This window comes from Peromyscus maniculatus, chromosome 5, assembly GCF_049852395.1.
Source record: "Peromyscus maniculatus bairdii isolate BWxNUB_F1_BW_parent chromosome 5, HU_Pman_BW_mat_3.1, whole genome shotgun sequence".
Taxonomy (NCBI): Eukaryota; Metazoa; Chordata; class Mammalia; order Rodentia; family Cricetidae; genus Peromyscus; species Peromyscus maniculatus.
In genome coordinates, this window is record NC_134856.1 from 25,496,981 (window position 1) to 25,641,159 (window position 144,179).

The 144,179-nt window shown below is 42.4% G+C and overlaps 2 protein-coding genes across 3 annotated transcripts; one reads left to right on the plus strand and one right to left on the minus strand.

The window, feature by feature from the left end:
* The first annotated feature begins 3,923 nt into the window (after positions 1-3,923).
* Positions 3,924-42,073, plus strand: Smarca5 (SNF2 related chromatin remodeling ATPase 5). 2 transcript variants are annotated; one of them, XM_076571936.1, is made up of 24 exons: positions 3,924-4,206; positions 6,852-6,929; positions 7,978-8,144; positions 11,081-11,181; positions 12,557-12,657; positions 13,509-13,688; positions 15,349-15,504; positions 15,593-15,724; positions 17,727-17,795; positions 20,574-20,683; positions 21,965-22,191; positions 24,340-24,461; positions 25,673-25,825; positions 27,869-28,001; positions 29,512-29,660; positions 30,646-30,765; positions 31,571-31,681; positions 31,997-32,110; positions 32,560-32,682; positions 35,852-35,984; positions 36,090-36,208; positions 36,595-36,807; positions 39,590-39,697; positions 40,882-42,073. In XM_076571936.1, the coding sequence occupies exons 1-24, from the start codon at positions 4,033-4,035 to the stop codon at positions 40,945-40,947; spliced, it is 3,159 nt and encodes a 1,052-aa protein (XP_076428051.1). In that variant the 5' UTR covers positions 3,924-4,032; the 3' UTR covers positions 40,948-42,073. The 2 variants fall into 2 exon arrangements, with proteins under 2 accessions (XP_076428051.1, XP_076428052.1); XM_076571937.1 differs by having other exon boundaries at positions 6,855-6,929.
* A 4,982-nt stretch (positions 42,074-47,055) lies between these two features.
* Frem3 (FRAS1 related extracellular matrix 3) lies at positions 47,056-108,570 on the minus strand. Its single transcript, XM_076571938.1, is given in 18 exon segments — positions 47,056-47,238; positions 47,240-47,424; positions 53,431-53,490; positions 53,493-53,579; positions 61,511-61,762; positions 70,664-70,789; positions 70,991-71,221; positions 77,553-77,618; positions 77,621-77,698; positions 91,302-91,308; positions 100,649-100,731; positions 103,453-104,450; positions 104,452-104,686; positions 104,689-104,971; positions 104,973-106,422; positions 106,424-107,874; positions 107,876-108,078; positions 108,081-108,570. Coding segments are annotated over 18 exon segments (6,330 nt in total). The 3' UTR covers positions 47,056-47,193.
* Positions 108,571-144,179: the final 35,609 nt, after the last annotated feature.

Sequence of the window (144,179 nt, forward strand, 5' to 3'; positions counted from 1 at the left end):
GAGGGTCTGGGCCACCACCTGGGGCCACGTTGGTGTCCAAGGGCCACCCTGCAGCTGGAGCAATGCTTATCTGAGAGACCTGCACTGTAACCCAAGGCCATGGTGAAATCCTGGCCCTGGCTACTGCCAGGGACCATGTCTGGGTCCATGGTCTCTGCTCTGCTGGGGCCTGTGTTGATGTCCATGGCCCATTTTGCCACCAAAGGCCACAAGAATGTCTAGATTCTGGTCTGCCACCTGTGGCCATGTTGGGGTCCTAGGGATGTGTAGCTGTCAGGGTCATGCTGATCCGAGTGGTCTGTGTTGCCGGGGCTGTGGTATCATCTGGGGCCCTAGCTATGATGAGGACCATGTCTGGGTCCGTGGCCCTACTGCAGCCAGGGCTTGCGTTCATGTCCATGGCTCCTGTTACTGCCGAAGGCTGTGTAAATGCCCAGGGTCTGGAAGGACATCTGAGGCCATGGTGATGCCCGAGGGTCATGCTGCTGCCAGGGCTGTACAGATCTGGGTGGCCTGAGCTCCCTACCTGGGGCCATGGTGTCATCTGGTCCTGAGTTGCTGCTGATGGCCATGTCTGGGTCAGTGGCTCTACCACAGCCAGGGTCTGAGACGATTTCTGTGGCTCCTTTTACCACCCAGGGGTCTGGGCCAACATCTGGGTCCATGTTGGTATCTGAAGGTCAGGCTGCCACTGGTGCCCTACAGATTGGGGTAGCCTGCACTGCCACTTCAGGTCATAGTGATGTCTGGGCCCAAGCTGTGGCCCTACTGCAGACAGGTCTATGTTGATGTCTGTGGCTCCTGTCACCATTGAAGGCTGTGTGGCTACCTGGGGTCTGGGCTGCCACCTGGGGCCCTGTTGGAGTCTGGGGACCACAGGACTGCTGGGCCTGTTCTGATTTGAGAGGCCTGTGCTGCCACCCTGGGCCATGGTGACAACTGGCCCAAGCTGCTGCTATTGGCCATGTCTGGGTCCGTGGCCCTGATCCAGCTGGGTCTGTGTTACCACAGTGGCCTACATTAACCATGTGTTTAATCATGTGTTGAACTGTGTGTTGAAGTTCAAAGGCTGCTGTTATGCCCAGATCGCAGGAACCCCTCAGAAGACCATCACGGAGATTTGCAAAAGCAAAGAGCCTTTACTCAAGCTTGAGCTTGGATCCTCCACATGACCAGAGAGTAGAGAGCCCCAAGCCCAGGCAGCGTGGGGTTTTTATCATAGCAGAGGTTGGGGTGAGGGGATTGGCTGACATTTGTCTATGACTTTTTCTGGGCACTGGGTGGTACCTGCCAGTAAGCCTGTCATGGCAGCTGTGTCTGGGCTCCTAAGCCTGTCATGGCGGGTGTGTGGTGAAGCTGTTTTGGGGCCCCCACAGCTGTGACTAACCAACTCAGCTACCATCCAGGCACACATCCAGGGCTTTGAGTTGGCACCCCAGCATCTACCCCATCTATGACCTGTTGAAGCACATGAAGGGACTGGTCCTGGGGAACCATAGCCACAGGAGTTCCATGACTCAGGGCAACAGCAGGACAACAGAGAGGAGTTTCGGTGAGGGTCTGGTGTTGATGGTGTGCCAAAGCCGGAGGCCCTGAACCAGACCAACAACGTATTACATTTGCAAGTAAAGCTGTTTGGACAAGAGTATACTGCATGACACACCACAGCTCCCAACGGCACTAAGACAAATGAAATGGTGATGGAGAAGCTGGAGAGATGGAGGAGTGAAGTGGGTTGTTTTTTGTTTGCTTTTTTTGTTTCTTTGGGCTTTTAATTAGTGTTATTATTTGTAATTTTTATTTTTTATTATTGTTTTCTTTTGGAAGGGATGATACAAAGGTGAGCCAATATGGAGGGACTGGGAAATGAGTGGGGTTAGGGTGTATGACGTGAAATTCCCAAAGAATCAATAAAAATTATGTTTAAAAAAAAAAAGAAATGCAGATTTAGTGGGAAGGCTCAGTGGGGAAAGTGGCTGCCAAGCTGATAACCACAGTTCGGCCCCAGGACCCACAGGACAGAAGAGAACCGACTCCCCAGATCTGTTCTCTGACTTCCACACGAGCTGTGGCCTGTGTGCAAACCTCCCTGCCACATATACACACAAAACAAATAATAGAAAAGAAATGCTGACAAGAATTAGGCTATAGATGCAGACCACAATTAATTTTAATAAATATATTTATAAATAACATAACTTCTATGTTAATGATTGTTACATGTTAATAGTTCATTCTATAGGCATGCAATATTTCTAATATCATACTAATAATGTTGGAATTTAGCCCTTTATCAGCTTTTTGCCATTATTAAGATTATGAGAATTATTGAATTTAATTACATAGATATGTAAACATTGTTATATCTTAGAAATACTTTGATTTTATTTATTTACTAATTTTTGAAGACAAGATCTCATTTAGTCCAGACTGGCCTAACAGCCAAGAATGAACCTGAACTGTGAATCCTCCTGCCTCCACTTCCCTAAGTGTAGGGTTTTGGGGCTTGCATCACCACACCCGATCAAGTGGGGCTAGGGCTCAAACCCAGGACTCCATGCACGCTCAAGCACTTTACCAATCAACCTACAACTCCAGCTTTCAGAAACATTTTAATCCGAGTTTTCCAGAGTGTTTGGATTAGAGAATTATTCGATTACTTCAATCATTTGAACTTATATTATCTATTCCAAGAGGTTTGAAATTAAACACAATTTAGTTGACTTTTGAAGAGACTTCCTTTATTCAATATCGGTGGCCACTAAGTCATCAACTGGGATTAGTTAACAAAGACCTTGTGTGCCTGGGAGTATAGGTGGATGATGTTCTGTAGGAGAGGACACAAGGCTTTAGACCCTCCAAGACAGCCTAAGGCCGGATACAGAAGCAACACGAATAATTTTTCTGTCACCAAGGCCTGGTTAAGATTTTTCATTTTTAATTTTTGAGACAAGGTTTCACCATGTAGCCCTGGCTGTCCTGGAACTCGCTCTGTAGCCCAGGCTGGCCTTGAACTCACAGATCCGCCTGCCTCTGCCTCCCGAGTGCTGGGATTAAAGACGTGCGATACCACCCTGACTAACTTTTCTTAAGGAGACAAAAATGCGCATTTTTCTCTGACGCACGCAGAAAAAACACGCCACCATTTGTCTTCATCTGCTGCCCTTCAGCTCTCGCAGGGTGGCGTGTCACTGGTTTAGCTTGCAGTCCATAAACTTGCAGCCAAGACGGAGTTCCTGAGGTCACGTTTCTTAGACGTCCGACGTCACTCGAGGTATCCCTCAACGTCACGACGAAGGGCAGCCCGGGCCGAGGCGCCTGACCGTCGCGCCGTTCCCGGACAGCGCTGTGCGGCGCGGCGGGAGCCAGCGAGCCGTTGAGAGCGCCGAAGCCCCGGCTCGCGTCACGCCGATCCGCGGGGACGCAAACCTACGCCGCCGCGCGTCCTCCAGGCCCCGCCCACTCACTTCCTCCAGGCCCCGCCCACCCGCCCTCCGCGGCTCGCTCGAGGGCTGGAGGAGGCGGGGACGAGGAGGGGCAGGCGCATGCGCATCGCGATTCGACCTGAGGAGGGGGGGGGCGCAACTAGCGATCTCGCGAGGGTTGAGAGCGGGTGGCGTAGGTCGCCGTCCCGGTGGTTGGAGAAGCTACTCTACCCCGGGAGAGGAGAAGGCGCCGGGAGGCCCCCGAGTGCCTTCGCTTTCCTTTCCCCTTCCCTCGGCCCTCCGCCTCCTCCGTCAGCCCGCCCTCCGTGACCTCCGTGACCCCGCCGGCCCCGCCCACCCTCGTCGACGTGATTCCCGCCGTGAAGTAAACGCCGGCGGAGCGGAGCCGAGTCCCGCGGCAGAGGACGCGGGGAGAGCGGCGCGGCCGGGCCGGCTCGGGTCGGTGGCGGAGCCGCTGCGCGTGAGAGCTCCCGGGCGGGGTCTCGCTCCTCGGGCGGCCCGGACGCCAGGGCCGCGCAGGCAGGCCCAGGCCGCTTCCCTCCGCGCCGCGCCTGCCCGTGGCCGCGGCGGGTGACGCAGCCGGAACATGTCGTCCGCGGCCGAGCCTCCGCCGCCCCCGCCTCCCGAGAGCGCGCCTTCCAAGGCCGCGGCCGCGGGCGCCGGCGGGAGCAGCAGCGGCAACAAAGGCGGCCCCGAGGGCGGCGCGGCGCCGGCGGCTCCGTGTGCGGCGGGCGCGGGCCCCGCGGACGGCGAGATGGAGGTGAGCGCGGCCGGCGCGCGGGGAGGGAGGTGGGTGCGCGGCCGGCGCGCCTCCGCCACCGCGGCGTTTTCCCTCCGTTTAGCTAGCCCGGGCGGGTCGCGGGGCGCTCTTACCACACACATGTTCCTGATTACCGTGGCCGAGGGGGCCGGGGTCCCCCAGCGCCAGACGCCCCCAGCCTCGCTCGACTGCCTCCCGGATCTGGGTTTTAGTTTGCACCAAACTTTGGGGACGGGCGAGGGAGATGCCCCTCCGGAGTGGGATGCACCGGCCGAGCGCGACGGTTCCCAGCGGCGCAGCTGGGGACTTGCGCCTCCGGGGCCTCATCCCGGTGCCGGCGGGGGCGGCATCTGTCTGTTCTGGGCAGAAACAATGGCGAGAGCTGGAGGGCCGAGTGCGCAGTGGGGAGAAGCGGGGCGCAGCTGCTTGTGTGCAGCGAGGGGAGGCCCCTCCCGGGCCCTGCTCCGTCGGGAGGGGAGCGAGCGTGACAGCCGCAGCACCTGTCCTGGATCCCCATCTAATTAGGGGTTTGTGGATGGAGAGTTGAATGAATGGGAGCGATGGGGAGGGTGGTGGGCTTCTAGCCCAGCGCATTACCTCCTGTTAGAGCCATTCAGACAGTTTCGCTGTTGAACCACCTTCTGGGGCTCGAGTGGGCCAGATGATGATGACAGTACTGGAAGTGGGGGAGAGGGTGGGAAAATGGGGGAGCTGCCAGGCAGGTCTCTTGGATATGCTCCCAGGCTTTGAGTTGCCTGGGAACAAAGTTATTGCTTCCAATTTTTATTCTTGGCCTTGGACTTGTTTTGAGATTCTGTAGTTCCAGTCTGAAGGGTTCTGAAAATTTCGGCCCTTGGGAGGTAATACTCTAAAGAACCTTGGTGCAGAATTTGCACTGTAAGGAATGATGGTGCAGTCTGCATCGCTAGGGTGAAATTGCATGTTAGTTTTTAAAAGAACTTTTAGTGGGGAGGGTAGGTGTAAGTGTAAGGCACCATTTGAAGTGAATGAAGTTTCATTTTAAAATGTATTGGATGCCGGGCGGTGGTGGCGCATGCCTTTGATCCAACCACTCCTGAAGCAGAGACAGGCAGATTTCTGAATTTGAGGCGAGCCTGGTCTAGAGTGAGTTCCAGGACCACCAGGGTTACACAGAGAAACCCTGTCTCCAAAAACAGAAAGAAACAAAAAAATTATTTAATGCCCTCCTTAAGATTTTAAACGGTCTTTGAGTTTCTAGGGTTGTGTAACTGGATTCTTGGATTTTTGGACACCAATAACACTGAAGGAAATTATATGTAAATGTACAGCTCACCCCAGAGAGATAGCTTAGCTTACCTAAGCTTTGCAGATTCTGCCTGCTGTTATAACTTGGAGTCCCACATTTCCACTATTGGCGTTATTTCTATTTACGTGTCCTAAAGATGAGAATTTAAAACCCAAATGAAATTACTTTAATTTTTGAGTTTCTGTTTTTCAATTAAAAAATATAAGCATGAGTGTGATAACACCTGCCATATAAAATAAGTGGTATTTTCGTTTATCAGATGAGAAAACCGAGTCTTTTAGATAGAGTCTGAGATAGAACTGTGGTCTGCTTCCAGAATGAGCCTTTTCTACACATCTTGCCCTTTTTTTTTTAACATTTGATAATTTTACATATTGAAAAATATCAATTTCTGTTTTCTCTTACTCTTAACACGCATTTTTTTCTGTTCATGTTGTAGTTTTTTTGTTAACTTTTAAGACTATTATCTTCAATCTACTTTTCATTGTCTTAACTGAATTTAGAATCAGAATTAAGTTTGAGTTGAGTACACTTGCCTAATGTACCTGATGACCTTAAATATGTTTTAGCAGTTAGAAAAAGAAGACAATTGAGTTATAGAAGTAATGTCTGCAGTTAGAAAGCACATATTATTATTATTATTATTATTATTATTATTATTATTATTATTATTGGGTGTACTTTACCTCTAATGTGTGCTGGCAGGAATTTTATAAATTAGACTGGGTTGGGGGTTTTGTCACTTTGCTTGTGGCATTTGAATGTCAGGATAAAGGCATTTTTAAGAATAGTGTATTTATTACTAACTAGGAGTCAATTTAGCTGGGCGATGGTGCCACACGCCTTTAATCCCAGCACCAGGGAGGCACAGGCAGGCAGATCTGTGTGAGTTCGAGGTCAGCATGGTCTATAGAGCGAGTTCCAGGACAGCCAGAGTTGTGACACAGAGAAACTCTGTCTCAAAACAAAACAAAACAAAAGAATATTCAATTTAAGCCCCTTTTTTGGTAATGTTCTAAATAGTGGAAATTATAGATGGGATTTGATGATAAAAGGAAAAGGCATCTTTGCTCACATTAATGTTACCTAATTTGGCTTTATAATTTTATTTGAAAAGACACAGATTTGCCCATGTGGCTTGTATAGAAAGTAATTTTGCTTTAAGATGTTGTTGATAATATTTTAATCATGGCAACAGTTTATAATTGGGAAAAGTGATTATCCTCATGGTATTTTATTTCATCCTTATCAAGTTTCATGTCAGGTTATGTGATAGCCGTTAAATACCTAGGGAATTTGGAGTAAGAATATATTATTTAGTTGACAATTCTTAAACAATTCGATTTTCCTTTTCTAGCAGGAAGTATTTGATGATGCATCACCTGGAAAGCAAAAAGAAATCCAAGAACCAGATCCTACATATGAAGAAAAAATGGTATGTTCTAGACATATGAATAGCATTTATAATGAACCTTTTAAAAAAGATTTTAAAGGTATTTATTAATTATATACAGGTGTCTCTAATTATGCTGTATAAAACTTTAAAAAATTCTTTGTGGCTTTTTTTTAAGATGAACATAATTTTAAGATCAGTACAGGGTACTTTTACCCACTATGGTTTAGATTCTGATACTAATACTATTATTAATAAATATAATTCCAGTCCTGTGGCTAATGGTTATTTCATTGTTGCTGATCTCATATGTATGTATTTATTATTCCCTGAAAATTTAACCCTGAGAGACTGTTTTCTTTTAAAAAAATGATTATTACAATTGACTTTCTTAAAGGTGTGTGATGCCATACCTAACTTGTTTCTTTGTATAAATAGATAATCATGTCTTTAAAATATCAGTTACTGAAGGACTTGAGATTTCATTATCAGTAAGCTTAATTTTAAGAAACTTGTTTTCAAATAAATTCATTCTCTTGATGTGACAACAGGAAATATTCAAAGGGATAGTTAACAAATACGAAAGAAATGAATAGTACTATGTGATATTCATTGATAAGTGAATTTTGGACCTGGTACCATTTTACAATCTGGCATTAAGTTTAGTAACTAGTGTGTTTTCTTCTGAATGCATTCCCTTGTAAAATGTTTTTGTTTGTTTGTTTTATTTTATGTAAAATTTAAAAATCGTGTTTCTGCCATCTTTTAAATGATAATGTACGTAAAGTTTTCATTTTGGAAATAGATGAATTCATTTAAGCATTACTGGAAGCATGATGTAGAGTATTTTCTGTCACCCCTTTACAATCAGTCGTTCCGATTCTTATCTTTAAATCACTGACTAGCACTTGATGTATTTGTGTATTCAACCTGTGCTTGTCCATCTCTTGGCAGAATGCTTCTGAGAGCCACAGTCACCCATGTTGCCTATTTCAGTAGTTTGTTTATTGTGTGTGGTTCTTGAGTTTACCATGCAGGCATATGGAAATTGATTTCTAAAGTTTAATAAAATGTGTCTTACATTTTGCAGCAAACTGACCGAGCAAATAGATTTGAGTATTTATTAAAGCAGACAGAGCTGTTTGCACATTTTATTCAACCTGCTGCTCAGAAGACTCCAACCTCACCCTTGAAGATGAAACCAGGGCGCCCACGGGTGAAAAAGGATGAAAAACAGAATTTGCTCTCAGTTGGCGAGTGAGTAATAGCTTATATTTGATAATTTAAATCAAACTTGCTTTTTAAATTCATATTTTTTAAAGGTTTTTAATTTTGTTTTCTGTTGTTTCACAGATGTGGCCATCAGTGTCTAAATACCAAAAAATAAATACAGTGACTTACTCTGTTTTTTCTTTTTTTTTTTGAGACAGGGTTTCTCTGTAGTTTTGTGCCTTTCCTGGATCTCGCTCTGTAGTCCAGGCTGACCTTGAACTCACAGAGATTTGCCTGCCTCTGCCTCCCAAGTACTGGGATTAAAGGTGTGCACCACCACCGCCCAGCTACTTATATACATTATGCTTTATGAATTGTAACAGCTGTGTTGTACATGGAACTAAGATGTTAAACTGTTCCTTGGAAAGGTTAAAAATGCAGAGGTTAAGTGGGTTATTCACCATCACATAGAAGTATAGAGTCCAGGCTTGAACTTGACTCTGATGTATGTTCCTGTCCTCCACAATTAGTTTTTTTCTGTTGGTAGTGGAGATTGAACCTAGGGTCTCATGCTTGCTGGATGAGCATTCCATCCACTACTGACTTATAAAAATCCACCCACTTTTTTTCACTTTTTGAAACAAGGTTTCACTGAATTGTCAGAGTTGGCCTTGAACTTATTCTGTAATTCAAGTAGGCCTTATGGACTTACTGAGTGAGGGTTTTCTCTTTCAGCCTTCTAAGTAGCTAGGATTGCACGTTTTTATAACCAGCCTTGGTAATCAGCGTGTTTGAAATCTGAGATGCTGTGTGGAATACTTGTTTAAAGTGCTTGCTTCATACTTAACTTGCTACTTATATAGTGTCACATAGGCCATCCTTCGGGATTTTTTGATAATTCCTTCTACGTACTGAATATACAAATTTTTCAAGATTTTTATGCTAGTACATTAATTTTTTTTTTTTTTCTTCCCCGAGACAGGGTTTCTCTGTAACAGTCATGTCTGTCCTGTTCTGGAACTCATTTTGTAGACCAGACTGGCCTCCAACTCACTGAGATTCACCTGTCTCCCAAGTTCTGGGTTTAAAGCCATGCGCTACCACCGCCTGACTAGTGCATTAATATTTTAAGAGTTTCTGGCATGATAAATGAAGTGTGAAAATTAATTATAGTATGTGAGATTATTTAAAAGAGGTGATATATTATTAATGTGAAAATTGCTAAGTGATTAGTTGAAATAGAAAAATAAGATGTTCCATTTGGAGGGCATAAACATCATTATTTAGTTTTATTCTATTGTTGCAGTGTATCTTATTACCAATTATGTATATCCAAAGTGCTATTTCTATATTTAAAAAACTTTTCAAGCCAGTGGCAGTGGCATACACCTTTAATCCCAGCACTTGGGAGACAAATCTCCTGAATTCTACAGAGTGAGTTCCAGGAAAGCTAGGGCTACACTGAGAAACCCTTTCTCTAAAAACAAAACAAAAAAACCAAAAAAAACAAAAAACTTTTTAAGAGGCGGCTTTGTACTTTAGATATATTTAAATTGTTCCAGATATAATATTTTGTTAGCTATTTAAATATATTAGTGTCCTGGAATTACTGTAATAAGTGTTATTGTGAGATAAATTAATACGGTATGAAAAGAAATGTTTTTGCTTTTTTGTTTATTCTATAAGATAAAGATGGTTCACAGGATATACACAGTAGATTATTAAGTTGTTTTTTTTTTAATTTTTTTTTTTTATTAAGTAGTGTTATTAGAAAATAAGATTGAGATTTCTCTCTCTGGGTTTTTTTTTTTTTTTTTTTTTTTTTTTTTTTTTTAGGTAGTCTTGTAAGGATCAAACCCCAGACCTTGGGTACATTAGGCAGGCATTCTACTACAGATAGATATATGTCTAGTCCCCCTTTCTCATCCTTTCTCATTTTGGAGATGGGGCTGGGTGTGTATTACTTGAGACAACATCTCAGTGCATAGCCCAGACTGGACTCAAATTCAGTCTTTCTTTCCCTGGAATGTTGGAATTATAGGTGTGGTCAGCTAACACCAGGGTTTTGCTTATCTCTGGCTCCTCAGTGCCCGCATTGCAACCTTGAGCTGCATCTTGCTTTTATTTTGGTGGGGAGATGGATTTGAACTCATATCTTGTAAGGCAGGCACTTTGCTGGCTGACTTGCTCCAGTCCCCAAAGTAATCTTTGAGAGTAAATCCAATGAATCCCTTAGTTAACAACTGTTAAACATCTTAAGTCCTTATTTCTTAGCTTTTAGTCATAGTCATGATTTTAAAAGTGTCATTTCTGGAATTTTTCTCTTAGCAAAAAGACCTAAAAAGGCAACTTTAAAATGCAAGTTAAAAAAATTTTGGCTGTATATATCCTTGAAATTATTATTGTGTTTATTAAGTTCTACTGTGTATTAATGTATTTTAAATTTTTTTGTTGGCTCTCTCACTCACTTCCTTCCTTCCTTCCTTCCTTCCTTCCTTCCTTCCTTCCTTCCTCCCTCCCTCCCTCCCTCCCTCCCTCCCTCCCTCCCTCCCTCCCTCCTCCTTTCCCCTTGAGACAGGGTTTCTCTGTGTAGTCCTGGCTGTCCTAGAACTCACTCTGTAGACCAGGCTGGTCCCAAACTCAGAGATGAGCCTCCCTCTTAATGTATTTTAGTTTTATTCATAGTTTAGGTAGCCACATAAATAATTTCAGGTTTAAATTTACTAGTAAATTTCCTGCTGATCACTTTTTAGGCTTACTCTGCATTTCAACTTTTTGTTTGTTTATTTGCATAAATTTTTTTTGGGTACACTAGATCTAACCCAGGAAGGACTTCTACTCATGCTAGACAAGTGTTCTACCACTGAGCTCCAGTTAAGCCTTGGCTTAATTTAGATGCCTGTTAAGATTGTTGGGATATCACCATTTGGCTACTATGTTGAAATAAAACTATTAATTGATTTTTGTTTTCATTTTGACAGCTACCGACACCGTAGAACAGAGCAAGAGGAGGATGAAGAGCTTTTAACAGAAAGCTCCAAAGCAACCAATGTCTGTACTCGATTTGAAGATTCTCCATCATGTATGTTAAATTCATTGAATGATTGGAGTTTTCAAAGTTCCTTATTTGAGACATCCTTTTATGTTTGAATTTGCTTTTCCTATAATTTATAAAGGGAATTCTTAGTAATCTTGGATAGTTACTAGCTGTGAATAGCTTAATTTTTTTTTATCTGAAATGTTAATACGTTGGCTGGGGTTATAGCTATAGAGTTATAGCATGTGCAGAGCCTTGAATTGATCCCTGGAAGTAGAACTGAGAGATGATAGTATGTGCTGTATTTCAGAAGAATATGAAAATGCCATTCAGTTTATTATGGTTCTAAGGTACATTTAAATAGTAGTGATTTTGCCTCATATTTTTCCCAAATTAGAAAACTACTTTGTAAGAGCGGGAGGAAAATAGGGGAAAAAAATTTATCTGCTGATGTTTTCATATGAATTTATCATTTTTGTGAAATGTGTTAGTGCTTTTCCATAAGAAATCATTTTAGCCAAGTTTTACTAAAACATACCTGGATTTCTGATAGGGTTCGCGGCTTCAGTACTCTTCACTGCAGCCTCACTTTCCTCAGCTCCTAGAAGAGTATTTAGTGTGAACACTAACAGAATTTTGGATGGACTCTTAGTTAGAATGTTAAGGAGTTCACTCACTCCCACTTTCCCTTTTTCTTCTTGCCTTACGAAACACCCAGTTTCTACTTCTTTCAAATCAAGTTAGAGGATAGCGATCATGTCTGACAAGCTGGAAAGGAAATTCAGATTATTTCTTTTTCACATTCATTCATTGTAACTAGTGTACCCAGTCCTGATTAGCTTTTCATTCTTAAGCAGTGATTTATCCAGGGAAGTAAAACAAGTAATATGTACTGAAAGACATAAGATCTGTCAGAAAAAGAACTTAAAAATTAGAAAGGGTAGACTTGAAGAAGGAATTCTCTGTCTATATTCTACTGTCACTAGGAGGAAAAGAAAATCTTCAGAGAACCACTATCTGATCTTTATGAAGGACAAAAACACTTGGTTAAAAACATTGTGCTAACATTAAAAAGAGAGGTAAAGAGGCAAGAGATGGTCTGAAGGCCAGTGTGTTTTAACCTTGGATTGAGTGATTTAGATGAGGACTCTGATGCCAACAGTCACAGTTTCTGCAGTTCATTATCAGTTATTTGTATCCAGCTACCCCTGCTTCAGTCCAGATTTCACAGGCTACTTTTAATGATTTTTAACCTTTTAGAATCCCCATAACACATGTATCTTCTAGAAAAGAGATGTAGATACCTGTAGGTCCAAGTTAAACCTCTAATATGGGATAAAAGGGGCCTGGCCTGTTTTGTATCTCTTATGTTTAAAACGAGCATTGTGTTTTTGTTGTTTTTTTTTTTTTTTGTTCTTAGATGTAAAATGGGGTAAATTGAGAGATTATCAGGTCCGAGGGTTGAATTGGCTCATCTCTCTGTATGAAAATGGCATCAATGGTATCCTTGCCGATGAAATGGTATGTACTTGGTTTTTCTAAAGCTTGAAGGTTTTTGTTGTTGGTGTTTTGCATTTGTAACTTAAGATAGTTGGACATTAAATTTGTAGCAATTAAGAGAGAATAGTTTTGTTGATTACAGCTAAATTTTTCTCAAAGTGTTAGAAGCAACTTGCCTTAGCTGCATAAATGACATCTTCATATGGGAAGAATTATAATCTCTGTAAGTAGAGTACATCTTAAAATAATACATTTCAGGAAGTTTTTTGTTGTTTTATTGTTTTGTTTTTTGAGACAGTGTTTCTCTTTGTAACCTTGGCTGTCTTGGAACTTGGTTAGTAGACCAGGCTGGCCTCCAATTCACAGAGATCCGCCTGCCTCTGCCTCCTGAGTGCTGGGATTAAAGGCCTGCACAGCTTCTTCATTTTTGTAGTAAAGTGATTTGGCTGTTTCTAACTTTTGATAAACAGCTCACACAGTTCTATTTCATACAAGATTGTGTCTTCTGTTCACTACTTACTAGTTATGTAGTGACTACGTTTACGCTTCTCAATTGTTTAAACAATTGTTTGGAGAAAGTATAGGGTCAAAAGAGATATTCACATCTGCCTCTGCTAGGTTTCTTTGGGAATATCACATTTTCTGAGCCTTGTACAAGTGATGTCTACTTTCCGTACAGACTTTATGTGACATAACTCTGTAAACTTTCATACACATTAAGCTCCTGTCATGCTGTCCCAAATGTAGCATTTCTTTTTAATGTTTCTGTACATGTTGGGAGGCTATAAGTATGGGAAACTTTAATTGTTTAATGATTAATTGATGTGATTAATTTAATTGATTTAATGTTTAATTATGATGAACTTTTTCAGGGTTTGGGAAAGACACTTCAAACAATTTCTCTCCTTGGGTACATGAAACACTATAGAAATATTCCTGGTCCTCACATGGTTTTGGTTCCCAAGTCTACATTGCACAACTGGATGAGTGAATTCAAGAGATGGGTACCAACACTTAGATCTGTTTGCTTGATAGGAGATAAAGAGCAAAGAGTAAGTTTTTATACCACTAAGATGAAATAGCTGGAGAAGGGGTAAAAAGAAAGGGCCTTCACAAGTTATTAGTGATTTATAACTGTAATGCTGCTTTTGTGGGTAAGAATTTAAGGAGAAGGCTTTAAAGACTATAGAAAGCTGTAAGAATTTCTTAATTTATTTTCAGTTTGTTTCTCCCCTTGGATGTGATTTTATAACGTCAAGGATTGTTTATTTGGAAGTATTAGCTTTTTTTTTTTTCTTTAAGGTTTTGAATGTGTTAAGATCATTAGAAATTTGAGGGGCCAGATTTCTAGATTTGGGTACAGTGGTAGTAGTCATAGAATAGTAATTGTTAAATTTGGGTGGAGTCAATTCTACTATTTTGGTGAGATGTTATACAAATACGAGTTTAAAATATTGATTTCTTAGCCATATCTTTTGGGGACAAAGTTGTGGAAATAATGACGCTATTAAGAATAAAGAACTTTGCTGGGTGGTGGTGGCAATGCAGGCCTTTAATTCCAGCATTTATTAGGCAGAGGCAGGTGGATCTCTGAGTTTGAGGCTAACCTGGTCTACAGAGTAAGTTTCAGGACAGCCAGGGCTACACAGAGAAACCCTGCCTCAAAAAACCAAACAGAAACCCAACAAAACAGAGAGAGAGGGAGAGGGAGGGAGGGAGGGAGAAAGGGAGAGAACTTAGATTTGGAGGTTGGAGATAATGGATTACATTCACTGATTAAATGATTATAATAAATGATTTTGTGCTAATTAGTATAGATTAAGTAATTTTTTAAGATTATATTTATGAGTGCTTTGCCTGGATGTATGTCTCTGCACCAGGTGCATGTTTCTGAGGCCAGAAAAGGGAGTCACACCCCTGGAACTGGAGTTATGGATGGGTGTGAGCCACCATGTGTGTGCTGGGATATGAGCCTGGGTCCTCCCTAAGAACAGCAAGTTCTCTTAACCACTGAGCCTTCTCTCCATCAGCAATCCAGTTTTCTTTCCCTCCTGAGTAAATAATGGTTATTTCAAGTTACTAGGTTGCTTTTTGTTTGGGGGGACTCAGTTACTCCTCTAGTTTTTACTTTCATATCCTTATCTATAAAATGAGAGTCGGGCGGTGGTGGCGCATGCCTTTAATCCCAGCACTCGGGAGGCAGAGGCAGGTGGATCTTTGTGAGTTCGAGGCCAGCCTGGTCTACAGAGCGAGATCCAGGAAAGGCGCAAAGCTACACAGAGAAACCCTGTCTCGAAAAAAGAAAAAAATAAATAAAATAAAATAAAAAATAAATAAAATGAGGATAGTAACAATGTGTTAATACATCTACAGATCAAACGAATGACACTGTTTACTAACAACTGTCAATTGTCTTTATGTTACAAACCCTGTTTCCTAAGAATTTCAAGACCTAGTGGAATTGTGGAAAGACATTTTAAAGAGATAGGCTTCTGAATTTTGTAATTCACTTCAGCTTTCTGAAACTAAGTTAAAACTGACATTACGGTGACTAATGAAGTAACTTTAGTGGTAGGATAGCTAGCTTTAAATGCTTACTTAATAATAGCTATTCTGTTTAGTAGTCTCACTCCTTTTTCTGTATTAGATTACTTGGTGAATTTAATGTATGATTATATTGAGTGATGTAATTTTTTTTCTGTTGCTTTACAGGCTGCATTTGTCAGGGATGTTTTATTACCAGGAGAGTGGGATGTGTGTGTCACATCTTATGAAATGCTTATTAAAGAGAAGTCTGTGTTCAAAAAATTTAACTGGAGGTACTTAGTTATAGATGAAGCCCACAGGATAAAAAATGAAAAGTCTAAGGTAACTGGATACTTGATAGGAACGTTTTTGTGTCTGAGGGTTTGATACTTATTCAGAATGTTCTAATAATGCACTTTGATTGTTTCAGTTGTCAGAAATAGTGAGGGAATTCAAGACTACAAATCGACTGTTGCTAACTGGGACGCCTCTTCAGAACAACCTGCACGAGCTCTGGTCACTTCTAAATTTTTTGTTACCAGATGTGTTTAATTCAGCTGATGTAAGCATCTCTTTGCAGTTAATAATATTTTTGTTAATGCTTTATATTTTAATAATAGCAGTGTTTGAGATGGTCATTACTTTTTTATACTTACGTAGCTAGCCTGTTACTAACCAGCTAAGTTGGTTGTGTACCCTGAGAATTCACTTTTGAGCCTTGGCTTTAATCTCATTTTCCATCAGTTTCTATAACTGGAATGACATACTCTTTCTTATTCCTGTTTGGCAATCAAGGCTGTTTAATTTTGCCTGAAGAGTTTCTAGGTTAACAGCTTGTTTTAAAGCATTCCCAAGTATCTATGTATACCTCTCACATTGTATTATAGCATTCAGAGATGGCCATCAGATGTGGAGGGATTTGTTTAACCCTGTCATAGGTTTTCTTCCTGTTGCTGCGATAAAACACTCTGACCCAAGCCGGGCGGTGGTGGCGCACACCTTTAATCCCAGCACTCAGGAGGCAGAGGCAGTCGGATCTCTGTGAGTTCGAGGCCAGCCTGGTCTCCAAAGCAAGTTCCAGGAAAGGCGCAAAGCTACACAGAGAAACCCTGTCTCGAAAAACCAAAAAAAACCAAAAAAAAAACAAAAAAAAAAAAAACCAAAAAACCAAAACCAAACCAAAACAAAAAACAAACCACTCTGACCCAAGCAACTAAGGGAGAAAGGGTTTGTTGTGGCCCACAGTTGAAGGGTACATGCTGTCAAGGTGAAGGTGCTGACCATAGCCATCATACATCATTCACATTCAGAAAGCAGACAGTGTGATAAATGTATCTTAGTGCTCTGCTCCTTTTCTTCATTCTAAACAGTCCAAGATCTTCAGACTAGCAATGGTCACATAGTTAAGATCGGTCTTCCTACACCACTTACTGTAGTTGAGATAATCTCCCAGTCATGATGGGAGGCCCATTTCTGGGCTAATTCTAGACTGTCAAGTTGACAGTGAATAGTAAACATCACTCATGTCTTTCCTTATGGTTTAGTCTTTACCCTATAAATTATTTACATAATAGAATGATGGTATTAGTGGTTAACTGTTCATTATACTAGGGAAAATTATGTATCAGTAGTCTGTGCTATTAGTAATTGCAGACGCCAAACCAGAGTTCAGTTTTGAACAATTGTTTTGTCTGGAATGAGTAAGGAAAGCTTTGTAGACATCCATGTTAGTACATTTATATAAATAAGTTGTATAAAGGTATTAGTTTTGGTTTGTTACGTTAAGAGTTATTTTAAAAAGAACAGGAATTTGTGTGGAAAAATTACATTCAGATTTGAAAGTTTTAATTCTCCTAATACTTTAATGTTTTAGAGATAATTTCAAGATAATTTGTTTTTCTTGCTAGGCTAACACTTATCTGTTGAAGCCCTCAGTTATAACTGATTATAATATGTTTTCTTAACATAGCAAATTTATAACAGATGTTTTCAAGATACTTGATAAGGAAATTTAGATTTTACCTACCTAAATAGTAATGATATACTTTTAATCTCAGTTTCACTTAGATTAATTAATAAGATAGACATTTCTTTGGAAACCTTGAGTTGTATATTCTAATTATTTCTATAAACTAGCTTTTAGACTCTTCATTGTGAGTCTCTGTTTGTGGAAAAAATGCTTAGGGGCCGGGTGGTGGTGGCTCACGCCTTTAATCCCAGCACTCAGGAGGCAGAGCCAGGTGGCTCTCTATGAGTTTGAGGCTAGCCTGGGGCTACCAAGTGAGTTCCAGGAAAGGCAGAGAAACCCTGTCTCGAAAAACCAAAAAAAAAAAAAAAAAAAAAGAAAAAAAAATGCTTAGGGAATAATATGATTCAGCTACTTGTCCTGGAGCTAGTAATAAACATGATACTTGGAAAACAAGGGCTTGAACTAAATTGTTTTTTTGTAGCTCACAACTCATGTGCTATACTAATTCTAGAAATCATTTTTATATCTGATGCTCTAGGGCATTTATGGTTAATATTAATTTTGACCTTAAGATGTTTTTTGTTTGTTGATCTAGGACTTTGATTCCTGGTTTGATACAAACAATTGCCTTGGGGATCAAAAGCTAGTTGAGAGGCTTCATATGGTAAGTATGGTTAGAACATATTTTTAATGCGAAGATATTTAAATTAATTATTTTACTGTTAACAGTATGATACAGAATTATATTTGTTTGAATTTAAAATCTGTTTGAAATGACATTAGGGAGGTGATGTGTGATGGTTTTAATGTTAGAACCTTGGATGTACTTTAATGTAATGAAGAAAGTAGCCTTTTAGTCCACAGGTAAAAGTTGGTAGGCTAGATGAGGATGCTCTTGGCTATCAGGATCAAGTAAGACATTGTGTCCATGCCCTAGAAGTCCCTTCATAACCTAACATTAGGGCTTTCAACATGGGTTGACATTTTGGTGTAGATAATATACAGGGAATAGGAGGATAGAAGGTTGTACTGTGTACTGTATATTAGTCTGTTTGACAACATCCTTACACTTTCTCCTTGATGCCATGTGTGATAGTAAACATGCTTAATAACATGGTAGAAGTTACCTGGGAGATGAACTCATGCCCTGCTCGCCTCTCACTACATCCCAATCTTTTCAGAATACGCCAGCTTTAATTTTACTTTTACCTAAATTTTCTGAAAACATCTAATTTCACTTACTCTTGGTTCATTGTTTTTACTCTATCTAGAATCTCTGGTTTCTTTATATATATCCTAAGACTGACTTACATCTACTACCTTCTTTATTGACCATCTAGGCTGAGGCAGGCCTAGGTACTTTGTGTATTCATTCCATCTTTAGTCATTTGATCATTTGACATTGTAAGACTTGTACAGGGGACTGAAGTGTTGTCCTTGATGGATCCTAAGCACAAAGGCAGGAAACATGCTTATATACTTTGCACAGTGCCTGGCTTCGGTGGGCATTTTTCTTCTATCTTCTCTTTCTCCTGTTCTCCTTCCCTTTCCTTTTCTGCCTTTCTCTCTTAAGTTTTGTCAAGACATGATCTTGCTATGCAGCTGTGGCTGGCTTTAAAACAGGTAATTCTCATGCCACAGCCTCCCAAGTGTTGGGATTACAGGTGTGAGCCCTTATGCTAGGTCTACTTTGACCTGTTTTTTCTATATACATTAATTATACTTTTAAATTCTTGTGCATTGAGATTTTTTGTTAAGTATATCTGAGAATAGCGATAGTGTCCTAGGAACTTTTAATTCAGATAGCAGTCAAACATTTAAATACTGTTTAGATTTTTTTTTATTCAAAGGATTGAAAGTTTTGAAAGATTAGAGTGTTGATAAAATCTGAGTGGTGAAAAAGGAAGCAGAGTAATTTGATTTTTTTTTTTTCTACCTTTCCCTCCCATATCCATTTCATGGCTTCCCTTTAAGTAAATATCTAGAGCAAACTAAAGTACCTAGGCAACAGAGTCAAGTAGTTTTGGTATCTTTGTTAATTTTTCTCACAATAGTCTGAAGTGCTTTATTAACCCCAGGGAGAAGAGAAATGATTTCTCTACTTTGTCCTGCCTTTGCATTCTGAAATCCTCATTTATAGTGTCTGTGATACTATGACGAAAGGGGCATTTAGGAGTCAGCCTGGGAGGCTGATGACATGGCTCATATTACAGAAAGGTGCTTGTTTTGGAGGCTTTGTGAGTGACCTGAGTTAAATCTCTGGCACCCACACCAAGGTGGAAGGAGAGAACTGATTTGACATGCTGTCTTGACCTCCACATGTGTGCTATAGCATGTACACCATAGATATATATACGTGCACAATAATGATACATTTTGTAAAACTCAGCCTGGATATTCTGAGGAATGATTTATCAGCTATATAACCCTACAAAACCAGTCCCTAACTCTCTACAAATTTCTACCTTAATAGCTTGCATTTTAATAATTTCAGAGTTCATGGGTGTTGTGGTGATTTTTTTTTTTTTTTTTTTTTTTTTTTTTTTTTTTTTGCAAACTTTCCGTGGGTTTATCCAGCTGCATTTAGCTGGACAATTTTAGAAGACAGCCAAGTAGGACTGGAGGTCTTCTTGTCTTGGCAATAGCTGGTGCTTGATTAGGCCTAGACTAGCTTTATTGTCTGCTGTAATCTGGTAAGAATTGCTGATGGTTTTTCTTACCCATTTTAAATTTGTTTTGTGATAAGTCAATATTTTTATAAGCCAGTAAAACTGGTACAAAGAAGCTATAAAAACAATTTTTAGTTTTATTGTTATATTAAGCAGTACATTTTATAAAAAACGAAAGAACTACTACTTTGTGAAACCTAGAATCCAATCATAAACATTGAATAAAAAAAGTTGCAAGTAGTAGGTAGATAATTTGTTGTATAAAATTAAAAAGTAAGTATTGTTTAAAAAGTAAAAATATTGCTTACTCTTAGGAAAGGATTGGGAAGGACTCCAGGATTTATTAACTTGCTAGAGACTGAACTGAACTGGGTATTTTGTACTTGCCACATGGACTGCTTCTGTAATGGGCAATTATTTAAAAGCTAGCCATACAGCACCTAATCATTGTTGGACAGTATATGTGCAAGTAACTTTTAAACTAGCATGAATTAGCAATTTTGAAAGTAGTTTTAAAACCTACCATTGTTTCCTAGTATTTAATGAGACTATAACAAGTATTATATAAATACTTACATATAGGATAAAAAATGAAATTGTTACCTTTCAAGAATTCAGTAGTAATAAATTATGTATTTGGGACAGGGAAATCTTAAAAATTACTTGGTATTCAAGCAAATTTCTTTTTTATGTATTTGGTACATAATTTTAAGATTTTGAAATAATACCAATATTATAGATAAGGTTATCTTTTTCTTTTTGCCCTTTCTAAGGTTTTGCGTCCATTCCTCCTTCGTCGAATTAAAGCTGATGTTGAAAAGAGTTTGCCTCCAAAGAAAGAAGTAAAAATCTATGTGGGTCTTAGCAAAATGCAGAGGGAGTGGTATGTATTCTGAGATGCTTGACAGTGCTGTTTTTCCTAGATTTTCATTTTACAGTCTTTAATGTCTTTATGGAATTACTGTTTACTGGATTAACCTTAGCCTGTTAATGCAATGCCCAAAAAAGGTGGCAGGAGGCAAATCAGCACACCAACCTGCCTTGCAGCATGGTTTCTGCTGCCCAGGACTATTCTGGTGGTGGGTACTCCTTCTCTATGTTTTATTTCAGACAAGTGATAGAAACCAGAAGTTTAATTTAGTTATCCTAACATTGAGAGGCTTGGTTCTATTAATTTCACCTGAAGTTCACTTAAAAATTGAATCATGGGACTGGAGAGATGGTTCAGTGGTTATGAGCACTGTCTACTCTTCCAGAGGACCCAAGTTCAATCATGTGAGGACTCAGCACCCACATGATGGCTCACAGCTGTCTGTAACTCCAGTTCCAGGGGATCTGATACCCTCATCCAGACATGTGAAGGCAAAACACCAATGCACATAAAATAAAAATAAATGAGAAACTGAGTCATAATTTCTATACTTAAAAAGTATAGCATTTTTCTGTTCAGTCTGGAAAGCTAATAAACAGAACAAAGCAAGATCCATGATACAAACAAAAAATGGCTCAGGATGTAGTTCAGTTGTTAAGAGTGTTTATCTAACATGCACAAAATCCTGGGTTCAATCCTCATCACCACATAAACTAGGCGTGATGTAATCCCTGCACTGGACAGGCAGAGGTATGATATCAGGAGTACAAAATCATCTGTGGCTATGTCAGCTTGAGACTAGTCTGAGATAACCTTTCAAATATGCACACACACAAGTATACATGTATGTACACATATACACTTATGGATATATAAAACTTTATTTACATTTGTTTGATTGTTTTATATACACATATTACATAAAAATGTATCATTATTTTTACTCAGCTGGGCTATTGTGAACATTTAAAATAATGTCCTTAAGGTCCAAGGGCATAAATGTGAACATATACTATAGGCAATAAAACCAGAAACAAGAGGTTACAGATGACAACTAACCGTACCTTATGAATTGATGCTTGTACACCAGCTACATAGTATATAGCATAATGATCCACCATTTAATGATGGGATGTATTCTGAGAAATACATTGTTTTTAATTTCGTCGTCATTGTACAAATGAGAGACTTTTTATAAAATCTGTTGATTATTCTTAAGTGTTTTGTGATTGGTTTGGGTAAGAGGATCATGTATGCAAAGTGTCAGGAATAAGTGATCTTTATTTTTAATAGGTATACTCGGATATTAATGAAGGATATAGACATATTAAACTCAGCAGGGAAGATGGACAAAATGAGGTTATTGAACATTCTGATGCAGTTGAGGAAATGCTGCAATCATCCGTATCTCTTCGATGGAGCTGAACCTGGTCCACCTTACACAACAGATATGCATCTAGTTACCAACAGTGGCAAAATGGTGGTATTAGACAAGCTGCTCCCTAAATTAAAAGAGCAAGGTATCTGTGTTACTGGCATTAAATTGAAAAGTAATAAAAACTTTATAAATTGTAATAGTAAGAGGGCAAAAGCACAACACTTTAAAATGTCTGTTCTGACAGTTTTTAAAGTTGAAATATTGGACGCCAGATCCCCTTTCCCTAATTTTCATCCTTAACTCTCATAGAAGTTGGTAAATACTCAAGAGTAATTACCATTCAGTTTATGTAGCTTTCTTAGATATTTAATCTTTTTATCATAAGATACCAGGAATGCCTTTCCTGCATATACATTTCCCAGTTCTTCTGTTCAGAAAGTGATGTTGTATACTTTTCTGGAGGTAGAGTCTTGGTGTGTCCAGACTCTTCTTTCTTCTTGCCCCATGTTGGGCGCTAAATGTCGGGGTGCTCTGTGTAGCTCAGGTTGGTTGAAGAAAGAAGACACTCCCACTCCAAGATGAAATTCTAAGGCCTATGTACCAGCAGAAAGTTCCAGCCTCTGTATTAAACCCGAACAGCCATACAAAGGCATAGTTATTGAAAGTTACACAATATATGTCCTCATACCAAAATCCCTAATCTAATTTGCATGTCTACTGAAGAAGAGCATCACGTACCCCCATGACTCTAGTCCATTATGTGTTGTTTGCAATACACAATAATACAAGAGCCTCAGGTGTGCCTGAGATGTCTTGTGTCCAAAGTCATGGGATGGCTACAATGTCCCTTCAGCGAAGCAATTCTACAGATCATGGGACACAATCATTGTTTTCTACAAGGATTCTTCAAGGCCAGAGTACTTTTAAAGATGATTTATTCATTCTAATGTATACTCTGGATACAGTGACTGCTATATTCCTATAACATTTTTATTGTGTTTTTTATAGAGCCTAAAATATTAAATATTATTTACAAGGACTCAAAGCATTCCTATTTACAGTATTCTGATTTTTTTTAGTATGAGAGTGGCTGTCTGCGTTATATATATTATACATATAATGCATAATATACATATATATATATAGTTCTCCTAGATGAATTGAAGCATCTCATTCACTATAGCATTTTGTATATTATAGCTTTTAAAGATAAATATCAGCCCTAAATGAAATAGATTTCTGTAATATCAAGAGTACAGTGAGCTTTCAGATTTCTCTAATTGTGTTTACAGGTAAGATTTTGAAGGAAAGATAGTTGTACAAATAGATGGACCTTGATAATGATGGCCAAAAACACCATTGTGGTTTTTGGCTTATTTTATTTTACTTTTTTGTAATTGTCTATGGAAATAGCTGAATAGTTAAAGATTTATTTGGTAGGTAGAAGTGGCAGGAACTTGTGGGGCAATTACATTTTGGTGAGAGTGACATTGAACTCTAAGGAAATAGAGACCAGAAATGTCCAAGAACATATGCATCAGGTTGTCAGCCTCAGTTTTGAGTCAGGCTCCTACCATAATCAGGTATTCTCAAAACAACTCCTTTGTCATAGGTTTTGCTGATGGTGTTCCATAGCTTGTGGGGAATCTAGTAGAATAATTTGAGTCATGGCAGATAAGTGAAGGACTTGTGTTATAAATATGAGGCACACATTTATGGTCTATTGAGTTAAAGTGTGTCTTCATAATTAGAATTGTACTAGGGATTTAGAGGGCTTTGGAGAGCTTAAGGGATCATGTTTAAAGAAAGGTGGTGTAGCCGGGTGGTGGTGGCGCACGCCTTTAATCCCAGCACTCGGGAGGCAGAGCCAGGCGGATCTCTGAGAGTTCGAGGCCAGCCTGGGCTACCAAGTGAGCTCCAGGAAAGGCGCAAAGCTACACAGAGAAACCCTGTCTCGAAAAACCAAAAAAAAAAAAAAAAAAAAAAAAAAAGAAAGGTGGTGTAGTGGTGGAAGACTTAAATATATTTGAGGAACAGGCTAATGATTCTGTCTCCTAAACCAGACAGCTTACCTTGTGTGCTATACACGTTAACTCTTTTTGTGCCATGATGGAAGATAGGTGGAGAATGACTGACCTGGGTGTTTATTAATGACATTTTTATCCTTTTAACTAAATAAGTAATTTGTAATTGATTGGTAATTTGTTAGTCTTACTTTCATTAACCTTAAATTTTTAAATAAAAAGTTATATTAGAAGTCTCTTGACAAAGGGCTGTTTATGTCTATCAGGTTCAAGAGTACTCATTTTCAGTCAGATGACAAGGGTGTTAGACATTTTGGAAGATTATTGCATGTGGAGAAATTATGAGTACTGCCGATTGGATGGGCAGACACCCCATGATGAGAGACAGGTAAGTAAAGAAGGCTGGAGAGATAAAAAATCAGATAAAATGATTCACTTTATTTTTTTATGTTCTGTTAGCGTGTACCACGTTAATATATGTTTGCATTATATTGTATTAGAATATTTGATTTTTTTTTAAATACCCTTTTCTTCTATAATTTATTTTGTGTATATGGGTATTTTGCCTGCATGTCTGTCTGCACCTTGTATGTTCTTGGTGCCCAAGGTGGCCAGAAGTGGGCATTGGAGCCCTGGGACTGGAGTTAGATGGTTGTGAGCTGTCATATGGGTCTGGGAATCAAGCAAGGGTCCTCTGGAAAAGCAGCCAGTGCTCTTAACTACTGAGCCATCGTTTCAGTCGGATTTATATGCATTGGTATTTGCTCCGCCCATGACCTTGGGCTATATGGCCCAAAGGAGGCAGTGCTTCCTGCTGTTGTACTTGACCTCTTATAAGGGAAGGGAGAAGGTCACATGTCCATTCTTCGTGGACCCTTCTCCTCTGCTCCTGCCTGAGAGGTGGATTTGCTCCTGGTCAGATCATAGGGATGACAAGCCCAGCTAGCTCAGTCGGTAGAGTATGAGACCGTAATCTCAGGGTCATGGATTTGTGGCCCATGTTGGGTGCCACTGATTAAGATCAATCCACATGAGTCTATTAAATGGTTAACAGAATTTATTAAGATATAAATTGAGGAAATACGCTCATGAATATAGAAAGGAGTAGAGAGCTGAAGTCGTCCTCTGATCTGACTGGGAGCAAATCCACCTCACAGGCAGGAGCAGGGAGACGGGCATGTGACCCTTCTCCCTTCACTTACAAGAGGTCACAAAAAATGGCAGGAAGCACTGCCTCCTTTGGGCCCTATAGCCCCAGGTCATGGGCAGAGCAAATATATATTCCAGGCTGGTTTGGAATTCACTGTGTAAAAGAGTATGATCTTGAGCTTTTGATCTTTCTGCCTCTTCATGAGTGCTGAGGTTATAGATATGTACTGACATGCCCTAGATAAAATAATTTTCTAAGCCAACTGTCAGGATGTCCACTTGCTCCCAGCTGCTTGAAAAACTGCAGTAGGAGCATGTGGTGGAGTGTGCCTTTAATCTCAGCACCTAGGAGGTAGAGGTGGGTCTACTTAGTGAGATTACAAAAAAGAGTATCTCATCTCACAGCAAATATAACAAAAATTTCTAACACTTGTTATTTTATTCCCATAGGACTCCATCAATGCATACAATGAGCCAAATAGCACGAAGTTTGTTTTTATGCTAAGCACACGTGCTGGTGGTCTGGGCATCAATCTTGCAACTGCTGATGTAGTAATTTTATATGATTCAGATTGGAATCCCCAAGTAGATCTTCAGGCTATGGTAAGAGGTAACAAATAAATACTTGTGTGCTTAGTAGATGTCTTAGGTAGAGTCCATTTATTTTATAAACCTCCCTGATTTAACCTCGTAGAATTTTCTTTTTTCTTTTTAAAATTCAGTTATTTAGAAAGTGTGTGGACACATCTCTGCCTGGTGCCTATGTGGAGGTCAGAGGATAACTCAGGGAGTCTGTTCTGTTTTCACCCTCTGGTTTCCAGGGATTGACTCAGTTCATCCACTATCTCCTCAGCTACAGCATTCTTTATTTTTATAAATATATAGTATTTTAAACTAGTCTTAGATTTAGTATCATGCATGTATATAGGTTTTTGATCATATACATCTCTTGTTCCCCTGCCTCCTCCTCTCCTCTTGGACTCATTCTAATATATCCTCCCTTCTCAACTTCATTTTTTTAAATTTTTTTTATTTTTTCAGTAGCCCAGTGAGCCCAATTAGTGCACCTGTTTATCGGGCCATGTACTGGAGCAAGGGCAACTTAGCAGTGGCTATACCCAGAGAAAAAAAGATTCTCCCTTCCCCTAGTAGCAGTACTTGCCAGTAGCTCCTTGGGTAGGGATAGGGGTCTCACCAGCTGGAATTCTGGCAGGTAACCACAACTGCTATAGGTCAGTGCCTGCAGTGGACACGTTATGTACAGGAGACAGCATTTCAGTGTTCCTCTCCATTCTCCCACCTTTACCTCCCACCTCCTTTTGATGTTCTTGGAGAGCCTTTGACGGGGGTGGGAGGTTGATAAAGATTTAGAGCTGAGCACCTACTGTCACGTCATAGAAATTTCTTTCTTTGGCCTAATAGCTCAGTCAAGGTATTTTGAATACTCCGGTGTATGAGAGGATCAGTAAATGAGTATAGTTGTGCTTTAGGAGAAAAGGGAAGTCAGTTTGGTGAGTAGCTAGTTTATCTGCCACTTGGGACACCTAAAATTTATGCCCATTTTTGGAGTGTCTGACCAAATGAGGAAGTTGATTATAAAGCCGAGAACATTCATGACCCACAGACTAATGTGAAATATACAGGTTCTGACTATTGATTTGACGTAGAGTTGGTGTTTGTAAGTGCAACTTTGAGATACCTGCATTGGTCACTTTTGTGTCGAACTCTTTGTAAGGATGGTTAAGGGAAATTGATAAATTATTAGAAATACGATGTTTTGTTGGAGATATGCAGTTTGTGAGTTTACCAGAAATTAACATGAAAATTAATTGGATTGAAGGTATTTAGCTAGATGAGTAGTATTTAAATATTTTTATATCATTTGTGAAGAACATTTTTTATTTTCCTAATAAATGACATTTAAGATTTCATTAATTTTGCCAGACGGTGTTGGCGCACGCCTTTAATCCCAACACCCTGGAGGCAGAGGCAGGTGGATCTCTGAGCTTAAGGCGAGCCTAGTCTACAGAGTGAGTTCTAGGACAGCCAGGTCTATAGAGAAACCCTGACTCAAAATAGAAAAACAAACAAAAACAGATTTTATTAACTTCGTGAAGGAAAAGATTGTGACATTAAATTTAAGTAAAAGAAATCATTATCGCACTGACGTATTAATTACAATTTTGCCTGTTAGCGAGTGTCATTATATTTGCGTTACTCATGTGGTTAGCCTTGTCTATTAAACAACTGAGGTTTCCAGTCTTAGGAAGCTTGCCTTGGATTAACTTGATCAAATCTGAGAATTTAAGAAATATTTATGTAGTATGAATTTGTGTTATTTTATAGGTGTTTTTTTATACTTAATAATTATTTTAATTTTGCTTCTCATATGTACATGTTTGTATATTATTTCACTTTTTTTTTTTTTTTTTTTTTTGGTTTTTTTGGAGACAGGGTTTCTCTGTGTAGCTTTGCGCCTTTCCTGGGACTCACTTGGTAGTCCATGCTGGCCTCGAACTCACAGAGATCCACCTGGCTCTGCCTCCCGAGTGCTGGGATTAAAGGCGTGCGCCACCACCGCCCGGCTTTATTTCACTTTTTAATTGTATTCAAAATGACAATAAGACAATAATTCAATTTTTCTAGGACCGAGCACATAGAATTGGACAAACGAAGACTGTCCGAGTGTTTCGCTTTATAACTGATAACACTGTAGAAGAAAGAATTGTAGAACGTGCCGAGATGAAGCTCAGACTGGATTCGATAGTCATTCAACAAGGTGAGGCCTAGAACTTTTAGATAATTCCCTAAGTTGGGTTGACAGCGACATGTTTCTGTCTGATGCTTTTCTGAGATGAGATTTTAAGCACCTGGAATCCAACTAACATCCAAGAAAGATGGTTTATATTCCAGATATTTTAAACCTTAATTTTGTTATTAAGAAGTAGGTTTTGAGCTTGGGTAAGTTATTTTAGTATTTACTAGCTAGCAGTTTCCTTTTGCCTGAACCTCATATTTCACATAAGTGGAAATAAAAGTAATGTTTAAAATGTTTTAAAGAGTTAAATGGGGTAATATAGAAAATGTGTGACATTCAGCACAGCGTACATTAAATAGAGCTGTGGTAATGATTTACAAGCACTGGGGGATACTGAAGAAATGAAAGATAAAAAGTGTTGTACTTTTTTCTTATCTGAAAATATGCCAGGCACTGTTGTTACTGCTGAGACTAAAGCAACAAGTTGACCAAGTATGCTTATTTTTAAGGAACTTAACAGTTTAGTAGAGAGAGACTCTTGACTAGACACAGGACTAGAGAGAGGGTGGGACCTTATTTGGCTTGTTTGAAGGAAACTTCCAAGTTCTTGTATCAGATCAACCTTTAGGAATATATACTTTTCTTGTATTTGTGAAAACACTAATAAGATTGGCTAAATTCCTACCAGTTGAAGATCTTCATTTAATTTATTAATGTTGAATTCTTTTCTGTGATCAGAATTTTCAAAAGCTTTGGGTTCCTCATATCTAGACATTTTTCTTTTGTGATTTTTTTCTTTTTTTGAGGTGGCGTGGGTGAAACAGGGTCTCACTGTGTAGCCCTGGCTAGCCTAGACTTTGCTAAATAGACTAGGCTGGCCTTGACTCATAGTGGATTTCCTACCTCTGCTTTCCCAGAATTGGGGTTAAAGTCACCTGTTCTTATATAAAATCAAAACACAAGCAAGATTTGTGTATTTCAGTTTTCTAAGAAAAAGCTGATTGGGAAAAATGAGCAATAGCATATTTCCGATATGATATTTCTTATGTTTATAATGTTTACAAATGTTAAAATTTGTGAGATTCCCTCTTAACTTTGATTTTTTTCTTTTTGCTTGTTTGTCTCACTATGTAGCTCTGGCTGTCCTGGAACTCACTATGTAAATCAGGCTGGCCTCAAACTCAGAGATAATACCTACCTCTGCCTCCCAAGTGCTGGGATTAAATGCATGTACCAATAGGCTCAGCAACTTGATTTTCAAATATCTCAAATAATATATTCTTCAAAAAACATTTTATTAAGCCAATATATAGTAGGTAACATATAATATTTAAGCTTTAGAAATATTTAAAAACTTATCCAGCTGAGAAATGTGACATTAAATTTAATGTACTAGTGAGTTTGATCACTTGTAATTAACAGTAAACAGGAATGAGGTAAAGCTATAAGGTTTGTTGCTTCTGACGTTTAAAAATTTAAGTTTATAGTAAAAGCTTAAAATTAATATCATGCAACACATCTTATTTTTCAGGGAGGCTTGTAGATCAGAACCTGAACAAAATTGGGAAAGATGAAATGCTTCAAATGATTCGACATGGGGCCACACATGTGTTTGCATCAAAAGAAAGTGAAATCACTGATGAGGATATTGATGGTATTTTGGAAAGAGGTGCAAAGAAGGTAAGATGCATGGTAAATGATAATGTTTTGTAATAGAGATTGTTTATGAATAAACTGATGACATGATTTGGTATCTGTGGTATGGTTAAGGGGAAGTTTTTTTTTTAAATCATAGCTAAAGAGAACAGCCAGAGCATCTGGAGGAGTCCAGCGCAGAGAAAGAAGTAGACTGAACATGGCCAGGGCTGGGGAAGTAGCAGAGTGGAGAGTGTAGTGAGACCAGCAGGAACTGAGGGAGAATAGCCAGGCTGTCAGAAGGATGAGTAGCTGGCGGGAGGGCGGCCCAAGAGCTGAGGGAGTTTACTTAGGGGAGCAAGGGAGAAAGGCTAGGGTGCTAGCGTGGTAGCCTGGACTTTGAAATGTCTAAGTATTTGTGATACAGGGAGCCTGGAGGCCAGCATGTACTTTGATAAGCCGATAGGTGCCATAGGGAGGAGGCTGCCAGAGGCAAGGGAAAGGACTCCCTTTGGTAGTTGGAACTGGCTTGACAAGTTCCTGAGGAATGCCGGCTTTAATCTAGCTGCCAGAAATCTTCCTATAGTCTAGGTTGAGCTCATTTCTGGAATTTTGGATGTCTTTTGGAGTTTGGGATATTTGGATTTGCTTTGAACCTAACAGTTTAGGCCAAAGCTACTTGAGAAAATACTTCCTCTGTGAATTACCATCTTTTTTTTTTTTTTTTCTATAAAAAGCTTTTGTATAACTGTAAAGTCTAATCTTTTTTATTTTTATGTGTATGGGTATAAATACACATATATCATGAGTGTGCTTGTTGCTAAGGAGGCCAGGAAAGGGCATTGGATCCCCTGGAACTGGAGTTAAATAGAGCTGTGGGCTGTCTTGTGAATTGAACCAGGTTGTCGGGAAGAGCAACAAGTGCTCTGACTGCTAAGCCATTTTTCTAGCCCCAAAAGTCGAATCCATTTTGACTATAGGTCTTAATATTATTTTGCTTTCAATATAATGAGTGTTTTTTTCTATGTAGACTGCAGAGATGAATGAAAAGCTCTCCAAGATGGGTGAAAGCTCACTTAGAAACTTTACAATGGATACAGAGTCCAGTGTTTATAACTTTGAAGGGGAAGACTACAGAGAGAAACAGAAGGTATTTATTTTAGAATGGAGTTTTACTGAAAACTTGGAGTCTTGTGTTAGTTGTGAGACTTCATAAGTATTATTTCAAACAGCAACCAGTTTTGTTTATTCACTTTTTAGGTTTTTCCTTGTGTAAGTGGTGTTTTAGCTTGTAAGATCTGATTTGTTTGCTTGCTTATTTATTTATTTGGAGTCTTACTACAGCCCTGAGTGGCCACCCTTGCTTTATATTTGAGGGTGGCCTTGAACTCTCCTAATCTCCTGCCTTTATGTCCCCAATGCTGGCATCATAGATGTGTGCCACTATGCTAGTTTTGGCGTGTTTTTAATTTATATGGTAAAGTTTATTATATACTGTGACTGAAAGTATTATTGTATGGAGTTAGTATAATTGCGGTGCTTGAAAGTAAACTAAGTGGCAATAAAAAGGCCATAGGCTATTTTTCTTAGAGCTTGAATTGATTTAAATGATTTCCTTTCATTAGTAATATTTGCTACTACAGAGAAAAATTGGAAAATTTGATATAGAAGGAGTATGTTACTTTTTAAAAACATTTAGACATATTAAACATAGTCTCAGAAGTTTTTCTAAGAAAAAAAATTTTTTTCTACTTATTTGGGTTGTAGCATATATTTTAAAGTATTACAGATTCTGTCTTGTGTTTTAATTACATGGTATAAGAAATACTGTAGTCCTCACCTTTATAGAATTCATAGTTCAGTATTTTGTCAATATCTTTTTATTCATAAATCACTAGATAGTTGACTGCTGTGTATAATGAAAATAGTGATTTGAATTCTTTCCCACACCCTAGATTGCATTCACAGAATGGATTGAACCACCTAAGCGAGAGAGGAAAGCCAACTATGCTGTTGACGCCTATTTCAGGGAAGCTCTCCGTGTTAGTGAGCCGAAAGCTCCCAAGGTAGAGTGACAGCATGGAAACTCGGGGATGTCATGGCAGTTACGTTGTGTTTTCTCAGATCTTAGAGCAAAAGAGAATGGAGAATTAGGTTTTGTGTGTGTTTTTTTTTTTTAATTTGTGTAAATTTTGGTTAATGTCAGTTTATTTTTATTAAAAGATGAATTCTCTTCTTTGGAGAATTGGCTGTCATGATTTAGGAATTAATATAGATAGATGTGTGTGTTTGTATTATTATGTTATTATTATTAATATTAATAATATGTTATTATTATTATTGTATTATTAATGGACGATACTGTTTTTATTTTTCCTTAGGCACCTCGACCTCCAAAACAACCAAATGTTCAGGATTTCCAGTTCTTTCCTCCACGTTTATTTGAATTGCTGGAAAAAGAAATCCTGTATTACAGGAAAACTATCGGGTACAAGGTGATTGAAATTCTTCTCTTTGTATTTTCTACTTAGAAACCACAAAGGCACAACTACTTAATGACATTTGCTTAACTAACTGAGCCTAGTAGGAAATACTGTTATTTGCTGTACTCTAGTTTTACATGTCTAGTATCTGAACTTTCTGACTTTTCATTGAAAAGAAAAAATTTCATGAGTAATACTTTTTAAAATGTAACATTGGAGCTGGGTGGTGGTAGCGCACGCCTTTAATCCCAGCACTTGGGAAGCAGAGCCAGGTGGATCTCCGTGAGTTTGAGGCCAGCCTGGTCTACAGAGGGAGATCAGGACAGGCACCAAAACTACACAGAGAAACCCTGTCTCAAAAAAAAAAAAAAAAAAACAAAATATAAAAACAAAAAGACAGAATTTAGTCTGTTAAGCCCCTTAAAATTTACCAATTGATGGCATTGGAAAACATCTCTTAGGTGCCTCGGAGTCCTGACCTACCTAACGCAGCCCAGGCACAGAAAGAAGAGCAACTTAAAATTGATGAAGCGGAGCCCCTGAATGATGAGGAGCTGGAGGAGAAGGAGAAGCTTCTAACCCAGGTACAGCCTTGGAGTGGCACAGTCATGTTGTAAAGAACTGTTGTAGGTGTGTGGAGACCACACAGTGCAACTCTTTGCTCCCCCCAGGAGAGTTAGTGTGACCCGGCACTGGAGTGCTTCCCCGGTGTGTGCGGTGCTCTAGGTGCGCTCTCCAGCACTGAAGAAGTAGGAGGGTGATTCAGCATGGGGAAGGAAGCTGGAACACAGGCTGCTTGTGATTTTCATTCCCAGTTGAGCTTAGAGACACGTAATCCATAGTTGCCATTCTTTAGAACTTACCTTCAGTAGTGCCAGCTTTCTGTGAGTTCCGTACTTCCGAGTTATCTCAGGTACAGTTTTCTATTTGGTACTTAATTGAAAACACGTTTAGAATGTTGTGTAGTCCTTGGTACTGTGTTACATAAGGATATTTTACACCAACTCTACATCATTGGGTTGAGCACATTCTTCCCCATACACCTCCCTTCCTCTTTCCACTCTTGTTAGTCCTCTCTCTAATGTTAGTTCTCCTTCTATATTCATGTCTATGTACATGAATCATTTTCAGTGTCTATAAAACCTAGATGCAACAAATGAGAGAATATATAGTGTTTGTCTTGGTGTTGGCTTCATTCTCTTAATAAGATTATCTCCAGTTGCATCCATATTTCTGTAAACAGTGTAACTATTTTTTATGGCTGAAAAAATTTCCACACACTACTTGTTCTACATTTTCATTATCCATTCCTCTGTAGTTGGCCCTATAATTAGTTCTTGAGAATGATTGCTGAATAAACATTGGTGTACAAGTATCTCAGCTATATTGATTTGGAGTCTTGGGTAATAACTGCCATACAGGGAGCTGGAGAGATGGCTCAGAGTTTACATTTGTTCTTGCGGAGGACCAGAGTTTCAGTCAAAGACCCTACATGGCAGGCAGCTCACAGACGTCAACTCTAGTTCCAGAACACACATGATATAGACATACATTTGTGCAAATACACTTATACATATAAAATTAAATAAATCTTTTTAAAAACCTGCTATATTGGCTTCTATAGTGGTAGGACTAGTTTAAATTCCCATCAGCAGCATATAATGATTTATTTGTCACATCTTGGGCGATATTTGATATTTTCTTTGTGATTGCCATTCTAATGTGAGGTAAAATTGCAATGTCATTTTAATTTGTATTTCTCTGATGGCTAGCAAAGTTGGGTAGTTTATATATGTTCATTATTTATTTGTATTGATATATATATATGTGTGTATATACACATATATATGTTCATTAATCATTTATATTTTATTTTCTGTAAGCAGTTTATCTCCTTAGCCTATTACTTAATACAGTTCTTTGTGTTTTGGGGTCTGATTTTTTTGAGTTCTTTGTATATTCTAGATACTAATCCTCTGTCAGATGTATTCTGCTTAATATTTTGTTTAATTCTTTAGGGTTCAAACCTTTGAGAATCTGCTCTTATGTTTTTGGTTATAAACCTAGCCTTTAACAGCTGAGCCATCTTTCCAACTTGAGAATCTGGTCTTCGACCTACCCTTTTTTAAAAATTAAATGTATTAGCCGGGTGGTAGTGGCACTAAGAATTAAGTATAGCTGGGTGGTGGTGGTGCACACCTTTAAACCCAGCACTCAGGAAGTAGAGGCAGGTGGCTTTCTGTGAGTTCGAGGCCAGCCTGGTCTACAGAGTACATTCCAGGACAGCCAGAGACCTGTTACACAGAGAAAGCCTGCCTCAAAAAAAAAAAAAAAAAAAAAATGGAGAAATAATTTTTATTATTTGACACACACACACACACACACACACACACACACACACACACACACACACTACATTCTGGCAGCTCTTGCTTCCAACATCTCTCTCTAATCCTTTCCACCACTGTCAAACCCCACCCCAGTCCCATTGTTGTGACCCACTGATCTGTCTGTGAGCTTGGGAGTGGAACTATCCATTGGAACGTGGTAGTCTCGCCAGTGTCTGCACAACTGAACACATCCGCTCCGTAAATAGCCAGTAGTCCTCCATTGATGGGTAGAGCCTTATGAGTTCCTCCATCCTTTACTTAATACCAACAGGTCCAGTTTTGTGCAGGCTTATTGCAAACAACTGTAGCTGCTCTTAGTTCCTGATTGTAATGACTCTTTTATGCCCAGAAGGTAGCAGCATTTCACAGCTCTCCTCCTTGTAATCTGGCTTTTACATCCTTTCTGGCATTGTGCAGGCCAGCCAGCAGGGAGGAAGCTTCTAGTTGACTTCCAGCTTGAGTCCTCTATGTCTTACAGCCAAAATGTGTGCTGTCTTCAGCAGTAGGTTCTCATCTAGTTCTGGTGGGCAATCAGGAACAATGGCACTAACCTGTGTTGTTTTGGGGTTTTGAGCCTTCCTGACCAACAACTTACAGGGAGATATCACACATCTGGCAATGGAGGTTTTGTTTGATCTCTTTTACTTCTGGGATCAGCAGTAATCCACCCATGTAGAATACCTTTTTGTAGATGCTTAAACAGCAACAACAAAAATAAATACAGTTAATGTATTCTTGTGTTCATGTGTGTGGACAACTTGAGGGAGTCAGTTCTTTTTACCATGTAGATTCTGGAGATTGAATTCAAATCATTAGGCTTGCCTTCAGGGACCTTTGCATGTGGTACCATCTCACTGGCTCTTTTTTAATAGTTTCATAGGGTGTAGCATGTAGAGTAGTAGGTTCCATATGACTTGGTACATCTTTAGTTTTGGTTAACCCACTCCCTTCTGTTTGTCCTGCCCCTCTTTTCTCATTTACTCCTTACATCAATCCCCCCCCCCCCCCCCCCCCCCCCCGACTTCACATGTTCTTTTAAGCTTTGTTTTTCTGCTTGGTCATTTTTGCTAGCAGTTGTTTACTTTTCCTTCCCAAATCCTAATAGTATTTCAGGGCTAAAAAAGGTGTCATTGAACCTTTTCATGCAGCATTCCTTACTGTTACCATTTAGAGTTAGTTGCTCAGATTTCTGAGAAATATATAGCATGCTGGTAAAAGTGTGTACATGAAAAGTTAACCGCTCCAAACTCTTAGTTAAGATAAAGATATTTTTTTCTGTAATACCGTATGTATTTGTAAGTATAGTAGCATTATTTTCTAAATTTATGTCCTATGATTAAACATTTTGCTTATTGCTGTTTAGGGGTTTACTAATTGGAATAAGAGAGATTTTAACCAGTTTATCAAAGCGAATGAGAAGTGGGGTCGTGATGATATTGAAAATATAGCCAGAGAAGTAGAAGGGAAGACTCCAGAAGAAGTCATTGAATACTCAGGTAATCATCACTCTCTGAAAGTTGAGTAGAGGGTTTTAGAAGCTTCCTGTTTTCTCTTTTATAATTTTCCCTTTCCTCCATTTATTCTAATTTATATGCTTACAGCTGTGTTCTGGGAAAGATGCAATGAGCTCCAGGATATAGAGAAGATTATGGCTCAAATTGAAAGGGGAGAGGCAAGAATTCAAAGAAGAATAAGTATCAAGAAAGCACTGGATACAAAGGTACTTTGTATATTCATAAGTACAGTAGCTCATGTAAGTCCAGTCTGTGAATATGATGAGGTAACCTTGTTAAAGAAAAAGTAATTACTGTTTAAATTTTAAATTCTACCATAACTTTTTTAAAAATAGTTTACCCGAATATTCCATTGATAACCTAGTTTAAAGGTACTGGACTTGCTTCTGCCTAAGTAGTGTCAGAAAGCTTAGACCTCATTTCTCTCAGTAACAATAGTGGGAAACTATAAAGTACTATAGGACAGAGGGCAGAAGAGGCCCTAGATGGGAGAACATTTAAGGTTAGTTATAGTAAGGCTGAAGTAAGTTTGAAGTGTGGATTCCATAGGACTTGTGTTTTTTATATAATATATATAATATAACTTTCATAGATTGGACGGTACAAAGCACCCTTTCATCAGCTAAGAATATCATATGGAACTAACAAAGGAAAAAACTACACTGAAGAAGAGGATCGATTTCTCATCTGTATGCTGCACAAGCTTGGATTTGACAAGGAAAATGTTTATGATGAGTTACGACAATGCATTCGCAACTCCCCTCAGTTCAGATTTGATTGGTTTCTCAAGTCCAGAACTGCAATGGTGAGTGTCCAAGGTTTTTGTGTAGTGCAGCCGAGTTCAGAATAACTGAAATAACATTCGGTATTTGTTAACTTTTTAAAAATAACTTTTTAAAAACATCCTTGAAGTATATTTTTAGTTTTAGAAATTAAATAATTTCCTCTATTTTTCTCAGCCACAGTTTGAAAATTTAGAGGTAATATGAAAAGCTACTGTCTCCTCTTTTAATATTGTATGTTTTGGTGTTTTTTTGTTTTTTGAGACAGGGTTTCTCTGTGTAGCTTTGTGCCTTTCCTGGGTCTCACTCTGTAGACCAGGCTGGCTTTGAACTCACAAAAATCCACCTGCCTCTGCCTCCTGAGTGCTGGGATTAAAGTCGTGCGCCACCACCTCCTGGCAATGTTGTATGTTTTAACATTGCTTTATACTATAGGACTAGTTTTCACTATTAGCTTAATCAGGTTCTAAGTGAGGAGAAATTCTACTATCACGTTCACCTCCTGAACATGATGACTTTTAGGTTTGCATCTATCTGTTCTATCAGGATGCTGAATCTGGGTTCTTTTAAAATAGCTAGTTGGCATAGAACAGTGTTCTTTATACTGATTTAAGACTGGGTTATTGGTTGAAATATTAAGGCAACTCCACGTAGTTAAAAGGGAGGCTTATTTTGTGGGGTAACTTACAAGTGAAAGGATAGGTTACAGGGTCTGGGAAAGGTGAAGTGCAGTCCAGCGGTGTTCTCTGGAGAACTCTGCTCGGTTTACCTCCAGCGTCCAGGATCCAGGAACCAAGAGAGCTGGTCCATCCGGATCTTGGGTCTTCAGGGGTCCTGTCTCTGCTCTGCCTTGTAGGTGTGACAGTTACCGAAGCCTCAATGGGGGTGGCACTTCCAGGTCAAAGCTGGGCTACCCACTACATCTCCCCCTTTTGTCTAAATAAGAAGGTCCCAACCTAATACAAGATTATATACAATAGGAATGATTATCAAATATTGTCCAGGAGTAGTAAGGGATAATGACCTAGATAAGATGGAACTATAACCAATACAAACAATATCAAACAAGAGACACATAATAAAGTCCAGAGAAGTCTGGAGCATGGGTAAATGGCATGTTACAAAGATAATTAATTCCAAAAAAACAAACAAACAAACAAACAAAAAAACCAAAGATTATTCCGAGGTGTCCTATCCTAAAGAGCCTAAATCTAATACTTAATATGTTCTATCTAAGATATTATATATATACTAAGTTGTAACTGTAACTGCTAGTCTTGGCAGAGTTCAGTAGTCATTTTTCCTTGTGTCTTGTCCAGAAAGGACAGCATTGCATTTGTACTGTCAGCAGTCGAGGCAAGGGCAGTTCTTTGCCCAGTAGGCCATTTTGTGCCAAGAAGACAAACTTCCAACTGGAAATGTCTTAGAAGCCCAACATTCTCTCGGGATCAATTGGTGCAGCCAGGAGCAGTTGTGTCTCACGTCAACAGAATTCTAAGTTATTTAAATGCCATATTCTCTAGGTCCATGAAGTGTTTGAAGATTACCTGTCCATCCGACCTATGTATCTGTAAATCTGGATAACCTAACTAACATAACTATAGAGATGACAAGCATAGGTGACTATAAATCTATAAGTCTTATCTACCTAAATAGCCTAAGGACTAAGGCTTCATGTAAACAAAGTGAACAGTCTGTAAGCAAATGTGTGGTAAAAGGACAATGACTTCAAAATTGTGACAATACACAAAATATCTTTAACAGAGGTAGGAATGTATAGTGCAATATGACAATAATCCTGAATATGTATTAATATACAAAATATTCTAAACAGAGATAGAACATACATACAGTATGACAGATATAAATTTACAGTTGTATTAATATACAAATATTTTAAATAAGAGTAGAAATATATGTACATTACCACAAATATAGTTCTGTGTTTGTATAAATATACAAATTATCTTAAACAGGAATATAAAAATAGTTTACATTTGTATAAACATATAAGAATCCATAACAGTGCAAATTATCTAAGGCTGTTATTTTACTGAATTTGTTTACTAGTATATACAATAACCTATCATAATATCTTATACCTATCCATCCTACTTTTTCTTTTCTTTTTTGTTTCTTGTTTTGTTTTGAATGAATGCTGTATGTTAACCTTTAAATATAAATAGTCCAGAGCAATAACTATAACTAGGCATCGTTATTGCATGTGTTAGATGTTCATTTTCACTGCGTTAATACCTAAATGACAGTGGAGTAATGATTTGTGAAGACTATACACTAGCATGGAGCTTTACTGTTGATCTGTTTGTTTATTGGCACACTACCACTGAGCCAGTGTCCAACCATATGTTAGTGCAGCTTTAAAGAGTGAAGTAAAAACACGGGACTGCAGAGATGGTTCAGAGGTTAAGAGCACTGCTTGCTCTTCCAAAAGTCCTGAGTTCAATTCCCAGCAACCACATGGTGCCCTCACAACCATCTGTAATGAGATCTGGTGCCCTCTTCTGGCCTGCAGGGATACATGCAGACAGAACACTGTATATATAATAAATAAATAAATCTTAAAAAAAAAAAGAGTGAAGTAAAAACATTAAATATTTGCTTTTTTTTGTATCCTTATAGAATAGTCTGTGAGTAAACATTAACTTCCTTTTGCTTGCTTTTATTAGTCTATTGGGAATATATGGATGACTTTTATAACATTTTAAAACATCTTCATTTAGATACTGAACTCCCGACAATATGTAGTTGGAATTAACAAGTTTACTGTGTATATTTACAATGCAGGAGCTCCAGAGGAGGTGTAATACCTTAATTACTTTGATTGAAAGAGAAAATATGGAACTAGAAGAAAAGGAGAAGGCAGAGAAAAAGAAAAGAGGACCAAAGCCTTCAGTGAGTGTTCACTAATATGTAAAATGTATAGATTATCTGAGTGCAGTGTGTGTGTGTGTGTGTGTGTTAGTATATTGTGAGGCAGAGGTTGACAGTCAGGTGCCACCTTATTTTTTGAGACAAGGGTCTCACTGAATTTAGAGCTTGCCATTTTGGCTAGGCTGGCTGTCCTGTTCACCTCTTCTTCCCCACCCCAGACCCCTCACCGATGGGGTTGTCTGGGTTTTACTGGGTTTTGACTCAGAACTCAGGTCCACGTGCTTTCTTGACAGTTTACCCACTAGCCGTGTCTTCAGAGTGTAGATGTAACCAATCGTCTTATTAAAATAAGAAACACAGAGCCAAGGTAAAAGAGAAAGCCGAGAGGTCAGAGCTCAGAGATAAAATCTTACCTCCTGCAGTGCTCCTAACTTCCCCGAGAGAGAGCTACTTCCTGTTTGTCTGTGTTTAAATAGTCTTTTTGTTCTGCCTTCTCATTGGTTCTAAACCCAACCACATGACTGCCTCATCACTGCCTGTAAGTACCACCCTCCAGGTCTTAAAGGCATATGTCTCCAATACTGGCTGTATCCCTGAACACACAGAAATCTACCTAGCTTTTCTAACCACCACGCTCTTGCTATGGCTCTAATAGCTCTGACCCCAGGGCAACTTTATTTATTAACATAAATTAAAATCACATTTCAGTACAAATAAAATATCACCATATCAGAGCATTTGAACATGGTTGGCCTTTCTTAGGTTAAGTTTGTCTCTTTTCTTTGTAAATAATACATCTGAGTCACCAGAAAATAGAAACTGATTTTGATGCACTGCATATGGAAAAGCATGTCTGCTGATTGCCAAGAGTGCACACTTTTCTTATTCTTGAAACTGGAGGAGATTGAGGGACATTAGGAACACAAGAGCTTTGGTTGTCTTCTAAGCTCTGATTCACTGTCTTAGTAATGTGTTAGCAACTTGAGTGCATTTCCGGAGGAAGCAGGCATCTTGTTACTAATAATGGTAAAATGTTGGGAGATATGATAGTGGTTTTGAAAGATCATTGTGTAGCCCTGGAGAAAAGTCTTATACTGTACTGTCCTATGTTAGTTACTACTAATGTGCTACATCAGTGAGACTTTAGTTTATGTTCATATTTTTTTAATCTTGTCATGAGAACTAATTGTTGTGTTTGTTTATAGACACAGAAACGTAAAATGGATGGTGCTCCTGATGGTCGAGGAAGAAAAAAGAAGCTGAAACTATGAACACATACTTGTCTTATAATCACTAAACTAGTAGTTCTTTAATTTACGGGTCTTCATAAGATGTGCTGTACAGTGCTCAACTGTTATGTCATTCAAAGACATCAGCTCCATCTGCTTACTGAGCTAGAAACATAGGATGTAGTTTCACTTTTTTAAATGCAACAGCTGTGCTGAAATTTTTTTTATCATTAACACTTGAAGTAATAAAACAGGCTTCATTTATTAATAAATGTTTCATTTGATTTATTTTTCTATTAGTTTCATTTGTAAGGATTGTGGCTTTTTATTGGCTACGACTTTTAACACTTGTATGGCTTAAAAAACAAGCAAACAAGTAAAAAAAATGACAGAACATTTGTCCTTTCATCTCCATTTACTTGTGTAATTTTACTTCACATTCTTTGCCTTTAATGATTTTTTTTTGTAGTACTATTGAGTCTCATCTGGAAAGATTGTGTAAATTGCATTCTTGCTTATTATAGATGGGGGAAGGCAAGACAAGTTAAAATGATTTCTATGCATATTTCTATTTCACTTTCTGTTCCTATGTTTCTGAGATGAATGTGCCCTGGTCCGTTGGATGAATGGCCTTTTTAGTTGTATAGCCAAAGACATTTAGTGTTTTCTGGTTCTTGAAGGTGGTGTATTATTTTGTAGCAGGATTTTTTTTTTTAAAGTATTTGGTAAATATATTGACAAATGGCCTGCAGCAGCCACAACTTAGATAATGTCAGAAGTAAGGTGATTTTTTTCTTTTAAATTTGAATGACCCAGCCAAAATGAGGTGTGAATCTGTCATATTGTTACAATACTAATAGAATGTACCCTCTCAGTTTATAGTATTTTTGAGTTTTTAGAGTAAATGAAAATTTTATTTTATTATATTTTAAAATAACTTCTAAATCTTAGTAGCAAGATGGAGTGTAATTCCAGTTTTTATTTTCTATGGAATAGACTTGCTAACTGGAGACCCTGAAGCAGGAATACCCAGAGGCCTTTATGTGCTACACATCATTTGTATAAAGTTTTATATGTGCAAATTGGGTACATAAGCAGTTCTCCATTTTTCTAAGGGAATGCAATAAATGTAGCATCGTGAATAAATATAACTTTTATAATCCTTAAAGTGGTCTTTTCTTTCCATCTCTTTGAATTTTTTTCCTTATTTATTTAACTTCAACCTTTTCCCCTTAAGAGATAGTCTGTTTTTCTTAGCTCTCTTCCTCTGAAACTTAGTTTTTCTCTGTGCACAAGTCACTGAAGTCTGCTGTCGTACTGTGGTTGCCTGATTTTCTTAAATGTAAGCTTGCTGATGTGAGTGTCATGCATTGGTCTGTGGCTATTGTAGAGCAACTTGAATTCTTTTCATCTTTCCCAAAGCTGGTTAATATTGACATTAGATGTGGCCTCGTTTTGGAAGAAATAGTTGAAAACAGTTCTAAGATTGAAGAAAACTATAAAGGTCATAAAAGTGAGGTTTTGAAGATGGAGAGAAATTGGCAGTGCTTTGCAGTGGAAGGATACTGAACTGAGTGTGACGGATCTTGAAACCTGGAGATTTAAATATAGAAGAAATACAAAGGGAAACCAAGTTAAAGATTGTGGAAGGTGCTGGCCAATTTTAGCATTGGTGATTTAGTCAGTGCTGGGGGTTGGATAGCACTCCAGACTCCAGGGAGGGAAGGAGGGAGGGAGAGAGGGAAGAGTACTCTAGTCCTGAACCATCATCCCCCTGTGTTAAAAAGAACTGATGAAAAGAGAACGGGAAGCCACACCGCTGCCTGGTACAGTGACTGTGGCGCCTGAAGCAAAGCCAGAGCCCCGCAGTGTAACGACCATATATGTAATAACATAAAAATGATAATGTAAACGTTTGTGTTGCTGTCCTACTTGACAGGACTTCATAATAGACTTAACTTTGCGTAATTTAATGGCTGTCAAAGTGCACAACTGGAATCTCAGATCTCAGGAATCTGATGAATTTGAGGCCAGCCTGGGCTACAGAGACCTTGCTCCAAAAACAAAGTTATCAATTTGTTAGTATATTTTAAATAACTTCTTTCAAATAGAATCCAATGCATAATTTTGCATTTCATGTATGTTAACTTTTTTTCTGTTAGAGAAAGGAAATCTCTAAAGTTTTCTTTAGAGAAAGGAAATCTACTTGTCCTCAGAGTAGTAAAGAGGTAGATACAATAACAATTTGGGAACATTTGAAATTCCCATTTCTGAGAAGCCTCTAATCCTTAGTGCTTGACAGTCCACTGTTCAGTGTTTCTCTACAACAATAAATTGTGTAAGTAGAATCAAGGTTGAGAAAAAACGAAAAAGCGTGTTTCTTGCTTCAGGAATACAGTTTACTGTGCCTTTTAAAGGAAGGAGCTTGCAGAATGAATACTGTGTGTATGTCTAAAGTACTGGTGCTTGGGCCTGCCACACATTTGGGTAGCCAGGGCTTAGGAATGATAGGCAGTCACTGGAACTTGGCAGCAAAAACAGGTGAGCGCTACTGTCTTGATGCTTGTCTCTTCTGAAGCCACCCTTTCTGATAAGTCAGTCACCACTCAGCACTTCAGGTTGAGTTGATAAAAGTGTCAGCCCCAGTTTGATATTTTGACAGACCTTTCTGGACCTATACTGACACTCTTAGACCTTCATGGGGTGATGGTAAAGCAGATTTGGAACTTGTGTTGAATAGGATCAGTATTGTACCAAGAGGTGTGTAGAATAGAACTGGAAAAGCAATGCTTCGAAGTATTTTGCAAAAGGAAAATGAAACCTTAATGGCTGCATAGCAGCAGCATTATCAGTGACATTATTATCAATAGCAGACATTAGCAATAAGACTCCTTTTTCTTTTCTTTTCCTAGGCTGAACCGCTGAGCTTTAATATTTTTCAGGAGGCCTCCCAGTGTTTTCAGGGTGGTCTTGAACCTTCTGCTTCAGCATCCTCTAGCTGTGACTCCAGGTGCAAACCAATGCATAAACACCTAGTTTGAAAAAAAGGGAGATTATATTTTTCAGATAGTGCTTTATCATTTAATTTTTTTATGTATATAGTTCAGGCTGGCCTGTAAATCTTGTACCTACCAAGTGCTGAGATTATGGGCATGCTCTAGTATTCCTGGCCTTTAGTTTTTTTTTTTTTAAAGATTTATTTATTATGTATACAGTGTTCTGTCTGCATATATCCCTGCAGGCCAGAAGAGGGTACCAGGTCTCATTAGAGATGGTTGTGAGCCACCATGTATGCTGGGAATTGAACTCAGGACCTTTGGAAGAACAAGCAGTGCTCTTAACCTCTGAGCCATCTCTCCAGCCCCCCCCCCCTTTTTTTTTAAGGAAAACTTTTTTTTAAAATTTATTTTTCTTTTACGTGCATTGGTGTTTTGCTTGCATGTATGTCTGTGTGAGGCTGTCAGATCTTGGAGTTACTGCCATGTGGGTGCTGGAGTTGAACCTGGGTCCTTTGGAAGAGCAGTCAGTGCTCTAAACCACTGAGCCATCTCTCCAGTCCTAAATTGTTAAATGTTAGCGTTTTAAGTCATAAGAGCCCATTTATTTAGAGCTGTGTTTCTTCAGGATGTGGTACTAGGGTTACCAGTGGCAGTGCAGGAGAATGTAGAATCACTAGTGTGGTTGGCACACAGGCTCTGGCCCCAGTCTCCATCAGCCCTAAGAGTAAGTCACTTTGTAGTCCAGAAGTTCATGGACTATAGGCATGTTCAAGTTGAGATGCCACCATTTAGAAGGCTTCAGTGTATCTCTTGGTTAGTATTCCATTTAAATGGAATGGATGTAACAGAACTTTAAACAATTGATTTTTCTCCTGCTCTCAAATATATGAATATCAAATGTATCAATAAAGGAAGAGTGCCATTTGAGTAATTGTGGACATAACCTAGAACAACCTAGGAAGAGAGTCTTAAATTACATGTTTGTTTTAGAGAGTGTGTGTATGTGTATGGGAGCACACATGCCACGATGTATGTGTGGAAGGAAAAGCGCAGCTTATTGGAATCAGCTCTTGCCTTTTAGCATGTGGGTCAGATTGCCAGGCATTGACTTGGGAAAGAGTCTTAGGAATTTTCTAGATGAGGTTCACCTGTGGGCATGTCATTGAGGTTCAGGGATTGTTTTGACTGTTACGTAAGATCAGCTCACTGACAGTGGCACCTGCTAGGCTGCTTACAGAACCATAAGTAAAGAAAGCTAGAAGCTCATGACTGGATGTGATACGATAAGCTCTTGGAAGTTCCTCTCTTGACTTCTCCACAGTGATGAACTGTAAGCTGGAATTTTAAGCTCAAATCAATCCCTTTAGCCTCTAAGTTGCATTTGGTCTAAGTGTTTAATGTTGTGTATATATCTCCAATAAGAGTTCCCTAGTTAATGCGGAGGTTATAAACACTACATTCACAAAACCACTTACTGGCACTTTGGGAAACAGTAAAACACTAATTTCCTAGGAAGCAGTTTATGACATTTCCAGAGATAAGGACAAATGTCTCAACACCATTTATTTGAGGGTAATTCCTCAGCTGAGATAGAGTAAGAGGCAGAGAAGGGTTTTCTGGAAGTCACTGAGACGACGGCATTCAAACTAATTCTCTGTGGCTTTACCTATAGTGTCTGGTGAATTGGGCACATATTTTCAGCATGAAATCCATGATCAACAGTCAAAGCTGGAGTATTCAATTGAGAGATACCCTGCTCACATGGTAGTTTTCCCAGTACCCTTGCTAATATCTGGGGAGAGTGTGTATCTCTCTGACCTATAGAAGATTAAACAATATTTGTTAATTGATTTTAAAAGATTTTGGCCTGGAGAGATGGCTCAGCAGGTAAGAATACTGGCTACTCTTCCAGAGGACCCAGGTTCAATTCCCAGTATCCACAGGGTGGCTCACAACCATCTATAACGTCAGTCCCAGGGAATCCAAAGCTCTCTTCTGGCCTCATGGGCACTACATGCATGTGGTACACAGACTTACATGCAGAAAAAAAAAAAACCCATATACTTAAGACAAATAAAGTATAATTTTTAAAAAAGATTTTGGACCTGGGTAATGAGACAGCCACTAGAGAGCTGCGATTTTCTGGTGGGATCACAACTGGGCAAGGTCTTACTTAGAAACTGCTGGCACATATTCCATGGTGGAAACCTCTTACCTTGGACTGGGAAACCTGAACTAACAACAGCAAAACTTGGGCTGACAGAAGACATGCCATCTGTGCAGATCACCTCACAGGAGCCTTCTTATTCTGTGTGTGTAAAGTCATGAATTTAGCTCCCATGTAGGTTTGGAAATAAGTTAAGAAATGTTTTAAACAATTTTTTTTGGCAGTTTCTCTGGGTAACAGTCTTGGTTGTCCTGGAACTCTGTAGACCACCAGGTCTGCCTGCTTCTGCCTCCCAAGTGCTGGGATTAAAGGCGTGTGCCACCACACCAAGCTCTCTGAAACAAAGAAGGCAGTTGTGCAAGAAATACCTAAAGGTAATCATGGGGCACAAAGATGTGGTTTAAATGTAATTTGGCATAGTGATACATGCCTTTGATCCCTGCACTCAGATGATAGAGGTAGGAGGATCTCTGTGAGATGGAGGTCAACCTGGTCTACAGAGTGAGTTCCAGGACAACCAAGGCTACACAAAGAAACCCTGTCTCGGAAAAAAAAATAATTTGGGGATTTTGATTTATGTGGTATTATTAAGGCATGGATGGCTATAAATATTGTCAAGTTAAAATTAGTTAAGAACTTACTAGGTAGTCTGGGAGCTATGCAAATCAAGTTTTCTTGTCTTTTTAAATACTCACACTTTTATCTTGTTATTGTTTATTATCCTTTACGTGAAGAGTGAAAAATAGGAGGTAGCAGTTTGGTGAAGGCTTGTGGATAGACATAGACATTGGCAAAAATAACTTAGAGATTATTTGCAGATTTCAGTTAGGGAACATATCAAATAATAATGTGTGAGTGTGTGTGTACCTTAACACCCAACATCGACTGGTAAAGAGAGAGCTGATTTAATTGACGACAGTGGGTTTTACTGGCCTTAGGAACAAATGAAACAGAAAAAGGAACAACACATTTTTTATTGGCTCGATCCTTTCTTTTATATATATTTCTATCTCTGTGCAGTTACATCAACTATTTGCACAAACACAATGATAGTACAATATTGTTATTCCAGAGTTGCTAAGCTCTGGAATGGCACATCTTCATTCTGTGGTTCGGAGACATCTAAGCTACTGTTTGCCTTGTCAAGGAACTACAGGCACTCTGCTTGGCAGTCGGTGTTGTCGTTGATGGTAATAGTGGTTTTATTTGGTTCTCCCAGCACTGTACCTGTAGGCATCTGGAGAAGTAATTCAAACTTCTCTGGACACTCAAAGGCAGGCTGAACCCAGTCATCAAGGATTGTCACTTGGATTCTCTGCAGATTTTGGCTGACGAAAATGTAGTCTGTTCCAGCTGGGGTGGGGAGGGACAAAAGACAGTTGTGAGACTGTGGGGTTCATTATGTAAGTGATGAGAGCCGCCATCCACTCTGCAATGCTCTCTCTCCTCAGCATTACCAGAATCATGACTGTAGTGGGTTCCAGAAGGCGAAAGCTGTCTCTCTATTCTGACAAATGTGCAGTGCCGCCTCACATGCCCACGTGCCACTGTTATCAGACCAAGCGCATCACCTTCTACTGACTTCCATGGAGACTTCACTTATTACAGAGAAGAAGGTGGCTTCAACTGGAAATAAAAGAATCAGCCTTTTAAACTTGCATCTTGAAGATAACTGTTACAGGTTTTACTTGATGAGGTTCCCTATCTCTGGTTCAGTCTTGCCACAACCCAATTCAGTTTTACTCGTCCATGGAGTTTTTGCGATTCTCTGGCTTGTTTTATCAGCCATTTGTACAGGCTGGCACACCTGACCATTCAGATTCTTGGTTATTATTTATTTTAAAAGACATCAAATATGATGAGAGAAGCAATGATAACAATGGAATAAGATAGAAACCCCTAGACATAAATACATACATACTTTGAGGAACAGAGTATTTATGTTGTCTCAGGAGATCTTTCCAGAAAATAGTTAATAATCACAAAGAAAATAAGCTAACTTTATAGTGGAGGAATCTTAGCAGACACCACTTGAACAGATGATGAGAGTTAGCTCACCAGAATCAGACAGAATGCAGTGAGAACATGGCACCATCCCTGTGATGTTTCTGATGAAGGCATCATTTCAGTCTAACCATGAGGAAAACAGGCAAATCTAAGTTGAGATATTCTGTACATTAGAAAGACTAGTTCATTATCTTCCAAAGCAGCAAGTTGATGGGGGTTAAGAGAGGAAAAAGGTGTGGGGGTGGGTGGAGATTCTAGGGAGTCAGCAAAAGTGCTTGCCACGGTGGCCAGGGCATGTGGCAGCCAGGGGCATGTGGTAGAAATCAAATGAGAGGTACTTTCTTCCCTTTTCTATCACTCTAACTAGCTGATACTGAGTATCAGCTAACTCTCATCATCTGTTCAAGTGGTGTCTGCTAAGGTTCCTCCATTATAAAGTTAGCTTCTTTTTTGTGTGATTATTAACTATTTTTCTGGAAAGATCTCCTGAGACAACATAAATACTCTGTTCCTCAAAGTATGTATGTATTTATGTCTAGGGGTTTCTATCTTATTCCATTGTTATCATTGCTTCTCTCATCATATTTGGTCTTTTAAAATAAATAATAACCAAGAATCTAAATGGTCAGGTGTGCCAGCCTGTAAAAATGGCTGATAAAGACCCTGACCAAAGTACCTTCGGCCAGAAAGGCTTTATTTTAGCTCACAGTCCAGCTCACAGTCCATCACTGCAGAGAGGTCAAGAAACCTGAAACCACTAGACACATCCACAGGCAAGGACAGAGAGGGATGCTCGTTTTCTCCACTCTTACACAGCCCAAGACCCCAATCCAGGGAACGGTGCTGCTCACTTTTAGGCTGTGTCTTCCCACATCAGTGAATAATGAATGAAGACAATCCCTCATTAAAACTCCCAAGTGATGGGTGATTCCACATCCCATCAAGTTGATAACTGAACCTAACTATCGCAGTCACAATACCTAATATCAGCCTCTGACCTTAGGAGGGTCAGGGGGGAGGGGAGGGATGAAGAAGGAACTGTTCTGCACTACTAAAAATTACAGAGGGGCTGGAGAGATGGCTCAGCTTACTGGTGACTTCCTCCCGAGGGTTGACAAAACCCTGTGGCACTTGTTGCGCCTCTGTCGGTTGGAGGTTGTCTCAAAACTTTTTGAGAGGCAGGCACCAAATAAATGATGGCGTTAACAGAAGATCTACGACTGCAGTGAGAACTAGAAGGCAGAGGAGGCAGAGAAAGAGGCCTTTGTACCCCAGGCACTTGGGTCACATCTTGGGTCATTGCTTCATTGCGTCCATTAGTCAAACTCATGTGGGCTCAGTGTCTTCAACTGCAAATGCAGATGTTTACAGCTGCCTTCAAGGCCACTGTGAGGACTGGAAATCATATAGCAACCACGGCAGCACAATATCTGGCAAATACTGGGCATGAGTGAGTGGAGAGTGAGACTTACAATCATGCACTTCTTTTCTTTTTTCTTTATTCTTCTCTCATATATTACGTCATCTGCAGTTTCCTCTCCCTCCTCTCCTCCCTGTCCCTTCCTCCAACCTCCCTTCTCCTACAGATCCACTCCTCCTCCTTTCCCTTCAGAAAAGGGCAGGCCTCCCAGGGATCTCAACCAAACATGGTGTATCAAGATGCAGAGATCCACAGCCAAGCACCAGGCCGAGCTCGGAGTCCAGTTGAAGAGAGGGAGGAGGGTAAAGATCATGATGGGAAAGATCTGATGTCTACAGAGACAACTGAACCAAGCTTGTGGGAACTCATGAACTATAGACCAAGAGCTGTGGAGCCTGCATGGGACCAGACTAGGCCCTCTGCATACAGAAGACATTTGTGTAGTTTGGTCTGTTTGAGGGGCCCCTGGCAGTAGGATCAGGATCTATCCCTGGTGCATGAGCTGGCTTTTTGGAGCTCATTACCTGTGGTCAGATGCCTTGCTCAGCCTTGATGCAGTAGGGAGGGGCTTGGACCTGCCTCAACTGAATGTACCAGGCTTTGCTGACTCCCCATAGGAGACCTTATCCTTTCGGAGGAGGGGGATGGAGGGTGTTTGGGGGGAGGGGAAGCTGGGGGAGGAGCGGGAGGAGGGATGATGATAAGGGGATCTGTGGTTGATATATTAAATGAATAAACAAATTTCTTAAAAAAGAAAGAAATATTTTAGGATAGCAATGAAAAAAAGAAAAAAAAAGAGTCAGAGACATGTAGTGGGTAGCCATTCCAGCTTTGATCTGGAAATTCCAACCCCCATTGAGGCTTCAGCAACTGTCACGCCTACAAGGCGGGGCCAAGGGAGGCGCCGAGAGACCCGAGATCTGGATAGGCCTGGGCTGCTCTCTCTGTTCCTGGACCCTAGACGGTGGAGGTTGAGCTCCCGAGAACACCGCTGGACTTCGATACACCTTTTCCAGACCCCACGACCTACCTTTCCCTTTTTTGTAAGTTACCCACTAAATAAACCTTCCTTTTAACTATGTGGAGTGGCCATAATAATTTCACCAATAGGCCGGGCGGTGGTGGCGCACGCCTTTAATCCCAGCACTCGGGAGGCAGAGCCAGGCGGATCTCTGTGAGTTCGAGGCCAGCCTGGGCTACCAAGTGAGTTCCAGGAAAGGCGCAAAGCTACACAGAGAAACCCTGTCTCCAAAAAAACCAAAAAAAAAATATAAATAAATAATTTCACCAATAGAGACACAAGAACACCAAGATATACAACCATAACATATATGCAGAGGACCTAGTTCAGACCCGTAAAGGCCATAATAATTTCACCAATAGAGACAGAAGAACACCAAGATATACAACCATAACATATATGCAGAGGACCTAGTTCAGACCACATGATTGTGGGTTCAGTCTCTGTGAGCCCCTATGAGCTCTGCTTAGTTGATTCTGTGGGCCATTTTCTTGTGGTGTCCTTGACTCCTCTGGCTCCTACAATCCTTCCTTGCTCTCTTTCTCAGGAATTCCCAAGCTCTGCCTAATGTTTGACTGTGGGTTTCTGTATCTGCTCCTATTAGCTACTCGATGAAGCCTCTCTAATGATGACAATCATGCATTTTAAATACATATGCAAAATGAATATTACCTCTTGAGGAGATGGCTAGATCTATAGAGTACCTGGTCTGTATCATTTTTGTTTAGACACACGAATCACTACCCCAAGAACCATCAGTTCTAGTCCATCCCAGCCCCAAAGTGGCAGTACTTTTGGATACCAAAAGGAATTTAGATGTCTCCTCCAAATTATATGCCAAAGAATCCAGTGAACCAAAATTGGTTCTATTCATAGACATTTAGAACGAGAAATGAACCTCTCTGAACATTAAAGAAAGAAAGGTAGATGGGTAAGATGGTTCTGTGGATAAAAGTGATTGATGTGCAAGCCTGGTGCCTGAATGTGATCCTTGAATCTCACATAGATGGAGGGGTAGAGCTGACTCCAGCAAGTTGTCCTCTGACCTCCACATGTGTGCTGTGGCTCCTGGGTCTCCACACACAGTGTTGTGGAATATTAGTTTAAGATGTGTTACATTTGTTCATGCTGAGGAACATTTGTTTTAACGATGCAAAGATGTGCTGCATTCTTTTATGTTGCATTTAACTCTGTGAAGCTGTGTTACTGTGCCTGTCTAAAACACCTGATGGTCTATAAAGAGCTGAACAGCCAATAGCGATGCAGGAGAAAGGATAAGCAGGCAGAGAGAATAAAGAGGAGGAGAGATCTGGGAGGAGGGGATTGAGGAGTGTGAAAAGAAGGGGCCAGACACCCAGCCACACAGCCAGCCATGGAGAAAGAAGAAAGGTATATAGAAATAGAGGAAGATAAAAGCCCAGAGGCAAAAGATAGATGGGATAACTTAAGAAAAGCTGGCTAGAAATAAGCCAAGCTAAGGCCAGGCATTTATAAGTAATAATAAGTTTCCATGTGTATTTATTTGGGAGCTGGGTGGTAGCCCCCCAAAGGGCAAATGATCAAAGAGCCAAAGAGTAAAAACAACAAAATAACAAAGATCTTGCACGCGCGCGCGCGCACACACACACACACACACACACACACACACACAATTTTGTTTAAAAGAATAGATGAACTAGTCAGAGTCATTATTGCTGTTTCATATATCATCTCCCTGTGATGTATGTCTGAGTGTTATGATGTTAGTTTTACAAGTGTAAATAAAATGGCAGTGCTTATCTTCCTCAACCATTTTGGAGATGAAATGACATTATGTTCACATTTCATTGGTATTGGTGCATTTCGCTGTCCTTATGTCTGGTCAGTTACTGTAGACACCTAGATTGTTAGTAGATTCTATTGTTTAGAGGGCTCTTGCATCTACACTGAAGTATTGTCATGGTTTATAGACATGTAGGTTGCTGGCCCTGAGGTATGCTGGCTGACTGGCTGACTCCCAGGAGACTAAAAGATCCCAGCAGAAGTGAGGAAATGTAATCATCTGCATACTGGTTTTACTTTTATGATAAGCACCCAACAGGCTTTCAGGAGGATGTGGGATCCAGAGTCATCCAGTCTGGCTGCCAGCTAGACTTTTGTTGTCTGTGTCAGGAAACACAAAGGTGAGTGGGACGTGAGAACAGTTACTGGAAGTCAAGGGAAATGCTGGAGTCAAGAGGCGAAAATTCTCCTCTTCAGAGTCCTATGACTTATAGGAGTTCGGCTTATCCAGCCATTACGCAGTTCTTACACACACACACACACACACACACACACACACACACACACACACACACACGAACATATGTACACGCACGCACGCACGCACGCACGCACGCACGCACGCACGCACGCACGCACGTACGTACATACGTACTGTTCCTTAGGAGAGAGCCTTTTAAGACAGGGTGTCTTCTTGCCCTGGAACTTGCTGATTAGTCTAGACTGCCAGACCACAAGCTCCAGAGATCCTCCTGTCTCTGCCACCACAGCCCAGGGGTTGCAGGTGTGCAGTGCCATACTTACGAGGTCACAGAGGACCGAATCCAGGTCCCCAGGCATTTTGCTGCCTGAGCTATTGCCTCCCCCCCACTCCATCCCCCAAACCCATGTTGTTGATGAGCACTGTAAGGTCTTATAAGTATTCCGGACATTGGAAAAATTCCCTGGAGTCCATGATAAGCAAGTGGCAAAGGAGTAAGTCATATAGGCTGTGGTCTGAGGATGCTTTTGCGTAGACAAGCCATTTATCCAGTGGAAAAAAGAGATAGAGTCAGAACCCACCAACATAGACCTGGCTTGCTGGCTCCTGACAGACAGCGCCCACCACCAGCATGAATGGTATGATATTCTCTTCCCTCAGCCCTCTCACCTTCTGTGGGCTGTTGCTCTGTCTTCCTAGAGCTCACAGTGGTGGAAGACGCTACAGAAGGTCAGTGCCCCTTCTCCAGATGGCCACCTCCACGTAGACAGCACTTTCCTCAGCGTGGTACTCTGTATCTCCCAAGTGCAGGGCGGGCTCTAGGGAGGTATAAAGAACAAACCAGGGAAGGATGAGCTGGACTCCCAGATGTACTTGCTCTCTTTGCTGGTCCTGTGTGGGTCTGGACATTTGTCACACCTGCCATACTTGTCGGGTCACATCAGGTCACACAGACCCTGCTCAGAGAGAGAAAAACCCCAAAACTCAGAGAGCCAAGTCAGTGAAGGACATGCTATGACTGCCTCTTGGTTGGGGTCCCACTTACTCTTCTGTTTTAAGAGCTTTCTGTCAAAAATAGTGACAACCAGGCAGCCAGGCAGATGCCGGCTGCTGGCTATTGTCTCCGGTGTAGGGGTGAAGTTAGAGAGGCTTCGCTCTGTTCGGAGACAGCTGAGTCACTGTTCCGAGTTTGGGGACCACCACTGCGCATTTTTTCAAAGTATTTGTTGATTGCAGGGACAGATAGCAATCTGGGGCTGGGGGAGGCGGGACTCTGTTGACTGAGCTAGAAAAGCTCCCCCAGGGGAAAGGAAGTGGATTTTTTGAGAGGGAAGGCTGAAGGAGGTCAGAGCAGGCACCAGCCTCCAGGAAACATGTTTCTTCTATGACCTGACCTGATTACAGTTTATATGAAGTTCAGGGCTGGTGGTGAGTAGAGTGGATGAAGTCTCTTCCCACCTAGCTTCATGACCTGAGTTGGTGCCTGGGACAAATGGAAGAAGGAGAGAGTTGTCCTCTGCAAGTTGCCCTCTGATCTGCACATGCTGTGGCACACACTCCCAACAAAACAGACAGACAGACAGATAAAGTAAATGCAATAAAATGAAACTTTTAGCCGGGCGGTGGTGGCGCACGCCTTTAATCCCAGCACTCGGGAGGCAGAGGCAGGAGGATCTCTGTGAGTTCAAGGCCAGCCTGGACTACCAAGTGAGTTCCAGGAAAGGCGCAAAGCTACACAAGAGAAACCCTGTCTCGAAAAACCAAAAAAAAAAAAAAAAAAAAAAATGAAACTTTTATAAAGTTTAGCTCCTAACACTAGATCTATTCTGTCCTAAACATTTTTTGAAATAAATGGCATTTGGGTTAATACTGGAGGTTTTAAAAAAAAAGCAAGCCAGGAAGCTTCAACATGGAGGGATATAACCCCAGAGATGGAAAAATAGAAAATCAAAGTTATGGAGCCACAGTGATGACACCTTTGTGAATATATTAAGTGAAGATATATATCTGAATTAAAGTAAAAAAATCTGGAGAGTAGAAATCAGAGTTAAAAGGTGTCTGTTCATGATTCATTTTAGTAGAACAGACACACAGATACGTTGTACTGAAATTTTTACTGTGGCACATAAGACCTCTCATAGTGTAGTCTGACTTGAGTCTGATTTGTTTTTTGCTTCTGAAGTCATCTGGCACCATGCTCCACCTGGAACTGTACTCCATCATCTGGAACCGTGTTCCATCTGGCACCATGCTCCATCTGGAACTGTACTCCATCATCTGGAACCGTGTTCCATCTGGCACCATGCTCCATCTGGAACTGTACTCCATCATCTGGAACCGTGTTCCATCTGGCACCATGCTCCATCTGGAACTGTGCTCCATCATCTGGAACCGTGCTCCATCTGTCACTGTGCTCCATCTAGAACTGTGCTCACCTAGAACGGTGCTCCATCTGGCTCCATGTAGTTCACTGTTTCCCAGTTATACCTAGGTTTGCACTATGCCTGCTCCACATGGCAAGGGTGATTCGCTGGTGACTTTCTCTGAGCTGGATTGTGCTATTTTGATGAATGCACACTCTTCAGGGCTTTGATGAGACATTTCTGGGAACTGGAGACCCAGCATTACAGCTCCGGAAGCCATGCTGAATTTTCTCAAGAAATTATAAATTCTGTAAGCTGTGTTTCTGTAAGAGCCTGGCTAGTTTATAATTGTGGGGCTGGCCACTGCAGCCTGAGAGCAGGGGTAGCCGTACCCCGAGAAGGGTGCTGAAGCCATCTTCTCTTTTTATACCAAGGATTCTCACCCTACTTCCCTGTTCTCAATCCTGGAGATGTTTATGATGCTCCCAAGGCTGGCATAGGACACGAAATCAAGAGCTGGGAAAAAGTTATTTTTTTTCAAATTCTTAAAATGTTTAATAAACCGAGTTATATAAGGCCATTTTTATGTGACTATTTAATGTGCTCTGAGAATGTGCTCCCCATCCCCCGCTACTCTCCCCTTTCGTGCCCTGCCCGGCCATTGGTCTATTTTGTCCCCATAGAGAGTTTCTCCTCTAGTTTCATGTTGTCTGTACATATGTGACTTTATGGATCTGCAGGGCAGGTCTTTCCTGACAGACATCTTGATGGTGCTGGTCCTCTCTCGCCTTGGATTTGTTTCTTGTGAAAACGGTGGCATCTTTGGAAGCCTCTCACCCCAAAGCTGGGCGTCACTCTACTGTGGTTTCTTGATAAGGATGAAATGTCACCATTTTGACTGTGCTCTTTCTTATCAGTTCTTAAAACCCATGCATTTGGTGATGTCCTCCATTGAGACTGTCCTAGCCTCTAGATGGCGCATTTGGACCAGACCAGCTGATGTCTGCTGTTATTCCATGATTACCCTCCTTTTTTTCTAGGTAGAATCTGGGAAGACAGCACACTCCCAAAACAGTCCTCTTATTTGTCTGTTCATAAAAGCGGCCAGTAGCTTATCTCCTGCACTAAGGTCTCTCAGATAGAGTAAGACCCGACCACAAGAGAGGGTGCTGGGATTGAAGTCTATTATGACGTTGTTGTTGTTGTTGATGATGATGATTAATTGTGCCCATTTCTCACTCTGGTTCTTGTTTTCTTAATATAATCGGGAACTCTAGTGTTGAGATCATGTGGAACTGCTGTAACTCCCTAATGCAACGACATTTTATCATGTGTGCTTCTTGGTCTTAGCACCAGTTGCTAACTTGTCCCTTTTGTCCCACTGAAGTGAGCCACCCCTGCTGTGTGTGGGCTGTTATTTACACAGAGTATCTTTCTCTCTCTTTCACTTTCAGCCTATGTGAGTACTTGTCTACAACGAGTTACTTACAGATGGTACATATGGCTCTTTTTCTCTAAGTCCCTTCAGTCACTTTTATTTTATGAATTTAATTCATTTGCATTTAAATGTGACAGCTAATAGGGAGGAATATTACCTGTGTGAGTGTGTGTGTGTGTGTGTGTGTGTGCGCGCGCGTGCATGCATGCATGCATGCATGCACCCACACATGTGTGGGGTTCTGCCAGTTTAAGACCACAAAAGCAGGAGGCAGGCCCTCGGCACGGCCCTGCAGCCCCAGACTGCCTTCCAGCTAACTGTTTCCTCTTCCACCCAGTTCTGTTGTCCTTCTTTTCTTCTCTAATGCCATTTTTTATGTTCCATTGAGGCACCAGCTTTTTGGTATTGATATTATAATGGCTCTTCTTGGCTGTCGGCTTGACTACATCTGGAATCAACTGAAGTAAGGCTCTGGGCAGCCTGTGATGGACTTTCCTGACTGGATTATCAGAAGCAGGAAGACCTACTCTAAATGGGGACTGCACCGTCTGACAGCAGCCCAGAGAAAAGGACTTGGAAGAAACTTGGCTTTTGCCTGCTTGCCCTCGATTTCACATCTGTTCCGCTGCAGCTGCGTTCCTTAGCTGATATCAGAACCAGCTTCTTCAGGATTCCAACGTGGACTGCTGGGTATTTTGAGTATCCAGTTTGATGATGTTTTGCTACTGTCTGTCTATCATTTGTTATTTCTTCTTTTACTTTGGCTTGTAATGTACTTAATAAACCCATTCATACACAACTGGGAATACAGTTATTATAGACCATCTTCTGGACTACACAAAACATGCCCCTCCTTGCCCCAGCCCTCCCCAAGGCTGAAGGAACATCACAGAAGGGAGGCAAGCAGAGTGTAGGAGGGCTGGAGAAAAGGCTTAGACATCAGGCTGCTTTTCCTGAGGCTATGAGTTCAATTCCCAGCACTCTGTTGGTGGCTCAGAACTGTCTATAACTCCAATTCCAGGGGCTCCAATGACCTCTACTGGCTTCTGAGGATGTCAGATACTCATGTGATGCCCAGACAAACATGCAGGCAAGACACCCATATACATTTAAAAAAAAAAATGGAGGCGCTGGAGGATGGGGAGGGGTGGTGTGAGTGCTGTCTTCTGAACTTGACATGACCATTACATTCGTGGTCTTTATAACATCTGTGGTTACCTGCACATGGCGAAGCCAGTGAACAGTCCAGTATGGATGGTGGGGGGCACATGAGGTATCATACCTAGCCGAGCAGCTGTGGGCAGTTGGGAGTCATTTTTCCTTAGGGATGCAGTCGCTTACCAGTTCCCCTGAATCCAGTAAATAGCCCCACACTCACGAATCCCTAAACTCAGCAGAAGTGGGAGTGTTATGCAGGGGGATGGGGGGGGCAATGAATGTGGACAAAGTACCTTACATAGTGCATGGAATTGTCAGAGAGTGAATTTTAAAATAAAAGAATAAAATAAAATATGATTTATTAACCCACTAGTGGGTATATACCCAAAGAAAATGAAGTCTTGGAATTAAATTAGCATCATTCTGTTGTCTGAGTGGCATCCGTGGCTCATGGATGTAATTTTATTATTTCCAACATGAACAAGAGTTGGAGAGAGGAGGCTAGCCCAAGTGCTTCACCAGAGTGTGCAGAGGCTGAGTGGAGAGAGGAGGCTAGCCCAGGTGAGGAGGCTAATGACAGCCTGTTCTTTCCCTTTCTCTGTCTTTCATGTGCAGCCAAGAAACGCTGCCATTTCACTCTCCTCTAATTTAACTCAGGACACCGAAGCACACTTAATTTGCCACTTCACAAGCTAGCCAAAACATTTGCCTTTGTCTTTGTGTGCTGCTGCGAGGGTTTCTTGGTTTCCTGAAGAGTCCAGTACATGTGGGGTGCGTTCTTGGGCTGGCTACTTACTTTGACTCCTGATTCTTGTCATGAGAAGCACTTTCCATTTCTGCACAGAAGCTTGCTCTGCCTGTGAGAAGGCTGTCAGAACGCATCAGCCGCTTTTGTTCATTTACTAAGTAGCACGTCACGTACATTTCTACCTTAAAGTTCGCTGGTAAAGAGCTGGGTTCCTTGTTCAGGTGTTCATGCTAAGTCGGCCTGTCACATACGATGTGACAATGAGGATCAGGGCGTATTACACAACCTTGCTGAGTAGCGTCTCCAGATCTCATCTTCTGCATCGACTCCTGTCTGTGTGCATGTACGAACATGTCCTTCAAGAGGTGCGCTTGCGGAGTTGCTGCACCATGGAATTGTGGGCATAGATTGGCAAACGGAAAGGATGCAGTCCTTTTTGTGGGGCTCACTGAGCGACAGTGACTGGTGGTAACTAATATGAAGGTAGCGTCTTCTTACCAAAATACTAGCCAGCACTTCCACCACTGCGCATAGGGAACTTGCAAAGAAGAAGCCATTGCTCTGTGGAGGCGTGGCTATTTGTTGGTGGGAAAGACCCCAGAATCATCCACTGATATATCATAGCATGCACAAAATAGACAGAATCCCCACCTCCACACACCTTAGATTAAAAAAATAGGGTATCAGTGATATTTTTTTATTATGATTGATCTTCCTAGAAAGTACTCCTGGATGTGTCTTAGGCCTAACAGAAAATATAACAAAAATTTAGATTTCCATAAAGAAGAATATTGGAAATTTAATACACCATTTTTGGTTTGTTTTTTGAGACAGGGTTTCTCTGTGTAGCTCTGGCTGTTCTGGAACTCACTCTGTAGACCAGGCTGGGCTTGAACTCACAGAGATCCCCCTGCCTCTGCCTCTGCGAGTGCTGGGACTAAAGGTGTGCGCCACTACCGCCTGTTTCATCCATGTTCTTTTAAGAACACCAATCCCTACCTCATCTGTAATGGAGATACTGTTGCAGGATACATTCAGAAGAAAACAGAGACCTCAGGTACTATTCTTATTCTTAGCTCTTGATACTTTAGAAAATGTGTTTTGAACTGAACTTAGTCCTTGATTTTTTTTTTTTTTGAATTTCACAAAACTAGTGTTGTGTATCTCTGAGGTGTGGAGTAAAACCAGTCCATTGCACATCTCTGAGATGTGATTGACAGGGCTGAGGATCTGGGGACACCATCAAAGCCACTGGAGAGCAGACACTAGCAATCTCACTCATTCGCTCCCGTTCTGTGGTGGTTTTAGAGACAAAAGCTTAAACTGAATGTTGTTGTGTGATCAGTCTGCCATGCTGTCCTGGAGAGCATGTCCCCTGTCCCATCTCCACCCCGGGCGGGTTTGCATCTTGTCCCAGCTCTCAGCTTAATGGGAACTCTGTGCTATGTACAGGAAGCAGTCACATTAGTTCTGTGGTACGGGCCAGCTTAATCCTGCTCAGATCTGGGCATAGACGCCCTGCTTCCCAGGTCCCCACCGAGGCCTGTCTGATGGATGGAATGATCTGATATGAGAGTGGTCATGTAATACTAGCCTCCATGGACAGAATCTGACTCTTGAGTTTACTAACATTTTTCCTTAAACAAGACAATGGTGACACTTGCTCTCGACATCTTATCGCACGTGGGAGGAGGTGGTTGGTGCTGAGGAACCCCTTCATCTTTGGCTGAGTTTCACTTGGGCTCCTCAGAGATCAGGAGCCCTAGGAAGGGGACCGGATGTATGCACACAGAGTTCTCGAGTCCCCCTATGTCATTTTAGGACTCTTTATGTTATTGGGGACATAAATGTTTGATTAGGGATCTTCTAAGCCTTCATGACTCCTTTGGCTGTTCTGTTTTTTTTTTTTTTTTTTTTTTGGTTTTTCGAGACAGGGTTTCTCTGTGTAGCTTTGCGCCTTTCCTGGAACTCACTTTGTAGACCAGGCTGGCCTTGAACTCACAGAGATCCGCCTGGCTCTGCCTCCCGAGTGCTGGGATTAAAGGCATGCACCACCACTGCCCGGCGGCTGTGCTGTTTTTTTTTTTTTCTTCTTTTTAGAATAAAGTCATACACAAAGTCTTAACCTTCCTGCACTCCATTTTGTCCTTGGTGTTGGTGGAGTCTACACCTGTGGAACGTTCCGGCACAGCTTTAGCGGGGAGTAGAGCGTGAAGGGAACAGGGGCTGCCATAGTGGCCAGCTGAGAGTGCTTGCCCATCATGCACAAAGCTCTGGCTTCCATCCCCAGCTCATCCAACAGGCATGGTGTCTTACATCCCTAATCCTAGCACTCGGGAGGTAGAGTTAGGAGGATCTGAAGTTCAACGCCATCTTTGGCAATACAGTGAATTTGAGGCCAGCCAGGGCTACATGTGAGCTACACGTAACTGCTGTGGGATGTTCTGTATGTCCTGTGGGAGCCCGTTCTCGGGTTCCTCATGGCTTTACCCAGCAGGTATGCATAGAGGATGATTAGGACCACAAGCCTGAGTGCAGGTGTCTGAGATGGTCTGCACTTGGCTGTGCTGGGGGATGGTCTGTATGGCAAATGTGTTGCTCTGATTGGTCAATAAATAAAACCTGATTGGCCGTGGCTAGGCAGGAAGTATAGGTGGGACTAACAGAGAGGAGAAATAAAAGAACAGGAAGGCAGAAGGAGTCACTGCCAGCCACCACCAGAACAAGCAGCTTGTGAAGATGCCGGTAAGCCACAAGCCACGTGGCAAGGTATAGATTTGTAGAAATGGATTAATTTAAGCTATAAGAACAGTTAGTAAGAAGCCTGCCATGGCCATACAGTTTGTAAGCAATATAAGTCTCTGTGTTTACTTGGTTGGGTCTGAGCGGCTGTGGGACTGGCGGGTGACAGAGATTTGTCCTGACTGTAGGCAAGGCAGGAAAACTCTAGCTACACGTAATCTAGAAATTATATTATTTACCTTATAACTGCAAGAGCAAAGTAGAGGCTGAATCATTGCTTAGATCAGAAAGGGAACTTACCATCCTCTCTGTCACCCAGGATCGTTACCCCGGAGGTGGGGAATTTAGCTCCCAGCTGCCCTCCCCCTGGCCGGCTCAATGTAATGCCAAAGGACTCCTCTTCTTCATAGAGGGAGTCATTGATGATCAGGACCTGGCAGGTCTTCTCTGTCTCACCCTTCTCAAAGTCGAGCATGCTGGTGTTGTCTTCTGGTCGTGAGACATAATCTGACCAAGATAACTCCATGGCAGGAATCGTGCCAGTGGCAGAACCTGCAGGCATGTGAAGAAACACAGGAATGGTGAGAAGATACAGAATTCTTAATGCAAGTTTCTTCCTGGTTTATCAGACTATTTGTAAACAACAGCCATCTGAATGACGTACTTACCTCTTCCATTCACAAGTATTAATACTGCAGTTGGAAGGCTTTCAGCACAGTCTATTTGACATGGTGCAGATTTACTAGTCTTTAAGGAGGTGTCAGATCCCAAGGACATTCCACCAATAAAAGGGCAGGCCTACTGACTGGGTCCGGAATTGAGTCTAGGCCCAGTTCAACCTGGACAATAGAAAGATTTCTGGCAGTTGGATAAAAGCTAGTGTTCCTCAGGAACTTATGAAAGTAGTTCCCCTCTGCCAAAAGGAGTCATTCCCCTCACCTCTGGTAAAAGGGACACATGGCTCTATTGAGAGACACTGTGACTGCATTTCAAAGCCCATGCTGGCTTCCCAACTCCCTTGGTCCCTACTCGAAGTACTTGCTGTATATTTCACAGTCCACGCTCGCCTGCCAGGCTCCCCCCTTCGTAGATACCCTTTGTTTTCTTTATAACAGCAAGGTTTCCCTGCCCTGCTGTTACCACTATTCTCTTGCTCTCTCTCTTGCTCGTCTTCCCTTTCTCTCAGACAGCCCTGGCCATGTCCATTCTGTTTCTCTTTCTCTCTGCTCTGGACTCTTCCAGATGTCTCTGGATATTTTCTCTCTTTTATGCACAATAAAAACCTTTCCCTTGACCTTACCATGGAGCGGTCATGTATACTACAGCTGGATGAGCCTTGACCTTACATTAATAGATGGGGAAATAGAGAGGCAGAGAAATGAGAACCAGGAAGTCCGTAGTCTGACAACTGCATAGAAGTTTTCCTGCCTTCCCTGCCATAGTGACACAGCATTTACACAATCTTTCATTCCCACTCTGATTAGAGCTCCCTGCACACCACCATCATATGGCCATGAGATTACCTGTCAGTTTACAAACAGTGATTTTGTAAGGATTGATCAGGGGATTTTAGCTTGGATTCAATGCACCTTACATATGTTTATTTTTAGTTTTTTGTTTTTTTTTTTTACTTTTTAAATTATGTGTATATATATATGTGTGTGTATAGATATGGGCACATAAGTACAGTGCCTATGGAGGCCAGAAGAGGGCATTTGATCTCCTGGAACTGGAATTACAGAGGACTATGAGCTGTTGACTTGGATTCTAAGAACTGAACGTGGGTCTTCTGAAAGAGCAGCAAGGGCATGCTCTTTGCTGCTGAGCTATCTCTCTAGCCCCATCTTTAAATTTTTTTGAAACAGTTGACTTGTGTTAAGACTTACCAGTATAAATACACAGCTTGTTGAGTTTTGATAAATCCATATAATATGTAACTAACACTATAAAAGTAATATAGGACATTGTTTTCCTCCCACAAATACTGACAATACTGACTTACATTTCCTATAACCCCTCTTCCTCTTGTCTCCCATCCCCCAGACACCACAGATCTGCTCTGTGTCATTATAACTTTATTTGATATCATGAGAATTCCATATAAATGGAAACACACACCATGCGGTCTTTTTGTCTTGACTCTCATTTACCACAGTACTTTGAGACATCTGCGCATCATGACTTTGTTTCCTTTTATTGCCGACTCTTGCTTCCTGTCAGGTCCAAAGGAAACTCCAAGTCCCCAAACTCCCAAAGGCAGTCCAAATATCCAGAAATGAGATCAACCTGGACTATAGGAGGATTTCTGGTGTTTAGATAAAAGCCAGTGTTCTTCAGGAGAAACTGGTTACCATCTACCAAAAGGAGTCATTTCCCTTACCTAGGTAGGGCAGAAGGAAAATGTGGCTACCCGTGGCACCATCAATATGCCAAAGCAGATTCTGACCCCAGGCTCCCCCAGCAGCGCAAGTACCAGATACAAATGTCAATGTCCGTGCTGCCATGCTGTCACCCCAACCCTTCTCACCCCCCAACTTCCTACAGTTCACGGGTTCCTCCCCACAGCCACTCATGCTCCTTATAACCCTGCTATCCTCACTGTGTTTTCTCTGTGCTCCGTTTCTGCCTCTCTCATTATCTTTCTTCCATTTTCTATCCCCTCCTCTTTTCCCCTCTCAAAGACAGCCCTGGTCATGTCCAGTTTGCTGGCCATGTTCAGTCTACTTCTTTCTCTGCCCTGGACTCTTCCAGATGCCTCTGGCTGTTCTCTCTCCCATATCTGCAATTAAAACAAACAAACAAAAGCAAAAGCAAAACCCCACAACTTTCCCCTTACCATACCATGAAGTGGCCATGCTGTTAGTTTATACATCTGGTGCAGAAACCTAGGAGATGCATCAATAGACCCCTTTCCAAGGGGCTCAACCTCTCCTAACCACGCCGAGCTGCTGACTGGACTCTCCTAAGGTATGGGTCATTTGTTTCTGCTGGCTTCTGCCACCTATCACATTTGACTCCAAACTTTAGAGTCCGTCTCTTCAGCCACTTCTTCCCTCTACCTGCTCTCTCCTCGTACTTAAGTAAATGTCACTTAGGAGCTGTCCACTTTGTCAGCTCCTGGAGCCTTCTGCTGCTATAACACCCACACTGGTGCATCCAGCAACTTCTCTCACTCTATTGGGCACCCATCACATGGAAAGGGATGCCTTTCTGTGATTTGGGACATCTCACTCTGATTGTGTAAACTTTCTGTATCCCAGGATTTGTAAGTTCGTGGATTTTTATATGATGACTTTTGTTCTGGAATTAAAAAAATGAATACAAAACCATGAAAAATGTTTAAAGAAAATAGGACTTAAAAACAGCATATGTTTGATGATTAAGGTCTACTCAAGTTAAGAGAAACTGACAGAGATGTATGTCTAGCCACTTACATCTTTTCTGTGTTCAGCACCAGGCTTCCAGAAATTTTTAGGTAACAGATAGCATATGTTTGATGAATAAGGTAGATTTGATGAATAAGGTTTATAAATTCCTAAGGTCTATTCAGACTGGCAAAAACTAACTTGAAGATGTATGTCTACCCTCTTTGTCTTTGCTAAACTTTTCTAAGCTTTAGTTCTTTGAGGTAAACTGAGTCATACAAAAACCTGTGATATTCTATAAAGCACACTGTTAAAGAATCAAAAAAATAAGTTTCCTGGTCTGTCTGTAGACTGTGTTTATAGTTTAAAGTTTTATTTTGATACAAAGTGTCTTTTGAACCTTCTATTCAAATTTTTAAGACTCAAATTTAACAAGGATAAATTTGTAAAATCCTAATCTTCTAAAAGCTACTAACTTGTTGTAACTGTTAAAGATAATTAAAACATACAAATTAGTAGTCATTTACCTTATACATTATTAAATTCCTTAATGTGCTCAGAACTATGTTTGTAGTCATGTAAGTAGGAATGTAATTCATTTACAGGGACAAGATTTAGCCTTTTGTATATGTTGTCAAGGTTAAACCTGAAGCAAGTAACTAGAAATAAGTAGTTTGTTTAAAATCTTATACTTAATAGGTAAGATCATGGTCCTTAAACCCCCCAGAAAGTTCTGCTGAATATGGTGTTTAATGAAAAAGACTTCCTCGATAGACAAAAATACCAGCTTCTGGTAGCAGCATCTGAGGCTATCTCCAAAGATGGGCAGCAATGGACTCCATACAGGCTTGCTTCATGTGTGGTAACATTGACCATTGGCCAAAGAACTGTTCCAAGCCTTGCCCACTACCAGGACTACCCAAACTATGGACACTGTTGAGTTAACCGCTTTACTCTGCCTTACCAAGACAGGTCAGTTTTCCCAAGTTCCTCCCTACAGGAAAATCTCTCAGACCTTCTTGGTCTGGCGGCCAGGGGCTGGTGCTGTCCTGGGTGGCAGCCGCTGTATGTAACCAAAGAGTGACAAACGCTGCCCACAACAAAGGCATCAAGATCACCATGGATGACCCCAAGCCGGTTGTCCCATGGTGGGCAAGCCTCTGTCATTTTAAATGATACAGAGGCCCTTTGGATTATACTTCCTTCTCCAGTGTATCGGTGTCAGATGTCTGTGGTGGTGCTGATGGTGAGCTGTGGCTTTATCAGTGTAGCAGCAGCAAGCAGACCTCAGCCAGCTCCTCCCTCCAAGGCTGCAGCTACCCAGTCGTCCATTTCATATATGAAAACTAGGCCTTGCTTTTTCGAGAGCTACTAGGTCTCCTGCTAAGAAAGGCCGACTCACAGGTAGACAGACCTGGCTGATGGGCTTCATACTGAAAAAGATAACCTCACAAAACAGGTTTTAGTACAAAAACAAACTCAAGCTACCATGCTGCTAATACTCACTTAAGACTTACCTTTTACAATTCTTTTATTTAAAAGAACTTGTTTTTCAATGACTGGTCTTAGTAATCAACCACCTATGTCTCATGGACTGAATGGAAAAAAAGGCTTTACATTTATGTAAGTTGTGAGGGTCTGAGAAAGTGACTTAAGGTATGTGAAAACTGAGACTTAAAGGTGATAAATGATGTTAAGCTTCCAGAGTTCAGAGTTTTAACATTAATCAATGGAATTCTGATAAACTATTAATCTGGCCTTGGTAATGTACTGATTGCTATTATCATAGTCACATACTCTTAAATTTAAATTTACTTCAGTTATTTTCTAAATATAGACTTAAAAGTGCTTCTCACTGTGCTGAAAACATGTCTGGCCAATTCATATATGTTCACACCTGCTTCTACTGTGTAGACAACTTCTCAGGCTTTTTTTTTTTTTTTTTTGCTCTGGTTCCAAGGAGTGAGTCTCTTCCAGCTCTTTACAGACATTGGTTAGCTGCTTTTCTACAATGAGGATTTCAGTGCAGATTACAAATAGTGTTCATGCAAATATATCTAAAACTTTTATCTCCTTTGTCAACTTTTAAAAATTCATATAATTTCAGGGAGTCCACTCTCTCCATACCTATTCAATATAGTACTTGAAGTTCTAGCTAGAGCAATAGTCAACTAAAGGAGATCAAGGGGACACAAATTGGAAAGGAAGAAGTCAAAGTATTGCTATTTGCAGATGATATGATAGTATACATAATCAATCCCCAAAATTCTACCAGGGAATTCCTACAGCTGATAAACACCTTCAGTGATGTGGCTGGATACAAGATTCACTATATATATAAATTCCAAAGAGGCCAAGAAAGAAGTCAGTGAAACTACACCTTCACAATAGCCACAAATAATATAAAATACCTTGGGGTAACTCTAACCAAGCAAGTGAAAGACCTGTATGACAAGAACTTCTAGTCTTTGAAGAAGGAAATTGAAGGAGATATCAGAAGATGGAACGATCTCCCATGCTCATGGATGGGTAGGATCAACATAGTAAAAATGGCAATCTTGAGCTGGGCGGTGGTGGCGCACGCCTTTAATCCCAGCACTTGGGAGGCAGAGGCAGGTGGATCTCTGTGAGTTCGAGGCCAGCCTGGGCTACCAAGTGAGTTCCAGGAAAGGCGCAAAGCTACATAGAGAAACCCTGTCTCGAAAAACTAAAAAAAAAAAAAAAAAAAAAAAAAAAAAGGCAATCTTACCAAAAGCAAACTGCAGATTCAATTCAATCCCTATCAAAATTCCATCACAATTCTTACAGACCTTGAAAGAACAATATTCAACTTCATATGGAAAAACAAGAAACCCAGGATAACTAAAACAATCAGGTACAATAAAAGAACTCCTGGAGGCATCACCATCCCCGATTTCAAGCTGTACTACAGAGCAATAGTAATAAAAACTGCATGATATTGGCATAAAAACAGACAGGAGGACCAATGGAATTAAAGACTCCGATGTAAATTCACACACTTATGGACATCCAATTTTTGATAAAGAAGCCAGAAATATACAATAGAAAAAAGAAAGCATCTTGAACAAATGGTGCTGGCATAACTGGATATTGGAGTGTAGAAGATTGCAAATAGATTCATATCTATTATTCTGTTCAAAGCTCAGGTCAAAATGGATCAGACCTCAACATAACACCAGACACACTGAACATGATAGAAGAGAAAGTGGGGAATAGCCTTGAAGGAATTGGCACAGGAGACAGTTTCCTGAACAGGACCAATAGCATAGGCACTAAGACCAACAATAAATAGGACCTCCTGAAACTGAAAAGCTTCTGTAAGGCAATGGACACTGTTAATAAGACAAAATGGCAGCCTACAGAATGGGAAAAGATCTTCACCAACTCCACATCTGACAGAGCACTATTATCCAAAAAATATAAAGAACTCAAGAAACAAACAAAACAATTGAATTAAAAAATGGGGCACAGATCTAAACAGAGAATTTTCAATAGGAATCTCAAATGGCTGAGAAAAAGAAATATTTAACACCCTTAGCCATCAGGGAAATGCAAATCAAAACAACACTGAGATACCATCTTACACCTGTCAGAATGGCTAAGATCAAAAACACAGGGACAGCTCATGCTGTAGAGGATGTGGAGCAAGGGGAACACTCCTCCACTCCTGATTGGAGTGCAAACTTGTACAGCTATTTTGGAACTCAATATGGTGGTTTCCTAGAAAATAGGGACCTAGCCATACCACTCCTGGACATATACCCAAAGGATGTTCCATCCTACCACAAGGACACTTGCTTAACTATGCTCATAGTCACTTTATTCATAACAGCCAGAAACTGGAAGGGATCTAAATGTCCCCCAACCAAAGAATGGATTTTTTAAAAATGTACATTTACCCAATGGAGTATTATTTGGCTTTTTAAAAAAATGACATCATGAAATTTGCAGGCAAATGGATGGAACTAGAAAAGATCATCCTTACTTCTTCCCGACATGTATTTCAACATCTCAGAGGACGAAAGTTCAAAGTGGACATTTAAACTTTTTCAAAAGCTCAAAAGGAAGGTGTGACAATCGTCAGTGAGTTGTCAGTCAGCACGGCCTGCAGGCACAGTTAAGGTTGAACGGAGGGTGGACACAGCTTGCTCGTAACCCACAAGTACCGACTGCGGCTGTGGTAGGTGAGGGAGGCTTACTCAAGGTCGCTTCATCAGGGTTTCCTTTTGCCCCACACTGTCTGCCTGTGATGTCTGATCTTGATTGTCGACTTACTGGATTTAGAATCACTGTGGAAACAACTCTTGGCACGCCTGTGACAGATTAGAACAGGCTATTGAAGTGGGAAGACGCACTGTACATGTGCGTGGCACGTCCTGTGGGCTGCACCCTGGACTCTGTAAGAAGGAGAAAAGGAAGTGAACATCAGCCTTCTCTTCCTCTGCTTCCTGATGGCAGATGCAGTGCGACCAGCTGCTCCTGCCTCCGCGCCTTGCCCATCATGATGGCCTGTACCCTGGAGCTGTGAGCCCAGACAAACTCCTCCTTCCTCGAGTTGTTTTTGTCTGTATTCTGTCACACAGTGAGGAAAGGAATGATGCACCCGTGTTTCATGGAAGGAGTGTGCCTCATCGCTACTTTCAGAAAAAGACGTGGAGGTTTTATTAAAAAAAACAAGGCTTGAAGATGTTTTTTATTTTTTTTAGAGGACAGAGTTGGAAGAATTAAGTCTCCATGATTAGTGAGTGCATCAGCAGACAGGGGGCAGATTTGGAGACAGGCTGTATGACTGGACAGTGCTGAACCAAATAACCGGAATACTGCAGCTGGGGAGACCGATAAGAGAGCTTGCTGCACAGGTGTGTGGACCCGAGTTCAAATCCCAGAACCCAAGTACAAAATCCTCAGTATGCATGCCTATAATCTCACCACTGTGGAGACAGACAGGAGCTCCATGGGGCTGGCTGCCCTAGCTCCCTTCAATGGTGAACACGGTGGCAAGTGGAAGGGCGGGGTACTTGACATCATTTTTTGGCCTCCTTGTGTCCATGGGAGCATGTTGTCGCTCACACACATGTGCACTACTCCCCCATAAGTAAATAAATAACCCCCAGCTCCCAGAACACTGACCCCACATCTGGAGCAGTGAACGCAGCTGGCTGAGTCATAGCTCTGCACTCAGGACGGATGGTGAGGGACTGGCCTGGAACTCTCGGCTTCCATACTTCTTATCCCCCTTTCTCATTTAGGAACAACCAGAGAAACCCAAATACGCTCTCTTAGTCAACCACATAGGACCCTAGATTTCTTACCCCCACTTCCCCACACCACCACCCTTGAGTTAGGCCACACCTGACACCTTCCCCTTACTGGCCATTGCTAAGTTTTCCTATTCTTCTGCCTGCCTTTGGGTCTTTGCCAAATGCATGAGGCAGACTTCCTTGCTCTAGCCAGAAATGAACAAACAGCCTTTTCTTAATCCCATTTGGGTGGTTTTCATTTATTTCCTCATTTTTTTGTTTGTCTGTTGCATAATTCTAATCTGTCAGAGAGCATGCACCTAGGGGTAAGATGCAAGAGAGTTCAGCCAGGAAGAGTGGGGGCATATCTCGTGACGTGAGGACAGTAGAGCTACAGGTCGGAGGCTCCTTACTGTTGTAAGACGAAAGGGAGAAGAGAGACAGAGTGGCTTAGACTGTTCACAGTGCTGCTTGGAAGCCGGGCAGACCCTTAGAGGAAGGAACACTTTGCTTTTGTCCCCGTCAATTCATAGAAACTGTTTCACCCGAGGGTCTCACTGGACTCCCACAAACAATGAGAGCAGGCGTCCTTTTTCCAATGTTGAGGACATTTATCTCTGCTTGACAGAGAACAGCTAGCTGGGGGTACTCAGGGCACCTGAGCAGAGTCAGCCAAGGAGAGAAACCACAATGCATGGGTGATGGCTGAGCCTGGTGTCCAATACCCTGACTCCTGTTTCTCCCATGCCTGCAGCACTCCCAGCATCACTACAACCCCATCCTAATAGCCCTAACCCCACGTGCAAGCGCCCTGTGGAGTCTCAGACCTGGACGTGTGGAGCAGATGACCATAAGCTCCTGGCTCGTGTCTCCAGATTGTCTTACAGGAACCAGAAGCTCCCCAACAGCCTCTGATAGTTTGTATTCTGCCTCTGGAATGTAAACTGTTGATTCTAGAAAAGATGCAAGAAGGTGTTTCAGCAGGATCTAAACTTGGTCCCTGGAATTTTAACAGACCTGTGCAGAGGGGTGCAGTCATGGGCCCCTACTTTCATTTCAATATGATTAACTGTGTCAAGTATGAGAATGGTGTGAAGTATTTATTACTAAGTGAAAAGCAGGGAAATTGGGTTATTAAATTGTATGTGACATACCATCTCCAGGATCCACAATTTCAACTATTGCCGTCTCTGGAAACTCCAGTGCAGCCATGCCAGGTTCTGATAGGATGATTTGGAAAGATTCTGAGGCCTCATACTTATTGTCGGGGATAAGTCCCACCTTCCACGTGGCTGTAGACTGGCCGGGGCTGAAGTGGACCTGTTTAGGAGCCGTTCCTCTGAAATCTTCACTTTCTTTTGCGGTCTCCTCTTTGGTTTCAATGCCTGACAAAGGTCAGGAAACTCAATGTAAGTCGGAAGGAATATTTTCCCTTCAAAGTGGTTTCTATTGTTGACAAAATAGATAACATAGTTATTGCTTCCTTTTAATGTCCCCCAAAGATATTTGTGAACATTGTTCCCGGCTAAAAGAGAAAGCAGAAGTGAGCTGAATTGAGAGGAAAGCAGGAAGGAAGGGTGGGGCATAGCTCGGTGATAGAGCAACTGTAAGTATGTGCCGGGCCTTGGGTTCCTCTGCAAAAAGACAACGTGCTGTCCAAAAGCACCAAGGAGGACTGAAAGGGGAACAGCCACTAATGGGTTCATTTTAGCATTTATTAACCTATGACCTCTGATTGGTCAGATGCTGGGAATTTGAAGATGAGTGAGAAACAGTTCCAGCCCCTAGAGAGCTCACTGTTTACACAGTGAGTGCAATTATGCTTGGTACATAAGAAGTCCTCAATAAATATCACTGAGAGACTATATTATGAAAATTTCTATTTCTGCAGGCTGACTTCCAACTCTCTGAGTGGTTGAGTATGAGTTTGAACTTCTCACCCTCTTGTCTCCATCTCCCAAGTTCTGGGATTATGGCATGGATCACCACACCTGGTTTTATGTGGTGCTGTGGATCCAGGCCAGAGCTTTCCACATGCCAGACAGTTACCTTACCAGCTGAGCACCATCCCCATATACCCAGCCTGTTTAGTGACTTTTGATTATGAGAGAATTCTTAGTAGATTTCTGTTATGGAGTATTAGTTTAAGATGTGTTATATTCATTTATGCTGTGGAATATTTGTTTAATGATGCAAAGATGTATTGCATTCTTTCATGTTGCATTTGTTTAACTCTGTGAAGCTGTGTTTCTTTGCCTGTCTAAAACACCTGATGGTCTAATAAAGAACAGCTAATAGCTAGACAGGAGAGGGACAGGCGGGCCTGGCAGACAGAGAGAGTAAAGAAAAAGGGAGGATCGAGAAGAAGGAGGAGGAGAAGAGAATGCCAGGGGCCAGCCACCCAGCCACACAACCAGCCATGGAGTAGGAAGGAAAGAAAGGTATATAGAACAGAGAAAGGTAAGAGCCCAGAGGCAAAAGGTAGATGGCATAATTTAAGTTAAGAAAAGCTGGCTAGAAATAAGCCAGGCTAAGGCTGGGCATTCATAAGTAAGGATAAGTATTTATTTGAGAGCTGGGTGGTAGGACCCAAAAGAGTAACAAACAAACAAACAAACAAACAAACAAACAAACAAAAAAACCCCGAAACAACAACAAAAAAGCTAACTACAGTTTTCCAGACAATAGATCCATGATAGTGAAAATGGAGAGGTGGGGACTGACTGGAGTGTTGTCAGGAAGGAGGAGTTAGTGACTTACGGAAGAAATTCGTCCACAGCAATCAAAACAGCTCAGGAATATGTAAAACAGCCGGTGTCAGTCAGACACAGCAGTGAAGACTCCCTGAGTCTGAATAAAGTCTCTTTGCCTGTGACGTGTCAAGCACGCTTCTTTGTTTGATTCTGTATGGCAGGGTGGGGTGTGTGGGAAAGGAGAGAAGGCAGAAACAAAGGTCCTGAGGTAGAGAGGTCCGCCAATGTTTGTGGGAAACCCCATGTGATTTTATTTATTTAATTTTTTATTTTATGTGTATTGGTGTTTTGTCTGTGTGAGAGTGTCAGATCCCCTGGAACTGGAGTTACAGACAGTTCTGAGATGCCATGTGGGTGCTGGGACTTGAACCTGGGTCCCCTAGAAGAGTAGCCAGTACTCTTAACTGTTGAGCCATCTCTCCAGCCCCTTTATTTAATTTTCTTTGAGGCAGGGTTTCTCTCCACAGCCCTGGCTGTCTTGGAACTCACTATGTAGATCAAGTTGGCCTCAAACTCACAGAGATTCATCTGCTTTTGCCTCCCAAGTCTGGGATTAAAGGTGTGCCCCACCACATCCAGCTAATTTTTTTCAATAAAAATAATAAAATTGTATATTCAATTAAAATTTTTGAGTCTGTAGTTGAGTGTGTGAAATCAACTGTAATAATTTAATCCTTGTAAATGATAACAGGTCTGGCAAAAAACTGAGATTAATAGCTGCTTGTATAATTCGGCTGCCTTCTTGTCAAATTATCTGAAACTTCGTGGATGATGACCCTCGGCTGTAAAGCATGAACATCGTTTCTTGGGTAGGAGAGCTGGTTTTGTCTTGTAAGCCTATGAAAGAAAGGCTGAACTCAGGGTGTGGCTCAGGGAGTAGAGTGTCTGCAGAGAAGCCTGAGGAACTGTGTCCAGGCCCACAGCACCCAGGGACAAGCCAGGCATCACGTGCATCTGTCACCCTAGTCCTGGAGGTGGGGGCCTGATGACGAGTGGATCCCTGGAACTTGCTGCTCAGCCCATCTAGCAGAATTGATAAGGTCCAGGTTGGGTGAGGAGATTCTCTCAAAAGATAAAGTGCAGATTGACAGAGGAAGATACCTGATGTCAAGCCGTGGCCTCCCCATGTGTGTGCACCCTTGGACACTCGTGTGTGACCGATATGTATGCATAATACACACACACACACACACACACACACACACACACACACACACACACACACACACATACAGCCGAATTCATAGAATTTGGAAGCCAAGAGTAACTGTCCGATATTTAGAAGCACACCCTTGGCCACATGTTGGAAGTAAAGACTGCAAGGAGGTGAGTGATCTCCTCAGTGGAGGCTTGGAAGAAGGTGCCACTGTTACAGGAATAAAGCCAGAATGTGGCTCCTTGCTCAGTACTTATGGAGGGTATCAGCATTCTGTCACAGGGAATAAGGTGCAGCCACCACTACCCTCAAGGGGTTTTCCATGTATGGGGACATACACAGATGAACAGATGGTCTCAACTCTGATAGCGCCATGGAGTAACAATAGTGGTCATCATTTGAGTATCATTCTGAATTACTGTCATGTATCAGCTATCAAGGCATTATGAAGTGGACAATCCATGTATGAGGAAGCCTGAGTTCTATGGAATACTCTGGAAAAGCCAGAGCTTGAACAGGAAACCGGGCTTCCTGCTACCTGTGCTCTGCTGGTAGCCCTGGTCTGGGGTGGTCGGGGGAGTCAGGGGGACTTCCTGGAGCAGTGGAGCGAGCCATGTTGGAGGCTCTCTTCAAGCAGCAAGAGGCAGCTTCCACAGTCACGTTGCTAGTGGAGCCAGCTATCTGCTGCAGGGGAAAGCTGTGACACATGGGCCTCTTATGTGAGCTAGAGGATGGCAAGGGTGCAAGTCGGGGAGCGGCTGGCCCAGGTGCAAGGCCTCCTGAGCATCTCAGTCACACACAGCCAAGTGCTCCTCACAGCCGCTACTCTAAAGGTGGAATACGGAAATTCTTCCTGACACGCTAATTCAAACTCACAAGGAGGCCTTGGACGACAGGTTGAGGAAGCCAAGCCTTGAAAGAGAAAGGAGGCATATTTCAGTTGAAGTTCTTGCCAGCAATCCCAGCCACGCATTGATGAAAGGACCTGAGGGGTGGGCTGAGGCTTCAGCTGACCTAAGAGAAAAGTCTGTTCCTGGAGCCTCCTGTAAAGCACACCTTTCTTTGACTAACCTTTCCTGTGCCATGTTTCCTTCCTGAATCCCCTTCACTGATTTCGATATGGTAGCTGGACTCTAAGTGGAATTCTGCTTGTCCGCGAAGCTTCTGATGTTCATTTGTAAAATGAACATCAGCAACAAAAGAGGCTGGGTGTAGTGGTGCACTCCTTCAATCCCAGCGCTTGGAGGCAGAGACAAACTCTGTGTGAGTTTGAGGTCAGCCTGGTCTACAGAGGAAGTTCCAGGACAGCCAGGGCTACACAGTGAGACCCTGTCTCAAAACCGCCCAGAAGATAACATATTCTCCTCAAGAGATCATGAAAATAAAGGCAAAATGACTCCTGAAGGTTCTGGTAGTTAACAGTGCTGTCAAAATGTAGTGGGTTCTTAGAACAATTGTTATTAATTATTAAAGATAGTAATTGGATCCTCTATGCAGACCCTGCCTGTCTCTTTACTCCAAAAAGCTATGTTTTGCTGGTAGGTGTTTGTAAAGCATAGAAAACTTGACACTGTGCATGTCATTAAGCAAATTAGAACCTCAGAGCTGGATTAAAACAATTACATATAATCAAGTAGTTCAATTTAAAATAGCAATTAATTAGAAAATAATAATTGAGAAGAATAGCTAGAACTAAGCATGGCAATGAATTCTACACTCAAAATCAATTTTAAAAGAAGTTCATTGTGGCTTTATTCCTAATAGCCAGAAACCAGAAACAACCTAGATGTCCCTCAACCAAAGAACTGATAAAGAAAATGTGGTACATTTATACAATGGAGTGTTGTTCGGCTGTTAAAAAAATAGGACATCATGAAATTTGCAGACAAATGGACGGAACTAGAAAAAATCATCCTGAGTGAGGTAGTCCAGACCCAGAAAGACAAATATGGTATGTACTTATTTATAAGTGGATATTAGTTATTAAGTAAATGATAACCAAGCTACACTCCACAGGCCCAGAGAGGCAGGTAGAGAGGAGGGCTCTGGGGGGATGCATGAATCTTTCTGGGAAGGGAAATAGAATAGATTTTGTTGGTGGGCTGGAGGTGGGTGGGAATGGGATTGTGAGAGATCAGGTTGTGAGGGGTGGGAGGGATGGAGGGATAGAGTATGGGGAGAGACAGACAGAATTGGGGGCACTGGAGGGGGCGGTGTGGAAACCTAGCACAGTGGGAACTTCCTGAAATCACGAGGGTGACCCTAGCAAGGACTCCTAGTAATGGAGGATATAGAATCTGAACTGGCCATCAGCCGCAGCCAGGCCAGCCTTCCAGTGGTGGGACAGGGTTGCATTTGGTTTAGTTGTTGCCTAAGGGGGTCCCCTGAAGATCCCTAAACAACCCAGGCTGATGCTAGGACAGAAGGTCTCTCTCTGAAAACCGACAGGGGGCCGCACTGCAGAGGACAATGTCCACTTGTAGAGAGGTCGAGCTGGTGCCTGCATGGAGCCTTCACCCCTACATTCTAGTCTCTGGCACAAGAAGGTACTCTGAAGGCTACGGAAAGAGAAACCGGACATCAACCCAACCACAAACCCTGGACCTACACTCTGTCCTGCCTTCAAGATGTGCTGGGCAATGGCTGCGCAGAACTTGTGGGAGTGGCCAACCAATGTTTGTTTCACTTGTGGCCCACTCCAGAAGAGGGAGCCATGCTCTACTCTGCTTGGATGGCTAGGGACCCGGGAGACTGCACAGCCCAGGGATCCAGAATGGAACCATACAACTGTCAAAAACAAAACAAAACAACAACCAAAAAAAAAAAAAAAAAAAAAAAAAAAAGGAAGAAAGAAAGAAAGAAAGAAAGAAAAAGAAATCTAATGATAGTCTGCTATACTCACAGATCAGTACCTTATCCAGTCATCATCAAAGGGAATTCCTCTGGTGGCAGATGGGAGCGGGTACAAAGACCCACAGACATTATATGGAGACAGAATCCAAGTTAGAGGTCTCTATCGGGCGGTCCTTGGAGATTGGAGAATTCAGCAGAAGACCAGGAGGAAAGACTGTAGGCGTCAGAGGTATGGAGGACACCGGGAGACCAGGGCCCACTGAATCAACTAAGCAGGGCTCGCATGGGCTCAGACTCTGACGCAGCAAACACACGGCCTGCAAGGGTCTGCACCGGGCTTTCTGAGTGTGTTACGGCTGTTAGCTTGGTGCTTTTGTGGACTCCTAACAGTGGGATAGTGTGCTTCTCTGACTCTTCCGCCTGCTCTGGGGACTCCTGGTCCTGTTGGGTTGCCTTGTCCAGCCTCTTGAGGGCTTTAGCCTTGTCTTAGTGTATCTTGTTTTGTCTTGTTCAGCTGTTGTCTCTTGGAGGCCTGCTCTTTTCTGAAGAGGAAATGACGGAGTGAAATGAGGGGGGAGAAGGGAATGTGTGTGTGTGTGTGTACTGGAAAGAGTGGAGGGAGGGGAAACTGTGGCGGGATGTAATAATATGAGAGAAGAATCTATTTTCAACAGAAAAAAAAGAAAAGAAATTGGGTGAGCCGGAGATTGTGGGATGGGTAATAAGTCTAAATTTTCCAGGAGTTTTTTGAGTTATAGAGAAGAAAAAGAATATTATCTATCAGAAAATGGAAAACACACAGAAAATAATCAAAGCGTATCAGCTTATAGCTCATACAACACAGTTTTCCTGTAACTTTTGTAGGTATTTCCACCAAACTGGCTCCTGATGCTCCTTCACTCTGCTTTTATGTCCCCACATCTTTTTGCTGACAACCAATCCCAAGCTACTTACTGATGAAGGATGTGTTACCAAGGTATCCCCTGCATGTGAGGGTCACTTCCAAGAATGTGGAGTCTCATCCACAATGTAGTACTGTCTTTCCAAAGAAATCCAAGCCCAGTTTAGACGGAAAGCTTGATTGGTCAGTTTGTTTCCTCCTAGGATTGATGGGGATAAAGAAAACATCAGCAGAAGCGATGAAAATTAATGATCAGGGCACTTAGAATTATTATTCTTTGTAGAGGAGAAAGGATCTTTAATTTTCTAGAGAACATTGTAAGTGATTCCCACCACATGGGTAGCAATCACCACAGGGGTTGCATATCAGATATTCTGCACATCAGATTTTTACATTAAGACTCATAACAGTAGCAAAATTACAATTATGAAGTAGCAATAAAAATAACTGTGTGGTTGGAGTCACCACAACATAAGGAACTGCACTAAAGGACCACAGTGTTAGGAAGGCTGAGAACCAAAGGCGTAGAGAAACAATACTACAAATTGTTGGGCACAAATGAGGTATCCAATACATGTCAGCTACTTTCATCAGGGTTTTTATTTATTTATTTTTAATTTTTTATTTGTGTGTGTGTGTGTGTGTGTGTGTGTGTGTGTGTGTGTGTGTGCGTGTGTGCAAGCACATGTGTGTTTAGGTATGTGCACATGGGTGAAGGTGCCAGTGGATGCCAGGAGAGGGTGTCAAAGCACTTAGAGCTGGCGTTACAGACTATTGTGAGTTTCTCAACTTTCATCATAGTTTTAAAGGAATGCAGACCTGATATACACCAGGCTCTCTACCCCTGGTGTAATATACCTTTGACTAATAACTGGATTATTTATATTTTTAAATTTCTGCTAGCCTTAAGAACAGTCTCTACTTCTGTCCTAACATCTCAATTCAAGGCATTCTCCTACTTCTCTCTGCCCAGTTAGCCTAGTCCTTGAGCAAGATAAGTAAATATGAAAGCTTAGGCCTCAGGCCTGAGCTTACCAGTCTCTGGCCTGACACCTAAGGCAAGCCCTTGCTTTCTGCAAGCCCATGCTTGCTGTTGAACTGCCTATCGATTCGCTCTAGAGAAATGAGAAACATAGGCAGTGTGGACAGACAGCTGGTGTGGACAAACAGCCAGTGTGGCAAGACACCCAGCAGATGTTTGCACCAGGTGTGTTGGGGGGAGAGGCCAGATGAAGCCAAGAGGTGAGGTCCATCTATAGGGGTTTTGAGGCTGTTGTTGCTAACATTGATAAATAACAGCAGCCTCGCCGGGCGGTGGTGGCACACGCCTTTAATCCCAGCACTCGGGAGGCAGAGCCAGGCGGATCTCTGTGAGTTCGAGGCCAGCCTGGGCTACCAAGTGAGCTCTAGGAAAGGCGCAAAGCTACGCAGAGAAACCCTGTCTCGCAAAACCAAAACAAAACAAAAACAAAAACAAAACAAAACAAAACAAAACCAAAAACCAAAAAACAAACAAACAAACAAAAAAACGCAGCCTCAGAAATAAAGAAACAAATATCTAAGAAACAGCTTGACAGAGCTTCAGTGTGAGGATACATGCTGCAAGTACATACACTTAGACACTGTGAAGAAAAAAAAAACTAGTCATGAAATATAAGAAGCTCCAAGTGGTAAGACAGCATAAGAAACTTCATACCCCTTATATTGATCATCTCCCACAGACTGGTTCTAAATATGCACCATTAAAATATGGTAAAGACATTATTATATTTGAGTTAAATATGGACTTTTGTCAATGACAGCATTGGGTGCTGGACCTGGCCTATACATGATGCCACCCTTAAGAGGTGGAGCCTCCTGGAGGAGTTTAGCTCACTGAACCATGTCTTTGAAGGGACTATCACTACTCCAAGCTCTTCCTCATCCTCCCTTCCACCTTGGCCATGAGGAAGGGTCTTTTTCCCCATAGACTCCCATTGTGATACTCTCAGCCTTGCTACAGCTCCCAAATCAACAGGCCAACAATGGGCTGCAGCCTCTAATGTTGTGAAGCATAGTAAATGTTTCTTCTTTTTATTTTGATTATGTCAGGTACTTTGTTACAGTAAAGAAAAGCTGACTAACACAACTATTAACGAATGATAGAGATAACAACTTAATTGCAGAATTTCTGACTTCCTGAAATGTGAGCGACTGCTATGTAGGTTTAAATAATTCCAGACAGTTTACTATCTTAAATTTTAGTGGGGAAGTTGAGCTACCCACTCCCTTCCCAGTGTGACATCATGTCAGATCTGTACCTGAGAACCTGAAGTCCTTTCCATCCAAGGGAAAGTTACATTGATCCTTATCGGATCCCAGGTTCAAGTTGCCAACCTCGATGACAGCCCCAAATGCATACAAAGTTGAGAGTGCATTTACAGAGCTTAGGTCCTGAATGCATGTTGTTACAGACTACACTCTGTCAGCCACATTTCTGAAACAGAGCTCAGGTCACCAGAGCAGTACCCTGTAAGCCTTGGGGTTTTGAAGCCATGTCTGCTGACATGGACACTGGCTATAGTATCAAGGGACCTCATATGTCACGAAGGAACTTCCTTGCAGTAGCCAAGCCAGTTTCTCCTGAGAAACACTCATGGCTGGGTGTGGTGGTGCATGTCTTTAATCCCAGCACCTTTATACATTTGGAACTCATTCTGAGGCTAATTTACTCCATTGTGGTGTTATTATATAGTAGGAAGGTTTCTCTGCTCCCACCAGTCCCCTGCAGTCCTGTGGCCTGCTTATAAAATAATCACTCAGAAACTTATATTAATTATAACGGCTTGGCCATTAGCTCAGGCTTATTGCTATCTCTTACACTTAAATTAACCTATAATTCTTATTTATGTTTAGTCATGTAGCTTGGTACCTTTTCTCAGTTAGTTCTGCCTTGACATCTTGCTACCTCTGTGTCTGGCTGGCGACTCCTGATTCAGTCCTTCCTCTTCCCAGAATTCTGTGGTCTGCTTGCCCCACCTGCCTGACTACTGGCCAATCAGTGTTTTATTTATCAACCAATCGGAGCAACACATATTCACAGCATACAGAACAACATCCCACAGCATTATTATTCCTCTTTAAACATTCTGAATCTAAGAAAACTTCTCTTTGTGGGGCAATAAACGGTATTTATGATCATACTTAGATCAGCTCTTCATCTCCACTTGACCTAACAAGGGCACAAAGTGATAATGCTTTTTTTTTTCAGTGATGGGACATGAATCCAGGGCTTAGAGTCTTCTAGGAAGTCCTCTACCACTGAGCTACATGACCAGTGCACAGTGAGACTCATGTCTTTACAACTGTCTCATCAGGTTGAGATATGTAAGAAAAATACATTAAATTTTTATCCAAGTACTATATTCAGTAGTATATTTTATACAGTTATCAAATTATCATATTGTATACTATAAATACACACAAATACCACTGAGCAAAAAAGACAAAACCTCTAGGTATTATATCCAGGAAGACAATACCTGATTTATCTTAGTTACTAAGTCTTATTGTAGAAATAAAGTTTTCTTTAAAAATACAAGAATTTAGAATTAAAATTAAAAATAAAAATTGGGTCAGCAGTGCTTGTAGACAAACCTGATGACCTGAATTCGATCCCAGAACCCACAAAGCAGGAGGGACTCAACCCCTGCAAGCGGATTGTGCTGGGGATGTGGCCCAGTGGTACACTCTGACCTTCTCACATGTCCTGGGCATGTAGCTCAGTGGTACACTCTGAGCTTCTCACATGTGCTGGGCATGTAGCTCAGTGGTACACTCTGAGCTTCTCACATGTGCTGGGCATGTAGCTCAGTGGTACACACAGAATAGAAAATAAATGCAAAACATTTAAAACTTAAAAAGGGATTATAAACAATTAGAGAAAAACTTGAAACTATATTTAATAAATCCTGACTCCCAAATAGGCAAAATTAAATACCAAATGATAAATTAGCAGCAATTGTCAAATGTTTAAGACCTTTAAATTTTGGGGAGAAAATATTGTTGAGTAGGGTATTTGGGATGCTAATAATTTAAATGAACACTTTCATGTTCAAATAACTTCAATTGTCATAAGCATTTCACTCCTGCAGCTCTTATCATAATATAGCTTAACATGTATTTAAATTCATTTGCAGCTTTTTATTATGAATTTGGGAGTATAATTTGGGGCTTACAGCTGTTGCATAGTTCATACCATTCAGAAAACATTTCACAGTGCCTTATGGGGATGCATTCCTCTGAATTATGCTTTGATATGCACAGTTGCATGGCCTCAGATTAAAAATAGAAGTCTTTTTTCCCCCTTCCAAACAGCTATAAATTTGGGTAAAAGAAACCTGAGATAGAACAGTTTCCAAATTAAGAAAGAGAAAAGCTGAGTTGCATGTCCCCTGGGTCTTCGTTTACTTCCCAAAGTCTTCACCCAAGTGTCTGGAGTTGTGGGTGACAGTTTCTGACGTTGTGGGGAAGCCATGTCACTCTCCCCCCAGACAGGGTGATCCTCCAGGTGGCTGCAATTCCTCAGGCTTTGATTTAAGTCACATTTATTCAATTATTCTATAGGTCAGCCCGATTCTCCCCCCTCAGTGCTTCAGGGTTCTGGGAGGGAGAGACCACCTCCGTGCAGAGTCAATATCTCAGACTCCAGCATTCTGTTCCTGAGATGGTGGACTATTCTTGTGTAACTACACATTAAGGTTTTCAGAAAAGAAGTAAAAAACCAAAATTAAAGTCTCCCAAAGGCTTGAGATCTCTGTAACTGCTTCTCTAGTTGTATTGACCTAAGCTGTTGTGGAGTATTACTTTAACTATGAAAGTGTGTTGCATTCATTTGTGCTGGATTTGTTTTGTTATGTAAAGATGTGTTGCATTTGTTTGTGCTGCATTTGTTTTGTTATGCAAAGATGTGTTGCATTAGTTGCACCTTGCCTGCCTCAGGCACTTGATTTCTAATAAAAAGCTGTACAATATCTAGGCAGGAGAGGGATAGGCAGGCTGATGGGCAGAGAGAATAAGGAGGAGGAATCTAGGCAAAAGGAAAGAAAAGGGAGGAGAGAGCGAGGGAAGAGGAGAGGGACATGGCCGGGGCCAGAAGCCAGGCAGCTCCCTGCCTGCCAGCTCTGGAGACATCAGGAGAAGTAAGATATGCAGAAAGAGAGAAAGGTAAAAAGCCCCGAGGCAACACGTAGATGAAGAGAAACAGGTTAAGTTATAAGAGCTAGCGAGAAATGAGCCTAGGCTAAGGCCGAGCATTCACAACAATAAGTCTCCTCATGATTTGGGAGCTGGTTGGTGGACTAAAAGAAAGCCTGCTACACTAAGCTGAGGGTACAGTGTGTGGCTTTGCTCTTGGATGTACTTCTAGCTCCTTTGGAGCCGTGGGTGAGTGCTGCCGGGAGAGGCCTTTGCTTTGGAGGATGAGGTGGCAGGTGTCAAGATTTCTTGCTCTAATCCAGTAACAAATGTCTGGAGCATTCTTTTTGGAGGTGCCTCCAAACTGTGTTGATGATATTTTGGCTCTCCATCTTGGTTATAAAAAGACAACATGTGCTGCTGTGCACAATACGTGTATTCTTTGCCCTATGCCCATTCTTTAGAAATAGTTACTCAGTGTAAGTTCCCGGAAGCAACTCAAGGAGATTACAGGTTTTCTTAGATGTTCAGCATAGCTCAATAGAGGCATTGCTTGATTTGGACAGAAAATAAAGGCATCTGGAGAAGTCTCAAAGCAATCTTAGAGAATTAAATCAAATATATTTCAAGACTGTGTTAGCAGTTTTCAGAATATAGGAGAGCAGAAATACATAGATGTCATTAACATGTGGGCCAGTGTGGTCAGGCTTGGTTGTCAGCTTGACTAGATGAGATAGGCTTAGGTCATTACTAAAGCTCACTTCTGTCTGTCTGTCTGTCTGTCTCTCCCCCTCCTCTCCCCCTTCTTCTCTCTCCACGTGCATGAAAACGCATGCACACACACTTGTACAGACAGGAACATGTACACACAAAAACCAGTTTTCTCTCCAAGAATTCTCCCTTCTGTGTTGAGATTGTTACAAGGATCAAAGATGATGACATGTAGACATTGCATACAACTTTGCATTCTGGAATTCTAAACTTTCAGGGATGTGGGCTGGAGGAGAAGGCTGGTCACCTACAGAGACCACGGGGAGGGGAGTAATGGGGGGGGGGACAACAGCCTTCACAGACAAGGCTGGCCAACAAGTGAATGAACCATAGGAAATAACGGGTCTCTTCTGCCAAGGCCTCCAGAGTGCTGGGATTAAAGGTGTGTGCCAACATACCTGGCTGGATGCCAGCAGCTCTCCATAGGTGCACTTGGCACACAGGGAGGTGGCGAGATGTGGCAGCCGTGCTGGACTCGGAGGGAGGAGACGAGTCTCAGCAATGGTACTAACTGGAGTCGGCCCTGTGGGGGATCTGCCTCTGGGACCTCAGTGTCTCCCATCTCAGGGAAGGAAGAGGAGTCACATTTTTTCTGAACTAATTTTCAGGTTTAATCCCCAATATTTTTTTTTGCCCATCTTAGTATGAGGCACTGCTGTTAGCAGCAGAAAAACATTAATTTATGCTCCTGTTTAGACAAATTATATTACTGAGTGTAAATCCCAGAGGACTTGACAAATTAAGTGTGAGTTTTAAGCTCTCTGGTGGTCTGAGCCTGAGTCAGGAGAATGAAGTCTGGAAGGCACAGGAGCTACCTGAAGAGTGTGCGGCCTCAGTCCTGACTGAGTAATGTCCTTCCACTCTCTCATCTCCTGTGAAGACCCAGTTCTTAACAACTGCCCTTCCTATCAGGAGCCAGTGTACTGACATTGGACAAATTACAGCCCTGTGGTTCTGTGACCGTGCCTCGGTTCAGGTCCCAGAGCTAGTAAATAAGTGAAAAACTATGCAAAGCCTACCACGGTGTTTGTTTTTCCCCATTGTCTCCTGACTCTCTTACTGCCTCTGCTGAGAAACGGGCCATTTGTCATGTTCACCGTGTGAGTCTGCAGCCTTGACAGTTCCTGCATCTGGTAGTCGTGGCTTATCTGCCACTTACGCTGTGGTAACACTGTCACAAGACTGCAGCTGTCTGAGTGTTGATCTCGTTCTTGTTATGGAATTGATTACAGGTTTCTTTTCATGTTGGCGCACATAGCCAAGTCACTGGTGATTAGCAGGGCCCCAGTGAGTACCTGTGTGATGGCTGAGTGCCTCCTGGAACAACTGGCTTGCTTATGGATGGAAGCGCAGCATGAGCACCTTTAATGTGTTTATGCACACATTACTTCTATTTATTTACTGTGCAGTAGACAACGGTTACTGTTTTCTAGTAATATCATAGTACGCAAGTGTCATAGTATGAAGTCAAGTTTTATTCTAGTTGGCAACAGAGCAGTACCCATGGCCAAACTTTTGCATTTTTGGCATCTAAAAAGTGCTGTGTGAACAGCTAGGCAGTGGGGATTTTCAGATTTGAGGGTCTTGTTCTAGAGAAATCGTTCAAAGATTTAATTCCTGTATGTGTGCATGTCTATGTGCAGGTGTGTGCACACGAATGTTCTTGTAGGGGCCAGAATTGGGGATAGGATCTCCTGGAGTTACAGGTGGTCGGTCATAAGTCCCTTGATCTGGATTCTGGAACTGAACTTGGGTCCTCTGCAAGGGCAGTGCATGTTACTGACTGCTGAGCCATCTCTCCAACATCTAGAGAAATCTTTTAAAAACAATTAAAATAATACTTTTTATGTCCATAATAAATAATATCTCACAGTTTCTTCTTTTTTCTAACATTTTATAAACTGATCATGTCATCTTGGTCATACAGGCTTATATTTAACTGGCATTTGAAAAGCAAGAGTATTTATTTTAAATGTTTACTGAAAAGCCACTCTACATTGTGTGCCTTAGGAAGGTCAAGTTCCTTACAGAATAAAGACTTCTGCTTCCTTTTGAGTACTCAGCACATGAGATGGCCACCAGCAAGCATGTGCTGATGTCAGCAACTGAGGGCTCTGAGATTCAAAATTAATTATAGTGGTAGAGAACACAGGCTGGAGGCAGAGGCAGGAACAGGAAGCTGATGGTCACATGATTCCACATTCAGGAAGCAGAGGGTAAGCAGGAAGTGGGGCTGGTCCCCACTTCCTTCAAGGAGGTTTTACTCCCAAAGATTCTACAACCTTTCCAAACAGTTCCACCGGCTGGGGACTGAGAATTCAGAAATGTGAGCCTGTGAGGGACGTTTCAAATTCAAACCACAGATTACTCAATGGAACCCAGCACTGTAATGCAATATTATTATTTTTATTTTCAATTCAATAGGTCTGTTCTTGGCAGATCCATGTTTGTAACCTCCAAGGAACTAACAGCTCAAACATTGTTTCAGTGTTTTATAGATCTGTACAAGTCCCCAGCTATGTGGAGAAGCTCATCATTTTGTGCTTAATATTAAATGCTCCCCATTTCATCTATTTATTTGGTCTCCCTGGTGTGTACTAAAGACAAAACTCTTACAAGTAACTAAAGAACTCATTCAAATGGGATTCTCCCCCTTCGGGGAAAGGAATACACAGAGTGTATTATGGACAACAGAGAAAGGAGCTGGCAAACGAAACGGACTAAGACTAAGCCCCTTGCACTGGACTCTACGGGTTAAGGTGAAGTCTGTGTCCATCTATTCTTAATACTGACATGTGGAACTTGGCGTAAAAAGCTGTATAAATTCTCAAGACCAGCTGATAACAGGGCTTAGACTCTGTGCTTTGGGTACAAGGAAACAAGCCTGAAATACAAATAGCTCAGAAATAATTACTCGGACTGATTTCTGGGATAGTTTTCTATTGCCATGTGAGAACGAGACACCTAAGTCGACTAGAAAAAGAAGGTATATCTACATTCTCTCCTTAGCTGCAGTGGATCAGGTATACGGCTGAGCTGGGACCCTGGATGAGATCTCAGAAGGACTAATACCAATGTGCAAGCTGGTCTGTACTCTCAACTGATGGAGAATATGCTTCGAACACACTGCAACCCAGTCTGCAACTGAGGCTCCTCACAACCGCACATGGCATTGGCCGGAGGCTGCCCTTAGCTCCTCTAAGGTTCCTGAAGTCTTCCCATTCTGAGGGTCTTCTAGTGGTTTCTTCCCACCATGATCATTTGCTTCTTTAAGGCCAGGGGACAATTGCTTTAGTATCCTTTGGCAGGAAGGAGGCCCACCTACCATGTGCATGTGCACACACAGGTGTGTGCAAACCTAATCACAGTAGGAACATGTTATCACCCTTGACATGTTCTGTTCATCGGAAGTGTGTTAGCTATTCTTCTATTACTGTGATAAACACTACAACCGAGGCAACTCGTGGAAGGAAGGGTTTCATTTGCTTTTCTGTTCCCGAGGGATGAGAGTCCTTTACCACAAGGAGTGACAGCAGGTGACAGACACGGTGGCTACAGCGGAAGCTGAAGGCTCACATCTTTTCTTTTTAAAAACTCATTTAAAAGAAATTTAAATAAATTCAAGTGTGTGTGTGTGTGTGTGTGTGATGTAGTTATGTGAGTGTGGCTGTTGCAGAGGTCAGAGGTCTTGGACCCTCTCTGCCCAGAGCTGGACTTACAGGCAGCTGTAAACTGTCTGATGTGGGAGATGGGAACCAAGCTTCATCCTCTGGGAGAGCAGTGTGTGCCCTTGACCGCTGATCCACCTTTGTAGCCCTGGACTCAACATCTTGAACCACAAGCAGGAAGCAGAGAACACACTGGAAATGGCACAAGATTTTGAAACTAAAAGTCTGCCTGGTGACAGTATTTCCTCCAGCAAGTCTACACCTTCTACCTCTACCCCGCAACAATGCCACCCCCTGGGGACCAAGCATTCAGACATCTGACCCTATGGGGTCATTCAAACCACCACAGGAAGCAAGTCATTATTCCCTCTCACAGTCAAGGAGAAGCAAGGAGAGGAAGCGCATGGGACTCATCTAAGAATTTTACTTGCTGTAGTTTCCATTCTGATTGTACATTACAACTGCTGGGAGAGTTCCTTAGCATACAGATGGCTTGAACGCACCCTGAGCATCCAAAGACCTGGGCCCAGACTTGTGCTCTCTTCTATAAAAAGGTAATCAAATTATTATACAACAAATGTGTCACAAAGCTTCAGGTGTGCCTATTATATAACTCTGAAAGGATCCGACTTTTTTCTTTTGAACCAAGAAGGACTGAAATGCTAGAGAATTTAAAAGAACTAACCTCTTTTCAGTAGGAGGTACAAAAAGTGAAAGTTGCTGATCAAGTGAGAGTGTCTAGTCGTTGAGTCAATACCTTTGGGAGATCTGTTGGTCTAAATATAGATATAAGGCAGCAGGTTAGCGAACCTTCCTGTCACCCGACAATAATGATGGGGAGTGGAATGAAGACAGAATTTAAGGTGATTAGAGGGTTAATAGGCCTTGGGCTCAATCACCAGTATCAGGGCAAACAAAGCTGTTGCAGGGGCACCTGCTGTTTCAAGTCACTTTGTATAAAAGAGCTCAGCCAGAGGGATTTACCAGGACATGAGTAAGAACTAAGAGGAAGGACAAATAGGAAGAATCCTGTGACTCCCAAAGCTATCATCTGGATCTGAATGGCCTTGGAGGGTCTCTGAGTTAAAGGCTGCATTCTCAGCTGGTGGAAGTGGTGGACCCATTAGGAGGCAGAATAGGGTGGAAGAGATTTGGATCACCAAAGGTGTGCACTTGAAAGGGATACTGGGACCCTTTCAAGAATGCTACTCTACTAAAACATCCTCAGAAGGGCATTTTGTTCTAGATAAAACTGTTTAGAAAACATGGCATTTTTAGAAAACAGAGCATTTTTGTCCACCATTTAAACCTCCTAAACGTGGCCGCTGCAGTCTTAGCTGAACATGCCCAGAAGCATGTCCACCATCTTTCCTTCTTGAAGGATGACCTTCAACAAAGCATCCTCAGGAATATTCTGTCAAGTGCTTTCCTTTGTGAATGTGTGTAGGCTCCTCCAACAAAGCCTGTACTTCCTTTGTTAAAGGAGGCATTGCCCTTGGAGCATGCGCTGTGCCGTGCATCCCTTCATCAGGTAATACACCTTTCTCTACTCGTCTACTGGTCATGCCTTTTTTCACGTCCACTCACTAAGATGTGAGCCCATTGAATTTGGTTGTATTATCACAGGCCCCAAAGCAACATGGTCAAAGAACCATGCATTGGAACCATTGACAACAAATGAATCAACCTTTTCAATTTTTAAAAGTTGATGTCAAGGGGCTGGAGAGATGGCTCAGAGGTTAAGAACACTGGCTGTTCTTCCAGAGGTCCTGAGTTCAATTCCCAGTACCCACATGGTGGCTTACAACCATCTGTAATGAGATCTGGCTCCCTCTTCTGGCCTGCAGGGATACATGCAAACAGAACACTGTATATATAATAAATAAATAAATCTTAAAAAAAAGTTGATGTCAAGTATTTTGTCCTAACAACAGAAAACTAACACACCAATCTGTTCTGTTGGAAGCTCCACTTTAGCCCCCCTCCTCTCTTTCCAAACCCCACCCCTCAGAAAGCCGCTAAGTGGCAGCTTCTCTCCCAGAGCTGCTCAAGACCATGCCTACAGGGTATTTAAGCTCAGGTCTATAGACCTGCCACATGATTTCTCCTCTTCCCTCCCTCCAAAATCACCCAGGAGTGCTTTGCTCAGATTAAATCTAGTCTTTTACTCTTAATTTGGCTTATTGAGTCATCAGAGAAACCTAGCATGGGGATTCAAAATACCTATCACAATCTTCTGGCTGCTATTGCTTTCCATTAATGCAGTTTACACATTTTTTCAGTGTCATGTACATGCACCCATTTTCTCTTCTGTCTCTGTCTCTTTCTCTCTGTCTCTCTGTCTCTGTCTCTCTCTGTCTCTCTGTCTCTGTCTCTCTCTCTCTCTGTCTCTCTCTCACTCTGTATAATTAGCTACATTGAATAAACCAATGGCATCCATTGAACTGTTATGTTTCTATTTTACTTGGCAGGTAGAACTCTTGACCAAGGAGAGGAAAGAGTATTTTTTCACAAAACGACTCTTGAACTGGATTTCCAAACTGTGTTTGTTCTGTTCTGTTATGTTACTCTGCAATGAGCTATAAAGTGAGGCCATGTTGGGCCCAGACAGGAGACAAGTTAAAGACAACATCAGGTACAGAACCAGCTAAGAGGAGCAGATGGCTGGGGCAGGTGCTGTCCTCTCAGTCCCATACCGTTGGTTTATGTAGATAATTGAGTTGGGGACAGCAAAGTTGGGAAAGGCCTGATCTCGGTGCCACAGGAATGAGTCAGAAGTCCTTGGCCAATGTCTTCACTACTCCATTCAGCAATGCTTATAGTTCTTCCTTCTAATGTCAACCTTTTGACTGTTAGTTCCACAGGGACTAAGAGACTAACAGTTCTCAGGAAGCAGCATGTTATTATATAACATTTATTTTTATTTTATTTGCATTGTGTTTTGCCTTCATGTATGTCTGTGTGAGTGTATCAGATCTTGGAGTTACAGACTGTTGTTAACTGCCACATGGGTGCTGGGAATTGAACCTGGGTCCTCTGGAAGAACAGTCAGTGCTTTTAACCACTGGGCCATCTTTCTAGCCCCCAGCATGTTATTTTGAATTCATATAAAAACACTTCAAAGCTATTCTGTTAGTGTTTCCTACACCTTGCACTAAAAGACTTTTCAGGGCATTTGAGTATGAGTCTATGCTAAGAACAGTGCGGAGGACCCAGGACCTGTAACATGGCTGGAGGCTATGAACTTTGATGTGTTAGAAACATCTTAAGAATTCTCTGTGAATTTTATTCTGTTTTATACTTAAGTACTTCTATTATTACAAAAGCAAAACTCAGCTCAGAGAATATGCACCTGATTTAGTGTTCTCTCAACCCTCTAGCTCACGGATCTAAGCCCTAAATCCATCAGAGCAAGTATGGACAAAACTAGGAAGTCTCTTGAAAGACTAACTCACCAGCTGGGGATGTGGCTCAGGGTTAGAGCACTTGCCTCAGAAATGGGAGGGCACTTATTTCAACCCCCAGTGTAAACAAACAATAAGAAAAAAATGACCAGAAAAACAGACCACTAAAATGAAAACCCCAGATGGCAACCTTAGGGTACTGAACTCCTGCAAAGCATGGCACTAAAATTCCCCTCTGATAATTCTATACCAAAAAGGAGTGATTTATGCATACTTAGAAAATGCCTAAGTCTAAATGTGTTTTTAAAACAGATCAGATTATTTTCTTTCAGTAACTGCTCATCATCACTACTGTTTTTTACTGAAATAGAGAGTTTCTGCCAGGCAGCGGTGAGTGTAGATATCAAAACATTCCAAGCTCTCAAAATTGAAGGCTTCCCTCTTCATGGCATGCCAATAGAAACATACATACAACTTAGAGCCATACAAAAAGTTGTTCTTGGGTATTCATGAAAGCAATATTTACCAAGACTTATAACAGCATCAAGTCCATACATTAGACTCCAGTGCATACAATGAAGTATTATCTGGACATAAAGGAATAATGCATACTAAAGCATGGCTGGATGACAGAAGCCATTCATACGGAAGGCCCCAAATGGGCAGCTCTGTCCAGATGGAGAATAGAGTAGACGGACATAGGAGTGACTGTCAGAGGCATGTGATTTCTTCAGGGACTAAAGTTGGGTTGTCATGAGTTTGGAGTCTGTGCACACTCTAAAACCATTGGACTGTGTGCTTTACATGGGTAAACTATACAGTATGAACATTCTGTCTCAAAGAGCTGCTAAAGTGCCATGTGCTTTTGTTTTCCACTTTGCTAATGCGCACTATCACTGTCAGTGATGCCCATGCTGAGATCCAAAGCCACCTACAGACTCAGTGTAGTTACTATCAACATTCCCCTCTCGTTCTCTGAGGAGATGAGAAAGAAATCCTTAAATTCATGTGAAACCACGAAACAACCCAAATAACCAAAGCAATCTAGAGAACAGAGCCAAGGTTTCATTCTACTCAGTTAAAAATACACTACAAAGTTATAGAAAAAAAAAGAGTGGTATCAACATAGAAATTGATATTAGACCAGTGGGACAGCCCTTAATAAACCCATATCTTTATGGACAACTGTTACAGTCAGAGAAGGTGAATGAGTTCTGGAGTTCTATTGCACAGCAGTAACTGTAGCTAATGAAAGCACAACCCATATTTTGGGAGAGGATTTCAAACTTTCTCACAATGAAGAAATGATGAATAATCAGGTCTGAACTGGAGTTCAGGTTCTACTAGGTGGTTTATTTTTATTTTTATTCTATAGATTGACATCAAACATTTTAAACTTCAAATACTTAAATCAAACAAGTATTTTTCTTATCAAGAAACAAAAACTTGAGCCATGTGTGGTGGCACACACCTTTAACCCTAACCCTAGTACTGGGGCAGTGGAGCCAGGCAGATTTCTGAGTTTGAGGCCAGCCTGGTCTACAGATCAAGTTTCAGGACAGCCAGGGCTACACAGAGAAAATCTGTCTCAACAAAACAAAAACAAAAACAAAAACAAAAACAAAACAAAACAAAAAAAGGAAAGCAAACCAACCAAACCAAAACAACAGCAACAACAAAACAAAAATAAGAAAATTAACTGGACATGATGCCACACTCCTGCAATGTCAACACTGGTAATTCAGAAGCAGGAGGATCAGGCCTGAAGAGGAAACAAGATCTCATTACAGATGGTCATAAGCCATCATGTGGTTGCTAGGAATTGAACTCAGGACCTCTGGAAGAACAGTCAGTGCTCTTAACCTCTGAGCCATTTCTCCAGCCCCAAGAATGAGAAGTTTAAACAAAAATCTGTAAACGGTACAGCAAAGCAGATTACAATAAATGCATGTTAGATGTTTAAAGTGACTATAGTTCTGTGTAGGTGATGCAATTTTTTAGATTCTTTTTTCATTCTTTGACAATTTCATGCATGTACATACTGAGTGTGGTGGTTTGAATAGGGATGGCCCCATGGGCTCATAGATTTGAATGCTTGGTCATTAGGGAGTGGCACTACTTGAGAGGGATAAGGGGGTGTGGCCTTGTTGGAGGAATTGTGTCACTGGGCGTGGGCTTTGGGATCTCAGAGGCCAAAGCCAGGCCCAGTGTCACTCTCTCTTCCTGCTGCCTGCCTGTTCAGATGTAGAATTCTCAGCTCCTTTTCCAGCACCATGTCTGCCTGCATGCTGCCATGTTTCCTGCCATGATGATATTGGACTAAACTTCTGAACCCGTAAGCCAGCACCAATTAAATGTGGACCATGACATTCTTCACAATCCCCTAAACGGCCCAAGTGCACATCAGCAGATGAGCGGATAACAGAGTATGTATATACATAAAATGGAATACTGTTCAGTCAAAGAGTGATGTGTTTGTTAATAAAAGCTATAAGATGGATGAACCTAGAAGACAGTATGCTAAGAAGAGTGAGCCAGACAGAAAAGGACAAATGTCATATTAATCTACTTGTCTGTGACTTATGCATTGAAAAATTAGTGAAACAAGAAAATTTATGTTACATGTTCTCCACGGTGGCTCATGTCCTTGGCAATTGCAGCACTTGGAAGGCTGGGGCAGGAGGATTGACCAGAGCTTCAAGGCTAACCTGGGGTACAGAATGATTTCTAAGTAGCCTTGGACTAGAGTGAGACTCTGTCTCAAAAACAACAGCATTAGTAAAAGTGAAATATTAAAAAATATTGAATTGTACATTTTATTTTATTTAAAATAATTTACTTATTTACATTTTATGTACATTGGTGGTTTGCCTGCATGTATGTCTGTGTGAGGGTGTAGGATCCCCTGGAACAGGAATTACAGACGCTTGTGAGCTGCTATGTGGTTACTGGGAATTCAACCTGGGTCCTCTGGAAGAGCAGCCAGTGCTCTTAACCTCAGAGCCATCTCTCCAGCCCCGAACTCTACATTTTAAATGAACAAATTGGTGGTTTGAGTGAAAATGGCCCCCACAGTTTCATATATTTGGATACTGGGTCTACAGTTGGTGAGTCACGGACTCACTCTCTGGAACTGTAAGTCCAATGAACTCTTCTATAATCAGCCCCAGTCATGATGTCTTAGCACAGCAATAGAAAAACAATTAAGACAAATTGTATGGTTTATGAATTGTATCTCAATAAAGCTGTTAACAAAGAAAACTATGAAAAACTTACTGGCAAAATAGCAGAGTACTGATGAATGAAGGTATTTTGGCTTTTCTACAATGTCTGTGAGTTGCTATTTCTACAGCTACACAGACAAGACAGGCAGTGATTCTGTCATTTGTTACCTACATGTATACGAAACTGGGATAATATTACATTTTACATGAAAGTTATTGTGCTGCATAGTTTTATGTCAGCTTGATACAAGCTACCAAAAGTCATTTGAGAGGAGGGAACCTCAATAAAGAAAATGCATCTATAAGATCAGGCTGCCGGCAAGTCTGTATAGGGCATTTTCTTAATTAGTGATTGATGGCGGGGGGGCCCAGCTCATTGTGGATGGTGCCATCCCCGGGCTGGTGGTCCTGGAGTCTATGAGAAAGGCTGAGCAAGCCACAAGAAGCAAGCCAGTAAGCAGCACTCCCCCATGGCCTGCGCATCAGCTCCTGCCTCCAGGTTCCTGCACTGTGTGAGTTCCTGCCCTCACTACTTTGGATGATGAACGTGATGTGGAACTGTGAGCAAAATAAACCTGTTATCCCCAAGTTGCTTTTGGTCATGGTGTTTCATTACAGCAATGGGAATCTTAACCAAGACAGTTAGTAAAAATAGCTATTATTTTATTTGGGTTTACTCCCTCTCTGAATTCTATGGAGTGCTATGGACTAAGATGTGTGTATTCATCCTATGGAGCCACTGATCTAGGGGAAGACCCTTTGCCTTGGCTTTCTTTAATTTATTGTCATGAACAATTTTGGCAATGGAGAGTTCAATATTTGGCAACAGTTACCAGTTTAGAGTTGCATATTAAATCAAACTATCACAGAAAATGGGAAGTCTATGACAAAACTTCCTTTGAATCATCACTTGTTGACTCTAGTCACTTCAGAGACTCGTAAGTCATTGTCTTAATGAACCCGACTCCTTGTCCTGTAATTGCTTGCCAATCCGCACATTTTCTGCTTTCCCTTCATCAGCGGACACAGAGACCACAGCCCGTAAATCTGTCAGAATGTCCTTGGTTGAGAAACTCATGGACTCCTCCGAGCTCCATGGCATCCGGCTTTAACACTGCCAGATTGGCAAAGTGCCTGCTCCCTGGGGCTTGGTGCCCTCTTCAATTTAGACAGAGGAGGCTTGCCCCTAAGCGCTCATTGTGTGAGTGAAACATCTTACTTAGCCAGTCTCTGAGGGAATTCAATATCTCTCTGTAGTAGGATTTAGTTTTTTGGTGGAGTTTTCTAATATTCTTACATTTTTACTTTTTCTAAATGGGGTCTCCCTGTATTACCTAGCCAGGCCCGGAATTCCTGACTCTAAGTGGCTCTCTGCTTTGTCCCCCAAGCAGCTGGGGCCTACTGCTGCATGTACCAGGCCAATGGTATTCTTAGCTTTTAAAGAAAACATCACAAATGATTCTGTTTTGGAGATTTTTACTTCTAAAATGAATAAACTATACTTTATAGACACTGTAGTAGTCAAATATAAAAAGTGGTTTGTCATGTGGAGTCTAATTTAATAATTGAATCTGTAGTTTTTATTTTAACATAATTTTTTACTGACTCATTTCACATCATGTACCCCAATCCCACTCAGTTCTCAGTCCTTCCATGTCTGCCCTCCACCCTTGTAGCCTCCCCCGAAAATAAACATAAAAATAAAAACAACCCCCCCTCCTCTGTTTCCCCACCCCTCATCGCACGTTTGTTCATCGTGGTGGTATCGGGAGCCGTGTCTCGGGGCACGGGGCACACCCCTCTGCCCAAACGGCTTTACTTGCAAATGTTCCTTGTGCAATGTGCTCTTGGTCTGGTTGGAGGGGTATGGGTCTGTGACACATGCTTGACCCTGAAGTGACTTGGGAGTTTGCTTTATGAGGCAAAATGAGAACAGCTTTGACTCTTTCAAGAACTAAGCTCTTGAGGAGTAGCGAGCTCCTCAACTGACGAGCACTGTAACCAGGATATTTAGAAACAGAAAAGGGAGAGGAAGGGGTTCACAATAAGGCCGCGTAAGCGTCACGCCCCCCTAAAGCAGTAGGTGTTCCTTACTAATAAAAAGTACTAAAGGAAAGTCATTTATTTGTTTTGGAGTTTGAGAAAAAGTTTGTTAGCATTTAAAGAAAAACTCCGTGGCAGGCAAGCCGTGAATCTCAGCTTGGAGAAGAGAAGGAAAAAAACAAAGAGCCATTCTTTTGAATAACACAAAGGCCAGCAGCTTGGTGGCCAGGTAGCCACATGGCAAGGAGGGGACTTTATGAAGAGAAAAGGTAGAGTAGTTCAAAGTGCCCGAAGCACGCTTGGGTTCTGACCAGCACCCCAAAGAGAAGACAGAAGAGAAGGCCAGGGAACAGTTATGACTCAGGCAAACACCTGTGGCTCAAGTCCCAGGTCTGCTGTGGGTGGGGGTTCTGGGAAGGAAAGTGTGTCCTCTCATTAAGGATTGACTAGTCCTCTCACATCTTTGATATGGCTTAAGGTGACTCTGCCTTCCTGAGATCCTTAGCCAGGTTACTGACCCTGTCCACCTGGAGTGCTGGGACTCCATCTCCACCTACAGAGATTCTATTTTCCTGACCAGAAGGAGTCTTCCTTTAACGGGCAAGAAAATTATGTATAATATTTCTCTTTCTTTGAAAAGGGTTTCTCCCATTAACTCTTTGTTGATTTTCTTGCACCAAAATTTTCTTAGGTTCCTAGATACTCATGCTGGCTTTCTGTTGTTGTTTTTAGAAATGAATAATTAAAAATTAATTTTAGTGATGAAATGTGTGCATGTCTTGCTGTGTAAAGGTAGAGCTGGTGATGCGTGTAATTTTTCCTCTTGAAGAAGACATTAATCTGATTCCTCATTGCTTGGGTTTCTGAGCCCACTGTATTGTTAAAGGGCTATTTCTGAAGAATTATGTGCTTAGTTCTTTAATCAATGTTATTGGACCAACGTGGCTGTGGTGCATTCATGCATTCTCTTTTTAAAACAGAAATTGCTTTTTCCTAATAATAAGAGTGACCTCTGTCTGTAAAGCATTTACACAAGAAAATATAAAAAAGTAAAAAGCAATAAAAGAATTTATGATCCACTATTGCTATTATAAGCTAATTTTTATTATCAATATATATACTATAGAAATTTCCTCTGCTTCAACACACATACACACACACAGACACTACATACACATACACACACTTCCTGCTTCCCTACACACACACACACCACATACCCCATCCCCTTCCTCTCCACACCCCAATACTACGCTCGCATGCAGACACACACCATACACATATATACTCCTCCCCCACCTACCCTCACACACATAGGTACAACCCCATCCCCCAACATATACACACAGAAACACCTCCCACAAACACAGACACATGTAGCTGGAGTGTTTCTCTCCAGCTCCTGCCAAGCCTCGCCAGTCCCGGAGCCCACTTATAAAATAAACACACCGACGCTTATATTATTTAAACTGCTCTGCCATTAGCTCAGGCCTACCATTGTCTAGCTCTTACTCTTATACTCAGCCCAGTTTTGTTAATCTATGTGTCGCCACGTGTTCCGTGGCTTTACCTGCTGCCTCTACATTATGCTCCCTGGACGGCAGCTGGTGTCTCCCCCTCCTGCCTTCCTGTCCTTTCCTTTCTCCTCTCTCTAGTCCCGCCTATACTTCCTGCCTGGCTACTGGCCAATCAGTGTTTTATTTATCAAACAATCATCCACAGCAGACACACACCACATATGTTACACCCCCATTCCTCCTTCTCTCTGTTCCTACACCACACACACACACACACACACACACACACACACACACACACACATACACACACATACACACATATACACACACACATACACACATACATATACACACACACATACACACATACATATACACACACACACATACACACACACACACACATACACACACACACACATACATACACACACACACACACACACACACACACACACACGTGCACGCGCACACACCTCCCCGAGTATAATGATGTAGGGAGAGGAAGATAAATGTTTATTTGACATATGTTTAATTGACATAGTTCAGAATTAGCGAACTCTGAAGTGTCTTCCCTGTTCCACTGGTGGCTTTCTTGGCAATCTTGAATATAACGAAGCTTACCTCAATATTAAAAAGAAGACTGAGGGCTGGGAATATAGCTCAGTGGTAGAGTGCTTGCCTGGTTAGTGTCAGGCTCTGTGGAGGTTTGGATGAGAATGGTTCCCATAGGCTCACAGATCGGAGTGCTTGGTCGCCAGCGAGAGACACTATTGAAAGGATTAGGAGGTGTGGCCTTGTTGGAGGAAGTGTGTCACTGGGGACGGACTTTGAGGTTTCAAAAGGCCATGCCAAGCCCCGAGTCTGTCTTTCTTCCTGCTGCCGCAGATCTGGATGAAGAAAACTTAACTACTTCTCCAGCCATGTCTGCCCGCTTGTCGGCGTGCTCCTCACCATGATGATAGTGGACTAAACCTCTGAACTGTAAGCCAGCCCAGTTAAATGCTTCTTCTTTTAAGAGTTGCTATGGTCATGGAGTCTCTTCACAGCAATAGGACACTGACTAAGACAGGCCTTAAGTTCAGTTTTCAGAGTCAAACAAACAAAAAATGCCCTCTCCCCCAATCTTGGGACTAGAGAGATGGCTCAGAGGTTAAGAGCACTTTTTGTTCAAGGACTTGGGTTTGGTGCCAAGCACCCATATTAAGCAGCACGCAACCATCTATACATGCAGTTCCAGGGAGCTGACACCCTCCTCCTGCCTCTTTGGGTACCTGCATGCATGTGGTGCACATATATGCTGTGGGATGTTCTGTGTGTTAAATGTGTTGCTCTGATTGGTTAATAAATAAAACACTGTCTGGCTAGTAGCCAGGCAGGAAGTATAGGTGGGACAAGGAGAGAGGAGAATTCTGGGAAGTGGAAGGCTGAGTCAGAGAGACGCTGCCAGCCGCCGCCATGAGATGTTAAGATACTGGTAAGCCATGAGCCACATGGCAACTTATAGATAATAGAAATGGGTTGATTTAAGATATAAGAACTAGATAACAAGAAGCCTGCCATGGCCATACAGTTTGTAAACAATATAAGTCTCTGTGTGTTTACTCAGTTGGGTCTAAGCAGCTTCAGGACTGGTGGGTGAGAGAGATTTGTCCTGACCGTGGGCCAGGCAGGACTGGAGAAAACTCTAGCTACACATATATTCAGTAGGCACATGCATACACACATAAATAAATCTATAATTAAAAAGAGAAGACTGAGAGTTTGCACTGGAATGGCCCGACTTGAAGTTCTTTAAACTAGAAAATGTTGGAACACACAAATTAGTCTTATTATCAATTTTTTCATTAAATTGCTAGTTAAGCATTATCCAGGTATCATTATATTTACAACTATGTGAGAGGCCTGCTTATGCTCAGTGGGCGACTGATATATCCTGGGCCTCCCACTATGTTTTGATGTCTGTTACTTCACTAAGCTGTAACAGAGCAAAAGGAAAAGGCGCAGTTGATTGTGAAACCGAGAATTGGACAGGCAAGGTGACCAGCTCAGCAGGCAGTGCCGAAGTCCAGACTGGCCCATCAATACTTCCCCTTCCTCCTGAGCCCACTTCTAACAGATACCACAAGCTGGGTGGAGTCACAGGGGTATTGCACACGGTGGCCAGTGAAACAGTCTGCTGTGCTTTAACAGCAGATCGTATATAATCAAGTCATCTAATTATAGGTTTTGAGGACTAAATTGTTAAATTTATTTTTCAGTTAAAGAAAAAAAAATACAAACTTTGATCTCTGCACAAATAATTGTAAAGACAGGATTACTGGGCCCCAGGCATGATTCTAAGCACCTTAGATGGGTCGATTCCCTTCATACTAAAACATCAAACACTAGTATTTCCATATCATCATCATCACCACCACCATCACCATCATCATCAACACCACCATCACTACCACCACCACCACCATCACCATCATCTTCATGACTGTTGGTTATGCTGCGGTACTCATGGCTGGCCGCCATCCACGGTGGCCATGCTGGTGGAGGAGAGTGCTGATCGGAAGAATCACAAGCCATGGTTACCTTTCTAGAGCTTTATTGGGGTGGGGGAGAGGAAGAGAGAGAGAGAGAGAGAGAGAGAGAGAGAGAGAGAGAGAGAGAGAGAGAGAGACAGAGAGAGAGAGAGACAGAGAGAGAGAGACAGAGAGAGACAGAGAGAGACAGAGAGACAGAGAAACAGAGAGAAAGAAACGTGGAGGGAAGAGAATGGAAGGAGAGAGTGCAGAAAGGAGAAAAGGAATGCACAGAGGGCACGCCCGCATTTTAGGCTGGGATGCCGTTGCAGGCTAGTGACGTAATTAAGGACATAATCCTTACAATGACTACCACCACCACCATCATCATCACCACCACCACCACCATCATCATCCAGGAGCCAGGCAGGCAAGGAGTTAGATATGAGGGAAACAAGGCGACTGTAGCAGGATCTTTGATCTTGGTAGCAGCATCTCCTGACAGTCAGGATGCCCTTTAGTGGCTAAGTAGCTTTGAAGCTGCAATGAGGTTGTTCTGCTGTACAGAAACCCAGCTACCAGCTGCCACCTTGTGCACCGTTGTGTACCCTTGTACATCTCACTTTAATATCACCCACACTGTCATTTTTAATCCCTTGCTTTTTTGTGGACTTTTCTAGAGGATCATGGGAAGCAACCCTAAAGGGAGATCTGGTCCACCATACTCCATGAATGTGACACACACACACCTCAAAAATCATTATAAAATATTCTTAAAAACTCACAGTGCAGAATGCAGTGGGCAGCTTTTCCCTTTGGGGGAAGCCTGGCTCCAACAGAGAAGTCGAAGGAGTCCTCCGTCGCTCTGCTGCCCTTGTTCAGGATGTAGTGGACCCACAGCTCATCAATGTCAGCTTTAAACAAGAGCAAACACCACACTGAGTCACTTTGTACAACGGGAAAGGGGTGTTGGCAACTTCAGTGTTTATACGCTGTGGGAAAGGTAACAATGTTTTAAATAGAAGTGGAGGGCCTTGAATTTTTATTTATACTTATACTTATTTATTTATTTAATGTGTGTATGTGTGCACGAGTGTGTCTGTGTGTGCTATGGTATATGAGTAGAGGTCCTAGGACAACTTGCAGGAGTCTGTTTTCTCGTCCTACCACATGGGTCCCGAGGATTGAACTCAGGTTATCAGCCTTGGCTGCAAACACCACTGCCTACTGAGCCATCTTGCTGGCAAACAGATCTGTTTTTTAAAGTTAGAAAGGCAAAAATCAAGGAACATTTTGCAGTGGTGCTGTGAACACGTGTTTCTGAATACGTCATACATCCAGGGGACATTCTGGCTGTATGTGTTTTATAGCATCCTGTAGAAGTAACCGTCTTATTAAATAAGAAACACAGAGCCAATGTAAAGATAAAAGCCCATGAGGTCAGCGCTAAGAGCCTTACCCTTCCTGCTTCAGCGATCCTCTTCAGCCAAGAGAGAGTTACTTCCTATGTGTTTGTCTTTATATAGACTTTCTGTTCTGCCTTCTCATTGGTTGTAAACCCAACCACATGACCACCTCGTCACTGCCTGTCTGTACAGACCTCCAGGTCTTCTATGGTTGGTATTGAGACTAAAGGCGTGTGTCTCCAATGCTGGCTGTGTCCTTGACCACACAGAGATCTACCTAGCTCTGCCTACCAAGTGCTGGGATTAAAGGCATGTACCATGAACACCCAGCTCCGCTATGGCTTACTATTAGCTCTAACCCTCAGGCAACTTTATTTATTAACATACAAATAAAATCACATTTCAGTACAAATAAAATATCACATTAGCATCCTGCCAGTCTGTGACGATCCAGGTCAACACGATCTTCACAGAGCCACAATGACCAGTACTTGTTAAGTATTTGCCAAACTTAGTTTAAATAAACATAAAGATTACATCTGTAGAAAAAGAAAATGAGAATAAGCCACTGTTTTTTCTTATTGTCTATGACACTTTCCTTTAAACAACTTGTTCCTTAGATCTGTGATTGCTTTTTATATTAGTAACTATTAGTATTTTAAGACAATTTGCACCCAAGTGGAATTTATTTAGACAAACAATTCTTACAGAGCTGTATGTGATGTCACTGGCTTTAGAAGCAATCTGGAAATATAACCAAGCTGGTTTTCAAATACTGTGATGGTTTGAATGAGAGCGTTCCTCCTCCATATGTTTGAATGCTTGGTCTGCAGTTGGTGGGACTGTTTGTGAAGGATTAGGAGGTGTGGCCTCTTTGGAGGAGGTATGTCTCTAGGGTATGCCATTCACAGTTGGCTTTCTCTTTGCTTTGTGCTGTGGATCAGATGTAAGCTCTCAGCTATGAATATAGCATGATGTCTACTTTCTGGTTGCCATGCTCCCTGACATATAGACTTACACTCTAAAACTGTAAGCCTCAATAAACTTTCTTTTATAAGTTGCTTTGGTCATGGTGTCTCTTCACAGCGATAGAAAAGTAACCAAGACAAACATCGTCTTCTGTGACAGCAAGGTAACTGTATATTGAGGGTAAGATATTGCATGCCTCTCTTTACATCTCATAAGTAAAGTTCCTTGCTGTGAAATGACATTCTGTATGCTGTGAATGTGTGCTGCTCTGATTGGTTGATAAATAAAATGCTGATTGGCCAGTAGCCAGGCAGGAAGTATAGGTGGGATGAGCAGACAAGGAGAATACTGGGAAGAGGAAGGCTGAGTCAGGGAGTCACCAGCCAGACACAGAGGAAGCAAAATGCCAAGGCAGAACTGAGAAAAGGTACCAAGCCATATGGCTAAACATAAATAAGAATTATGGGTTAATTTAAGTGTAAGAGCTAGGCAGTAATTAATATAAGCCTCTGAATGATTATTTTATAAGCAGCTGAGGGACCATGGAGCCGGGCGGGACTGGAGTAAACTTCCGACTACAGCTACTTAAACAGTAAAGAGCAGCCAAAGGACCTCTGGTGCCGCACAACCTGGAAAAGCAGGGACTTCCTTCTAGTTCAGCACTAGCACTAACCTCAAATTTAAAAGAAAAATAAAATGTAACACACAGTCCTTTTTACACTTAAGACTAACTTAGTTCCATGTACTTTTGATAAATAAATCACATCTTTTCCTATGGGATCTTACACTGTAGCCTGGCCTGCCCTGGTATTTATGTGTCCAAACTGGCATCAAACTTGCAATCCCACTGTCTCAGCCTTCCAAGCCCTGGAATTACAGGCGTGAGCCGCCACTTCCACCTTCAGAAATTACTTTTGAATAGCACATTAAAATGTGTGATGTAATCACTTATATCTCAACTCTAGATAACAACGATTATCTTAAAAATCTAGACTAACAAACCATAACAACGATTCTTAGGCATGTCATTCTTAAACTTCGAAGCATGCTATCAAAATAAATGTAACCTTCTGATATTTCCGAAGCCCAAGCTTCTGTGTTTTGCTGTTTGAAGGTGTAATTACAGTCCATTAAATATTTCTGGGTTTCTGTTAAGTGGCTCTTCTAATGAGTGGTTGAAGAAGGACCATTTTAGAGAACACTGAGATCTCTAACCCAATGGGGGAGACAGACAGAGACACAGGGAAGAATGTGACTCACCTTGTGTGAACATGTGGGCACTCTTGTTTCCAGTGCCAGTGTTGACAATGTAGCCATGCTCGGGTCCTCTGGTCACTTTATACTTCAGGAGTCTGTGGGGACCATTCTGATTGTCTGCTTGTAGATACTTGTTAGTAATGAGGAAACCCAGGTGTCCAGTGTGAAGGACCTTCAAGGCTGTGGCTCCCCTGTTAATGGCAATCTGTGGGAGCCAGTTGCCAAGGGGACTTATCTGGATCCACATTATCTGAGGTGCGTGCATCTCCAGGGCAGTGTCTGGGAAGACATAGAACCCAGTGTGAGTGCCATCAGTCACAGTGAAGGAGAGACTGTCATCAGCTGCCTCACTACCATCATGACAGTAGAGAATCAGGTTCTCAGTCAGGTCCTTCTTGGTGAAAGTGGTCACAGGACGACTACCATTATACAGAATCCTGCCATGGATGGGGGCCTGGGTGATGGTAAAAATAATAAAGTCATCTGGAGTGTCCTCATCTTCCACTGCCAACTGGAAAGGAGTGACCCCTGTGCTGTCCCCTCTTTGCAGTGCCAGTGTTCGGATGGTCAAGGTGGGTTTCTTATTGTCCCCATCTGTGACGAATATCCTGAAGATTCTGAACACAGAGCTGTGCCCGCCAGTCACTCTAAGCTCAAAGTGTTCCATCTTTATCTCATCCTTTGAAATGCGGACATAGGCTATCTTGTTGCCAGCCAGTTGAACGTGAGTAAAAGAAGCCATGGGCTCTCCGTGCTGGTCAGAGCTTTCCAAGTAGCCCATGCTAGGAGCTTGTGTGATGTTATAGTGAAGTTCCTCACCAGGGCTGTGGATATCACTGATATTAAACAGTTCAGTGGTGAGGGTCGCCCTGCCATCTTCTGTCAAGGTGAGCCTTTTGCTGACAGCCTCAGGGGGGATGCTGTTTGAGTTACCAATGGTGATATAGAAATAGCGGTCCCTCAAAGGGTTAACTCCATCAGTCACATCAAATTTGAGAAGCCCCCTCCTGGCCTGTGTGGGTATAACAGATAAGTTCTCTGTCAATTTCATCCTGGGTGAAATTCATTCCCACGGTGAGGTTGCTCCTCACTTCTCCTCTTGGCTTCCTAAGTCTTTGTAGGAGTCCCCGTTGAGGCTCAGAATGGAGAACAAAAGTGAGACTCTTGTTGTCTGAGTCAAGATCTATGGCTTTGAGCATGTGGTTTGTGATGATCTCGGCATGTCCAGTTTCCACTTCCCATCATTGATGGTCAGCTGAGGGGCCTCATCATCTACCAAAATTACAATGATGGGTACCTTTTTGTGAGCGGTGTGCCTGCCGCCACTCAGCCAGACCTCAAAGCTGTCCTCTGTGCTCTCTGAGTCATCATGTTCATAGGCAATGGAGGAGGCCTCCTGGATCTCCTGCAAGGTAAAGCTGTGGATGGGCTTGCTGCCTGTGGCCAGCTGCTGTGTGATTTGTCCATGCCAGGGGAGGACGGTGAGTCAAAAATGGAGCTTATCTGGTGGAAGGTCGGCATCTAACTCCATTTAGTAGTGGGGTGTCTATGACCCGGCTCATCCCCTTGAATAACACAAACTCATGGGTGAAAAGTTTGGGCTGCTCGTCATTGGTGGGCAAGATGGTCAGAGGGAGGAGGACATCTCGGGAGAAATTGATGCCATCAGAGCAATAAAAAGAGAATTGATCTGTTTCTGGTTCTACCCCCTTGTGGATACTCTGTACGTAATTGATGCACCCGACTTGGACATCCTTGAAGGAGAAGGCACCGATGGGGCAGCCAACCCATGACACTTCTGAACCAGGAGCTGGTGCTGAGTTTTCCAGGTAGCCAGATGGCTGACCAGTTAGAGTGCAAAGGATTTCATCTTTGGGAGTGTCCACATCTTCAATGTTGAGATGTTGTGTGGTCAAGAGGCCCTTCCCACCTTCATACACAATGAAGGACTCTCCCACCAAGACCTCGGGGAGCATGTTGTCCACTGGCAGCACTGACACTTGCACTAGCACCCTCTCCAGTATGTTGTCCCCCATGGGCCAGCGATAAGAATCTTTGTCAAGGATGAGGCTGAAAGCATTATGTACCTTTTGGAAGCCAACTTCACCTCCAGTGTGGGCATAGGTTACTGCCCCACCAATGAGGTCCTCCTGGGTGAGTTGTTCTGCAGGAAGACCATTCACCAGGACAGTGCCCAGTTTAGGCTTGTCCTCCACAGTAAAAGATAGCATTAACTCCTTTGTGTCCTTTCTGCCACGATTAACATCCATGGTGATCTCAGTAGCTGCATTATCAAGCACATCTATGGAAATAGCCAATATTGGAGAGCCTGTGATAGAGACCCCGGGACTTTCATCAGCCACCATGGGCTGCACAGAAATCCGGACAGTGATGGGCATATGGTGCGCCCCATCACTTACCTCCAGGTAGAAGATGTCACTGGTAGTTTGGTCTCTGCTGTGCTGATAAGAGATGTTCCCATCAATAATATCAGCTAGCATGAAAGAGTCCCCTGAAACCATATATTTTTTAAAGTACTGCAAGTGTCCATGCTGGGGACCCCAGACTAAAATGAAGAAAATTTGATCAACACCTGTGTCGGGGTCTGTAACATCAAGTTCACTGCTGCTGAGAATAAAGTTGCCTCCCTGGAAGACAGCAAAGCCCCTGTTGACGACGTTTGGTGGCTGGTTGGTCAAAGGCTGCAGGAATAACGTGAATGTACCTGGCACACCATTGCCTGCAGCATCTTCTACCTGGTAGCTGAATCGCACAACCCGAGGTACAATGCCCAGATTCTTCTGGGGGGGGGGGTGTTGATAAGCAATTTTTTGATGGTTGACCTGGGCCTGGGTGAAATGAGTAATGGGTCTATTTGGTGAATCAGTGAGCACATTTCTCCAGTCTGGACTTGGTGGTTGGTCAGTGTCAGTTGGTGGTGTCAGTAGGGTGTACCACAGGTTCTGGTCATCTGAATTTCTTCCGGAAGCAAGTGAGCTGGTATCCTTGCACAGTCATTTCTAGGGTAGTTCCTGGATACAACTGAGGACTCAGCCTATCTGCAGGCTGGATACTGGTGGTGAAGAAGTGCTGTTTGGAGAGATTTGGTGGGTCATGGTCATCTTGCACATGGAAAGCCAGATGGGCTACTATAGATTGAGAAATGTATGGTCCAGCATGGGAGAAGAAAAGTCTCCCTTCCATTATGTCCTTCTGTAGCCACTCAGTCCCCACCTTCTCATAAAGACCCTCCCTTTCCACATAGTGCCCGTCACTCTGCAGAAGGGACAAAGGGGGTTCAGCCTGCCTTAACAGCATGTTGCTGGAGGGCTGGCTTGAGTTGTCGCAATCAGGAGCCCGATCCCCACTCCTCTCTTCCTGTTTTCCTTCCAGAAGTTGGTCTTCCAACACAAAGAGTATAGTTGAGTCCTCGGAATCAACATCTGTGGCACTCAAGACAAAGGGGGATATCTGGACCACCTGTCCTTCAGTCACTGAGAGTCCTAAACTGGTAGTGACCACAGGTGGCTCATTGTCTACAGGCACGATGGTGATGGGGAAGAGAAAATCCACCTGATGCTGCCCGTCCTCCATCCTGAAGACCACGCTGTTTCTGTAAGAGTCACTGCCATCATGCTGGCCCACCACGCGCCCTGCACTTAGGTCTGCTGGTGTGAAATACTTACACTCCTCAGGTGCCCCGAGCACCACCAGCTGTCCATGTTGCAAGCCTCTTACTGCAGCAATTCTTACTTCTTCTGAATTATCTTTATCACTGACCTGAAAGCTTTGGCCATTGGGCAGGGGCCTTGCCTGGCCTTCAAAAACCGGAAGTCCTCCGTTGTAGCTAGTCATCGGAGCCAGGGCATTGGTAGACTTCACCACCACCATGAAGGCCAAAGGGTCAGAGGTGTCGCCATCTCCATCCACCACCTGTAGTTCTAGCTGGAAGATGTAGTCCCCTTCTGAGCTCCCTGTGGGAGGTTGATAGGCAATTTTCAGCTCCTGCAGCTCCTTCTGGGTGAAGAAGGAGACCGGAAGGCCCCGGGGGTCATCTCTGTTCACCACGTAGCCCTGCGGACCTTGGTGTCCAGGTGGGGCCCGAGGGGCATTGAGGATGTTGAAGACTAGGTTGTCCGGATCTGATTCGTGGTCATCTGCAGCCAGTGCATCAAGAGTCAGGGCTGTAAGTAGGGACTGATCAACTTCCACCATCATTAGAGCCCCGAAACTGGGCCTGGGTGCTGTGCTCCTGGCTCCCTTCTGGATTCTGACTTGCAGCTGCAAGTACTCCTGGTCTAGCACCTCCACTGACACAGTACTTTGGGGCTCTGGCTCTAGAAGTTCTACTATCATAGGCACATAGTCCCTGCTGGGTGAGGATGGAGTGGCAGTGTGCTGGTAGCGCACCCCAGCCCGGATAAAAAGCCTCGCAGTCAACCAGATGGCCCCTGGAGAGAGGGGTCCCAGTGGCGTCCACCAAGTGCCCATACTTGGGGAGTAGACCGCCAGGGTGAGGAAGCAAGGTGAGTCTACTCCTGGAGGCAAAGTCTAGCACCCTCCTGTCAATGGCATGGCTGCAGCCTCGCAATTTAAACACCTTCAAAGGCCTGTTGCGCATCACTAGCTGGAGAAGACCACGTTCACATCCAGAGTGAAAGGCAGTACCAGCGTGGAATTTCCTGCTTTGTATCGCAGCTGCAGCTGCACCCGAGAGCATGTGGCACTGGACGAGCCGAAGTGAGTGTACCTGACCTGGTGGGCCCCGAAGTCGCAGGGAAAGTGGCGCGGGGAGAGTGCGCCTTGGAGCCCAGGGATTTCCAGCACTGTCACCTCGCACTGGTCCCCTGGCTGCACTTGAATCACCAAGTCCCGCAGTGGGTCGAGCCAAACCGAGCGGCCCTGAGGCACCTGCAACCCAGGGTTGGCGATCATGATGCGAGCATTCTGGTGGCTACCATCATCAAGTGCTCCCCAGGAAGGGAGGTAGAGCTCCCAGTGGGATGCGTTCCCACTCAAGGGTACCTGTCCCCTCAGTGCGCAACAAGTCAGAAGCGGGCAGGCAAGAACCACTACCAGCTGCGGAGACATCCCAGGAGGGTGCAGAGAATCTCCAGCCATGGTACGCAACGGAATTCTGGAGTTGAGATACCCAGATGATGTCCAAGGGCGCACTTAGCCCCAGGTGCTGGCCTGGAGGCAGTGATGCTCTGCGTGAGGGCGGGGAGGCTTGGATCCCGACAGCTACAGCGGCTGCACTTGAGCTGTCGCAGGTAATAGTGAGGGAAGGAAGGGCTTTCTCTGTTTTCTGAATTCCAAGTCTCCACCTGCGCTGGTTCCAGTGGCCACTCAGGTGTGCCCCAGCGCGCGGAGACCTAATGAGCATGCAGGCGCTCCCCTTCCACTCCCAGTGTCTTTATCCTAGTTACTTTGATCTGCCACGGTACAGCCTCCGACTGGCTAGTCTGGATACCCTCTTTTCTGGATACCCTCTGGATACCCTCAGGACTTCACCTCAAGTGACACAGGACAGTCCCTGAACCTGGACCTGGAACTCCAGGCGCCCGACGTCTGTTGCTTCCACTTTAAATCTCTGTGTGTTACCTAGGGCCTGATGCTTAGTAGGTGCTTATGAGTGGTTTTGCTTATTTGTTTTTAAGTAAATCATTCTAAATGCATCTCCAGCTGCCATACTTTACATGGTTATTGGTTTTATTTGTAGAACTTTTCAGGCTTGGTTTTAGCTTCTATATATTTTCTGGAGGAATACAGTTTGCAGACATTTTGAGGACTTTTATCTATTTAGATATTCTTTCCCAATGTTTTATTTATCTACTTGGTGTACACACACACACACACACACACACACACACACACACACACACACACGCGCGCGCGCATGCATGTACACTCACAAGCACTCAAGTCCCAAAGTGCTCTCGTGGAGGTCAGAGGACAACTTGCTGGAGTCAATTCTTTCCTTCCAACATTGCAGAAGGTGGTGCAGGGTGAGGAGGATGTGGGGGTTGAACTGAGGTCTTCAGGCTTGGAGGCCAGTGCCCTTACCCACTGGTCATCTCACTGGTCCTCGTTATGGTATTTAGAGAAATCTAGATGGCATTTGCGTCAATTGAAATTGTGAATTTTAATAATCTAAACAGCTGCCGTGGGAGTGGAGTGAATCTTCTGGCTGTTGGCTTTATGTTACTGCCCCCAAAGGAGCTTATTGTTAGTAATACCGTTCTCAGGCTTGGGAGAACTAGAGAGCATCCTATGATGTAAAAAAAAAAAAAAAAAAAAAAAAAAAATCCTTGGGGAGCCGTAACACACACTGGTGAGCAATTGAAAGAGTGAGTCTGACAAAATAATCTGGTTTGGGAATACAAATATTTCTGTTGTCTTAGAAGTTAGGCCACCACCTCCTCTGATCTGTGACAGAGCCAAGACATATCTGGAATATTCATGTCTGATACGATTAGGTTTCCTTGGGACGAGAAATTTATACCATCGTCAGGATTTTCACCCATGCCGGTGGGTGTTTAGCATGGCCAAGCCCCCATCTCTGGGTGCTCTATAGTCCTGTAGCTCCAAGCAAAGCCCAATCTACCACCCGCCCACATGTGCCCCCGGGCCCCCAACTACACTGTCAAAAAGAGCAGGCACGAGGAACTGAACTCCATTATTCGACACCGAAGGCTGTCGGTGCCCCAGCCCACACTTCCAGCTTGAGTCATTTTTATGCAATTATTGGAAAATTACTTTTCCTGCTGTCTTTGTTTCATTGAGATTTCCTTGAAATGGCAAGAAAAGCTGTAAAAAATGGTTCTCATTTACAACTGTGCTTGTGCCTGAGTTAGATTTCCTGTGTCGGTGATATGGAAGTAGATTAAGGAAGGAACTGGATTTCGAGCAGGTAGTTGTCCATGGTGAGGTCTGCTGTCTCTACTGATGACCATGGGGCTCAAATGTGACAGAGTAGGGAGAGATCTGTCCTGGTGCTGTGAGGACCTGGACTCTGTGTCGGTCATGATCTCCTGGAACAGAGTCAGGCTGTGCCCAAACTTGAGATTGCAAGCCTCCTGCCTCAGTGTTGAGTACTGGGATTACCGGTATATGCCATCAGGCCCAGCTGAGCCCAGTTCAGGAAGAGTGGTGATTTGCAATAGGAAGGAGCTAAAGTTTGCAGGAATATATAGCAAAATATCATATTTTAATATATTACTAGGAATTTTAATGTAATCTAAAATAAAATGTTTCCTCACTGGATTTTAAAATGTGTGTTACTACTAAAGATGGTAGATACAGAACATTCAAGCTATAATAGTGAATCTACATTCTAAAAGATACAATTTACAAAATTCAATAAAGTCCCCTTTTTTGAACATTTCATCTGGAGGTGATTGCCAAACTCATTCTCTACCCCTGGGTACTTCCATTGGCCATTTTGCCCTGATTTCCTCGGAGCCAGATGTGACCATGTGACTCAGCTTATTAAGTGGAAATGATCCATGATTCACCCAGGTGAAGCCACAGAAACTCCTCACATGTGATCTCCCATGCTCCTTTCCACTTCTGGCGGTAGGGATGGGTATGCTCCCAAAAGGGCCTTGGAAACCTGGCGTTGAAGAATAGAGCATATGTCAGAAAGGAACCCATGTCCCTGACATTGCATAGAGGAAAGCTCACTGGCCAGAGATATTCAGGCTAGATAGTTCAGCTCTACTGATCTTGACAGGAAGAACAAAAGCCGAGTCTCACCACAGCAAAGCTCTTCTGTGGATGTGATGTCTCGCTTGCTTTAACACACCTGATAGTCTGCCTTTTTCTGAGTATGTTAGCCTGCTTATCCTTCCTGTCCACTCCCCTAACCTTGGGAAGGGGAGGGCAGAGTCCAGGGCAAGCTGAAGCTAGTTAAAAAATGATTCAGAAAGTCACACAGCCTCTCAAACTTGGACTCGGCTGATGACAAGAGGTAGAAATCAACCAAGAGATGGTGCTGGAAATTTCCAAGCAAAATAAACATCAGGCCAGCATCACAGCGTGTGTGTGTGTGTGTGTGTGTGTGTGTGTGTGTGTGTGTGTGTGTGTGTGTGGTACAGAGTGGGCAAGGATGTGAACGAGGTGAGGAATAGGTCAATTCAAGGGACAACTTTTATAGGACCAAGGATTCCACCTGGCTGGCTCTCTTTTCCACAAAGCTTGCTGCCAACTTGCTGGGCAGGGTGAAGGAACACTACATCACATTACATTTTCAGTCATTTCTCCCCCAGGGTGCTGCAAGGCCTTCCCATGTTCTCTCACTTCTCTCAGTCTAAGGAGTGTGTGCAAACCCCTCAACTACGCTGCTCAAAGCAAACCACTCCATAGAACACAGAGAATACAAAACAGCCGTGGATGTCTTGTTATATTTTCCCATTGCTTTTATTTATTACCTTTTCTTGGACAAGGGATTTTGTGTCCGTGATTCTGAGCCTGCAATTCATGCCACCTTGGAGAAGTTGTAACTAAGATTTCACAACAGATAATAGGAAAACATTTCAACTCAGCATTTTTAGAAGACATCTACCTTTTTGTGTATTTTAGAAAACATTTTAAATGAGCACACACAGCATGTGTTTCAGTACAACACTTTCAAGCAAAGCTTGCTTCTGCTGCTCCTCTCTGTGTTCTCTCTCCTTAGCCGGTCACTGTCTTTGGACCCGTCTCCCCTGCTCATAGCCGCCCGCAGCTTTCATGACTCCTAGATCCTTGTAGCAGTTACTTTAGACGAAACACACAGCCAAGGAAACTTCTATAAAAAGAGTTTATCTTGGATCATGTTTCCAGAGAGCTAAGAGCCATAGCTGCAGGGAGGCAGGGCAGCGCGTGTGGGCCAGGAGAGGGAGCGGAGAGCTCGCATCTCCGAAGCCAACCGTGCAGCAGAGGGGGCTGCAAGCAGTGCAAGGCTTTTAGTCTCAAAGCCCTCCACCAGTGGCGTACTCCAGTGGTGTACTCCAGTGACGTCCTCCAGTGACGTCCTCCAGTGGCATACTCCAGTGACGTACTCCAGTGACGTCCTCCAGTGCCGTACTCCAGTGACGTACTCCAGTGACGTACTCCAGTGACGTCCTCCAGTGGCGTACTCCAGTGACGTACTCCAGTGACGTACTCCAGTGACGTACTCCAGTGGTGTACTCCAGTGGCATACTCCAGTGACTTACTCCAGTGACTTACTCCAGTTGCGTACTCCAGTGACGTCCTCCAGTGGTGTACTCCAGTGGCGTACTCCAGTGACTTACTCCAGTGATGTAGTCCAGTGATGTCTTCCAGTGACATCCTCCAGTGGTGTACTCCAGTGGCGTACTCCAGTGGCGTGGAGTACTCTAGTGACGTACTCCAGTGGCATACTCCAGTGCCGTACTCCACTGACGTACTCCACTGACGTACTCCAGTGACGTACTCCAGTGGTGTACTCCAGTGACGTACTCCAGTGGTGTACTCCAGTGACATACTCCAGTTGCATACTCCAGTGACGTACTTTGGTGACGTACTCCCTCTGTCAAGGTTGTGTCTCCTCAACCTCCCCGACAGCACCATTAACTGAGGACAGATGGTAAATATCTGAGCCTACGGAGGACAATCCTGTGTAACGCCCTTCCTCAGTGCCCTTTCTCTCTTGTGGTCTCCTTTCTCCTTTCATAGCCCCGCCCCCCTTACCAAGCTACTTTATACCCAGCTATAAACTCTACTCACCTTGATACCAATTTACCAGGCAAACGTGGGCATCTGCACAACAGTAGCATGGCTGTTACGGGGATAACGTCTCCTGACTGGACATGAGGTCTGATCCACAGAAGAGAATTCACTTATGGTACTGCAAATTCAGGTCAAATCCCTTGCCTGGGGAGGTAATAGGCCCAAGGGAGGAATCTGCTCATCTTGTTTAGCTCACTTTGTGTAGCATCATTTTACCTTTTATCTTAGTCGCTGTTCTATCGCTGTGAAGAGACACCATGACGAAGGCAACTTTAAAAGCATTAAACTGGGGCTTGCTTATAGCTTCAGAGGTTAGTCCATGATCATCATGGCCAGAAGATGGCAGGCAGGTGTTGATCTGGAGCAGTAGCTGAGATATTATATTTTGGTCCTCAGGCAGCAAGTAGAGAGAAAGCAAGACTGGGCCTGGCACGGGCTTTTGAAATCTCCGAGTCCACCCTGACATACTTCCTCCAACAAGGCCACACCTCCTAATCTTGCCTCAGCAATCCAACAACTTGGAACCAGACATACAAATATAGGGGCCTATGAGGGCCATTCTCATTCAGACCACCATGGACCTTCTAATTGTTTATGTTTATGCCCTTAGATAAATGCTACTTCCAGCCTTAATCAGAGAAGTCTCTCTTTGTACTGAAAGGTGACAAATGCAGAGATACACGACTGCTCAAGACTCTGAAAATAAGTCAGAGTGACAGCTGAGTGCTTAGCCATCAACAAAACATTTATTCTACCTTCCCTAATCCTGGGAACATTGCAGAAGAGGACTTGGAAAGAATGTAAGGGCAAAAAGAAGGTAGGAAGAAGGGCATGAAATGCCCTAATCAGGGCATGAAAGAGCCGTTTCAATCACGAACACACTGCAACCATGCTTGCCTACACCCTGTCTGCACAAGAGTGGTTCTGTCAAGAGGCAGCCATGGATGGGACGGTTTCAGAGGCCTGTCTCCAACCACTGATGGATTCTAGGAAACGGAGAGTCACCACTGTCAGTTGTGTAGCCACTGGTGACTGACCCTACTAGGCTCCAAACTCACGGACACATGGAAAGCCACGGTTAAACCCATTGGGTCTCCAGACAAAAGGAAACAAAAATACATAAATATGGGAAAGGGGCTTGTTGGGAAGAGAAGGGGTTGATAGAGGCAGGGCAGAGACCTGGGAGGGTGGGGAGGGAGTAACCAGATGCTTTGTATGCATGTATGAAAATTCCCAAGAACAAATCCAATAATTTTACAGATAGGAGGGATGTTAACCATTAGAGTTGGTGAAAATAGTCTGTGTTCTTAGCATGTTACACATTTTCCTCAATTTTTACATAAAGTTGGTCAGAGCAGCAGTCCTGGCAAGAATCCATCTGTTTATTAGTTTAATAGCCTTAAAAATAATTCACTTTTGGAAAATATTTTTATATCTAATAATGTAATATATGGGAGATGGGAAGTGTAATTTGAAGAAAAACTTGTCTACCTTCTAAGATCAATTGACCTAATTCTTTTGGTAATTCTAACAATCTATAAAAGTACATTTGGGTTATTTGTAATTTACTCCAAAGCTTTATGAGGGTGATTTCACTGAGTCATTCTCAAATGGGGACAGATTTTCCTTGTAGGAGACAGTTTTGGCTTTCACTGGAAGAGGCAGAGCCATGGCCTGCTGGGACTTTGTGGTGGATCAATACTCTGCAATTCACAGTATGACTTCCTGTGGCAAAGATGACCCTAGGCCCAGCTGTCAGCAGTGCTGCGGGGGAGAAACCCTGGTTTAGAAAACAAAGAGTGTATAGAAAAAGGAATCTTCCAGCCACATTTCTCAACACCTTTCCCCCTTTTAACTCGGCCATAATGCCATTACTGGAATCCCAAGGACAAGTCACAAAACAGAAGAGTAAAGAGAGGGAAGAGGATACTTTTGCTCCTCCCATGTTGAACGGTATTTCGGAAAGGAGTTTGGCATGGCCTCTCTTCTGGAAGTGTCTGTCAACTATGATGGAACACCAGTATCCTAAGCAGATTTGATGTGACAGCTCAGACACCTACCGGATGTCAATCTGTAAGCTGTTGTTGCAAAGGTGGTACCTGCTCAGGGACTGCTGTCATTTAATAAGAAGTCTCGGGGACTGGGGAGATGGCTCAGAGGTTAAGAGCATGCACTACTCTTCAGGAACACCCCAGTTCAATTTCCGGCACATCCATCATGTGGCTCACAACCACCTGTAACTCTAGCTCTAGAGGGATCCAACACCCCTGGTCCTTACGGGCGTCTATACTCATGTGCACATACCTGCACACAGACACACATCCGTACACATAATTGAAAATAATAAACATAATTTAAAAATAAAAGTAAGTCTCTTATAGTATTTACTCAGAAGAAGTAAAGATTTACCTCTCATGAGAAGAGTCCCCAAGAATCCAGGAAGAAGCCACCATCTAAATGAAGTCTGAGTTAGCGTGTAATTGTGTACCCCGAAATTGGCATCTGTGGGTCACAAGTATACAGTTGCATTTAATCTGTGAATAGATGTTGGGGGAGTGTCTTAAGGGTTTTCATTGTTATTTATACTTAGAATTGAGATAAACATTATAATGACTTCCTCCTCCACGACCATATGAGAATGTGACTAATGATGGTTTGGAAAGGACAGGTGTCTGTAAATATTTAAGGCTATCTTAACAGGTTCCTGACTTGCTCCTACCCTTTATTCACCTCTAATATTCTCAGATAGGCCTTTCCTATCCCCCAACCCCGCCTGCCCCCAAAAGCAATTCCTTTGGGGCTGGAGAGATGTCTCAATGGTTGAGAGTGCTTGCTGCTCTTACAGAGAACTGGCATCAGGCGGCTTACAACATGTGTAACTCCATGTCCAGGAGGATCTGATGGCTTCTTCTGACCTCCATGGCCCTTGCTCTCATGTTCATAAACCTGTTTATAGACATGCATTATAGACACGATTAAAAACAAAATAAACAATCCAACAGACCAACAAAACCGATCCCCACACCTGCCCCCCTGCTTTCTGCTCCTTGCCTTTACTTTTATGGTAGAACACTACTGAACTGTCAGCATATGTTTATATTCTCTGTTGTTTACTTTTAGAAATTTTACTTCACTTTATGCCAGTGAGTATTTTGTCTGTGTGTGTCTATGTCCCATTTGTGTGCCTAGTGCCATGGAGGCTGGAAGAGGGTGTTGGATTAGCTAGAGGTACAGATGATTGTAGATGCCATGTGGGTGCTGGGAATCAAACCTGGGTCCTCTGGAAGAGCAGCCAGTTCTCTTACCCACTGAGTCATCTCTCAAACTGCAGGTCATGGTGTTTTATCACAGCACTAGAATCCCCACCTAAGTCACCATGGGAAGATGAACTCATCCACTTCATACCAACTCTAAGGCATGGATTCTATCCTTACTCAGAAGAAGAGCCTGAGCTCACAAAATCTAAGTTGATTCCCTCAGGTTGAATGAGTGGTGAGTGGCAGAGTCAGCACTGTGGCACCTGCTCTTGCTTGGGGTTCCTGCTGCTGTAGCTCCTAGGACAGTCCTGACTCAGATCAAGAGCCAATAAATATTGGTTGATTGAATGAAATGGCCCCATGAACACTTGGAAACTAACAGTGGGTATTTTTCCAAGCTATTTAGGCCAAGCATTTCACTTCTGAACACTCAACTACATAGACCACAGCCCTGCTTTTTGGAGACAGTGAGTACAGCCTTGGCATGGATGTTGAGCAATTCATTTTCTGTATAAAGGACAATGAAATTTAAAATTTATCACAGTGGTTCTACTTCTCAGGAAAACATCTCAAGTCCCCAAGAAATAAGATCAGTAAGGCTGAATCAAAGTGTGTCAGTTCATTTTGCACATCACCAATGTTCATTATTCAATCAATATTCATTATGGAACCACAGAGTTTAGTAGTAATTTTGAGACTATCTAATAATCAAATCCAGTTCTCTATTGGAAGCAAAATATGAAGAATTAAGTTAAAAAATAAATATAATGTGAAATTTTAAGGGGACCTTGTAACCTATCACTAACACATCCTCATAAAAGGGGCAGATCCAACCTAGACAGATGAGTGCTGTGACAGAGTTGAACACTGGACCATGCAGAGCCCATATGGAGACCTCTAATTCTGCTGAGGTGCAAGAGAAAAGGTTTCTGAGCATCCCTACACATGGTCCAGGGAGGAGAAGATGCTCACTTTGGAAAGAAAGAGTGGCCTGTGCAAAGGGCTGCAAAGTTCATAAACTAGGCAGTTTAATCCAACACGTTTACTAACTGGACATTAAGAATATCCTTGGTGGGCTGGAGAGATGGCTCAGAGGTTAAGAGCACTGACTGCTCTTCCAGAGGTCCTGAGTTCAATTCCCAGCAACCACATGGTGGCTCACAACCATCTGTAATGATGCCCTCTTCTGGTGTGCAGACAAACATGCTGTATACGTAATAAATAAATAAATCTTTAAAAAAAAAAAAAAAGAATATCCTTGGTTAGCCGGGCGGTGGTGGCGCACGCCTTTAATCCCAGCACTCGGGAGGCAGAGGCAGGCGGATCTCTGTGAGTTCGAGGCCAGCCTGGGCTACCAAGTGAGTCCCAGGAAAGGCGCAAAGCTACACAGAGAAACCCTGTCTTGAAAAACCAAAAACCAAAAAAAAAAAAAAAAAAAAAAAAAGAATATCCTTGGTTTGAGGCAAGGTTTCACTATGTATCTCAGGATGATTTTGCACTTAAGATCTTCCTGCCTCTGCTCGGTTTGCAGACTTGAGCCACCATGCCCAGCTAAGTGTTAAAGCTTAACCATTGTTGTCTATAAGAAGTCACTGACTCAAATTGTGGGTGTGTATGTTTGTGTGCGTGTGTGTACGTCCATTCATGCACACATGTGCAAACTGATGCTTCTACCCCCACTATCTATCAGAGGAATCTGTACATTTATCTGAGGTAATTAATAAAAGCTCAGGCTTGCTGGATTCCAAAGACAGCTGCTATTGAAACTACAGGAGAACACACTACTTATCTACAATTTTGTGGGATGCTGTTCACCACAAAACACACAAATGAGTGACAATCTACCCCACCAAGTGCTGTTGAGGTGTCAGGAAGATAACTGGAAGTGCCATGTTCATGCATCAGTATGTCGAGTAGGTGGATGACTACAGATCCAAATTACGGTACAGTAACAGTGCAGTGAAGTATTAACAATGGAATACAAATAGAAAATACAAGCAGATCCAAACTAAGTTTCTGAACCATGAAAAGAGAATGCCCATGATAGGAAGGCTTCAAGTTTAACGAGGAGCTTCAAGGCAGCCTCCAGACACAGTGACATGTCAGTGACAGTTGTTACACACACAGAGTGATGTACAGCAACCATATCAGGAAAGCAGGGTTCCTCCCAAATGGAAAAATCAAGTGGAATTTTCGACTTTGGAAATCATGATGACGTAGTGAGCAATGACCTTCCTCAGCAACAGAATCAGGAGCAACATGGACTCTGTGAGGGGAGGGTCTAGTCCTGCTCCACATAGATAATATGATGTCTGCTGATGAAATTTGTCTCCCGATGGAACTGCACATAGGCAAGGATGGGCCACGTTTCTAAGTGGCCTTCAGTGCATGTTATTGGCTGGGTCAAGGCTTTGGTGCGGTTCACAGCAGCGAGGCAGAGTTTCTGCTTTCTGACAAGTTGGGCAGCTTCTTAAAAGCCACGGATTTGTGAAAACCATTGAGAAATGAAAACACATCTATTTGCTGAGCCAGCAGTGGTAACATTGGTTTTAGATTTAAGACAGTAGTTGGCTTAGAAGCCCTGGGTTTGATGCGTAGCTCTTTCTTCCTCATCCTGTCAGGAGGGAATGTGACCCTCAGGCTGGCTTATGTCTGCACCATTGGAAACCGTGACCACCCGTGATTACATTCACAAGCAGCAGCACAATTTTGTCTTCTCAACATTCAGGCAAATCACTTTATCTTCTTTCCACCAACCTTTTTTCCTTTTCTACTTTGTTTTCAGACAGTGTTTTACTGTGCAGCCCTGGCTGGCTTGGAACTCACTGTGTAGACTAGGCTGGTCTTGAACTCACAGGGATCTGTCTGCCTTTCTCTCACTAGGGTTGGGATTAAAGGTTGGGATTAAAGGCCATTTTTATTATTTTTAAAATTAATTTCATGTATTACTATAATTAGAGTCTAAATGTATTTGATATAAATCATAATTTGACAGATATTGATGAAGTGTATGTTTTTTCCAACCTCAGTTTCTGAAATGTGCATTCCATTTTCCAAGAGGCAAATATTATTTATTATGTAATTTCTGGGGAAAATTTATATACTTTAATGTAGCTTTAATTTCATTTTTCTCAATATGAACAAAATGGAATATCCTCATCAATCATTTGCTGTTCTGATCTGTTAACTGTCTTTTTCATATATTTTGACCTGTTGGATTTTTGGCATTTTCACTTTGGGTTTTAGGAACTCTTGAAGTAACAATTTATAAGTTTGTTTTCTAAGCTGTTTTTCTCAGTTTATTATCTTTTCACTGTTTTATCTTTATTGGCCTTCTTTTAAAGATTAATTTATGTGTGTATATATGTATATCTCTCTGCGAGAGTATGTGCAGATGCATGGCCCTGAATGTGCACACAGAGGCCAGAAGAGGGCGTGGGGTATCCCCCTTCTTTCACATTTCATCAGCTTCTTTGAGGCGGGGTCTTTCCATGACCCTGGGGCTCACCCTTTCTCAGGGTGACTGTGCCTCTCAGAGCTGGCCTTACAAACATTTGTGGGATCACTGGGCTTAATATGTGGGCATTGAACTCTGGTCCGGTGACTGCAGACCACCCTTAGCCACTGTGATATTGTATCAGGCTCTGTTTTATTTATTTTTTCAATTAATGAAGGAATCGGTGACTTTTTAAATGAGAGTTTCTCTTAGGACCTCTGATTTTGATGGTGTGCCTGATGAAGGCATCCCTGCTTTGCGGTTAAACAGCTCTCCCATTGGTGTCATATGGTTTTTCTCTTCTTCTTATTTATTCTTAGTGTCTTTCATATCATATATCTCGATCACATTCATTTCCCATCTATTCATATCTATCCTCTCTGCCCTTAAATAAAATAAAATTTAAGAGAAAAAAAGAGAGAAAGAAAAAGTAATTCTTGCATGGGAGCTGCAGTGTGGCACAGTGAGTCACACAGTAAGCCCTTGTCCATGTATCTTTACTTGTAAGTGTTCATTGCAGTCAGTGGTCTGGTCAGAGGCCTCTGGTTTCTGCTACACTATTGATGCTGGGCCCTCACTGGAGCTCCTCTTGGTCATCCGGCTGTTGCCCTGTGTTGTGGAGATCCTGCAACTTTGGGTCCCTTCACATGCTCCAGCAGATCACAGATGGGGTGGATGTTGGAGTGGGTCAACACATAACCCTGGTTCTGGGCCTGGGTAGCTATAGGGTTGGTCAGCCAGCCTGTTCTCCCCTGTCCTCAACACTAGGATGAGTTTTCCTGCATTGTCCTCGTGAGTTCACCCCTTCCAGTGATGAGTAAGGGGCAGAGCTAGTTCTCCCCCTCTTATGAGCTCAGGGCCAGCTCTCCCACCTGCCTCAGGTATTGATAGGCAGGGGTGGAAGGTGGGGGGATCAGGGTATGGTGTGGGGGGGTGTTATCTATCTCCTGCCTATGCCACCATGTGACAAGTGAGTAACGGGGACAGCTCTTCCACTTCATAATATTGGGGCTGGCTTGCCCACATCTCTGCCGATGGGATTGGCCCTATTGTGCTGCCCATGCAAGGTACAGGGCCTGCTCTCCCTGAGTGCTGCAGCTGGTGGCGGGCAGGGCTAGTTCTCCCACTCTTATGACCTCAGGGACAGCTCTCCCATCTGCCTCAGGTGTTGATGGGTGGTGGGAGAGGGCATCTCTTCCTCACCCATGCCTCCACCGTGATGGATGAGGAATGGGGCAGCTCTCCCATGCTTACAACTTTGGGGCTGGCTTGCTCACATCTCTGCCAACAGGATTGGCTCTATTGTGCTGCCCAGGTGAGGTGCAGGGCCTGCTTTCCTGAGTGTTGCAGCTGGTGGTGAGCAGGGGCAGCTTTCCTGCCCTATGTGTCATATATTCTTTTATGGTTCTTTATTTTATTCATTTAAATCTTTATTTTGCTGAAGTTGAAATCCAGATTAATGTTTTTGTTTTTCCTGGATGACTACTTAGTTGGCCAAACACCATGAGTAGCTTGTGGATGTAGACGACCACGTCTATCATCCTAAACTTTACTGTACACTTGGGTCTCTATCAGGCCTTTGTTTCTTTCAGTTGTCATGTGTCTGTATCACCATTTCATGTTATTCTGCTGTTTTAACTACAGCATCTTTGTAGACTACTTTAAGATCTAGAAGTATGACAACATATTCTAATTTTGGCTCTTTCTTCTTGTTTATATTTTGTATTGATGTTATAATTACCATGCTCACTTTCCCAATGAATCATGTTATTATTTCCTGTTAATTATATTTAGTTTCTAAATAAAGTTCAAGGTTGCTGGGTAGTTCAGGCTGGCCTTGAATTTTCAATCTTCCTGCTTCAGCCTCATGAGTGCTGGGGTTGTAGACATATGCTGTGCTACTATTACTGAATACACCATATTTTAAAATATATTGTATTTTTTTTTTCAAGTTAGGATTTCTCTGTGTAACAGCCTTGGCTCTCCTGGAAATTGCTCTTTAGACCAGACTGGCCTCAAACCCACAGACATCCACCTGCCTCTGCCTCTCGAGTGCTGGGATTAAAGGAGTGTTCCACCACCACTTGGTATATTGTATCTTTTAATGCTGGTTTTTGCATGTTAATTTTTTCCACTATTATGTTGACTTAAATGTTGAAATCATTTTCTTGGGTAAATCATTTAAATTTTCTAGCTATATAGTGGTAATCTCTACAAAAATCATGATTTTTCTCACCAGTTTTTATGCTGGTCACATCTTACTTATAGCATTTGTTTATCAATATTAGTGATAGTGGAGCTCCTTGTCTTGTCCTTAATTTTAATTGGATAATGTGATGGCTAATCTTGGTTGTCAACTTGACACACTTGGGAAGAGGGAACCTTAATAAAAAAAAATTGCATCCAGTAGATTGGCTTGTTGCCATGTCTGAGGGGCACTTTCTTGATTGATAATTGATGTAGGAGGGCCCAGAACACTGTGATAGCATCATTCCCAGGCAAGTGGACCTGGACTATGTAAGAAATGTAGAATGTGAATCTGGGAGCTAGTCTGTAAGCAGTGTTCCTCCATGGGTTTTGCTTTAAGTTTCTGCCTTGAGTTCATACTGTGGTTTCCCTGATGATGAACTGTAAAGCGTAAGATGAGATAAGGCCTGTCCTCCCCAGCTGTGTGTAGTCACAGTGTTCATCCTCCCCAGCTGTGATTGGTCTCACTGTTCGCTGCTGAGACACAGAAGCAGACGAGAACACACCGTTGTCTTTGTTTTCCTGTTTGTCATTAGGCTGACCAATGTTGTAATATACAGGAAGTACTCATTTCAGCAGTTTGAAAACCTGTAGTTTTTGGTTTTTAAAAAGGCACTATTATTGAATTTATCAAGTCATTCTCCAGTGTCTGTGGAGATAATGATGCGATCTTTTTCAATAAACTACCATATTGTGATAAATTATTCCATTTTTGAGAATGAGTTTTCAGTAAAGTCTGGATGAGTTGTGCTTGGTAATATTTTAAGATTTTTTGTCTCAAAAGCTAAGTATGGTACTTATTTTTTATTGTGTCATCTATTGCTGAAGACACCATGCACTTCAGGAACAGGGCCTAGAGACCCAGAACTGGAACTGATGTGAGCTCTCCTCCCTGAGGACTAGTTTTCATGGTACTCGAAGGCACAAGGCAAGCTTCCAAAGGAGGGAGGCAACCAACAGTCCTACCCCTATAAACCCTGTCAATGACCAGCGTGGCATAATAACCCTAAGGGTTCAGCAGTGCCACACATACCTTGGAAGTAACCAACAGCTCTCGAATCAGATTAAGACCCACTCCAAAAAAAAAGGGGAAACCATGCCTAGTGCTGGGAACCTTGGCAACTACCCAGGTCTAGTGAAGTCATGGATCTTGGATAAGAACTTACATCCACCACTTTACTAAAGCAGCATAATCTAAATACCCACAGATAAATGCAGGCCTCACCCTTCATCAAAGAAACTTCTTTTTACAACAGACAGAGACCACTGTAGAAAACCACAGCAAATCAAAATGCAGAGTTATGGATCCCAGTCCAAATGTATATGCCTACAAAACACTTCCATACCTGAGGCTCAGGGAACATTTTGGAAGAGGGGGCAGGAAAAGCAATAAAAGCCAGAGGATCAGGGACTTTGTTGTGAGATTGTATCTCTTAGTAATGTCAGAAGCTATCCCCATACATTCTAAGCAACATGACTGCACAAATGTGAGCAAGGATGGCACCAATGGACATGGCAAACTGGACAGGGAAAAGCCCATGAGAGTTCAAGCCTACACGAAAAACTATAGTGTAGCTGAAGTTTTCTCCTGTCTTGCCCAGCCCCACAGACCCCGCAGTCACTTATAAAATAATCGCTCAGAAGCTTATATTAATTAAAACTGGCTGGCCATTAGCTCAATCCTACCACTGACTAGCTCTTACATTTAAACTAACCCAACATAATCTATATGTTGCCACATTTTCTGTGGCGTTACCTGTGTGCATTACATGCTGCTCCATGGACAGTGGGCTGGCATCCCCTGACTCAGCCTTCCAGCCTTCCCACAATTCTCCTTGTTTGCTTATCCTGCCTAAACTTCCTGCCTGGCTACTGGCCAATCAGCATTTTATTTATAAACCAATCAGAGCAACACATTCACAGCATACAGAGTGATATCCACAGCACTATAGAAAACTAAGGAAAGCTGGGAGTAGGAGAGGTGGTCTTCTTCAAGGTAGAACACATCAATTGACTGTGCAGTGCCAAATGGTCAGCCCTGAAATCACACATACAAGTAACATTACACAGACTGAACAGGTTATATTTTAGGAATATATGTGCATATATAAGTACATATATACATATAATAGCAATTAGTGATAAAAGAGTCCATGAACCTGAAGAAGAGTGGGGATGAGTACATGGGAGGGCTTGAAGGGAGGAAAGGGAAGGGAGAAATGTAATATATCAATCTCAAAAAGAAAAAAGATTTTCATTTCAACAGGTGTTTATTTTTATAATGTGATTTCTGTTATTCTGGTATTATATAAGAATTATCTAAAAGGTCTCCCTTTCATGATCTGGAACCATTGATGAATCTTGATACTTTTAAATGTCTGGTGAAATTGTTTAACTGGTATCTGAGGAGGGACAGTTGCTCCTTTGGCAGTTCTCTCTATTAAAAATAATTACATGCACTTATTTTGTGTGTGCATGTACATATGTGTGCCCTGGCACATGTGTATGGATGTCAGGGGACAACTTTCAGAAGTCTGTGTTCACCTCCCACCGTACGGGGTCCAAGGACAGACTTCAGGTGGTCAGGTTTGGCAGTCTTTACCCCCAGGCTACTTCACCAGCCCCAGTTTATTTATAACAATAGTTCATCAGTTTAGATTTTTATCTTTCTGCCTTAGTCTTGGTAATTTACATATTCCCAGATAATTAACTAAGGCGTGTTGGTTTTCAAATGTGCTTTCTCAGAATTAGCGTCATTCTTCAAGGTTTTGCAAAATTCTTTACACATGTGTTTCTTTGATGTCTTTGTCTCTTTAGTTCTGTGTTTTATGCATCTGCTTTTCTTCCTTAGGTTATCCAACAGTTCATTTTATAAGCAACATCAAAAGAAATCAGTTCTTGTGTGTATTTATTAGGCCCATTCAATTTTTTTGTTGTCTCATTTGCACATTTTCCAATTCCTGTCTTTTTATTAAGTTCATTTTCTTTTTCTAAACTTTGGAGCTTTAAGTCTAGTTCATTTATTTTTATTACTTCTTTGTTAACATGACTATTTAAGTTTACAGGCTTCCTTTTTCTGTAAGCTGTACTTGGCTTAGGCAGCAACAGCTTACATTTGTTATGTGATTTTACGTCTTAGGGCCAGCTCTAAAACTTTTCAACAACAATATGATGTAATTAGAGTTATTATCACTGCCATTTGTCAACAAAGAAGTTGAGGCTCTTGGGAAATAACACAAACAAGACCAAAAGGAATCTTTTTTTCTAAGTGGGGCGTCAGCAAGGGTCTCTGTGAACACAGGAAGTGGGCGTGTGCTGAGACTCTCAGCACTTCCTCCTCTAAGGTGGAAGCTGCAGTCGGTGCAGGGGGACTGGTTGAAGGGAGAGTTTTGCTGTGTAGCATTGGCTTGCCTGTAACTCACCATGTAGATCAGGCTGGTCTCTGTGGGGGCCCACAGAGGCTCCCCAGTAAGGCCGTACTCAAGTCAGAGAATCCGAGCTTGTTTTACACAGCAGGGCTGCGTAATGGGATGATTTGGCCACAGGTGTGGTTACCAGGTGCCAAAAGGAGGGTCTACACTTGGCTGTATGTTGTGCTTTGATTTTGAAAGGGGGAGGTCTTTTGCCTCTCCCCTTGGCATGTTATAAAAAGCCCATTAGAACAAAACTCTGGGCAACTGGGTATTGACCCAGGGCCCTCCCAAAGCTATCCTTTGTCTCTGTCTTTCTCATCTGTGGTGATATATTGTGTCCCCCAATATATTGTGAACCCTAATAAAACTTATCTGGGGTCAGAGAACAGAACAGCCACTAGATTAGACATAGAGGCCAGACAGTGGTGGTACATACCTTTAATCTTTTTTTTTTTTTTTATGGGTTTTTCGAGACAGGGTTTCTCTGCGTAGCTTTGCGCCTTTCCTGGAGCTCACTTGGTAGCCCAGGCTGGCCTCGAACTCACAGAGATCCGCCTGGCTCTGCCTCCCGAGTGCTGGGATTAAAGGCGTGCGCCACCAACGCCCGGCACATACCTTTAATCTTATCACTCAGAAGGCAGGGATCCATTCCGATCTCTGTGAGTTCAAGGCCACACTGGAAATAGAGCCAGGCAGTGGTGGTACACACCTTTAATCTCAGGACTTAAGACCTCACGTCTTTCTTGGGAAAGACACACACACTTTAACCCCAGGAAGTGAAGGCAGGAAGCAGAAATGTATATAAGGTGTGAGGACAGAAACTAGACGCTTTTAAGCTTTCAGGCTTTTAGTAGCAGTTCAGCTGAGATCATTTGGGTGAGAACTCAGAAGCTTTCAGTTTGAGGATTCGTGGAAACAGGATTGGATGAGGAGTTGGTAAGGTGAGGTTGGCTGTGGCTTGTTTGACTTCTCTGATCTTTCAGAATTCACCCCAATATCTGGTTCTGGGTTTGTTTTTTTTTTTTTAATTAATAAGATTTTAAGATTTGAGGGACGGGCAGTGGTGGTGCACGCCTTTAATCCCAGCACTTGGGAGGCAGAGGCAGGTGGATTTCTGTGAGTTCGAGGCTAGCCTGGGCTACAGAGTGAGTTCCAGGAAAGGCACAAAGCTACACAGAGAAACCCTGTCTTGAAAAACAAAACAAAACAAAACAAAACAAAAAAAGATTTGTGTTATACTAGTCATCTCTGCCTATATTTCTATCCAATACTTCCTCATCCCTCCCCTCCCCCCAGAACCCTTCAACAGGTTGGAGTTGGTCTCCAGCATATGGCGCCTGAACATGGAACTTGTGTACAGAGGATAAAGAGAAGGAACACTGCAGGTTAAGTGGGCATGATTGGATAATTAATTGGGGTGCGGTGATTTTCTTTTTTGGGAGTAAAATTGTAAATATAGAACAGGGCATAGCAGACAGCTGTTTAAAAAACAGCCAGATGAGCTGAAGTTAGGCTGCAGCAAATCTCTATCTACTAAGAGTTAAGTCTAAAGTTGTAATATAAGTAGGTCATAAAAGTTTTGGTGAAGTTTGAGAAATACAGGCTTTAGGAATATTATGAAGGTTTGGTGACCCAGCATTGGCGTTGTTGAGACCCCTGGGGCATCCTTGAGTCATGCACAGCAGATGCCGAGAGAGCCATCTGCAGCTGCAAGGCTCTGCGAGTTTTCTGCTGTGAAGAGGCTGCGGAGAGGAGAGCCAGACTGCCATGGCTGGAGGCTGTGCCCCGCAGCCTTGACCTACTGGGTGAGAGAAGGCATACAAGTGCTAGAGGAGGCTTCAGACCTCAGCAGCCCGAGCAGCTCGGTCACCTGGAACCAGAATCCCCAGCAGCCAGAGCTGAGCGAGGGACGCCCCAGGAGAGCACAGGCAGAGAGCCAAGGGGGCAGCTGGTGGGCACGTGCACAGGGCGCCTTGGCCACTGTTCGAGAGACAAAGCCTCCAGAGAAAGATGCCTGCAAGGCGCACCTGTTGGGCCAGGGAGGAGGTGCCTCCAAGTCTGAGTGTGCCTAGTTGGCCATGGGTTCTGGGGACATGGGGGTCCCTGCAGAGATAAGGCAGCATCCCCAAGGGCGGAACCATGTCAGAGGTGGTGCTATGGATCCAGGGGAAACTGCTGGCTGACAGGCCAGCCTGGGCTCCCAGCAATAGGGTGAGGCAGAGCCATGGAGCTAACCTGGGGTTAGTGTTCAGTATGCAAGCAAGGCAGTGCACAGAGACCTTGGTCATGGGCAGACCTGGGGTGCCGAATGAGAGCCGCAGCTCGGAGTAATGGGGCAGCACCTTGAGCCCTCGTGGCATGAGATGCTTGAGAGCCCTTGGGCCTCAGGACACAGGGGCCTCTAGGCTGGCAGAGGCGCAGACAGACCAGGACTGTAAAAAAGCTGAACGGGAGGGAGACAGCAGCCAAAGCAGCACAGCTTCTGTTTGCTGTGTGGCTCTCTGACTGTACCGAGAGCTCTTTCGAGAGGTCTGTACCACCGGCCCGCTACAGTGACACAGACTTGGCCCTGGAGAGAATTTCCTAGGGAAAGGCTGTCAACCGGAGGTGCTACTGTAGCTAAGAGCAAGGTTTCAGAGACTCTTGTTGGAACTGGGTTGTTGCATGCAAGGGAACTGCACCAAGTTTTTGGTTGAGGGTCTCTTCGTATTTGGAGCTTTTCACTTCAATATTCATTATGACTTGGATAGCTATGCAAAGACTTCAGGGAATCTGTCCAGTCAGGCCCTGATCTTGAGCTTTCAGTGGAACGTTAAGACTGGTATCAGAACTGGCTTTTTGAACTTTTCAGACTTAAGAAATGGGATGAACAGGAGTGGTTCAATTGCAATGGGACAGTTTCGATTTCACCTATGCATACTTTTACTAACTGTGGTGACTCACGAACTGTTTTGTGTAGAAATGTACTGATGAATAGGAGTTGGGATAAAGTTTTTGCTGGTGGACTGGAGCAGCTCAAACACAAAAACATTTTCTTGTTCTTTGTATGGTGTAGCTAGAGTGTTCCTGCCTTGCCCACAGTCAGGACAAATCTTTGTCACCCGCCAGTCCCACAGCTGCTCAGACCCAACCAAGTAAACACAGAGACTTATTTTGCTTACAAACTGTATGGCCGTGGCAGGCTTCTTGCTAACTGTTCTTATATCTTAAATTAATCCATTTCTATAAATCTATACCTTGCCACGTGACTGATGGCTTACCGGCATCTTTTCATGCTGCTTGTCAGGGTGCGGCTGGCAGTGAGTCCTTCTGCCTTCCTGTTCTTTTATTTCTCCTCTGTTAGTCTTGCCTATACTTCCTGCCTAACCACGGCCAATTAGGTTTTATTTATTGACCAATCAGAGCAACTTGACATACAGACCATCCCCCAGCACAGCCAAGTACAGACCATCTCAGACACCTGCACTCAGGCCCGTGGTCCTAATCATCCTCTATGTGGACCTGCTGGGTAAAGCCACAAGGAACCCAAGAATGGGCTCCCACAGGACATACAGAACATCCCACAGCAGTATGAATAATGTTAGCCTGTATTAATGTACCCTATGTTTTGTTAGCAAGAAATACAAAAAGTTCTATTAAGAAATTGCTTTTGGATGTCTGCTAAAAGTTTATGAAGTATAAATAGTTCTATTAAGAGTTTGCTTTTGGCCGGGCGGTGGTGGCTCACGCCTTTAATCCCAGCACTCGGGAGGCAGAGGCAGGCGGATCTCTGTGAGTTCGAGGCCAGCCTGGGCTACCAAGTGAGTTCCAGGAAAGGCGCAAAGCTACACAGAGAAACCCTGTCTCGAAAAACCAAAACAAACAAACAAACAAACAAACAAACAAAAAGAGTTTGCTTTTGGATGTAAGTTTATGAGAATTGTAATTGTGTATAGTAATATTCATACTAGAATTATGATGCTAGCCTGTTAATGTTAATGAGCCATGGTATGGTGATGCTAAGGAGTCCTTCGATTTGATGTGACTACATCAGGAGTTTACTGATTTTTTTGATGTGGTTGCATCAGGAGTTCATTGATTTAAAAAAGGGCTTGATGCAACTAAGACTGCTGTAGTCATCTTAGACCCATTCACAAAGGCCATTGCATCTTGATCATCCTCTATTCCTTTACTAGTAGGTATAGCAGCCATAAAGAGCAGGTGTATAGCTATAATTAGTCTAGCTACTTGCAAGCTCTTAGTGGAAAGCTGATTCAGAGCTGCATAGAGTTAAGCTCTGAACCCTCACTTGAGATCTTTATATTTTAAATAAGGGGGAATCTGTGGGGGCCCACAGAGGCTCCCTAGTAAGGCCTTACTCAAGGTCAGAGAATCTGAGCTTGCTTTACCCAGCAGGGCTGCATAATGGGATGATTCGGCCAGGAGTGTGGTTACCAGTTTTTTGAAGGGTCTACACTTGGCTGCATGCTGTGCTTGATCTTGAAAGGGGGAGGTCTTTTGCCTTTCCCCTTGGCAGTGTATAAAAAGCCTATTAGAGTCCTGTGTCTCTGTCTTTCTCGTCATCTTCACCTATATTTCTATCTAATACTTCCTCATTCCTCTCTTCTCCCCGCAAGAACCCTTTAACAGGTCAGAGCTGGACTCCGACAGCTCTTGACTTTGATAATCTTCCTGCCTCTGTCTCCTGAGTGCTGAGATTACACAGTGTAACACAATGTCTAGGTTCAAACTTAGTTTACATACACACATTCACACACACTAGCATTTCTCTGCTGGTTTGTAAAGTGAATTTGACTTTGTTAAATTATAAGAGTTATTAATATCCAGGAATAACTCTGCAAGGGAAGTTTGGAGATAGAAAGATATCAACTAAGGATATAAGCTTTGTATGCCTCACCTTTGATAACCCACAGCACAGTGCAGGGAGGAGAGACAGGCAGCCTTGGGAGTGAGCAGGTATGAGCTGAGCTCCACACTATGACCTGGGAAGCCAGGTTTTCCCTATATCACCTTATATGTATGCAAGGTCATTGGGCCTCCTGCTCCAGATCCTTCTCTTAGCTTCTAAAAATCAGTCCTCTGCTTATAGACAATTGTACAAGGGAGGCCATTATGATGGCCTCAGTGTTAGCAATGGAGGGTATGTACTTCTGTGGGTTTATGCCTTTGCTACTAAGACATGCTTCTAAAAGACACCAAAGTGGCATCTTTCTAGTTAGGGGTAGCCTGTCTTTTGGCTTTTCTGGGCCATATTGGACTAAGATTTGTCTTGGGCCCATGGATTGGAAGAGCATACATGTATTTATTTTGCATGACATTGTGCTATAACACTGTCATCTACAATGTTCATGCTCAAGAACTGTGCAGTTGAGTTATAACAACAACTCTGAAAATGCTCTCATGATTTAAGGATGTTTATAATTTTGTGTTTGGCTACATTCATAGACATCCTGGGCTTTATGTGGCCAGTGGGGTGGGTTGGACACTCTTGTGCTGGATGATCTACATGCCCCTTTTTCTTGTAGGCCATTTGAGTTCACCAGGGTGACCACAGCTGAATGTAACAGGTATGGATGTCTAACTCATAGTATGTCAACAACACTTTCTTTTCTAGAAATTAGAACAGGAGGACTTCAGTGACCTTTGGATTTATAGTTAGGGAGACAATTTAGATTAGCCTGGGAAGTTATATGCACACAAACAGAGAAAATAAGCTTTTGAGATAGAGAGATGGGGAGAGGGAGAGGGAGAGAGAGAGAGAGAGAGAGAGAGAGAGAGAGAGAGAGAGAGAGAGAGAGAGAATTTCTTTTATTGATTTTCAGTGGCTTGTCCCTACTTCCCATGAGATCTGGTTATACCCCCCACACTAAGTTCCAGGAGACATTCTTCTGCTTCCTTCAGCTTAAACTCAGCTCAGTTTGTCTTGCCACTGACACCTGAGCAGATCCTTAGTAATGAAGTAATATTGACATTAAGCAACCTGAAAGTACAGGCATACAATGCAGTGCCAAGGTCATCTGTGTCTATGGCTCAAAAGAGCACATTAACGTCTGTCCTATATTCCAGGGTACACAGTGAAATATGCTTATTCATGATCAGAACTGAAAGCAGTGGTGATGCATGCTAAATTAAATGGAGAATTCTGCATGATCATAGAGCTATTGGGCTAAAAGGAGAAGCTGGTGGAAATTAGGCCACCTTAATTTCCCTTCCTGTTTCTTGGTGGGGACCGTGTGGCCAGTGTAACCTAGTGCTTGGAGAAGAAGTGTCACTTAATGTCACGTTTAAATTTAATACAGCATTTGCCACCCTTTTGCTTTGCAAAACTCTAGGAGCAATCTTTTTTTTTTAAGTGTTGAATCTCTACCTAGATCTGAAGCTTCAACTCTTCTTCCTCTTCCTGTTTGTTTCCAATCATTTAAAAACAGCAAATGAACATTTATTATCTTGTGAGTATGTTTGTGTGTGCCATGGCTCATGTGTGGAGGCTGTGGGGACTGGTTCTCTATTCAGATCATCAGGACTGGTGGCATGTGCCCTTACCTGTTGAGACATATTGCTGACCCATTTAATTCTTGAGACAACTCTGGTTGACTTGAAACACAGCCCGGTCTGGCCTTGAATTCGCAGCTGTCCTGACTCAGTCTACTGAATATTGAGTTTATGGCATGTGTGATTGTCTTGTGATGTCACTGTTAAGTTCCTTCTCTTGAGTGCCACCTCCATTTCATCCTACTCTACTGAGCATGCTTGGAGCCAAGATCCCTCTGATTTTTATTAATTTTTCTTAACTTAGCTAGATATTCATTGGTGGGCATATTGTTTGGCTACTACAAAAGTGCATTGACCTTTTCTGATATGGCAGGAAGAACTTAACTATGGCTTCAGAGGTTTGACCCATGAAGGGGGAATTTTAACCACTAGAGACACAGCCATCGAGACACACCTGTAATTACTTTGGTTATCTCATATCCAGCCCCTTGCCCACTCATTCATAAAAGGGGTAGTTGTTAAACAGTCTGGACAGGAAGCCATGGAGAGAACTCTTAAAAATTGTGATAAGGATGCAGAAATGTGGCTCTTCACAGTTGATGGCTTCTGGTGGCTGTGGTGGCGGTGGCGGCGGTGGCGGGGGTGGGGGTGGGGAAGGAAGCAGTTTTCTTTAAGGGGCTGGCTACTGCCAGTTTGACCGTGCTCCAGTAAGTCTTTGGACAACACAAATGGACTTGGAATTCATCTTCTTCTTTTGTTTTTTTTGGGGGGTCATTAGGGTGGGGTGGACCTGGGAGGGCTGGGAAGTGAATGGGATCAGGCGGCTTTATGTGAAATCTCCAAATAATCAATAAAATATTCAGTCAAAAAGGGGGTAATCGTACACAAGACTCTCTTCTCTGCTCGTGTCAGCCCAGCTCTCCATTGAAACATAATAAATATCCAATAGTGTGTCTTGATATAACACAGTAGAGAGAAATTACCCAGTTTACACAGTAGATCTTGGTCACCTTCAGTAGCTTAATAATCTAACTTTAGGCTAAGCTTTTGTACATTTTCTACAACAGTGAGGGTAAATGAAATCAAATGCTCTTTGCTGCACAGGCTATAGTCAATGGTCACAGATAAAATGCTGAGAAGAACAGAGTAAGTGTGGCAGGGAAGAGAGAATTAGATGTGAATTAGAGGGCATTGAGAGCACTGGCTGGGATCCATCAACTACCCATTCCACAGCAGGATAAGTACAGCAGAAATGAAGATGAGACAATTTGAAACTTTTAGAACAGTTTTACTATACTGGAAGAAATATTTGTTCAAAATAAACCAGAGCTGAAAACTAGGTCCTGATCACAGGTAATTTGAGGTGTGCAAACCAGTCTTGAACATTCTAACACTGAGAAGCCAGAGAACATTCTAATTCTTTTCTGAGTAGTTCAAATACAATAGGAAATGTTAAAAGTTGAATAGATTTTATTATTTATGAAGTATTTTTGGATGGACAGGAAAAGTGAGAGGAAGGAACAAAGTCTCAGCTCCGCCCTTGTGTCAACAGTGGTTCGTCATTCCAGATGATGGACCCACCCACCACATCATGACACTTGAAAATCACACCCGAGTTTATCTTTAAAGTATCCCGACAGTGTGTAGTGCAGTAGAGAAGAGAACACACATTTCAGGAAAGGAGCCACTAATGACTCATGCTCAAAGGCAGGATGCTTCTTGTAAATGCAGTTAAATTCTTTCCAAACAGTATGACTCTGTCACAGTTTTCAAATTATGTCCCGAAAACAAAAACAAACAAACAAAAAAGCAAAAAACAAAAACAAAACAAAAAAATTCAGTGTTAAAATTTCTGTTTGGAAGAATCTAATTTATTTTGTAATACGTTTTATTTAGTTCAGCGTCCAAGTACTGCAAATGCAAATAAAACAATTTGAAACTAGTACTACATTGAAAGAGCAAGCTTCAATGACTAACATTGATTTAAATAATGAGTGCATCTACTGACCAAAGATGTCAAAACCAGGGTTAACACTATGTTCACAGAGGTGGAATAGGGCAAGAGGGAGGAGACGGGGTGGGGTGGGGTGGTATAGGCAGGGGGAGGGGGTTCAATATAACTAATCATTTCTTTAAAAAAAAACAAGACAAAACAAACAAACAAACAAACAAACAAACAAACAAACAAACAAAAAAGCCGGGCGGTGGTGGTGCACGCCTTTAATCCCAGCACTTGGGAGGCAGAGCTAGGCGGATCTCTGTGAGTTCGAGGCCAGCCTGGGCTACCAAGTGAGTTCCAGGAGAGGTGCAAAGCTACACAGAGAAACCCTGTCTCGAAAAAAAACAAAAAAACAAAACAAAAAAAAAAAGCAAAACAAAAAAAAGAAAAAAAAAGAAACAAGAACTAGCAAGATGGATCAGTGGATAAAGGTGCGTGCCACAAATGTCTGACAACCTTTTGAGTTCAATCCCTGGAATCCACATACATATAGAAGGAAGAAACCAATTCTACAAAGGTCTTCTCTGACTTCTACATGTGTACTGTGACTCATGGATTCACACATATCACACACACACACACAGAGAGAGAGAGAGAGAGAGAGAGAGAGAGAGAGAGAGAGAGAGAGAGAGAGAGAGAGAGAGAGAGAAACTCAAACTACAATGAATAGGTTTCCTACTAAGTTTTCAAGATCTAGTGGATGACAGAAAAGAAGGTGAGGCCAATCCATTTTGAGATAGAGGATAGAGATGAGGGGATTTTTCCAACACCCCCAGTCCTCCGTGCATGGCCATGGCCAGCATTTTCCTTTGCTGCAGAGCAGGGCAAGTGCCGCCAATAATCAATTTCTCATAGCTTTAACTCTGTGCTCTGAATGACTGGCTGATACTGAAATCTTAAATCTTTATCACGTTGGAATACAATACAGGAGGGCAGTTTACAGCAGAAAATGAAACTGCTAGATAACATTTTTATTTGTATTCCTCTATGAGAAATTCCTAACGTGGTCTGAAAGCCTGGGTGCAGTTTCAGAAGAGAAATGCATGTGTAATCCTAAGAGTGGAGGCCTCAGATTTTAACTGAAGCTTTAGGAAGGCTTTCTTGCTTTCAGTCTAGAAGATTTATTAACATATGGTTTTGAAATTAAAATAAGCTTTGTAGTTCAGCAAAATGGAAATAGCTGCAATTAAAAGATTATTTATATCCCTTCTCTCTTTTTGATAGCTCCATAATGGGCAGTCTATTCCAAGATCCCAGCTGAGATACTCTCAGGCCGAGTCACAAGCTGTCATTTATTATACATATCTCTTGTGTACATGGTTGAGGTCTACAATAGGGATACATTGCATTACTAAAGCTTTTTTTCTTATCAAAAGGACAAGTTTGTAAACAGGAAAAGGAATTGCTTCCAATTACACTGACACACACACACACATACACACACCCACGCACACACACACACTTTGGATTAGATGCATTACACAAAGAATGAGATTTTACAATATTAGATAATTCTGCATTAGTTGGCCGAGACCACATCCTGAGAAGCACTAACGGCCAGTGCCTGCGTGCAGGAAGGAGTCTGAGGAGATAAAGGTTGGCAGTGACACACACACTGGAACACGCTGCTTACAGTTTCCATGCTGTCCTACCATACAGCCAGAAACAGTGACTATTTCTGGTTTAAAACCAAAGAGCTCCATGAACTGAAGTTTCCAGAAAGGGGCTGTCCTCATTAAGCACCCTATAAGGCTGTTTGATTGTGGAGAGCTGGAATGTAATAGGTTGGAAGCTAAAATGATCTTGGGCCATCTTTGGCCCTTTAAATAACCATTGGTTGTCTAACTATCATCCTTGCTGCTATTAGCCACATTCTTTTAGAACAGTGGTTCTCGACCTGTGGGTCACAACACCTTCAGGTCACCTAAGACCATTGGAAAACATAGGCATTTATATTATGATTCATAACAGTAGCAAAATTACAGTTTAAAGTAGCAACGAAAATAATTTCATGGTTGGGGTCACCACAATATGAAGAACTGTATTACAGGGTTGTAGCATTAGGAAGGTTGAGAACCACTGTTTTAGAGTGTACAAATAGGCCCAAGATTCCACTCACCCACAGGCTAAGAATGTCATTGGACAACACCTGAGACCTCTAGGAGAGAGTTCCCTGCTTCACTGTAGCCTGCCTGTCTGGTATCTCCACCAAATGCACTATTTAGAGGGTCTTGATTTATGATTCGTTTTGTTGTGTTACTATGAAAACTTCACGAAACTGTTGCCACATTGAACACAGTGTTTGGAGCAATCTAAATCTGTGTTCCTGGACAATCTCCACTCATATTTGGCTTCAGAATAAACTGTCCTTTATTTCCTTAGATGTGTGTGTAGCTGAAGTTTTCTCCAGTCCTGCCCAGCTCCATGAACTCTGCAGCTGCTTATAAAATAATCACTCAGAAGCTTATATTAATTAAAACTGCTTGGTCATTAGCTCAGGCCTACCACTGACTAGCTCTTACATTTAAACTCAGCCTATTTCTGTTAATCTATATGTTGCAACATGTTCCATAGTTTTACCTGTGTGCCATTACATGCTGCTCCCTGAACAGCAGGCTGGCATCTACTAATTCAGCCTTCCTGTTCCCAGAATTCTCCTTGTCTGTTTACCCCACCTATATTTCTTGCCTGGATACTGGCCAATTGGTTTTTTCTTTATCAACCAAACACATCCATAGCATACAGAACATACCGCAGCATGTGTGAGCTCTGTTTTAGTCAATATCTTAATCATTTTGTTGTAGACAAATTTTTATAATAGGAAAAGGAAGACAAAATATGACTGGTATTGAAGAATTCTTTCACCACATCCAACATAAAACTTGTTGGTTTTTTTGGTATGTATTTGTGTGAGTGCCTGTATGTATGTATGTATGTATGTGTACCATATACATGACCACAGAAGCCAGGAGAGGACATCAGATCCTCTGAAACTAGGTACATGCAGTTGTGAACAATCTCATATGGGAGCTGGGAGCTAAACATGAATCTTCTATGAAAACAGGTGTCCTTAACCACTGAGCCACCTCTCCAGCCTTCATTTATTTTTATGGCTGAATACAATGTTCCCTTGAATGAATGTCCTCTACTATGTTTAGCCATTTGTCTGTTGAAGGGAATCTTGATTGATTTTAGTTTTCAGTAAATTCTAATGATGTGGGCAGGGTTTAGACAATTAACAAGGAGTGATATGAAACCCAAGAGCTAGTAATGAATATGTGAAAGGAAATGACCCAGGTAAGAGAAGCTTTACAGAGCACAAGGTCTCTCCAAAAGCCTTGGGTAAAGGTTCACTGAAAAGTAGACAACCTTTGGAGACCCAGAAATCAAGATGATAAACACTGATCATTTTCTTTTCTCTCTGACAGCTAACCCCCTGGTTATCTTAGTTACATTTTTATTGCTGTGATAAGACACCATGGCCAAGGCAACTTAGAGAAGAAAGAGTTTATTGGGTTTACAGTATCAGAGGGTGAGTCCATAGCCATCAAGGCAGGAAACATGGCAATATGTAGGTAGAAATAACACTGCAATAAATGCTGAGAGCTTACATCTGATCCACCAGCACGAGGCAGACAGGAAGCTAAGTGGGAATGGCATGGGCTTTTTAAATATCAAAGCCTATCCCTGGTGATACCCCTCCTCCAACAAGGGTACACCCCCTCCAAGGCCATATCAACTTCTAATCCTTCCCAGACAGTTCCACTGTGGGCCCTGGCCCCCCACTGTGAGTGGCTGCCACCTTGCTTGCTGACCTTGACCAGATATCTTCCCTGTGCTGATTCCTTGCTGGCTTCCTTCTCACCTAACTATCACTGGAGGTTCTTTGTTCATGTATCCTGCATTTGGTATAAACAGCTTAGATGCAAGAATGTAGAACATTGGGTAGCGAACTTCTGCCCTCCGGGGATCCTCCATTGTGCTGTAAGCCTGTATTTAATGTTTCCTCCCTCTTTCAATAAATGGCATTTGGCATTCAGCTGTGGCAAATGACTCGCTGTCTCTTGTCTCTTATTTTTTAATCCACAGCCCCTTGCTCGGACATGGTGAACAGGTAGCGGTAGCGCAGGCGTTGCCACAACAAATGAAGGACCCACCGAGATTCTACCAAGACACTACCGAGATCTGAGAAAGAAGGGAAGAATCTAATGGACACCTGAGAAGGCTGGCCAGCATTTTAAAGAAAAAAAAAATAAGAGGTACTGGTGAATTGTATTGAAATGCGTGCAGCTAGCTCGCAGTCACTCCTCGAGGAACAATTAATTGGACTGTTGAGGCAGCGAGGCACTATCATTAAGAGCAAGACGGCTAAAGATTTTATTCAGATCCTCCAGAATGTTAGTCCTTGGTTTCTGGTCTCTGGAGGATTTAATGTACCAGATTGGGAACAGGTCAAGGTTGACTTACAAAAATATTTGCATAAAGAAGGGCCTGATTCCATATTCTTAGCTACTTTTTCTTTGTGGCGCTTCATTAAAGATGCATTGCTTAGTGATGATATTGAAGTTCAAGAACATTTAACTAAAGCTAAAGCTGTGTTGGAGGAGTCTCAGATAGAGGAGGCTCTCAGAACCCTTCACACTTCTGATGTTTCTGATTCTGCAGAGTTATCTTCAGAGGGTGATGATGTAGAAGTCAGATCAGAAAAGGATGCTAGATGCCTAAGAGGGAAATCACAGAAGATTTCTTGTAAGGATAGACCTCCAACCTATAACCTTGACTTTTGCAACACGGAGGTCCTTCCTTCCGCACCCATAGAAGGGTTAACAGGGGGGGGGGGGAGTTGCTTACCCGATTATAGAGACTCAAAATGCTCAAGGGCAGAGACAAAGGGAACACGATCCTCTAGATTTTAAAAGCATCAAACAGCTTAAGGAAGCTGTAATGTCGTCATATGGGTCCCATGCTCCTTTTACCACCACTATACTTGAATCTTTTTCTGCCTTAAATTGCACCCCTAGCGATTGGATGCAGCTGTGTCGCGCTGCTCTCTCTGGGGGGGATTATTTAATTTGGAGGAGTGAGTTTCAAGAACATTGTCAAACTACAGCTAATAGAAATGCTGATGCAGGCTTCCCGGCTTGTAATCTTGAGATGCTCACGGGTACAGGGCAGTATGCCACTTTACAGGCACAGATTTTGTATGATTCCACAGTTTATGCACAGATTAGTGTAGCCACTATCAGAGCATGGAAAGGGCTGCCTAATAAAGCTGCTGGTGAACTACTATCTAAAGTCATTCAGGAGCCAACAAAACCATTTGCAGAATTTGTAGATTGCCTGCTTCAATTAGCAGGGAGAGTATTTGGGGATGTTGATCAAGCCATGCCCATAGTAAAGCAATTGGCCTTTGAAAATGCCAATAAATATTGCAAGGAGGCCATTAGACCTCATAAAAATAAGAGCTTAAATGATTATCTTAAACTATGTAGAGATATAGATGGGCATCACATCATGGGACAGGTAATGGCTTTAGCCATAAGGGGGAATAATTCTGGAGGAACCCACCCAAAAACCTGTTTTGGATGTGGCCAGCAAGGTCATGTTAAGAAAAATTGTCCTGGAGCCCAAGCAATGGCAAAGACACCGGGACTTTGCCTGCGATGTAAAAAGGGCCATCACTGGAGTAATGAGTGCCGATCTAAGGTTGATGCTCAGGGAAATATGTTACTGCCGTCGGGAAACGGGCATCGGGGTCCGCTCTGGACCCCCCGAAGCCAGGTGTACGGAGCCCTGGATACACCTGTCCCGACCCCAGTTTCCCACCATCCCATCTAGTTCATTCCTCGAAGGAATCCCTTTCTGTCCAAGACCTTATCAGAAGCACCCCTGGAAGTGCAGGATTGGACCTCTGCTCCTCCGCCAGAACAGTATTAACACCTCAGATGGGCCCCCAGGCTCTCGGTACTGGAGTCATGGATCCACTACTTGCAGGGTCTTTAGGACTGATTCTGGGCAGGAGTAGTGCTCTTATGCAAGGTATTAGAGTAATTCCAGGAGTGATAGATGAAGACTCTGAAGGAGAAATTAAAATCATGGTGGAGGCTGGTAAGGGGGTGGCAATTATTCCCCAGGGTGCTTGCATAGCACAATTGCTTTTGATGCCCCACTTTCATATTAATAATCCTTTTCTTAAACCACTTAGAGGTGAGGGTGGATTTGGCTCTACAGGCCCTCTAGCATGCTGGGTTTCCACCTTAGAACAAAGACCCATGCTAAATTTAAAAGTTAATGGTCACAATTTTCAGGGTCTTCTAGATACTGGTGCTGACACTTCAGTTATTTCTTTAAAATATTGGCCCGAAGCTTGGCCCCTTAAAAATTCTACCTCTAACCTATAATCGGCACAGCTCAGATGCCATTACAGAGCAGGCTACCCTTAAATTGCAAGGATGAGGAAGGTCATGCAGGAACTTTTCAACCCTTTGTGCTACCTGACATCCCAGTGAACTTGTGGGGACGGGATGTGTTAGATGGTATGGGAACAGTGCTTACTACACAGCCTGTACAACAGATGCTGAAGAGTCAGGGCTACTGCCCGGGCAAAGGCTTAGGGAAAATGTTGCAAGGAGACCCACTCCCTGTGGCAGACAAAAACTGTGTCACTAGAGGTCCTGGGGATACTAAAGGATTAGGGTCTTTTCCATAGGGGTCACTGTGCAGCAGCCTTCGATTATACAACTGATAAAAATCACTTGGAAAAGTGATGACCCTGTGTAGGTGGAGCAGTGGCCCCTTACAAAGGAAAAATTGGAGCCTGTGAACGCTTTAGTTAAGGAACAGGTAGATGCTGGACATATCATTCCTTCCACTTCACCTTGGAACACACCTATCTTTGTTATTAAAAAGAAGTCAGGAAAATGGAGGCTATTACAGGATTTTAGAGCTGTAAATAAAAACATGCTTCTCATGGGAGCAACACAGCCTGGCTTGCCTGCCCTTGTGGCAATTACTAAATATTGGCATTTAATTGTGGCTGACTTGAGGGATTGTTTCTTCACCATTTCTTTACATCCCAAGGACAGTCCTCGTTTGCTTTTAGTGTTCCTTCAGAAAATCTTAAAGAACCTTATCAGAGATATCAGTGGGTGGTATTGCCTCAAGGAATGGCCAATAGCTCTACTATACGTCAAATTCACGTGTCTTTGGCAATAGCTCCAGTTTGAAAGGCTTTTTCAGATGTTTATATAATTCACTATATGGATGATATATTAATGGCTGCTAAAGATAAAAAACTTGTTTTTGATGCCTTTTCTAAATTACAAGAGGTTCTTAGCCTGGCTAATTTACAGATACCCCCAGAAAAGGTACAGGTATCTTTTCCCTATCATTATTTAGGTCATAAATTGTTATGCACAGGTATACTTCCACAAAAGATTACTCTGTGTACGGATCAGCTACATACGCTTCATGATTTCCAAACCTGGGAGATATTCAATGACTTAGGTCCACTTTAAAAATTCCAACAGGTCAGCTTTGTCCTTTGTATGATGTCTTAAAGGGCGACCCTGACCCTTTATCTCCCCATAAGTTAACAGCTGAAGGACGTGTAGCCCTACAACGAGTGCAAGAGGCCCTGGAACAGGCTCACGTGCAGTATATAGATCTTTCTTCTCCCTTATTGTATTTGATATTTTGTTTTACTCATTCACCTTCTGGAGTGTTTTGGCAAACAGGTCCTATTCTATGGGTACGTTCCCCAGCTTCTCCAGCAAAAACCATTACTCCTTATCCACAGGATGTTGCTCAGATTATATTTAAGGGAATCAAGATCAGTATTCAAACTTTTTAAGGAGCCAGATATTGTGGTGACCCCATACACCCAGTCTCAAATAGCATGGTTGCAAGCTAATGATAATGATTGGACCATACTGACATGCTCCATGCAGGGTCAGTTTGATACTCACTACCCCTCCAATGATGTGTGTCAATTTTTTAAATTGCATCCTGTTATATTTCCCAAGATAGTACAGATGATTCCTATTCCTCTGGCCCATGTGGTATTTACTGATGGCACTTCACGTGGTTTTGCTCTGGTGGTTTCTGGTAACACAGTGAAGAGAATGAAAGTCCAGGGCACTTCTGCCCAGATGGCAGAGGTACAGGCACTGTTGGTTGCTTTACAGATGTTTGCTGATGAGAGTGTAAATATTTATACTGATAGTCAATATGTGGCACATGCCATTATGCCTTTGGAGACAACAGCCTACATACCATCTATTTCTCCCATTCATGAATATTTATTGCAAGTGCAAGAACTCATATGGTCCCGCTCACATAACCTTTATGTGGGCCATATTAGAGCTCATACTCAATTGCCTGGACCTCTAAGTGAAGGTAATCAGAGGGTTGATGCCATTACTCATATGGCTGTCACATTAATTTGTTCTGCCTTTGAAAAGGTTACTCAGTTGCATCAACGTTATCATCTTAATGCTGGATCTCTTCATCATCACATGGGCATAACCCGGGAACAAGCCATCCAGATAGTTAAATCATGTCCTATTTGTGTTGAATTTTTACCTGTTCCTCATTTGGGAGTTAATCCCCTAGGACTTTTCCTAATCATGTGTGGCAGATGGACGTCACACACGTGCCTTTCTTTGGAAAATTACAATATGTCCATGTGTCTATTGATAGATATTCTTCTTTAATTTTTGCTTCTGCCCATTCAGGAGAAAAGGTTAAGGATGTAAAGAATCATTGTCTTCATGCTTTTGCCTACATGGGAGTGCCAAAATGCATAAAAACTGATAATGGTCCCGCTTACAGCAGTACGGGATTTTTCAAAATTCTGCCAAGACTTTTTTATTGTTAATAAGACTGGTATTCCTTATAATCCTCAAGGACAGGCTATAGTAGAACGCTGCCATTGTACCTTAAAAACATATATTGCTAAAGTAAAAAGTGGGGAGCTAGGGACTCATCTCTCCTCTCCACATTCTATTCTTTCCCTTGTTTTATATGTTTTAAATTTTTTATCGGTGGATTCTGCTGGAGTATCCGCTGCAGATAAGCACTGGAGGTCTCCTGTTGCAAATCATCCTCTGGTTGCGATGGAAGGATCTTTCTACTGGCACTTGGAGGGGACCCGATCTGGTGTTGGTATGGGCCTGGGGATCTGTTTGTGTCTTTCCACAGGACAATGAAGTGCCTCTTTGGGTTCCTGAGCACTGTGTGTGCCTTGTGGCTGCTGCTGAATCCCAACATGGTAGAGACTTATTGGGCCTTCATGAAAAACTCTCCCCTTTTGATGACAATGGGGATTGAGAGCCCAATATGGCCAGCCTTGGCAAACATTAATGTAAGCCTAGGAACTGTAGCCATGTGGTTGGATTCTCCAGAAGGTAATGTATGGTAACCTTTTTCAATTATGTTGAGAATGTGTCACCCAGACACCTTGGACATTAAGGATAACTCTGAAGGTCAGTGACTTTCATTTGTTAACAATAGCATGCCAGCTAAGCCTTTTTCATTTTCATAATTCTCTTCAAGCTGGTGTAGTACCTACTTTTCAGGAGTGGCTCTGTGCAACATTTATTGGCCTCCTGAAATTCATCTAGCCTCTTTTGAAGATACCTTAAAAATTGTGAGCCTGAATGTAGCCATTATGAGGCCATTAGTTCTCCTCCTTATTTGCTGTTTTTTTCTTCTTCTTTATGGTTCTTAGTTGTTCTTTTGCAGAGCTGCCAGTTTATGTCATGCTGGGATCAAGAAAAATGGGCCTTGGTGGTTCGTGTTCCTGGAGCTGTGTCCATGCCAGTGGACCATGGTAGTTAGACACAGAGGATGCTCACATGCTCCAGAAGAGAATCTGACATCGCTGTTGCCATTGTTGCTGTTATAGCAGTGGTGGCCACTGCTGCTACTGTTTCTGGGATTGCTATTTCATAATTGGTTACTACAGCTAGCACAATGGAGACCCTGGCAGCAAAAGTAGCTACCACAGTTAATTAATCTTTCATTCTATTGGGCATGATAAATTTAATTCTACAACTATACATTTGAATTGGCTTTGAAAGTTGTAAAAT

Coding starts and splice junctions, on each gene's coding strand:
- Smarca5 (XM_076571936.1), top strand. CDS start 4,033: ATGTCGTCCGCGGCCGAGCCTCCGCCGCCCCCGCCTCCCGAGAGCGCG. Junction 8,145..11,080: donor AATTTGCTCTCAGTTGGCGA/GTGAGTAATAGC, acceptor TCATTTTGACAG/CTACCGACACCGTAGAACAG. Junction 13,689..15,348: donor TAGGAGATAAAGAGCAAAGA/GTAAGTTTTTAT, acceptor GTTGCTTTACAG/GCTGCATTTGTCAGGGATGT.